This window comes from Leptodactylus fuscus, chromosome 3 (assembly GCF_031893055.1).
Source record: "Leptodactylus fuscus isolate aLepFus1 chromosome 3, aLepFus1.hap2, whole genome shotgun sequence".
NCBI classification, from domain to species: Eukaryota; Metazoa; Chordata; class Amphibia; order Anura; family Leptodactylidae; genus Leptodactylus; species Leptodactylus fuscus.
This window is the reverse complement of record NC_134267.1, coordinates 54,638,156-54,782,334: the sequence shown is the minus strand read 5'-3', so window position 1 is coordinate 54,782,334 and position 144,179 is coordinate 54,638,156. Positions and strand designations below refer to the sequence as shown.

Here is a 144,179-nt window from a genome sequence, read left to right as displayed (position 1 = left end):
TAGAGAGGTATTTTGTTCTACGACTCTGTTACTATTCGTTGATGCTAAGTACTGTTCTCTTCATTGAGGAAGATGCCTTCTGCTGCCTACTAGAAGAATGTAAAATCATCAATGGCTCATTAGTTAATGAAGTTGTTGGACCCCTGTGTGTTAACATATATTGTTGATGTTTATAAACCCCTAGAGATCCAGGGTGTAGCCCAAACACATTAGACATGTACAGTAATATTCAGAAGTCATTCATCGGTGCAAATAAATGAGGCATAAAGAAGGTTGAATTGTCGATCCTGCACCTGTTGAGATATTTTGGCAAGGACTGGAAGACAAAACTGTGTGTGCCATGAAAACAACATAGCCAAGCATGGTTTGCCAAAAGGACTATAAATATGCTAATGACTCTTAATCAGGAGCACAATTGGAATATGCTAATTATTTCTAATCAGGAAAGAATTTGAATAATTGCTTTCTATGTATAACATACACAGATGTATTACGACTATGAAAAGATATTCCCAACCGGCTCAATAGAACTTCATGCAAGAACACGCAGTCAGGCTCAGGCACAGATGAATTCAGATTGTCGACTGGTTCTAGGCTAATTTGATGGACAGACGCTAATTTAATATCGGTATGGCTTCTGTTCTCCTGCATTGGTACTTGGCATGAAACAGCAGGAAGACCGGCTTAATTGTCATGTCCATAGTCAATAGAGAATAAATAATAATAGAAATGATACAAATCAATTATTTGGAACAAGTCCATACATGGCATTTCGTAGTAATCTAGATTTACAAAAATTGGTTTTCCCATGAACATAACCATATTTACATTTGTAGACAATTAAAATTTCAACATTTTTGCAAATCTTAATAAACATTTTGCATAGTTTGTGCAGAATTTCTTCTAACCATCTTAGTGGTGACAGTCTTTTGTCTTGTTAGGTTGCCAATGAATATGACCATGAAACCAGGAACTTTTTAGGGCCCCTTCACACGGAGTATACGCTTGCTGACTCTGAACGTGTAACACGTTCCGAATCAGCAGCGTTAAAACAGATCCCATTGCTTTCTATGGGAGCCGACATACGTGTGCTCCCCATAGAAGTGAATGGGCTGCATTTTTCCCTATTGCTTTCAATGTCATATGCGCGTCTATACGCGTGCTTCCCATTGAAGTCAATGGGCTCTGTTTTGAAGCGCCATGCTCGGACACGTGTATACGTGTGTAAATGAGCGGCGCGCTTACGCCGTGTGAGGGGGCCGTAAGACCGGGGCCCCGCCATGGCCAAAACCCTACTTTTTACATGACCTGCAAAGTGGATGGGACTCCTCTATGTCATAACACATGACATTGACATGCAGTTCTATTTTCCAGCAATATGTGGATAACTAACCAGAAAGCTGACCTTGGTTCCAATCAGAGGGTATCGAGACAAACATTTTTGGATACACCCAGGAGAGGCACCTTCCCCTGCCTGGGATGTCTCCAATGCTCCAATATATTGAGGGGAGACAAGATTTACCACCCCCTCTCTGGACGTGTTTTCAATTCTCCAGGTTATTTCACTTGCGAGTCTACGTATGTGGTGTACTTGATTAAGTGCCCGTGCGGTCTCGCATACGTTGGGGAAACCACCCAGCGTGTGCGGGACCGCATACGCCAACATAAGTCCAACATTCGCTGCCAATTATTACACTTACCAGTACCAGCCCACTTCCATAACCAGAACCATAATATTGCTCAGTTGAGGTTTCAGGTACTGGAACAGGTAGACACACCTAGAAGAGGGGGCGACAGGATACGCCTCCTCAAACGGAGAGAGGCATATTGGATCTACACCCTACAGACAATGGAACCCTTGGGAATGAACAGGGAATATGACATAGCGGCTTTCTTATAAACTTGGATCTGTTATTTTAACATCATCTCTCATGTTTTTCAGAATCGCCAATAGAAGATGCGTGTGACGTCGTTTAAAGGTATCCTTGGTCCATGGTAACCTGACACCACTATTATCATTCTCTCCTCTGTCCCTCTAGATTTTCCTTTATATTTCATCCTATATCTTCATATCCCCCTTTTTTTATATTCATGTTCAGCCTGTTCTATTTTCATATATTATACACCCTATCTATTCACACCTCTTCTTATATTTTCTTACTTTCTTATTCTTATCTCTTATATTCAAGTCTAGCTTGCTCCGTTCTCGGATACATTACGCCTTGTCATAAGTACATCCATTTTATTCACACCTCTATAGTTCTGTAGACATAGTCATCTACATCAAGATATAGACAGCCCTATCACATACACATCACGTTCATATCATATCCCGTTGTGGTCCACTACCCTCTTTTCACACGCTGATAAAGATCACCGCTGACATTTTCAAGCGGAGGCGGCTCCCCGCCAGGTTGCCTGGGCAACGCGGTCACGTGTGAAGCGCTTACACACGTGACTGCTCCTATCCTTCGGCCGGCAGCACGATCATCCACTATGATGATACGTGCGCCGGCTGTGACGTCGTGACGCACGGCGCGCATGCGCCGTGACGTCACATCGAGTCGGCTCAGCGCGGGATAAAACGCTGACCGGCCACAGTCTCTACCACACCACCAATGATAGAGGACACACCCCAGACCTCAAACTAAGGTAAGCCAGTTTCTACATGTCCAGCAGCCCTCTCCTTGCCAACTACTATACTATACCCTAAACTCATTACCTCAACTCCCCCAACAGGGAACCCTGCACCACCAATGCTATTAACCCTTTGAAGAAGGCCACTTCTATATAGAACATTTGATCCGCCAGCTTACTGGTCATAGGGCTTGCTGAATATCCCTATATGCGTCATGATGGGTGAGCTACCTATATAGTCATGTTTTACTTATGCCACCAATTACTTGTATACGCCAGCCCCACCTATCATTGATTTATTCTCAGTTCCTTTGCTATGAAACTACTTGGGGGACCACACGGAACCACTGACAGCCTATCACCACTAACATCATTTTGAGGGTAAGCATCCTGCTCATTACACATTGAGACAGTACTATATTACTTTACATCTTGTATGACATAATTTACATTCACCAACAGGTCTTTACATCCTTTGGAGACTATTCCATCTATGCGAATACGTTCTAAACTATATTGGTACGTTATATGCGCCCTTTAACTACTTCCTGGTGTTTTCTAATTACAGGGGTGTTTAAATAATTTGCAATAGTCTGAAGACTTCTTCTTCTTCATCTTCTCTGGTATCTAAGGGACACTATCTCTCAATCCGTTCCACTACATTCACCTTATCTAAGTGTGACCAAGGACCTTTGCGACTACAATAGCGAATTGATTATTATGTGATAAAAGTTTGCATATTCCAGGATATCTCTATGGGATGTCCACCTTAATTTCTGTAAAGCTTCAATAAGACCTGTGATGCCCGGAGATATATATATATATGTATATGTTGTACAGCCAGTTGTTAGTAACTTGTATAGGGTACACGATGTGTTATGGTGTATTACTCACTGTTGATTTATGGCATTATATGTTTATTTTGTAGAGTCTGACGAAGGCCAGATAGGCCGAAAACGTTTATTTATTTATCACCATACATTGTCAAAAAATTTTGAAAAATAAAAGGAATTACGCACAGCAGCTTGTTTCCCGGTGGGATCCTTTATATTAACCAGAATCTCATTCACTTTGCTGGTACTGTAAAATGCAGCGTTTTATTTTTTCTGCTGTGTTTCTGCCTTAGGCTGGGTATACATGATGCTGTTTTGTTGAAGTACTGCGTGAAAGTTTTTAATTGCAGTAATGAATAGCACATGTTACTATGCATGACCTGTATGCTAACAGCCAGCCCACCAGAGGTTTGCAGTTTAATGGTCCTTAGCATACAGGTGACAAGCATAGTAACATGTGCTATTCATTACTTCAATTAAAAACCATTCCAAGGAACAATAGGGCCATCCCAATAGGACCATGTATAGGGGTCTTAAGACAGTTGTTTTCAGAAGGAGCCCCCTCTGTCATTATTAGTGTCTGCAGTAAAGGACCAAACATGTTCAATAGCCGTTGACCCAATCCATACTCTGTCACCAGCTATGTGTCCCAATCCTCTATACAAATGCACACTTGGCTCAAAAGGTTTGGTCTTCAGCTGTAAATGAAAATAGATGGGGGGGGGGGGGGTAACCACCTGTATTCTTTGCAGAAATTGTGTATGTCTCATGCAGATCATCCTGAACAAGATAATAAATAGAGATGGGTTTTGAAGATTTGTTTCATTTCAGGTTTGGTTGCTTCAGCCCAAAGATTCATTTCAGGTTGAATAAGTATGTCACAAACCAGAAATGAAATTATTATACTTTGGGGTCTCTTCAGACCCCAGAGTATAATAGGCGGGGTCCCAAGGGAGGTAAGAAAACATTACAAACAGTTGTATTCCCCTTCCCTCTCCTCTCCTGGGCCTCCTTGCTGCATCCATCTGAAGTCCTCTTCTGGGCTCTTTCACCTGCATTGGGCTTACATGGTGGCACGCCAATGTTATGACTTTTTTTAGCATCAGGACAACCAGATGCCACAAGAATGCCCAGGATAAATGAGGGAAGGTGAGTATAACTGTTTGTTATGTCTTCACACCTCCACTAGGCCTCACAGTATAACAATTTCACTTCTGGTACATGGACAACAATCCCCCAAAGTTTTGGGTTCGGTTCAAACCCCAAACTTTTAGAACAATTTGGCTGAATTTGGGCCAAAACCGGTTTCATCCGAACTGGTTCACTCATCTCTAGTACTAAAAAATTCTGCTTTGTTTATCAGAGGAGATCTTTATTTACTCAGCTCCTATTTCTCAAATTTTTTTATCATCTATAAAGTTGTCTACAGAAGGATCTCCCGCCCATTACTAGTATCTGTATTTAAAGACAAGGAACACAAAGCTCCACCCCCTTGTCTAATCTCCAGTTATCAACTGCAAGTGAATGAATACTTAGGATGTTACTATATTTATTCTCTGAAAGACCAACAAACTGTGCGGAATCCTCTAACAAATCTAACAAATCTGTGGCAGATTCCTGCATGTGAACGTACCCTTTGCTACATAGATACCTAATCTATATTTTATGGCCGTCTTTTAGCTCTTAGAGAGGCTTACAGTAATAAACACTATACACTTAGCTGTCCATTCAGCTGGGGGTCCAATAGGCTGTGTTCACACGGGGTTTTTGGGGCCGGATTTTGAAGCAGAATTCGCGTCAAAATTTGGTTAAAAAAACCGCCTCCCATTGAAATTAAAGGAAGCCGGACATTTCTTTTTTCCTGCGAGCGGTTTGTTCCCGCTCGCAGAATAAAGAAGTGACATGCCCTTTCTTCAGGTGGATTCCGCAGCTGATTCAGCCAAGGACGTCCACCTCGCGACACTCCCTCATGACTAGGCCCATTCATTTGGGCCTAATCCGGAGCAGAATGCCGCGACTGGATGCTGGCGCACTTTATGCACTGGACCGGCATCCAGTCACGGCTAGCCATTTTTTTGACCTGATTCTGAAATTCCGCTTCAAAATTTGGTCCAAAAAAACTCCCGTGTGAACCCAGCTTTAGGGAGCCTCTGTACTGGTCCCTGGTCTTCGTGAGCTTTAACCTGCACATGAGTGTGTCAGCCAATCATTGACTGTGTTAAAACAAGAATTATCGATCAACCACTGATTGGCTGATGCATCCCCGTGCAGGCAGAAGGCAAACTGAATCTTAGGGTGCATTCACACGGAGCAAAATGGTGCAGATGAGGTGGATTTTGGCACGAATCTGCCATTTTGCTCCTTGTGAATGCACAAGTGGAGACTTACTGGTGGATCCCTGGTCGAAAGGAAAGGTGAATATGTGGTATTATTATTTTACTATACTCACTGGTGGGTAAAAATAAACTTGGAACTCTCCTTTATTATTAAATAGAGTCAATAATCATAATGTGAACAGGGTCCAATATTTCAGAGTACTTAATTTTTGAAGTTATTTTTTACATAGTAGATGAGATTGGATGAAGACATCAGTCCATCAAGTCCAACCTATAACCCTACAGTCCCTTACAATGTTGATCCATGGGAAGGCAAAAAAAACCCATGATGCTCATGCCATTTGCCCCATTACAGGGAAATAATGTCTTTCCCAACTCAGAACCACCATAAACGGTCAAAATGACTCCATATCCAAATACCTATGTTAAGGGACTATTCACTGTATTTACTCTGTACATGAACTATGGCGCCCACCCTCATTTCTTCAACAGAGACAATATATTGTAGAATAATGAAAGCCTAATAAGACTTCGCTCTGGACGACTGCAGATGCACATTCATATAAATAAAGCTTTTCTCATTTAACATCTTAGGCTAAAATATATTGAAAAAACAGTTTTTCTATCAAGCAATAACATTGTCTTTGTAGTCTTACAGGGAGTGACTCCAGATTATTTTTGAAGATCTAAGGAGACATTTCTTCAGTAGAACTGCGCAGAAAGCCTTGACAATTGGTTAAATCAATCGTGTGCTTGGCAGATCATTCAGAAACTATTTGTATTAGTTGTTTATCAAATTATTAACTGCACAGATGTTGCTCGCTGAAGAGCAGCTGATGGTTCTCCCTGCCAGAGACACAGACAAAGGTCTGCAGGAATAATTGGAGATGTGAACAGAATATGAAATTAATTTGCTGCTCTTAATTCCTATGCAAATCCTGACCTCTGATAGAGACTATCAATTACCCCGCATAGAATGAAAAGAAAGGAGACAGTTTCCTTTTTTAAAGAACTTAGAAAGGGGGAAATATTTGCAATGAGCAGTGGGTTTGTAAAGAACCGAACATCATGGACTTGTTTAATTCAATCCCTGAACTTGGAATGATGCCTCGGGGGAATAGAAACTACATTCAGCGAACAAATAAAGAGACAAGTAAAATATTCGGCTTAATTGGTGTCACATCTGTGGCTTGACGGGGATATCGGCAAATACACACTGGATTTTGATTCTTTCTGTTCATAAAAGCCAGGACAAAACGACTGGGGAGAACAATTATGTGTAACATGGTTATATCAGAGGGAAAGGCTGAACCCAGAGATGGGAGACATGCTCTACAGGTGTATTGTATGTGCTAGACATGACAGCTATAATATGTTCTCTAGAATGTAGAAATACATTTATGTTACATTGTAACTTAGTATTAGAATAATTGTACTTTACCATGTTTTATATGGTTTATATATCGCTTTAAACCACATTTCTCATGTGACTGAAAGGAAACACATAGGCACATGGGAGGGGAAAAATTGACATATGAGCTCTCTCGAGTTACTGAGTGGCTGAGAGGGCTCAATAAAGGGGGGCGAGTGAGCAGATATTCTCATTAGGGTACTGTATGTGTTGTGCTGTTTTCCAGGGGCTTGGTCTGGTGATTGGTTCCCTTTGAGCACTATAAAGCTATAAGAGCTTTAGAATATTGCTCCTTGTCTAGAAGAGCCAATTTAACATCTTGAAACAAAGTCATTATAGCCATTATTCTTATCAAAGAGGTTGTATGAGATTAGTAAAACATACCAGGAGATGGAATGAGCTAAATGCTAAATGCAGAATTCTGGCAAAAAAAAAAACTGGCATACATGCTTTTCACCACATTTATTATATACAGTGCTTAAATTGGGAAAAAAAATTAGGGGGAACTCTTTTCAGACCTCAGAGTGTAATAATCGGAGAGCAAGGGAGGATACAAACATAAAAAACAATGTTACTTACCTCTCCTGGGCTCCGGTGCACTCCCAGCTGATGTCGGCCATCTTCAATGATGGAAGAGATGTCACTTGAGCCGGGCTTGCGTTGCAACACATAAGGATGCAATCCGTGCCCACGTAACGTCTGTGATGTCACCAAGTAAGCCTGAAGCCTTCCAGAGCCCAGGAGAGGTAAGTAACATTGCTTTTTTTATGTTCCCTCACCTCTCCTAGCCCTCTGAAAAGACCCTCAGGTTTAATGATAGCAGTGTATTGAGGTTTTTTATACTGGAATGCTGAAAGATAGTTTGTCTTTATGCCAGAACTGAGTTCCAGTGTGTTACATACCAATTTAAGCACTGACTATAATAATATAGACACTTTTTTGCCTTGTCTAACAAGGAGCATGGCTTAGCAGGTAAGGGATGTGGCTTGCTGAAAAGGGGTGTAGCCTAGGATACGGTAAAGTCCTCCACACATCGGCACAAAGTTCTGGTGCGAAGTAAGCCGACTAATAGTTGGAATAAAGTAAACAGTATAAAATGAGGGCCTAAGTGGCATAAAAGTTGTGGTATATACACTGTGGCAAAAACTGCTAGGAAATCCCATCCACATATGGCAAAAAGATATGTGCAGTGGAAATGCTGTAATTTCCAAAATCGTGAAAAGTATAGCTATGGAAAAATTGACGGTTTCCCTACAGGTATAATGGAAGCAGAAAGTCCACAGAGGACATTCTGTGAAAAGTGCTGCAGGAAAAACTGTGATGCATTGCTGCCGCATTTTTTTCCCGCAACAATTTTTTAAAGTGGCGTGCTACGGCCCTAACACTATGGGCTCCACCTTGCCAAAAACCTACTTTTTTTGTTGCAGTTTTCGAGCCAAAGAAAAGAGTGAATTGAGCTGAAGGAAGAACTATAAAACCTTCATAGACAATTCCCATTCCATTTGTAGCCACTACTTTGGCTAAAAAAAAATGCAGCAGAAACCCCAGAGTATAATAATCTGCCACAAAGCATGTCACAGTGGCCACTGATATTTGCGTCAAACCCAGCTTGTGCCAAAGCAGTTTGCCCATGTCTAGCCAGTTCCTACCTGGTATAGATTTTCATTCCAGCTTGGAACCTCCAATAGATTTATGAAGAGGTTGCAGCCTCTTCACAAATCTCTCGGTCCCTGAACCAGTCAGGCCATTATCAAGACTTGTATATGATATGCAAGCCTTAAAGGGATCCAATCATTGGAATCCCATTTTTCCACCCTAACACACAGGAATAGCCTTAAGAAAGGCTATTCTTCTCCTACCTTTAGATATCTTCTCCGTGTTGCTGTTTGGTAGAAATCCCAGTTTTCTTCTGTATGCAAATGAGTTCTCTCGCAGCACTGGGGGTGGTCCCCAGTGCCCAAACAGCACTGGTGGCGTCCTCAATGCTGCGAGAGAAATCTCCAGCGATTCCTCTATCTTAGTTTGGAACGCCTCTCTGGGATTTCTACCGAACGGTGGAGCAGTTGAAGACATCTAAAGTTAGGCAAAGCCTACTTTCTTAAGGCTATTTCTACATGTTAGTGAGAAAAAATGGGTTTGCGATGATTGGATATCTTTAATGAATTTCCCCACTGATAAGGATTTAGAGTGAGTGCCTTACTTGAGACAGTGAGCGCTAACAGTAACTGGAAAATGATAGTACAATGGCTCAGTGGTTAGTACTACAGCCTTGCAGTGCTGGAGTCCTGGGTTTGAATCCAACCAAGGACAACATCTGCAAGGATTTTGTATGTTCTCCCTGTGTTTGCGTGGGTTTCTGGCCTCACTCCAAAGTCATACTGATAATGTGGGAAAAAATAACTGTAAAGTGCAGTAGAATATGTTAGCAATATGTCAGTAAATAAAAAAATTATAGAGGAGGAGAAGCTCAGCAGATTGAAATATATCTGTGTTAGAAAAACTAGATGTTTCCCACACACGTTCCGTCATCCAATAGTTCCTTCAGGGGGGGTGATGAAGCCATTGTATGGTGAAACACTTGGGGTGCATCGTGGTATGTAGCTTTACATTATCTGGTTGGTTACATTTGTTTAAGGGTACTTATGTGACTGCAATTTTTGATACTCCATGTATTTGGTATATAACGTATATACTACATTGATTATGCCCCTTTCACACTTGCGATACTATTTATATGCACAGGATTTCTTTGATATAGAACCTATAGTTGCTATATGTCTGGTATCATGGTAGATATGCATTTCTTCAGCCTAAATATGTAACCTTTGGTTTTCTTATTCATAAATGCAATTTCAAATCACGTTTTGCCATTGTTGATGTGGGCACCTCCTTTTCCTTGTCTATTTGTAATATATGTGATACATTTTTTTATTTATGTATGAACTTTTGATAAATTATATTTCATAATTTTATATGTGTGGAATTTTGCCTAATTAGAGTTTGAATGTTCCACCATTTTTTCAAGTAATTGTCGGTGATATTAGCCCGATTTTGTTATATGTAGGATTTCCAAAGTGTGTAATGCTGTCATACTTTTTACACAGCTTATAAGTTCACGTAGTTTATGACAGAATTTTGGCACAAAAATGTGGTGCAATGGATGAAATTTTGGAGTAACTTCTAAAATTGTTACACAATTTCTTGCTTACAGTTTAGCATGTTAAGCCACACCCATATGTACATATGGTGTACGAGGATTGTGTGTACATACATAGACAACCGAGTAGGACCACCCACTGGACACAAAAGCATATAAGGTTTAAATGAATAAAATTCCGGTTCTGCTAAATATTTTCTTACAAAATTATATATTAATCTGCTCAGTTTCTCCTGCCCTATAATATGCTTCCAGGATTTTCCATGTGACAGGTTCACTTTAAGATCACATTTCATTTGCCCCACCTATCAGTATTATCACTGCATTAGTATGGCATGGTTTGAAGTGGCCTGAGGATTCACAGCATGCAGATGGGCACATAGTTGCATCTCAAGTGCCTCAAGGATGCTGCTATACAAAATTCATTTCCAACATCATCTACCTCATTTAGCACACGTCAGTCTCTTCACATTTGCCAATATTGTTTCTCCTTCTAATACATAAGTAATTAGATACTCATCATTCAGATGAGAGCTTTCACTCTCTATGAAGACATTGAGATGCTCCTAAGGAAATTCTGTGTCACTGAGAGGGTGGTGTTTGGCCACTGAGATCAATAAATTTTTTCTCAATAACCATATATTTTTTCCAATATTAATTGAACCCAAATGTTAATAATACATAATAAATCAATATACCATGCAAAGTAGAATGAGGTGAATTTACTATGACATGTATGCTAGAAATCTGGCTTAGAAGAAGAACATCAAAATGTGTGCCAAAGTTGTGTCATTTTCTTGTTTTTACACCCTGCTCACTACTCCTTAAGATAGTAGGCCATTAAGACCTTGGCCGTTCACATTTAATATCACTCATGCCAGAAAACTGGCATGATTTATAGCTGAAATATGCACCATCAACTGGTTGGTATAAATTTCTCTTGAGTTGCGCCAGTGGCAGAATGGATTAAGACTTCTGTAGGAAACCCTGGTGTTCCCTGGTGAATTCCCCCAATGTGTACTAACACAATTACATTGTCAGGAATGTTAGATCGACTGCTATTCCTTTATGGTTACCATGTTGACTTGAGAAGCTTCTGTAGTGTCAGAGGTTCTCTGGGGTTATCCAATTAGTAGCTGAGGAGGTATATATAAACCCTGTTCCTCCTAAACCAGGTGCCTGCTAATTTAGTTGTACTCTAGTTAGGCTCTAAACCCTGATTGTGTGTACTAGACAGCTTTATTCACACACTTGGCTTTTTTCTGGTTATCTGTTTGTCTCCTGATTCTGGCTCTGACATGACCTCTTGAAACTCAACCATGGCTATAGTGAAGGAAATAATTATTTGATCCCTTGCTGATTTTGAAAATTTGACAACTGACAAAGACATGAACAGTTTATAATTTTAAGGGTGAGTTAATTTTAATGGTGAGAGATATAATATCACAAATACAACCGAGAAAATCACATTGTATAAATTATATAAATTTATTTGCATTTTTCATAGAGAAATAAGTATTTGATCCCCTACCAACCATTAAAAGTTCTGGCTCCTACAGACCAGTTAGATATTCCTTATCAACTCATTACCTGCATTACAGACAACTGTCTTATATTGTCACCTGTATAAAAGACTCCTGTCCACAGACTCAATGAATCAGTCAGATTCTAACCTCTACAACATGGGTAAATCCAAAGAGCTTTCTAAGGATGTCAGAGACAAGATCATAGACCTGCACAAGGCTGGAATAGGCTACAAAATCATAAGTAAGACGTTGGGTGAGAAGGAGACAACTGTAGGTGCAATAGTAAGAAAATGGAAGAAATATAAAATGACTGTCAATCGACATTGATCTGGGGCTCTATGCAAAATCTCACCTCATGGGGTATCCTTGATCATGAGGAAGGTGAGAGATCAGCCTAAAACTACATGGTGGGGAACTTGTTAATGATCTCAATGCAGCTGGGACCACAGTCACCAAGAAAACCATTGGTAACACATTACGCGATAATGGATTCAAATCCTGCAGTGCCCGCAAGGTCCCCCAGCTCAAGAAGCAATGGATTTCCTTCACTGTATATATTGGGATATTCATTTGTCTCCTGATTCTGCCTCTGACATGACCTACTGGTACTATCCATTAGCCTGGACATTTATTTATTGGACACCAAATGCAGCAAAGTCCATCTGGCCTTGCTGTGAACGTGTTTTGGTGTTGGGCCTATCTCTAAGTACTGTATAAGATTTGAACAGCTAGTTCTACTACTCTCTGTTATCAGATGGATCCTGCTATTTTTTGATGTTTGCTCCAGGAACTCTACCATAACACACATCTATAAGTCCATCTGGCCTTGTATCTGGCGCTGGTGAAGGTGTTTGGGTGCTGTGCCTATCTCCACCATAACACACAACTATATGTAGACCCAATCTACATACATATGCATGTATTGCATGATGTCAGTGTTATAATAGTAATAATAGCATTTTATCTTCCTTTTAGGTTCAGGATTGAGGATATTGAAATCTCCAAGGGTGTCCATATTGTTATTATTAAATATATTTAACACATGTTTAGTCAGATAATAGAAGTAAGGATAGGACGTGATAACAAAGACAACATGTCTTTCCACAGATGCGTTGATGTGGTCTTGTGGCGTAGTTATATGAGGCTGTCCGTCCATCCAGGCTATTCAGAGGCTGCCTTTATTCTCTCGTCATATTTTCTAATGAGTAAAACTAAATAGAATGAATACTGTGATCAGTCTGTTTGTCGACCTCTGAAAGACCTCCGCAGTAAAATGATGTTGTCAGCTCCTGTCCTCACATCCAATACGTTCTGCCTTTCACTTCCCTGCAGCCCAAACAAAAGGCGCACAACAATATCAATTAATCATGCAGCAGGCAAACAAGGAGATTTATTCCACTACAAATAGCCTCACAGAGAGACACTGAATGGCGGAGATTAGCATGTGAAAAGAGAAGCAAAACTCCACAGTTCAACAGCTAAAGAGCAATTTGATGGGGCTGGGATGGGGAAATTACTTGATTAGTGTCTGTGCTAGAGATCACAATTAGAGCACCTCAGTCATGAATCCTGACTACGAAGCAGAGCGCCGCTAAAATACAGCCATAGTATTGAAGAGCACGAAATCTGTTATGGCCAAATAATACCAGATAGGGACTGTTCACCTGCATAACCAACAACGCACAAAGTGCTCTGTGTTTATATGGCGCTAACTGCGCTATATTCCCATCCCTTTATGACTTTTATATACAATATACAATCACAATACAGATGGAGCAGAACTGATTTTCTCATTGACCAGATTACACATGCTTGTGAAATGGCAAACTCATGCCTTTTGGGGTGTCTATGAGCTATGGCTGCTTTCACACAAGCATATTTTTTTTCCCCCCTATAACTATGTTTTTAGAGTGTGGGAAGAAAACCACGCAAACACAAGGAGAACATACAAACTACTTGCAGATGCTGTCATTGGCAGGATTTGAACCCAGGACTCCAGCGCTGCAAGGCTAGCCACTGAGCCACTATGCTGCACCCCCTGAGCCTCCGTGCTGCACCCCCTGAGCCACCGTACCGCACCCCCTGAGCCACCGTGCCGCACCGCCTGAGCCACCGTGCTGCACTTCCTGAGCCACTGTGCTGCACCCCCTGAGCCACCGTGCTGCACCCCCTGAGCTACTGTGCTGCACTCCCTGAGTCACCGTGCTGCACCCCTTGAGCCACCATGCTGCACCCCCTGAGCCACCGTGCTGCACATTTTTCTCCAGTATTGCTAACATGAATTGTGGGACTATTCACACTGGCATATAAAATCCTGACATTTTTTTTTAAACGCAGCATCTGACACTTTAATTTATTACAGTCTAGATAGTGGTCAAAATATGAATGTCTGAAGTTATGCAGGTGCATTCATGACATCCCAAGAACATGCTCCAGCCCCTACAGTCCAAAGACATGCCCACAATACACAAATTCTCCAACTATGTATACCCCTTATACAAATTACTGGAGATAGCTGAAAATATCCAACAGAAATGATTTTGGTGGCTTTCAACTTTTGTAGACGGTTGGCTGTATGGAGCAATCGGTCACTGGTTTATGTAAAAATGGTTATTGGACGAACAGTTGGATTCGGCCACTTCATCTCTCTAAAGTCTGATGTCTATGGAGAGCTTTATACAGATGTCTCCCAGCTTGCTTCCAACATGACTGTCAGCAGGTTCTCTGGCACAGGATTTTTAGGACTGTTTCCCCACCCTAACTACTATGAGCTCCAGTGTCTTTGCTCAACAACTACGATGGGCAGGAAGCTTCTGCTAATAAAGTCTACCTTGGCTCCACCTCTGTCACACATTGTACTCATGTGTCCCTATTAGAGATGAGCCAATAGTATTCGATCAAATACTACTATTCGATCGAATACTCGCATCAGTTGAATACCACGCAAGAAAATTCCATTGAATTCAATTCAAAAACCTCCTCGTGCTCCTCGTCCTGCTACTTCCTGAACTTGGAGTATGAGTGGTCCATGGAAACGGGTGCCCCCCCTCCTGCAAGATGGTCATTTTATGGTCCATTTTGCAGTTCGATCGTCCAAATGTAGCCTAAGGCTATTGCCCCACGGACGGTAAACGCCATGCTAAAGTGCTGTGGGATCAACCACATCGGGAACTCATCGCGGTTCTTCCCGCAGCGCTTTGAACAGAAAGTTCACAGAGTTTTCCTCCATGGACTTTCTCTTACCATTATATCTATAGGAATGCCGCCGGCATTTCCGTAGATATAATTGACATGCTGCAATGTCCAAAACCGCGCCGGTTTTGGAAATTGCAGTGTGTCTGCGTTGCAGTTTTAAACGCAAAGTGGGCATGGAATTCGCATGAATCCCGTCTACTTTGCCTGTACTGTATAACGCCGCGATTTTTCGCAGCGTTTATGGCCCGTGGGGCCCTGGCCTAAGGGTGTGTACTTGCTGGTCCATATTTCATAGAAATATTTCTTGTTCGAATGGAGGGGACATTTAAGTAAAAAACAGCAAAATCTTTCTTGCTAGCAAGAATCTTTATTTTTTAATAGCACTCTCCTTGCCCACAGGTCGTCTCTGGTAGTGCAGCAAAGCCAATTTCAATTTGGCTATGAAGATGGAATTTCAGAAACACTTGATAATTAACCAGAAGAAGACAAGACAACCAAATGACAGACCCCACTAACAATCATTAGAGGCAATGAGACATTGCTATACTCATGTCATGTGACCAAAGTCTCCATATAGCTCCAGTCTTAATGTTCAGAAACATAAAATATACATCTTATTCAACTCTTTATTATAAATATATATTTCAAATGCATAAGTTGAAGGCCTCGTGCAGTCTTCTGTAGCTTCTTGTACTAGTAGCCTTAGCCTTGAAATGCAGATTTCTTCTATTTTCTGCTGGGAAGGCTTCATTTCTTTTGTAGCTATAAATATAACAGAAATATATATGAAAGAAAAAGGCAAAATATACATTTTACAGTCTTAAAGGAGTCACAATATAAATCGAGTAATGTTAATGAAGGAAATGAAAGGAAATGTTATCATATCTGTGGCCACCCTACAAAAAAATTGATGTGTATTTATGAATGACTAGGGGTCAATTCATATGTGTTTTACGAATATGTACGGGATCCATTTTTTACACACTACATAGTTGAATCAGGTCAGTGAAAACTGATCCGATAGATCTGCGAAGAAATAGAGCGTATTCACAGATCACAGACCGCACACGGTTGAGGAAGTTGATGTGATAAGGATTTAAGGCAGGGTTACAATGCATTGTAGACCCTATGGAGCCCATTTATCATTGCTTTTATACTAGAATTCCGGCATGTTTTTAGCAATTTTTTGTGACTGTTTAAGGGTTGTGCCCAATGTATTAAGTAATTACTCCATTTTTGGCGACATATTGATACATTTGTGCAAAATCATACTAACACATAAGAAAAAAACGTAAGCAAAACACCATCATGATAAATCTGTACCAATGTTTAGTGTAAACCCTGGAAAATTCTCCTGTTGTGGATTTATTGTACCCATAGAAATCTACAAGTCAATTTTACACCATAAGGGTGCATGCACACTACGTAACGCCGGGCGTGTATGAGAGCCGTACACGCCGGCGTTACAGCAGGGCTGCCGAACACTTCCCATTCACTTCAATGGGAGCGCTCGTAACAGCGGCGTTTACGAGCGCTCCCATTGAAGTGAATGGGAAGTGTTCGGCAGCCCTGCTGTAACGCCGGCGTGTACGGCTCTCATACACGCCCGGCGTTACGTAGTGTGCATGCACCCTAAGTGTCCTTTAGGTATCTTTATGGCCAGTATGTATTGATATAGCTATATTACATGTCCTATGGTTTTTGTATTAACAGCGGAATTGCGGAACTTGTAAATTGGTGATATCTTTGTTTTTGTCAATATACAAATGAGCAAATATTAACACAAATCCTCTATATTAACATGCATGTTCATTAGCATGAAATGTGGGTGCAAGGGTGTTGGACAGTGCCCATAGACATTATTATGGAAATAGTAGGGATGGAAACTGTACGCCGTCACTTCAAAGCGGGGATGGTGAACAGAACAGACCATCCAAACAGGTTAGCTCCAATCCCATCAAATATAGCCTTAAGGGCCCGTGCACACGGAGTTAATGCGAGCGCATTTTAGCATAATACACATGTATAGAATACACATGTAAAAATAAGACTCACGTGTAAAAAATGTGTCAAAATACACATCACGTTTTTTGCCAAGTATTTTGACGCGTTTTTTACATGTTTACAAAATTTGATTGAAGTCAATGGGAGTGTTATTTTTACACGTGTATTCTATACACGTGTATTATGGTGAAATACGCTTGCGTTAACTCAGTGTGCACGGGCCCTTAGATTCAAGCCATGACATCATTATTCTAATATAAACAAATCTTTATTATCCCAAATACATTACAGCAAGCAAGGTGTGAAGCAGTGGTGTAATAAGTCTTGTGGGCCCCGTTGCAATCTTTTCTCCGGGGCCCCCTACCTCATCCCTATAGTGAATTCTTGATCGTGATGGGTACGGGTGCTAAGTAATTTAATCCACCTTAGTGTGGTTAGGGTAATCTGTGGGTCTCCTTGGTTTATGGTCCAGATGGAAGCGGAAATCTTAAAACAATGCCAGTGCTTATGGGCTCTCTAAGGCTCCTGGGCCCCGGTGCGACTGCACCCTCTGCAGCCCCTCAAGTTACGCCCCTGGTGTCAAGTCAATAGGAATTAGAAAAAGACTTCAAAGGGCTTGAAACGTTACACACAGACATTGTGTCCGCCATGAAGGATGCGTTTATGGATGTCCATCGATCTGGAGAGAGTGTTGAATTCATCCCAGATGAGCATGCGGGATGACAGACTCTGGATGTGTTTTTCCCAGTTCTCTTTGGCACTACATAGGCTCCAATGAGTCAGACCTGTCAATAAGCTTCATTGAAAAAAACATAGTAGTCAATGTTTTTGTAATCCAGCATAGCCACCCCGGAGTGAATGAATGCACCCCTCTGACACCTAATATATAGACACTTCCTCTACATAGCAGATAAAGAAATACTATCTTGAGTACAGTAGGAAAATATAATAAAAAGTCCACAAAAATGTTATATTTCCAAGCCAAATACTATTCTATAAATTTAGTCTAGTCAGGGTAATTCTTAATGTGAAGGATTCAATGACCCTGTGATTGATTAAGGCCCCGTTCACATGGGGCAAGAGGGGGGCGGATTTTGGGGCGGAATCCACGTCATAATCCACCCCCTCACAATGATGGGCTATGTAAACCGCTAGCGTTCTTTTTTCCACTAGCGGCATGTTGCCGCTAGTGGAAAGAAGAAACAAGCTGCCCTTTCTTCATGCACGGCATCTGCCTCGCAGCAGCACACTCCGGCCTAGGCGCAAGGCTTCACGTACAAGTTGCTTTATATACATTCAATGGGAAATTTATCAAGTTATTTGTGTCCTTTTTTAGCGCAATCTGTAACATTTTTAACCACTTCCAAGCATTCACCATATTAATTTTCTGTTGCGAAAAATACAAAGCACCTAATGCTGATTATTTTGCTATAAAAATGGATGTGACTTAAATGGAATCAAGTTTTTCAATGTGTTTATAACATTGAGTAGTAAAAATATAGGAGCCCTGTGGAAAGAGGATTGAGAATTAATTTGTCCAAAAATTACGCAACAAAAATCGTTAGAAAGGTGCATGACATCACAATGAGGCAAAATTTCACACAGTTAGGTCGGTGACAGTGAAAAACGGACATGTGACATGTGATTGTATGGAGGGATCAGGGAAAATGGGCAAATAATAGGACATGACCTATATTTTGACATCTTGTGACAACTGACTGCTAAAACAACATGTGAATAGCCTCCATTCACTGACATTGAACGCAATGATGTTGTTTCCTTTAAAAAAACAGACATCATGTCTGACTGTCATGTGAATGTAGCTTTAGGCGTGATGTGGCACGTCTACGCCGCGGGACTCTTTGCGTGCCGTACACGCTCCCATTGATTTCAATGGGAGCGGGGATCGTATGCGCCGCGGTAGTTTGCGGCCGTGATGATGCGGCCGCAAAATCACGGACGCAAACTAGCGTGGCGCATACGATCCCCGCTCCCATTTAAATCAATGGGAGCGTGTATGGCACGCAAAGGGTCCCACGGCGTAGACGTGCCACATCACGCGGCACGTTACACCGTGTGAACTCCCCCCTTAGACCTTGAGGAAACACAACGTTTTTCTGCTGTAGAAACACTGCATTTGTCAGTACCAGCAAAGTGACTGAGATTCTGGCTAATCGCATTTTTGCGGAAATGCATCGTGGCTTTTCCTGCAGCTCTTTTCACAGGAAGTCAGCGGACTTTTGGTTTCCATTATACCTATAGGCCAGCGTTTCCGTAGGTACAATTGACATGCTGTGATGTGGTTTTGTAAATCGCAGCGTTTCCCTCAGTATATTTTTCTGCAATGTGTGGATGGGATTCACTTTAAAGTATCTGTATGCCACATGGGACTCTGGCCTAAGGGTCTATTCACATGGAGGAAAATGGTGAGGAATTTGGTGTGGAATTTTTCAGCGCTGAAATTCCACACCAAATTCCTCACCATTTTCCTCCGTGTGAATAGATCCTTAGAGTAAGTTCAGATGGAGTATTTTGGTCTGGAACCTGAGGCAAAGCCGCCGCAGGTTCCAGACCAAAATACAGGTAGCTGCGACTGAAAGCTGGTGCACTGCATCGGCATTCAGCCGCGCACTCTGCTCCGGATTAGGCCCAATCAATGGGCCTAGTCTGGAGGAGGGAGTGTCTTTAGGCCAAATCGCGAGGCGAAATGGCCTGAAGAATGAGCATCTCACTGATCGGCGCCCATTGATTTCAATGGGATCCGTCTTTTTGGTCAGGATTTTGAGGTGGATACGGCCACAAAATCCTGACCAAAATACTCCGTGTGAACTTACCCTTAAGCTTAGCTACATGTTACAGAAACACTGTTTTTGCCCTTTGTGTTAACATAGCCGAAAATAAAACTGCATTTTACTGTCCCAGTTATGGAGATTGTATTTTAATCTCATGGCCACATTACAGAAAAAAAACTCTGCAGAAAGTGCAGAATTTTCTGAAATACATGCATGTAATTTTACCTGCAAAAATTCTGCATTTTCCTCATAGACTTATATGGAGGAGGCAAAAACACAGCAGAAAAGCAGTGAGAAATCTACGTGTTTTTGCTGTATATATTCTTCTGCGTTTTTTTGACAGCATTTTGTAGCTGGATTTTGCTACGTTTTTTTCTAAAAGTAACCCAATCTGGCAGATTATAAATGACTGCTCAACTCAAGGAACATTTGACATGCAAATTGTGGAAATTCAGTTTTTATGTTACAGACACACAGCGAAAAAAAACTGTTTTACAGAACCAGCAAAGTGATTGAGATTTCATTAATCTCATCCACACATTGCGGAAAAAAAGAGCTGTGGAAAAGCTGCGTTTTAAAATCAAATCAAGAGTGTTTTCCCTTTAAATTTAATAGGGTAAGAAAAAAACGCAGGGTCCTTAGACTTTTTCCACTTTCATATGGTCAGTATTTGATCAGTATCTTACATCAGTATTTGTAAGCCAAATCCAGAAATGGATCCTAAATACATAAGAAATATTTTTAGGCTGAGGCCACATGTTGTCAAAAAACTATGGTTTTTGTCCCAGATTTTACTGTGTTTTTTTGAACCAAAACCAGCAGAGGATTCATATAAGTGCTTCCTTTTTATTTCCCATTCCTTTTGAGAAATGCAGCGAATTCGGCAACATAAAACTAAGCTCAACATGTGGCCTCAACCTAAGGGTCCGTTCACACGGCCGAAAGTGGCACTGTTTAAATCGCCGAATTTTCCACGCTGAAAAAAAGCCTCCCATTGACTTCAATGGGTGCTGCTCGCTTTTTTTTATACATGTGGGATTTACCGCTAGCGGTAAATTCCGTGCATAGAAAAAAATCGAGCCACACCCATTGAAGTCAAGGGGACGCTTTTTTTCATTGTGGAAAATTCAGCGCCAATAATAGCGCCACTTTCGGCCGTGTAAACGAACCCTTAGGCTACATGCACTTAAACAGGTGCATGTGCCAGGTTTGTGGTAAAATGGCACGGATGAAACATGAATGACATGTGTGTTCCAATTATGCCTCCCGAACCCATTGATTTGCTTCAGTGAACCCGGGCCGCAACATGGATATGTATAGGACCTGACCTGAGTTCTGCCCCTGACTGATGGCACTCATGTCTATAATAAAATAAAGGGTCACTGTGCTAGCCATAAAAAACACGGCTATCACACTGACCAAGCACACATTATATGGAGCATTATACTTCTGTAGTCTTCATTCTTAGTTTTGACAACTAGTGATACAAAATACTGTCCAAAATGTTGCTGTGTGAATGGGGCCTTACGCTGGGTTCACACCTGCGTTCAGGGTCTCCGTACTATGGTTTCCGTCTTCTGCATGGCAGAAGACAGAAACCATAGACCGGGTCCGGCCGTGCGCGGAGGTGAGCGTTTTAGGCTCTCCGCCGCGAAACCGGATTTTTTTATCCGGACACAGAGTACTGCATGTCCGACTCTGTGTCCGGATTATAAAACCCGGTTTCGCGGCGGAGAGTGCAAAACGCTCACTGCCGCGCACGGCCGGACAGCTTTCTCACCCATTCAAATGAATGGGTGAGAAAGTCTCCTGCAGGCTTCCGTCTCCTGCATCTGTTTTATGCAGGAAACGGAAACCTGCAATAAGGACCGAACAACGCAGATGTGAACGAGCCCTTTGCGGAACCCAAAAATAAATAATGCTGTATTATTAGGTCCTTTAAAGAAAACAAAATGTAAAGATCAATTGATGAATCTGTTTTTCTGTAATGGACAATTAGTTATATAAGGAATGGCCCAGATTTAAAGGGTTGAGCTACATTCACACAACAGTGATTAATGGACTTGTGACGTCTGTTTTTGTTTAACAGACGTCACGGTCAGCATTATATTCAATTTCAGTGTTTATTTACATGGCTCTTATTTTGACATTCATGCCCTATTTTTGTCCATTTTCATGGATCCTTCCATACACTGTATTTATTGGGGATTGTGAAAACGGGTGCCCCTTGTGTACAAAAATGGCCATGAAATATGTACGTTTTTCATGGCCGGTTTGAACCACAATGGTCTACATATTTACCAGTGCAATCTTAGGTAGTTTGGAGATACACCAGATTTATCACAGTGACTGATAATGTATGATAAAACTGGCGTATCTTTAGAGTATCTAGCCTAAGTTTATGCCACTATTTTACTTGTCTTACTTTGAGCCCAAATTTTACACAATTTTGATGCATTGTGGTGCCTTTAAGGCATTCCTCCTTTTTTTTAAGAATTCACACCCCTCAATTTTAGCCTAAACCGGATGCGCCATGTGTACACCTGTGTCTAGTCATCACCACAACGGTAAATCTGGGCCAATGCGTCAATATTTTCAAATCTATTATTATTGCAAAAAAATCTATTTATTTTACAATGGGTTGAAAAAGAGGTAAGAGGGTGACGCACTTGGAGTCCATTGTGAGAGAAGAGCATTACAAATGTTTGTTGTTGTCACATTGTGCGTATTAGTGGTCTGATCTGTTTGGACACATAAAAGTATCAAGTAAATTTTGGTATCTTCTTAAATGAATCTTCCTCCTTTGTCTACAAGTGTGTTATAAATATACAGCAGTTGTACATACTTCAGACATGTCCATCAAGTTCAATATCACCCAGATCTAGCTATTTGGTCCAGTAGAGAAAAACACAACCCCCGCGTCCCATCCTGGGCAATTGTGGGTAATTTTGCCAGCAGAGTCAGATCAATTTCCTGAATCAAATGATCCTATACATTCTTTCTATTAACACTGTTGATACTATTAGTTAGAAGTGTCTGGCCCTTTTCTGAATTTCCTTATTGATTTTGCCATTACTAGGACTTTCCATTTCTTAACCAATGCGTTCTGATTGACAAGACATCTTTGTCATTAGAAATATGAGGGATTGAGGTTCTGTAGGGTTAATGCCAGTAGGTAAAGTTTATCTATCAGAGCTGGATGATTCGTTTCCCTATGAGCAGACACAATTGACTTTTCCTATTCTCACATTACACTAACACAAGGTGAGGAGCAAGTAGGTTTATTAATACAAAGGAAATAACGTTACCATGAAGGCAGTAGTTCTGCTAAATCAGACCCTGCAAACTGTTCTCCCCATTTTCTTAGGATATACACATAATGCTCCTGTGAAACGGGGAAGAGAAACGCGGCAATTTATTCCAATGGGTGGTTTTTAAGAAACTGGCAATTTAAAGCGGTTGGGTGTTATTTAGTGCTATATGAAATGAAATGATCCCATTTCTCAAATGACAGTGTCTGCCAGGAGAAGTGAATAGCCTCTAAGGGTAATTGTCTCCTCATGATATTTCCATTAGACTCAATCTTGGCCTTTAATGACATTCACTTGGCTGGCCTGAAAATACAGACAAATCAAACACAAAACTCAGCATTTAACAAGTTAATTTCCTGGGATCCTGGGCCCTGCGTCCTATAGTCCTGTATTCACTGTGCTGTGTGGAGAGGCTGGAGGGACAACAAAATCTGGAACAAAGGCTACAACTTGTCTTATTTGTCTCAAAATCCAGGGCTCATTAACCCCTGTGCTGCCAGCCGCAGCAGATCAAAGGGGTTAAAAGAAAAAACACATAAAAATCTTATTACAGAAAAAATAACTTTCTTTGAATTAATATATTAACTAGGTAACACAGTAATACATATATATATATATATATATATATATATATATATATATGATATAAAATATTTATATTAATAAACTGTATGTAATATATATTATATATGCATGTTTTTTACAAGTAGTAGATATATTTATGTACATGAATATGTATAAATAAATGTTTCTAATATGTGTAAAACATAGTGTAGAAACATATATATCTTCATATATATATATAAATATTTTATTAAAAATTTAAACTATGCATTTTATTATTAATTTATCAATCTATCTAGTATACAATTGAAGTATGAAATATTATTTAATAGATTCATAGCCTATACCATTATGATCTGAATATTATTACTACTGTGCACTAGCTACCAAAATGCATAAATATAAAAAGATTATTATTACCAGGATCATTAACATATTATCATCATTATTATTATTTATATTATTGTTTGTAATATCATTGTTGTTCTGATTTTTGCTACTATAAACATTTTAATATAATTGTATATTGTATTATTTTTTAACAATGCTTTACTTTATATTTAATATTTGCATATTTATCCTCAGAATATAAGTAAAAAATATTACATTTATTACTAGAATTTATAATGTTGAGAACGGGTTTGGCACTGAATATTTTGTTATTATTTTTCACGTTTTTATTATCTATCTAATTGTATAGATGCATGCACATTTTATCAGAATACTATATAATCCTTGTGATATTGTTGTTATAACCATTGATTTATACAACTCTAATATTACTGTCCATATATTACATACAAAAGAGAGAAAATTGTATTCACTGTCTTGTCAATGCTCATACAACTATTGTGCGATCACATAGACTGACTATACATGAGCAGCTGCTTTGACCTTCACATTTGTGGATGTTTGTAGGCGACAGAGGTGCAGGGAGATCGAAAGCGATCTGCTCGGAGGTCGTTATCGGCAGTAGGTTATTATCAATCGACCGCTGGAAGTGAACAGGACACACATGTAACGATGTTTGTTTATTTCCTTGTTGTTATTATTACTATGACCTACATACTATAATGTCTGTGCTGTTATTATTTTATATTTATTATATGTTGTTGTTATTATATGTTAATATTAATACTACATACTATACTGTTTATTCTGTTGTTATTTTTTATTATTATATGATGTTATTATTACATATCATACTTTGTTCTATTATTATTTATTATATGTTATTATTATTACATACTATACTGTTTGTTCTATTATTATATGTTATTATTATTATTATTATTATTATTATTATTACTGCATGCTATATTATTTTGTGCTGTTATTATTATGATTTTTATGAACTCCACAATACCATACTATTTTTGCTGTTATTATTATGAATACTACATACTATACTATTAGTGCTGTAGTTATTAATCTGAATATTTCATACTATATTATTTATGCAGTGTCTAGAATTATTCTGAATACTACATGCTGTACTATTTGTACTGTTGTTGTTATTATTATTATTATTATTAATAATAATTATCATCACTATAAATACAACATACTATACTATTTGTGCTGTTGTTGATATTATTATCACTATAAATACAACATACTATACTATTTGTGCTGTTATTTTTATGAATACTATATACTATATTATTTGTGCTGTTTTTATGACTGTGTACATGGACAGGAGTGTAATGTGCAGATCTGATCTCCTTTCTCTCCCTCTATTCCTTTCCGACCCTGAGAATAATTGACAATAAAGCATAATAATACATAGAAATAATAGGGGCTGATAGAAGGAGCAGTCCTACCTCACACACTGGGCTCCTGTGCTCTCCCATGCTGAGCTGCTGTGATGTGACTGCAATAAAGAGGATTTTCCTGGAAGGAGAGAAGGTACTTACACTCCATGAGGAGACAAGAGGTTGGTGTCATGGCAGATCCTCCATCCTTGTAATTGTTGCCGGGATCAGTCTCACTCTATGCTGCTTCCTCCACTTCATGAGGTTCTTATCCTTGTGCTTGCTGGATGCTATGCTAATGCATGCTTTACATATAGACACAAATGTATATCATTCATATCTGTGTATATATATATATATATATATATATATATATATATATATCAATGTACATGTGTAGTGTCTGGATGTATTGTAGATGTATTGTATATGTATGTGTGTGTATATATATATATATATATATATATATATATATATATATACACACACACATATATATGTATATATATATATAGATATATATATAGATATATATATGTAGAAGACTATGTATAACTTATAAATGTGTGTATGTCGATATGTGTGTTAGCATGTATTTATATCATAAGTGTGTGTTTATATACAATATATACTGTATATATAAATATATAGAGAGAGACTAGGTTTATATGTCTTTATGTGTATTTATTTGTATATACTTCATATATATGGCTGTGTGAATGTGTTATAGTATTATGTTTATATGTGTAGTACGGTTTATGTGTCTGTGTGTACATTTATGTACATGTGTCTTTGTATGTATAAATGACTGTGTGTATATCAATCTTTAAGTTTGTTATAGGTTAATAGTTACATTGAGACTATATATATATATATTAAAATATATATGTGTGTGTGTGTGTGTGTGTGTGTCAATATAATTCCCAATTTAATACACATTGTATAATCATTATTTGATAAGGTGTTAATGTAATTACTAGGGCTAGTAATAGTCATTACAAATATATTCCCATACACTTATGAATTCATATACACATCCTCTTCACAGCAGCCATATATTTGTCGGGATTGAAAATCAATGCAGTATGGCTATGCTGATTCCTGGGACTATGCAATATTAATACACAGTGCTGCAATATCTTGTTGTCCTATTATTTTACCACTGCTATATGTTATCTTTTAGCTGGAGGTCCAAGCAACATTGGTAAGAGATACCTTAGATGATGCTCCATCCAGCTGAAGATGGCAGATGATGGGTACAGAGCAAACACAGAGCCTGTAGCCATAATTCTACTCCAGGTGTTTCCATATACTGCAGACAGCAGACCACAGTGTATGCACATTATGCAGGACGTATTCCATATTTCTTGATTCTTTAAATTTCTTTTATTCTGAAATTGTATTCTAAAATATGATCATTTTATGTAGGTAGATGTGTGTGTGTATATGGGGGAACAAAGACATAACATATATACACACAACTATAATAAAACCTATAAAATGGTGTGACTGTAAGACTCATACACTGCAAATTGTACAATTTTTTATAGATTTATACAATGTGATCCACATACAGAACACTCACCTTCAGTGAATTAATGAGTATGTAAAGTGCTATATGGAAATGTATGCACGTACATTCCTATGTATATGTACTATACATACATATTATCTATGTAAATGCGCATCATTTTATGATATCGCATGTCTTACAACTATGAACATGGATCCAGTATGCCATTGTTACTCTCAGTCACATATTCGATAAGTAACACGTTAATTTCATAACAGTTAGAACACCATTACCTATAAAAAATAAATGTGCGATGAAGCGTTTTTCTCCAGCTTTATTATAATCCAGTCAATAGTCTGATTTGTAATATGATTTATTATTTTTTTTTAATCTCAACATGCAGGTCAAGTAGTCTTTCTTGCCTTGAGATGGGAGATCGGATAGTTAACCACTTTCCAGGCTGATTAATGTCAAGCTGTATGAAGCATGTTCTAAATATGCCTATACTGAAGTGCTTCCCTTTCCAACCTAATCACCTGTCTCTGTCATCGCAATAAAAAACCTTTTGGGTTGTACGTGCCTATAAACAACTATAGTGTGGTTATTTCCATAATAATATTATGATACTGAAACTATTAGTTTACATTGAACTGATTGTTAAGTACAATATTATCATCGTGTCATATTCAGGGTCAGAGTCCAAGGAAAGCTGACGACAGAGCGGTTACATTTGTGCCGCCATCATTGCTGGAGTTACTTTTCTGAAAGGGCAGTTATGAAAAAATCTTTGGATGCAGCGAATCTACTTACCTGAGAAAACCTTATCACACAGGGAAAACTGCGAGCTGATTGTTGCGTCTACCTAATGACTAAGAAAATATGGAAACTATGTTTTATATTCCTCCCAAATAGGCTCCATGCACTCTGCGGGTCAGTAAATTAGCAAGGATTACACCCGAATTAGTATCCGGGTATCATCTATGGTTTTCACTGACCTATCTAGTCTATTGAATGGGCCAAACCAGGTATAAGGCCTGCTCTAGTATTTGTGGCTCTTAAATGCAGCTGCAAAAACTACTGCTGTATGTATGGGCCCTACATAAAAATCAATGTTACTTACCTATCCCTGGCTCTGCTGCAGTCCTCGGTGGTGTTGGCCATCTTCAATGACGACCGGGACATCACATGACTCGGGACACAGGCCCCGGTCATGTGAAGTCAGGAAGAGTCACAGAAGTAGGCACCAAGCCTGCCCGGAGAGGTAAGTAACACGTTTTTTTATGTTATCTTGCCTCCTCTGAACATCCGATCATTATACTTGGGGCCCTTTGAAATACATGGGCCTGTACTTTTATCCCCTACTTTCATGAGGCCTAAGGGCCCCTTCACACTACTGACATGCTGCCTGATTCTGAACGTTAAAACACGTTCAGAATCAGCGCGTATAAAGCAGATCCCATTCATTTCAATGGGGAGCCGGCATACGAGCGAAATGAATGGGAAGCGCTCATGTGTACAGCTCGCCGTTTGAAGGGGCCCGGTGCTCGGCTCAGTCTGAGCAGTACATGTGAGCGCTTCCCATTCACTTCAATGGGAGCGCTCGTAGAGTAAAAAACAGCCCATTCATTTTAATGGGGAGCGCTCGTATGCCGGCTCCCAATTGAAATGAATGGGATCTGCTTTATACGTGCTGATTCTGACCGTGTTTTAACGTTCAGAATCAGGCAGCATATCAGTAGTGTGAAGGGGCCCTTAGGAAAACTATGAAATCTGTAGGTAAAACCTGCAGCAATAATTGACATGCTGCAGGTTTAAAATCTGATCGCTAAGTCACTTTGCGCTGTGGATTTTTTACACAGCATATGAATGGACAGTGACCCGTGGGGGTTACGCTATATGTGTCCCCAGCCATAGTCCCCTTGCAGACGACTGTCCGCGGCCGACACACGGATGTCATTCAATGAATAGGAGCCGGAAAACAGGACAGAAATAGGACCTGTTCTGAGCTTTACGGCCTGGACTGTCGTGTGCATGGGTCGACAGAAATGAATGGGTCAGTGTGCTATGCGGAAAAATCCCAGATAGCAACTGAACCACGCCACGTTCAGGCAAAGGACCTTTGGGCTCATTCACATGATAGGATTCCATTGCCATTTTCTAGCCATTGTATTAACAGCTAGCACACGGCCCCATAGACTGTAATGAACCTATTCACACGGCCATTGTTGTAATGATCCATGTGAACAATCCACGAAAAAATAGAACATGCTATTTCTCAGATCCCTAAATAGACTCATGTCTATGAGGGATCCGTGAAAACGGATTAACCTCTGGTGTACACTCATCTGCCAAAAAAGTGTTTAATCACTTTCAAGTGCACTTTAATATTTCTTTACCAATATCAAAAATATATAAGAACATAATGATGACATAATAGAATAAAAAATAAAGTTCTAATAATCTATTAAACAAACATTTACTGATATCTCATTACCTTAGGAAAAGGCCTCTCAATGTGAACATACACACACAATGTACCAATGTGGGCAAGAACAACCAACCATCCAATGTGCCTCCTAACTCATGCAAACAGTAGGTGTTGCCAATGAGGTCCATGTTGTGGATACTTTTGTCCTTAGAGGTTTCTTCTCACTTTTACAATTTTTTTCAGTGTTTGTTTTAGGTGTTTCCTTGATGTACAGACAGTATCTAGAATGCTCAGACAGTATCTAGAATGAACATAAGGTTTAGCTCAAGCTTTGACTTGGGTATTTATTTCTGTAAGCCATGGAGGATTCCATATTAATGTGGTGTCCAGTCCCTGATACAGCAATACAGCTCCAAACCATTACATTTCCACCACCCTACCTTACAACTGTTGTCAGGTTCTTTTGATGAAACTCAGAGGACAATGTTCCAGGAGTCATTGTCTTGATGATCCTTAGCATCTTCTCCTAATATTTTTTCTCCATGACATAACTGATTTGTGTAGCCACGCTATACTTTTACTGTATATGATCGGACAATGAACAGATTCAGTGGCGAAACTAGGAACGGCGGGGCCCCGTGGCGAACTTTTGATATAGGGCCCCCCGCCCCAACCGACGCCCGCCAAAGACCCTGACTGACCATTTCTGCGCTCTCTATTATGCCCCATAGAAGCCCCTGTACACAGTATTATGCCCGATGGTAGCCCCTGCACACAGTATTATGCCACATAGTGACCCCTACACACAATATTATGTCCCATAGTGGCCCCTACAAACAGTATTATGTCCCATAGTGGCTCCTGAACACAGTATTATGTCCCATAATGAACACCCATGAACAATTATTATACTCTGGGGTCCTCGGTGGTGTCGGCCATCTTCAATGACGTCCAGGACGTCACATGACCCGGGTCACAGGCCCCGGTCATGTGAAGTCAGGAAGAGTCACAGAAGTAGGCCCCAAGTCTGCCCGGAGAGGTAAGTAACACGTTTTTTTATGTTATCTTACCTCCCCTGGACCTCCGATCATTATACTCGGGGGTCTGAAAAGACCCCTGAGAACAATAATGATGTTTGTGGAGCCCATGGCATCACTTACCGATCCCAGTAAGTAAATAGGGCCCGTTACTGGCCGGAGTTACTCCAACCTGTAACGGCCTATTAAGAAAATAAAAAAACGCAGCATGAGCGGCTGTCACTGGGCCCCTAATGTCCCAGGCTCTGTGTCAGCCACTACCCCTGCTACCCTGGTAGTTACGCCACTGAACAGATGTCCAAATGTATAGCAGCCTTTTAAATATTAATAATGATAATAATACATTATATTTATATGGTGACAACATATTCTGCCCCACTTTATAAAATGTAGGGCTCAAGTACAAAATGAGGCATTACAGAGTAATAGTCAATTCACACAATGGGACTGAGGGCAAGAACTTAGAACCTATGAGGTAGAGGGGGTGACACAAGAGGTAGCAGGGAAAGCATAGGAAGTAGGATTGCTTAAACAGTGCTCCAGAGGTTTTTTTGTGATAAAGGTTATTTTCATCATGCATATAAATTACGCTGCCATCACCAGTCAGTGTCCTTTAATGTGCAGATGGTGCCTAGACCAATACAACATCATACCCTGTCCAATAATGTGGGTAGCGTGAACAGTGGAGGGTTATTTTTAGGGATTTTAACTGCGGAAGGGTATAGATTAGTAAGTGTGATAGGCCTGTCTGAAAAGATGTGTCTTCAGGATTCATTTGAAGCTGTAAAAATTGGGAGTTAATCTGATTGTGCAGGATAGAGCATTCCAGAGAAGTAGTGCAACTCAGGAGAAGTTTTGGATATGGGAGTGGAAAGTTCTGATAATAGAGGTCATTGACTGAATGGAGAGCATGGGTTGGTTGATAGACAGAGATGAGGGAGGAAATGTAGGGAGCGCACTGCTTACAGGTATCTACAATATACTCTCCTCAGAAAGCTCTTTGGATGTAGGACGAGAACATGCATTTCAGTGACAAAGAGATAACCAAACTACATGTCTGATGGACTTCTCCAAGGTTATGATATAATCCTTTAGGGGGTGTTCACATGTAGGAATTTGATGCTGAATTTGAGGTGGAATCTAGCTCAAATTCTCCTGAACTCTGTCTCCCATTCATTTCAATGGGAAGCAGTGGCTGATTTTTTTCTGCTAGTGTCCTGCACATTCTTCAGGCAGATTCTACCTAAGAACTGCACTTTTTCGGTAGCGCCAAATTTCACACAGAATTGGACACAGAATTTGTCAAAATCCACTCGCAGAATTTGGAATTTCACCCTGCCCAATAAAGACAAAATAGGCAAAATACAGTGGCACTCTTCTCCAAATTCTGCATCAAAATCTGCTTCAAATTCAGTGACAAAATCTGCGTTGGTTTTGGCAAGCAGAAAACAAATCTCTTGACAAAGTCAGGGTCAAATTCCTGCATGTGAACATCCCCTTACACCTTATTCTAACCTCATAAAGAGGACCTGTTAGCTCTTATGACATCTAATTTAGTGATTTCACGTTCTCTGTGCTATATTTTGTTAGAATTGTATGCTATTTTGCTACTTTAATTATATTGTTACTTAAATATTTCTATTGACACGTGGAGGTATTACAATGTTCAGAGGGATTCACATGGGGCGAAATGGCTCGGATTCTGGCACGACTCTGCATGTGGGATTGTCGACAGAATCCGCGCTGTTAAAAAACCTCCCCATAGAACTCTATTTAGAGGCTTTTTAACCGCGTGTATTCTGGCGGCAATCCTGCAAGGAATTTGCACAGACACTGAGAATCCGAGCCATTTTGCTCCGTGTGAATGCCCCCTTTAGAGGCTATTATAGCTTGTGGGAAGCTTAAGGGGGCATTATGCTATGGGGGGAACAAAGGGGCATTATACTATTTAAGGGAAACTAAGGGAACATTATGCTATTGGGGAAAAACTAAGGAAGCAGTGTACAGTGTGGGGGCCCTAAGGGAACATTGTGTGGGCCACTAAGTGAGAGGGTGTGTGCAGAAGTCTTATTTAAAATGTGGAGGGGTGGCTTCCATTTTACCAATAGCATAGCATGCTGAACTACTTTGTCTGGGTTTTTGTTCCTTACTGTGGGGAACTGCTCAGGTAGATGCTTGGTAGCAGTGCAGGAAACAGGGACACAGAGTCTGAGTTGCACTCAAGTTCAATGTTTATTCACTTGCGGTGCATAAACTGCCTTTACAAAGGCACAAACAAACAAAACAAAAGCCTTCTCGGCTGAGAACTAACTATAACATAAGAAATCATTCCCTGACTATACAGGAGCCTGGTTGCCAGACTCTCACTCTGGTAACATCAAACGGTGGCACAGTACCTGGTTTGTAGGTTTAGTTCACACAGGAATTTGCAGCTTTGTCAATGTGGTGCCACACTTCCTAGTCCTGAAACACAGACTATATCAGGCCTTAATTACACAGCTGACCTCCCTGGTGCGGGTCTTTACCGTACACCCTTTATCTGCCTGGCTGGAACATACCTGTTCTCCCAGACCACACCCCTCACTTTCTCACAGTAGATAGAGCGCATTACCCGTTAATAGGGAGTGTGACGTGTAGGTAGGGAGAACAGCCAGAATACAAAATAGCACACCACACATACAACTGGCTCATTTCTCCCTGTAAAACATTTTTCAAAACTCCAGACCTTAGGCTATCATTAGGCCTTAGGCCGCTATGATGGCCCAGTGGCTCCATAAAATTGTCCTCTTCCATTCTAATGGTGTGAGTGATACGTGAGTTCCTGAAAATGATCATGTCTCTTCGTTCTAAATAAGAACCTTATATGAATGGCCTCTATAAAACTATTCAGCTGTGGACAAAATGAGAGACTAGAAATTTTGTGAATATCCAAAAATATTTTCCTGAGGTTTCCTGTATTAAAATATGGACTGACTGACAAAGTCAGATAAGTGCTTTTCCATTACATGAGAAAGTGATTCTTTTGTGTTTAATGGATGCCAATAGGAGTTCATTCCTTCATCTCCTGCTGTTCTAAGCCTCATAAATGGATTCTGAGCACTTCTTATTACAATATACTCCTAGTATCCCTGTATTTTAAGATTACTTGGAAAAAATACTTTACATTTTTGCTACCAGGACTCTGAGGCATTATCTGAAGGGCACTGAACTGATTTCACAGCCTTACAGTGTTGGCCAAAAGTATTGGCACCCCTGCAGTTCTGTCAGATAATACTCAGTTTCTTCCAGAAAATGATTGCACGCACAAACTCTTTGGTATTAATATCTTCATTTATTTTGCTTGCAATGAAAAAACACAAAAGAGAATGAAAAAAAAAAAAGTCAAATCATTGATCATTTTACACAAAACTCCAAAAATGGGCCCGACATAAGTTTTGGTTCACTCAGCCTAATACTTGGTAGCACAACCTTTAGACACAATAACTGCGAACAACCACTTCCGGTAACCATCAATGAGTTTCTTACAATGCTCTGCTGGAATTTTAGACCATTCTTCTTTGGCAAACTGCTCCAGGTCCCTGAGATGTGAAGGGGGCCTTCTCCAAACTGCCATCAAGAGATCTCTCCACAGGTGTTCTATGGGATTCAGGTATGGACTCATTGCTGGCCACTTTAGAAGTCTCCAGTGCTTTCTCTCAAACCATTTTCTAGTGCTTTTTGAAGTGTGTTTTGGGTCATTGTCCTGCTGGAAGACCCATGACCTCTGAGGGAGACCCAGCTTTCTCACACTGGACCCTACATTATGCTGCAAAATGTGTTGGTAGTCTTCAGACTTCATAATGCCATGCACACGGTCAAGCAGTCCAGTGCCAGAGGCAGCAAAGCAACCCCAAAACATCAGGGAACCTCCGCCATGTTTGACTGTAGGGACCGTGTTCTTTTCTTTGAAGGCCTCTTTTTTTTCCTGTAAACTCTATGTTGATGCCTTTTCCCAAAAATCTCTACTTTTGTCTCATCTGACCAGAGAACATTCTTCTAAAACGTTTTTGGCTTTCTCAGGTAAGTTTTGGCAATCTCCAGCCTGGTTTTTTTTATGTCTCTGGGTAAGAAGTGGGGTCTTCCTGGGTATCCTACCATACAGTCCCTTTTCATTCAGACGCTGACGGATAGTACGGGGTGACACTGTTGTACCCTCGGACTACAGGGCAGCTTGAACTTGTTTGGATGTTAGTCGAGGTTCTTTATCCACCATCCGCACAATCTTGCGTTGAAATCTCTAGTCAATTTTTCTTTTCCGTCCACATCTAGGGCAGTTAGCCACAGTGCCATGGGCTTTAAACTTCTTGATGACGCTGCGCACGGTAGACAAAAGAACATTCAGGTCTTTGAAGATGGACTTGTAGCCTTGAGATTGCTCATGCTTCCTCACAATTTTGCTTCTTAAGTCCTCAGACAGTTCTTTGGTCTTCTTTCTTTTCTCCATGCTCAATGTGGTACACACAAGGACACAGGACAGAGGTTGAGTCAACTTCATCTATTTCAACTGGCTGCAAGTGTGATTTAGTTATTGCCACCACCTGTTAGGTGCCTCATGTAAGTAACAGGTGCTGTTAATTACACAAATTAGAGAAGCATCACATTTATTTTCAAACAGTGCCAATACTTTTGTCCACCCCCTTTTTTATGTTTGGTGTGGAATTATATCCAATTTGGCTTTTTGACAATTCTTTTTGTGGTTTTCCATTGAAGACAAATTAAATGAAGACAATAATACCAAAGAATTTGTGATTGCAATCATTTTCTGGAAGAAAATGAGTATTATCTGACAGACTTGCAGGGGTGCAAATACTTTTGGCCAACACTGTATATATTGCAACTAATAACAGAGAATGTGGTTGGGTTTGAAATTCAGTAAGTTTGGATCCATAGCAAGATCATATTCACTATCAGCCCGTATTCACTGTCCTTGTTGTCTTTCTGTTGAATCATTAGTGTTCTTATGTTAGCAAGTACCGTTCTGCTTATTCTCATTTCTATTACTTACAATGATCTATGCCCTCAAAGAATAAATCAATTAAGTAGGAGTGTTTTGGAATTGCAATGTATGCAATTCCTAGGTAGAGCTATTCCCTAAAATTCCTTAGTAACCCATTAGGTCTGAGTATTGCAAGTAAATTGCTACCGTCTCTACTGGCCAGTTCGTGACTCCCATAGTCTTCAGTCCACATGCATTCATGGTTGTCTTTCCAACTGTATATATGAGTGCATTAGCGGATCTGACAGAGCCCAGGACCCAGATATATGATATGATTTTTTCTTTTAGTATGTAACTTTTCTCTATATACAATTCATAGAATAATTTAGCTAGTACATTCCCAAAACTATGACTAACACCTGCATTCGACTGAATCAACTGCATTGTAGACACCGTATTGTGTGACTGTGCCCTTGATGATAGACAAGTGCTGACCAGCTTGTGCTATATTGTCAATAGATGCTCATTGTCTATAGAAAATTTGCCAACGTAAATGGACAGGTATACACAGTGGGGAGAATTTATCAAACATTCATGACAAAAGTGATAACCTTAACCACAATGATTTTTTTGGCTTTGTTTTTTTTTGTTTATCTTCCCACCTTAAAAAAAGTCATAATTTTTCCATTTACAAAGTCATATGATGGCTTATTGTTAGCGATCAGGAAACCAATTCAAATACTCCAAATTGTTTGGATTTTAACAAAGCCTAATTAATGGGGATTAGTTTCGGACTAGCTAAAATGGCTACTGCCACATGTAAAGATGCACTGAATTTATCAAAAACCTTTTTTCAACGTAAATTACTGCAACACAGTGTTAAAGTGTAATCTAGTTTCTGACATTAATGGTCTATAATAGCCTTTAGAAAGACTATTCCACACCTACCTTTTGTATGTAAGTCGCCTCAGTAGTTTTTGAATGAGCCAGTTTTTATTCATAGTTTAATTAGGTTTCAGCGTGCACCCCGGAAGTGTCAGGGAGCACCCTCTGCTACAGTATGTGTGTGAGAGTAGAGAAACTGCTGCTGCTAATGACTCGTTTCTCTGCTCTCACACACAGTACACAGCAGAAAATAGCAGATGGTGCTCACAGACACCTCCGGAGTGCACACTGGAGGCTAATTAGCATATGTATAAAAGCGGGCTCATTCAAAAACTACTGAGGTGATTTACATACAAAAGGTATGTGTGGAATAGCCTTTCTAAAGACTATGCAAGTATGTGCTTAGTTAAAAATAACTTTTTCCAATGATAGAGCTCATTTAAGCAAAATTGACTTTAAAATTTTCCCCCAATATATCTCCCCCAGTATCTCATGAAAAGGGCACTTTTCCCTTATAGAGATAGAAAAATATAATTTTCAGCTCACCATATAAGTTCAATAAAATCTTCAATCCTGGGAGACGAGAAAAGACTGTGTGGACTCAAGCCAGTGGTGAATACAAAAACTTTTGGTAAAAATTCCGCTCCAACCAGGAAGGATCGAAATCGACTTCAATATATAAAAGTAAAATGTAACTTTTATTGTTGTCCATATATATACTCTCTATATGGTCTGCACATTGAGTTTACATTCTTCACTGTGGTTAATTTAGGGTTAATTTTTGGGTGGAGTTGGTTGCTTAAGTTGGTTTTAAAAGTAAAGAAGTTCAGTCTGTTTCTATGCCATGAGGAAGGTACATGTGTGCCGAAACACGTGGTATTATGCAACTAATCTTCTGAGTTATGATATAACTTTTTACTTGTTATGGACCTCAATAAAAGTTACATTTTATTTTTATATATTGGAGTCGATTTGGATACTTCCTGGTTGGAGCAGAATTTTTACCAATGGCTTTTCTTTTCCCTTATAACCTGTCTTTAGATTATCATGAATTAATGCCATCTATAAAACTTACTTGCCCCTTTGGTTAAAGAAGTCAGGTATCTGCTTTTATCAACACATGGGAAAGTGGATGCCAGTGATGGTGAATGATGATTTCATTCATACCTTTATCTCTTGCGGGTCTAAGCCTCCTGAATGGATTCTGAGCACTTCTTATTACAATACACTAAGTTCCTAGTATCCTTGTATAACTTGGACAAAATGCCTATGAGTCGTTTACAAACGAGCCTGAGACATCAATTGTAGGGCACAGAACTTATTTCACTGCCTACAACCTTGTAACTTCCCTGCTGAGCAACAGAATGATTTGAAAAAATATTCAAGACAAAAAAAAAAGTGAGCTTTGTCAAACCCAGATAAACTATCATGGTGACTGACCTTAGTGCTTACTGACAGGTAATAGGATTAATGGTGGAACAGCCACTGACGAACATCTATTCGACAATTGTTACACCAATAGAGCAATGCACATCATAGTCCATATTGGCTGTACACTTTCGGGGATCTTTTTGATGAACTAACAATCTTTCTGTGAATTTTTGTGCTTTATAGAATACATTCTGTTATCGGTTGCCTTAAAGGGGTATTCCCACGTCGCATACTCACCAGTCTTCACTGCTGTAAAATCTTCTTTCTTCCTGGTTTCTTGCACCATTTGGTGGGCGGGGTTTCACATGCAACCTGCCATTTAGCTCCGCCCCAATTAGCATGTAGCTCCGCCCACCCATATTGGACTATGAAGTACAGGCAGCAGCAACTCCATTCTGTGTTACATACAGAGACTGCCTGTCTCTGCTATAATGAAAACAATTGAATTAGTTAACCTGATAACTGGGAGAACAGAAGAAATGAAAGCAGCTCCTCTCCCCTATCTGAGAGCAGGAAGCTAGGTCACGTGGTGTAGACACAGGAATAGCTAGAAACACAGGCTCGCTCCTGTGCACTTAGCCCCTCCTCCCTCCCCCCTGAGAGCAGGCAGATACATCACTTGTCTTTTGAGCAGATAAGTCAAGGGCTGTGTCAACAATGAATTGAACAAAGTAAGATAGTGGACAAACAAAGCAGTTTTGCTGAAGCAGTGTATTTAGGAAAAGTCTTACATCCACATTAACAAGCAGTATAGATAGGATCCTTGTGATGGGACAACCCCTTTAAAGGGGCTGTCCAAGATAAAATACAAATCTTCCCCTAAACTAAAGCTCTCCCTCCGCTGAACTTCTAATTTACTTGTATTAAAAAAATGTATAACTACCCATATCCCTAGGGACACTTTCTGATAATCCAGTGACATTCCGTTTCACCACTTCCAAAACGGAATGTTACAAGAACTCTCCATCCCCCCCTTCCTCTTGGCCATGAGGAAGGGGCAGGTCACCCTGAGATGCGTAGCTCTAGTCATGGACTAACATGTCTTCCACTTAGTTACTATTGTAACTTTTTTATCTATATGTCAATAAAAGTTATATTTTATACGTACCTTCATATACGTGGATTCTTCCTGGTTGATGCTGAAAACTTTTATCGTTTGGACCCCATTATAGTCTATGGGGCCTGTGTGCTTTCACTGCTCACCGCTTGTCAAGGCGTTTGGTGTTCCGTTCTGGGGGTTCCCATGGGGACTCACCGAACGGCTTACCAACGCAGATGTGAACCAGTCCTTACTGCATTTTCAATTATGGCGCATGGGACCTCCCAAGATGCGCCAGTCTTCTTAATTCACAAAGAATGATAATTAGCATATGAATAAAAACGGACTTATTCAAAGACTACTGAGGCAATTTACATACAAAAGGAACGTGTGGAATAGCCTTACTAAAGGCTATGCAAGAATGTGCTTAGCTAAAAATGACTTTTCCCAATGATAGAGCCCCTTTAAAGGTATTGTCCAACCCCCCCCCCAAAAAAAAAAAAAAAAAACCAAACAAACAAAAAAACAAACAAACATTTTTTCTCTAGAGGGCAGGGAAGGTGAAAAAAAACAAAAACATGCTCACTTGTCCCTGATAGAGATGAGCGAACACTATTCAAAACAGCCGTTTCGAATAGCATGCTCCCATAGAAATGAATGGACGTAGCCGGCACGTGAGGGGTTAAGTGGCCGGGCGCTGGCAAAGTCTACGTGCCGGCCGCTTCCATTCATTCCTATGGGAGCGTGCTATTAGAAACGGCTGTTTTGAATAGCGTTCGCTCATCTCTAGTCCCTGATTCTCCGGTCTCCAGGCTGCTGTCTGGTCCCGTGGCACTCCGGGGCAAGTGCCCACCGCACATAACCACTGAGGCCAATCTGCAGCCTGAGGAAAGAACCCGGGACGTCCAAGGCAACGTATATGAGTGATATCAGGGGTCTTCTCTTTAAGCAACTGACTGGCCTCAGTGGTCATGTGTGGTGTGGACTTCTGCCAGAACACGCCCCGGGGTGCCGTGGGGCCGGACAGCAGCTTGGGGCACCAGAGTACTGGGGACAGGTGAGAATTTTTTTTTATTTATTACCTTCCCCAGTCTCCAGTCTTTTTGTTCCTGGACAGCCCCTTTAATAAGTATTTCCTGCGTCAGCCTATGAGGAGGGGGCAGTGCTACATTTTATACTACTGTATTACGCCCTAGGTGTGACTTCTCACAGACAGAAGCCTCCTCCTCCTCCCCCTCCTCCTCCCCCTCCCTGACGCTACACAGGAGAGCGCCTGTCACACCGCCTGGAACGCATCACATGACCAGCGAGAAGGCATCACGTGACGAGTCTTGGCTTCATTGGTTACTATGGTTTCAAGCGGCCATGACACGCCGCGATGCATTCTGGGTTTGGAAGTAACACTGAGATCAGTAACACGGGTCGCTCGTTGTAAGGGCTGTCGGTGTGACTGGTGAGGGGGGAATCATGGCGGACGGAGCGGGGATTCCTACTGGAGCGGACTTTGATACCCGGGTGACGAAACTGCGGAACAGCCTGAGAGACTGGTGAGTGTGGGAGGGGCCAGCGGCCCGGGAGACTTGATTTACACGGTGTGTCCGGCGGCCACGTCCTGCAGAGCTGACCATAGCAAGCAGACAGATCACTGCACAACGGAGGGCAGCATGGTGGGCAGTGCCAGGCTCTGAGGGCTCCTGCTCATGGACACCATGCTCTGCACATTCAGCTGTGTAGTGTCTGTCCCAGGGTTATATGATGGTGGGATCTCTGGAAGCCTCAGATGTCTTGTATTAGCTCATATTCACACCTGCATCAGACATATCATATAAGCTCAGGTTCACACTTGTGTCAGAGGTGTTTTTATTCATCACTTAATATAATGGATCAGTCTATAGTGGAATAAGTGGAGGAGGTGCAGCCACCCTTTCCTTACCAGAGATACATTAAAGACACTTATTGTCGCTCTGATTACTGTAACTCCTTACTAATCGGCAGGGTCGGACTGGGATGTGTACTTTCCCTATATATCGGGAGGACACTATGTATAGCTTCACCATCAAGCTAATGGGGGCCCCTGTGTGTTGAGACAAATGCAAATACATTAGTCAGGAGCCCGATTGGGGGCCCCTTACCATCCCAATCAGGCCCTGACCAATGCATCTGCATTGGTAAAATGAGGACTTTCAGTTAGGTCTCGGGGCCCATCGGAGCATTCACCTGTGGGCCAGTCTGACCATGCTAATCGGTCTTCTCCTTAATAAACTCTCCCCCCTAATCTATTCTGAAAGCAGTGGCCAGGCTCCTCTATCAGTCTGTGCCAGTCGCTACATTGGCTGCCTATTCAATACAGAATGCAATATAAACTTATCCCCCTCATCCACAAGGCTCTCCACAATGCTGCACCTCCCTACATTTCCTCCCTCATCTCTGTCTATCGCCAAACCCGTATTCTCCATTCACTCAGTGACCTAAGACTTACATCCTCTATTATCAGAACTTCCCACACAAAACTTCTCCAGAGTTGCACCACTTCTCTGAAATGCTCTACCCCAAACAATCAGATTAAGGCTATGTTCACATTGAGGAATCTGCCATGGTATTGGGAGTGGATTTCACCTCCATATCCAGGCAGATTCTGTCCCCAATCTGCTTCCTGTTGCTTTTAATGGGAGGCAGAGCCCGCAGCAGGATGCCCAAAAAGAAAATCTGTATTCTGCTTGATCTTGCTGCAGATTCTGTGGCTTGGGAGTCCCTGATGATTAGGCCCATTTATCTGGGCCTAATCAGCAGAGGAAAGCCGCAACGGCATGCTGATGTCCTACATCCATCACTACAATCCCTTGACCGAATACGGCGGTGAAAAACGAAGAGGAATTTCTCTTCATTTTCTGCTGTGTGAACTTAGCTTAACTCACAATTTCTGCAGCTTTAAGCGCATCCTAAAGACGCATCTCTACAGGCAAGTTAAAAAAGTTTGAAAATGAATAGTGCCTAAAATAGGAAATGATGGACACCAACCCACTGTGCAAAACTCGCCCATAGGTCTGTCATTGCGTGGCTGTATGGGATGAAGCATCATACAGTAGGTTTATGTACAACCAACCAATAACAGACAGCCCCAAATCTGTCACTTGAGCAGTCTAAAATCTAATGGGTATGGTCAGCTTTAATCTGTATATTGAACAGTTCAGGCCAAAAACGTACTCTGAGACTAAGGCCTTATTCACACGATCGTCTTTTGGCCATTATGAGAACACATTGTTTTCAATGTGTCTTTTCACATTTATATTTCTTTGAGGAACTATTTTTCACTGCTGTCACAAAATCTGACATACTCTCTCAGTCCGCACCCAATAGAAGTCAATAGATCAGTTTTTAACGAATGTTAATGAAAAGACCCCAGAGTATAATAATTGTTCATGGGTGTCCACTATGGGGCATAATATTGTGTGCAGGGGCCACTATGGGACATAATACTGTGTGCAGGGGCCACTATGGGACATAATACTGTGTGCAGGGGCCACTATGGGACATAATACTGTGTGCAGGGGCCACTATGGGGGATAATACTGCATGCAGGGGCCACTATGGGGCATAATACTGTGTGCAGGGGCCACTATGGGGCATAATACTGTGTGCAGGGGCCACTATGGGACATAATACTGTGTGCAGGGGCCACTATGGGGCATAATACTGTGTGCAGGGGCCACTATGGGGGATAATACTGCATGCAGGGGCCACTATGGGGCATAATACTGTGTGCAGGGGCCACTATGGGGCATAATACTGTGTGCAGGGGCCACTATGGGGGATAATACTGCGTGCAGGGGCCACTATGGGGCATAATACTGTGTGCAGGGGCCACTATGGGGCATAATACTGTGTGCAGGGGCCACTATGGGGCATAATACTGTGTGCAGGGGCCACTGTGGGACTAATACTGTGTGCAGGGGCCACTGTGGGACATAATACTGTGTGCAGGGGCCACTATGGGGAATAATACTGTGTGCAGGGGCCACTATAGGACATAATACTGTGTGCAGGGGCCACTATGGGGAATACTGTGTGCAGGGGCCACTATGGTGTATACTAGAGCACGCTGGAATGTGTGCGGGGGGTGGGTCGGTCGTTGGGGTCTTTGGGGGGGGGGGGGGGGCATTTCAAAAGTTCACCATGTGGCCATGCCATTCCTAGTTACGCCACTGGTCAGGAACGCCCTGGGAAGCTCTGGGAAAGAAACCCAACATAAACAGTGTTACTCACCTCTGGTCTCCGCCGCGGCTTGCTGCTGTCTTTGGATCACTGAGGCCTGAGATTGGGCCTCAGTTCTCACATGGGTCTTGCAGCACCATGATGCTTGGGTCTATGCATCACAACACCATGTGACCCGCTAAGGGCCAATCACAGGCTTCAGTGATCCCTGATCAGTCAGAAGACGTGAAGACAGCAGTTAGTCGTGCCAAGATAGGTGAGTAACCCTGGGCCTCCGCTTATTATACCCTGGGAGTGTAATAGCAGTTCCAATTTGTTTGTGTTTGGTCTGAACAAAACTTCAGGTAGAACCCCGCAAATATTGTAATAACCGAACCAAAATGAATAACATTTTGCATATGTTACTAAGACTTTATTCACATGTCAGTGTGAGCCAAAACCAGGATTCTAAAGACTACACAGAGAAGAGGTATAATGGAAATATTGCACTTGGTCTGTTTTCAATCCGCCCCTGGTTTTGACTTACAAACCTAATTAAAACACTGGTGTGTGAACAAGGCCTTAGTAAAATATGCAGATGTATACTGGCGTCAAATGTATTGTATCAGGTTTTTCTATATAGTACAGCATGAATTAGCTGATGGCTGACTTGTAAGGATGCTGTGTCAGCTGCCATTGTCTAGCACTTGAGTCAGACACTAAGTAATGGGCTAGATACATTCAGGTACATATCATCTATCAAGGTTGTTAGCTGATACGTCCGGCCCCTTTGTCTCCTGTATTAGACATAAATAAAGCATAGAGACAGGAAATTCTACTAGCCAATTATTAATTCATTGAAACCAATTATATAGCTTGTTCTATATTTTAAGTTAGAAATTAGTTACAGAGATTGGTTATTGTGGATGAAGCTATGATACTGGTGTTGTGTCCTTTTATGGGCAGATAGGCCTTTGCCTCCCCCCCCCCCCAGACACCACGGGCCCAGTGTTTTTATGTAGAATGTTTTTATAACCAACAAACACATGGGATGGTGCAGGCCCCCAAATGGAAGTAAATTTTCCTGGCGTATGTTTTGCACTGTGTGGGTAAGTTCACAGCGCAGAAAATCTGTGGCAAATTCCTCCGTGTGAACATACCCTGACTAGAAGAAGATGTGCATTAGAGGAAAAGTATTAATTTTATTTTGGAATTTGTTTTATATTTTGCAGTGAAATAAAAAGACTAGAATTGGAGAAAAAGATGTCTCAGTACAGCTCATCCAGTACATACTTGTAAGTATGCTTAACATGTGTGTCCTTAATACCTTAAAGGGATCCTATCATTTAAACACATTTTTTTCTGATTGACACGTAGGAATAGCCTTAAGAAAGGCTATTCGTCTCCTACCTTAAGCTGTCTTCTCTGCGCCGCTGTTCGGTATATAATCCGGTTTGCGCTTGTATGCAAATGAGTTCTCTCGCAGCACTGGGGGTGGGCCCGATCGCTCAAACAGCACTGGAGGCGTCCCCAATGTTGCGAGAGAACTCTCCAGTGCCGCCTCCATCTTCTTCAGGAATGGGGTCTTGATTCGTCTTCTTCCGGGGGTTGGCTTCAAACTTCTAGGCCTCGGGACGCTTACACAGTATCGTAATTGGGGACGCCCCCAGTGCTGTTTGAGTGCTGGGGCCCGCCCCCAGTGCTGTGAGAGAACTTATTTGCATACCGGCGAAAACCGGGATTTCAAGTGAACGGCGGCCCGGAGAAGATATCTAAAGGTAGGAGATGAATAGGCTTTCTTAAGGCTATTCCTACGTGTCAACCAGAAAAAAAAGTGTGTTTAACTGATAGAATCCCTTTAATGCACTGGAATGCATTGTCTACTGCTACCATGCTGTACAAATATGCCAAGGGATCGCACAGGTTCAGACCTGTGTATGTGTGAGCCATTTGAGGGCTTAATGTTTGCAGGATAATTTGTACTTCAGAATGATACCATTTAATATTCTGTGCAAGGTACTGGGAAGCTGGAAAAACATTCAGAACGGAGGGGAATTGGAGTAAAACATGATATGTCACCTGTATTCTATGGGTTGGTGGGATTCTGGGGATAACAATGTTAACTTTTTAAGACTCCTTAAAAATATCCAAAACTTTGCAGAAAAAAAAAATTTCTTGGAGATGCTTTGCTTTGACACCCATAACTTTTTTTTATATTTCCATCTATGGGTATGCTTAAGGCGTTTTTTTTTTTTGGTAGGGCCAAATGCACTTTTTTGTTATACTCTTTTGGGGCATGTCTGTTGTTTTGACTGCTTTTTATTAAGGCGAAACCGCCGTATGGGAAAAATATTTTTATAAGTTTCTAGACGGGGCGTTTTCAGTCATGCCGATACACACGTGGACAAAATTGTTGGTGCCCCTCGTTTAATGAACTCACAATGGTCACAGAAATAACTTGAATCTGACAAAAGTAATAATAAATAAAAATTCTATGAAAATGACCTGAACGTGTCCTGCTCAGGGTGAACTGTAATGCACTTTCCTCAAGCCCCGAGCAGGGCTCATTCAGAACTATAGGGGATTAAAGGGAGTTTGTCACCAGGACCAAGCATGTCAACTCAGTCTGCAGATAGATAGGTTAGGGTTATCTGTAACAAGTAATGTTTCCCCTTGTGAATCGGTGTCTCTGTTGCTAAGATACTGTATCATTGTATTTGTCCATATGCAAATGAGATCCTTGGGGCAATGAGGGTGTTGCTGCTACCTCTTTGGAGCAATGGCAACACCCGCCTTACTTCAAAGAGTTCATTTGCCTATTGACAGAAAAGACAGTTTTTCGGCAATCCTAACCTCTCTATCTGCAGAGCTGGGTTCTAGTGACAGACTACCTTTAAAGTTGCTCAGTAAGGTAAAGTGCTAATGATCATGTAATCCTTATTTCAAGGTGTCATCGACAGTATGAAAAGATAAAAAAGTCTTTACAAGAACTCTGTGAGAAAGAGAAGAGTGCTCGCCTCCGAAATCAAACATTCCTGCAGGAGTTCCAAAGCATTGAAGCTCGCTTGCGTTTCTTGTTGTCAGATTCAAGGATATCTCAACATACAAAGGTAATACATATGGCCCAACATGACTTAACAACAGTAAATTGCTCAATCCAGTATATTTTTACTACAATAGTATCCTGTGGCAACCACATTAAATACATTCAGAGCCTAAATACAGGTCCTAGACTACAGTGAAGCGCTCATGGCTTAATAAGACTCCACACACCTAAATGGTGGTTCGCTCCCTATGGCGCGATCATAGTCCCCCAAACCTAGGCTTCCTGTGTAATACAGATACTCACCAGGCTGTTCACACTCTCCTCCTCTGCCTCCTTGCTGCTCTCCCCTCTGTGGTCATGTGACCTTGTGTGTGCAGGTCCTGCGGATCGATGCACAAAGCAGTTTTGTTTTTATTTTTGTTGCGTTTATTGGCAAAAAACACACTAAAAAATGACCATCAAATCTTTAGGCCAGAGATTATTGCACAAAACAAATTTGTTGCAATTTTCCCATGAATTGCAACAAAAAGCATGATTAAACAGTAATGTACCTGACATCTTTGGTCTGTTAGGATAGCAGATGCAGATCTGAGCAAATAATGAGAACCAGTACTAGATACACTGATTAAAATGCTTAATATGGCGCTGTGGCAAACACCCCCCGGGCCGCACCAACGTCAACCCCACAATGGTGTTCACCAGAGCCCCAGATGGTGGGGAAGGACTTGGCTGCATTGCTGGGCAAAGCAGTACGGGTCGGGAAACGCCAAACACACAGCGCATCACAAATCATAGTAGAATCTGACAATGAGATCTCTTACCAGCAGGTGTCTTGGATAGCGGTGCAGGTCCAAGGATTCAGAAGGCTGAGGCAGGTGGTCATCAGGTGGCAGCAGAGAGTAAAAGCGTAGTCGTATGGTTCGGGTCGTCAACAAGAGGGGAAAGTGGGAAATCCAAGGGGAATGTCAGGCAGATTGAGTCGGTAACAGGAGCGGTAGAGCAGTGCAAAACGGTTTTCAGGAAGCAGAGGTCTAGAGGCAAGCTGAAGGTCATAAACAGGAGCAAGCCCAGTACAAAATCAGGAGGCAAGGTCAGTGGTCAAAGCAAGAGAGTCAGAGCACAGGAAATCAGAACAGGAGGAACACTTACTACCAGGACACGAGGTACAACTGAATAGCCAGCGGCGGTCCAGAGCCCCCACTAAACAGGCTCCGGCTTGCCGCTAGGCCGAAAACCGGAAGTTCCCCCTCCGGTTTAGGATGAGACCAGCAACTCCCGCACAATGGTGCAGAGGTTCCTGCCTGCCTCTCGAGACCTGGAAGCAGGGGACTCGGGAGCGCCAGAGAGAGAGGGCACAGCGGAGCACAGCACTGTAGAGGCTCCGGCCCTACCTCTAACATGGGCACTCTTTGCTTCAGGTGCCAGTGACTGCCCAAACCCACCCATATTATCATCCTCTAGGGTCGGTATCCTAGTACAGAAGTCTTATCCTGACTGGTGCCATGTAGAGAGAGGAAGGGAAAGAACAGACAGGCCCAGTATTATGTTTTAGTAGACAACAAGCACTCGTGAAAATGATAAAAAGCATTAAAATGCTGCCGCTGCAAAGTGTGACAACTTGTTAACGAAGCTGCCAAAGTAGAGAGACAGAAAAGGAGACGAGTCTTCAGCATGCTGCATTCCTACAAAGGATTGTATTACTTTATTGTTACTTTTTTACTTACACACCTAAATGTAATTTCTTTTAAGGACCATTTATATACATGACATTGTTCTGTAGTAACTTTTTAATAATTCTTCTCAATTTGTAAAGAAGTTGCTTCTTTACGATAAAATCTGGGCTCTGAACCAAGATTGCACAATGTACACTTATACCAGAAGTGAGGTCAGGCCAATCTGACAACACATTTCGTTCTGCGCTCCTTTATCATCCACTCTTTGAGTTGTCACTCACTAGATCCCTTTGTTTCTACTAATATTGTTGCTATGTCAACTTCTAGTACGGTAGAATAAAGACAATTTATCTAACAACTCTCTGAACAGACAGCATGGCAAAGGTAAAATATTAGCTTGGAGAACTGAATGCTTGTACTTGACACATGATCATTGAGAAGTGCTTGCTTTTAATCACTATCATATTGATACTATGTAATGATTATGCCTGTTTATCAGGTTTCGCTCATATCTGTGCCGTAGTCTCTGTCAGAGACGCTGTCGCAGAGTCTCCCAAAAATCGGCAGAGGAAGAAGTCCTGCGTCGAGCACTTTTTCCTCTGTCAGTTTTAACGTAAAAACAATGGGCACCCTACAGACCCTATTATAATTCTGGTTCATTGGGGTTGAAATGTCAATTTATTTCCTTGGACACCACTGACTTTTGGCTGGTGGTATTAAAAGTTGTTTTATGTATAGGAGCCTTAAAGGAGTAGTCCACATAGACATTTCCCACCTATTCACATAATAGGTAATCAATACATGATCACTGGTGAGGTCCCTAATCATTAGAACAAGGGTCCTGAGCCCCTCCCTCTTTTTCAGAGAAGAGTAGTTTGAATGGATTGGTGGTCAACCATGTGTGCTACCATTCCAAGTCTATGGAATCAATGGAGACAGTCTATACGGCTTTTGTTTCTAATAGCCCCATAGTCATTGAATGGAGGGGCAGGGCACATGCTTGATATCCGCTCCATTTAAACTCCTCCTACCTGTGCTTGTGCAGTGAGGAGGATCGGGGGGATTCTGGACCCAAGTGATAGGTGGAATAAGTGGATAGGTGCTGAATGTCCATTGTGGGACAAGGCCTTTAGAGCAGATTTACAGCCCGCAATCCATTTTCCATACTGATGACCAATCCTGTGTATGTCTATAGTTATCTGTGGAGGTCCGACCCCTCACAGAGCAGCAGTATACATAAGGACTATAAAGTATACTCAATTTAAATTATTATATTCACTTAAAGTTGTAATAAAAACTTTAGTAAAAAACAATCAATGGCAGAAAACCATTGAGAACGGTTGTGGCAAAAACAATATTGTAAAAAATGTGTGCAGTTTTACCGCACTTGCTGCGTGGTAATTGTCTATCCGGTTTTTAGGTGAATACACATTTATATGACATGTTTTACTGCATCGAAAAGGTGGGAAATTGCCTTAAAATGTATTGCATTTCTTAAATCAAAATGACTACCGTGTATATATCATGCATGATATGTCTGCCTTAGAGAATGTTTTCATCCATTGACAGAAAGCAGTGGTCTAGAGAGTTAAGAGGAATCAAAACACGTAGGTTCTTCTGCATACAATATATTGTAATAAAAAGTGTCCATAGCAACCTATCAGATCTTTTATTCCAATTTTTCCAGATAAAAACATAAAGTTCACTGTGGTTGCTATTGTTTGTGTCCTGGTGGGCACAGGGAGCAGATAGTAATGTCCCATCATGTACTGCAGTAAATGTTGGTTGGAAGGAGACTACAGTAACTGACCATGAAAAGTGAGTCTTGTGGGTCTTCCCGTGACTACTGGCGGTGAAACTGATCATGCTGCCACAACATACCTACTCAATCTAAGGGTAAGTTCACACGGGGTTTTTTGGTCCGGAACCTGAGGCGGAGGAGAGAGGAGGACAGGACAGTGTTATGACTAGTAGCCCAAATTGTTACCCAATTTCTCCCGAACACAGAAATGCCCCATTTGTGGTCAAAAACCGCTGTTTGGGCACAGAGGAGGGCTCAGAAGCGAAGGAGTGTTATTTCTCTTTTGGAGCTCTGATTTTACACAAATGATTTATAGGTGCCATGTTGCATTTTCAGAGCCCTAGAGGTACCACATGACTAATGGCGGCGACCACTGATGTGGCACCGCTGCCATTTGTCACCTGGCAGTTAGCTGGGATGGTCCTCTGTCTCAGACAACAGACCATCCCAGCTTGTACGCACAATGATAGTATTCTATCAGTCAGTGACTAATGGCGGCGCTCGCTAATGTGGGACCGCCACCATTTGTCTTTTTTACTTGCCTGTGATGGTCTGCTGTAGGGAACAGCAGCCATCACAACTTTTTTCGGTGAAAGGGAGGCAGGAGGGTGAGGGGAAGCCAGTCAGTAATATTGCTGACCTGAGCGTTAACGTAGTACATGCATGGACGTAATATTACTGAGCTGAGCGTTAAGGGTTGTCTTACAAAGAACCCATATAACTCATCCACACTGTGAATGGTGGTCCTGAGTCCCCTGTTCCTCTTATGTACATTACCAGAGTACAGAGGTGTTGGCATGGAGCGGTGTCCACCCATTCAGGCCATATTTAGTATCAATGACAGCTGAGTATGACACTTGTGTAAAAATCCCTGGTTATCCCTTAGGCTATATTCACATGACAGTATTGTAAATTGGTCTTGGAAAATGGATGAAACGGTCAGTTTTTCATGACCGATTTGGATCTGTGTGACAAACGTATTCACAGAGGCTTGAGTCTATTCAGTAAACTGTGCACACAGCCAAAACAGGACATGTGAATAGGCGCTTGACAGCTGATGAAAAAAACAGCCATCACACGGCTGGTTTTGACATTAAGGCCGGGTTCACACGGAGTATTGTGGCTCGTCATTTGGTACGTACACGCCGCGGGATCTTTTGCGGGCCGTATACGCTCCAATTGTTTTCAATGGGAGCTGGTACCGTACACGCGGCGCTATTTTGCGGCAGCCGCAAAATCACGGCTGCAAAATAGCACCGCGTGTACGGTACCGGCTCCCATTGAAAACAATGGGAGCGTATACGGGCCGCAAAAGATCCCGCGGCGTGTACGTACCAAATGACGAGCCACAATACTCCGTGTGAACCCGCCCTAAAGTGAATAAGTCCTTACTCTTTATTCACATGATTGTTTGCGTATATCGATCTGTTTTTAACGTCCAACAAAATGGAGTGATGGCTATTAAAATGGACCCATTGACTTGTTCTGTTGAGTCTGTGGGGCCATCAAAATGTCAGTTTTTTGACAGTATGTTTTTACTGTATGGTAAAAGTTTTGCATGTACCCATAGGCTTTCATTGTTTTTAAAATGGCTGTGTGAATAAGGTCTAAGGCTACATTCACACGACAATGCGACCTCCACAGATACATGGCAACGACTGTTAGTCTATTCCTATGACCGTTGCTTTGACGGTCCGTTGGATTATCAGAAGATAGCTTATGCCCTATTTTTGTCTGTTTCCACCGATCTCTCTGTACACTCTTATGTATGGGGGATACGTGAATACGGGTGCAAGACGGACGTGAAAAATATATGTTTTCAGAATGTAGCCGTAGTCTTCCGTTATTACATCGTTTCAGATTATTTAGCAGAATTTAAAATTGAAAGGGAATTTACTGTTTATTTTCCCAGAAACCCTTTTAACAAAACTGTGGATAAGTTAAAAGGAGAACGCCAAACATTGCAATATGTATCTGGGTGGAGATTTTCCATTTCGTATGATCATGTGATTCACTATTTCACCTTGCAAAAACCTATTAAGACTAAAAGATTTTTGCTTTGCGAGGTGTATTATTAGTAAGTAGGATGAATGTGTCTGGTAATCCACACAGCACATTTCTCGTCTTTAATGGGCTTTGAATAGCGGTCTCGGCTTGGTTACCATATTTGCCATGATCTCGCGTCTTTGTGTTATGAACACACATTACAAAATATCATTATGCCACGCCACGAAGCAAAACAGAATGCAGCAATTCCATTTGTTTGTTGTGTACTTTATCCCCTCCCCCTCTTTTACAAAGGAGAGGAAGCCGATTACATATCTCCGGGACTGACAGTAAAAAAAAAAAAAAAGAAAGTCTGCTGGAAAACGCTGAAATGTATTCGGTTATGTATCTGTAGTAATGCAGGCTTCTAATCCCTCCTACTATCTCCATATAAATGATGCCGTTCAAGGCCATTGCTTCTTTCTTCACTTAAAAAAAAAAATCAGCAAAGCCCTTTCAGATGAAATGTCTAAAAACATGGCGTAATAACTTGGAGCATGCTGGCAAGTGTAGTCACTTGTGACTGCGTGAATCCCCCTCAGCAAGTCAATATTGTAATAAGCAGAACTGGTAACATCTCTCCATTATTCAGAGGAGCCAACAGCGTGCTTGTCCCTTAGGCTGCGGCATTCATTAAGAAAAGCTTACTGGGCTGAAAGCTGGAAACAGATGATAACAGGATATGATTTTCATATTTAATGCATCCCCTTGGAAGAGTATGTGTGCTGCAGATTGATAGAAGAATCTACTGCTACTTTACTGAAAGACTTTCTAGTTTGCCCTATAGCTACCGATGGAATCATTCAGCCAAGAAATTACCTTTTCCTCTTTTTACCTGCTTTATATATCTGCCAAGCAGGCAGCCGAGCTGCCAGTGAATGTTATTGTGCAGTTAACTGTTTGGTATTTAAGACGCTTATCAGAAAAGAAACAGAGGCCATACGCTTTTTTTTTCTTTTTTTTTTTTAAAGTAGGAATAAGGTTTGAGTTCTGCTTTTTTTTCTTTTTCTTTTTTTTTTTTTTGCCTCTTTGGTATTTTAGTTGGCGTAAATGGGAGTTTGCTGGAAGTTGTTTCTTCAGTTGTCTAGGCTTATTTCCCGCTTTGTGGCTGTTAAAAGTTTGGGGGGACTTTGGGGAGGGACGATGTGTATGTGAAATATGGCCAAGGAGATGGGCTTTGATCTGGACATAATGAAGGGAAATGTAGGGAGGGGAAATAGAAATACGTCCATGAGCTCTACTACTTGCATCTTGTGTTAGTTCTTCTCTACCAGTGAAGATGAAAGAGGACTTTCGTCAAATATGAGGCACGTAATGAGAAGATATAATGTGAGCTTCCAGTCATGCACTCAGAAAGTACATATAAGTCAGTATCTATAGGGGAGGCTTACTTATTATTTATTTCCCTGGACCTTGCTTATTGAGTTTCAACTCCTTTCTATTCAAGGGGTTTTCCCATCTCAGGATTTCAGCTGCCTTTCTGTCTCCTCTCCTCACCACTTCCTGCTCTTCAACTCATTCTTGCAAAACTCCTGTTTAATCTAAACAGAACAGTTATCTCTGGATTTACATCCAGAGATAACAGAGACATTGCTAGAGAAGATTATCTAGCCCTTAAAAGTGCTTAAAAAAGCCATATGCAGTGACTGTAAGAGAGAGGAGAATATAGAAAGCCAGGAGTCTACATCCTGACCTGTGAGCAGGACTGTAACCTAGACAACTAGCTGTAAACAATGAATTGAGAAATTTAGCTGTATCTGTCAAACAGAGCAAGCTAGATAAAGCAATGTATTGGGTGAAACAGTTCAGTTAGTTTCAGCTACAAGCCTGTATGTCAGGGGTCCTCAAACGTTTTAAAAGGTGGGCCAGGTCACTGTCCCTTGGACCATTGGAGGGCCGGAATATAGTTTAAAGGGATTCTACCAATAAAATCACATTTTTTTCTTGATAATACTAGGAATAGCCTTAAGAAAGCCTCTTCTTCTCCTACCTTTCGATTTCTTCTTTGCCCCGCCGTTTGGTAAAAATTCAGTTTTCTGTCGGTATGCAAATGAGTTATCTTGCAGCACTGGGGGCATCCCCAATGCTGCGAGAGAACTCTCCAGCGCCGCCTCCAACTTCTTCTGGAACGTCGTCTTTATGCGTCTTCTTCTGGTGCAGGCAGAGCCGACTGAGCATGCCCACAGGCCACAAGAAAATGGCCGCTTACTTACTGTGCAAGCGGCCATTTTTCTTGTGGCCACGGGCATGTGCAGTCGGCTCTGAGCAAGGCCCAAGGCGTACAAGTTTCACCGCCTGCGCCGGAAGAAGACGCATGAAGATGACGTTCCAGAAGAAGATAGAGGTGGCGCTGGAGAGTTCTCTCGCAGCATTGGGGACGCTCCCAGTGCTGCAAAAGAACTCATTTGCATACCGACAGAAAACGGAATTTTAACTGAACGGTGGCGCGGAGAAGAATAGCCTTTCTTAAGGCTATTCTGACGTGTCAACAACAAAAACAGTTTTTAATGGTAGAATCCCTTTAAAGCTGACCCAGTGGAATGCACACACCAAACACAAGTGTGAATGCCCCCTGAGGTGTTATTTACCCTACAGTAAGATATTATAGTGCTTACTTCAGGGGGCACAGATAGGGTCTGGGATCCAGGAAGTCAGCAGGCACTAAACTAAACCAGTGAGGTGGCTTTGCCCACTGTAATTTGGGCTGCCTCAGGTCAGGTCACGTTGCTATGGTGACCTGACTGACGAAGTGACGCGGAGGGGTACAATTGACTATATCGGGCCAGGCCATGAAGACAGCGCGCTTCACTTTACTGATTGGAGGGCACCGCTCCTGATGTCTACACGATCTGCTCTGTCTCCGGTGTCCGCCTGTGTCCTTCTGTCACATCGTAAGTATGCGATGTAAGGAGGATACCGGAGGCAGATCACCATCATACATCATACATGCGATGTGACAGGAGGACACAGGCGAACACCGGAGGCAGAGCAGATCGCACAGATATCAGGAGCGGTGCCCTCCAATAGGTGAAGTGAAGCACGCTACATGGCCTGGACCGAGCTCCCCAGGAGCTTCATTATAAATGCGCGCCTGCCAGTGGGCCGGACAGATGTGCTCGGCGGGCCACATGTGGCCCGTGGGCCATAGTTTGAGGACCTCTGCTGTATGTGATCCCTGAGATGGGAATACCCTTTTATGGCAGTACAGTCATCTCTGACTACAGTTTAGCTTCACCTACTGTCTCAGTATTGGCTCAGGCTGTTACTCTGTCTTCTTATCTGTAGCTCTGGTTTCATTGTGTAGTGCCCACAGCGTTTGGAATCTGCCACAACATCTCACCTGTCCCTAGCTTTCTGCAGACACTGCATAGTTCAAGAGTATGCAGGTTATCTTCTTCCTAAGGACCTAGTGCACACCCTGGTCTGTGTGTGCTAACTACCACACATGCCTAGTTATTTAAGGAACCTTCCTTCCATAGGAAGGTGTCTAAGCAAATGGGTAACCGGTATCTGGCATCCTGCTAAGGTATTTGCCATAGTTTGTCCATATAATCTATGTTTGTCCCCTGCTTGGGTTAGCCTGCCCTGACCTCTGCCTGGACTTGTACACCACTATCTATGTCTCTACCTGTCGGGCCACATTTTGGTGTCTTGCAACCCACCTGGGTCATTTGTCATTTATTGGAGACAACTCAAAGAGGTAGCAACCTGGTGAGCTCCTGCAGTGAAGTTTAGATTCCCGTGCAGAGCTTAAAGGGTAAATGCCAGGAAACCAACAGAGAAAGCCCTTTGTAGTAGCCCTTAGTCATAGTCATTCGGTGATGCAAGTGGAGCAGATAAATGAATAAATATAAAACTAAATTCTGGAATAATCTGCTTTACACCTTATTTTCTATGGGTTTTAGACACTATCTGACTTGTTTTCTTTTCTGAATGGGGGTGTACAGGGGATTTATTGTCATTTACACCAGAAATCTGGCATAAATGTCATGGGAAAGCTACACCTGGCACAAGGCTCAGAGGAGGATGTTTCGCAAACCCAATGGAGGGAATCGGAGGATGGGAATAGTGATAATGGTGATGCCACAGGGAAGGCCAATTATACTCAACCATACTCCCCCAGTCCACCTCCAAGGCCATACACTGATGAGGGGAGCCAATGTGGTACCCGATAGTGGTGGTAGTTGTTCCCCCGGGACTCTTGCAGTTCTAGGCTGACATCCAGTCTCTTGTGAGGGCTGTCTCAGGGCTGTCTTCTGTTGGTCATGGTCCAAGATACTCCTCTCCCTCAGGGGATGTTGAGAGCATGACAGAGTTCCAGTTCTAACGGCAGCACATACTAGACTGAGACTCTAACGTCTTCCAGAGACCTAGGGTCTCCAAACCCTGCACAATGGCCTGTGAATGGCCAGGGCTATACCAAGCCTTCTAAGATAGAGAAGTAGCCAACAGTTGGGATTAAACCAAAGAAGGGAAACACAAAAGCAAAGATGCAAACACATAAAAAATACACAAAATAACATATTTACATCTAGTGGCACAGAAAACAAGAAAGTAAAGCAAAAGACAACTTAAGCAGTGGCAACTGAGATGCTGCAGATCACATCATCATATATGAGACACACACTCCCCCAGCACAGGGGCTGCTGTTAATAGACAGGTTTTCTCCTTTTTTACTCCTTTTATTACTAAAGGTATGCAAGTAAAGTTGCAACTTGGCAACTCCATTCCTAACAGTGGCTCCAGTGGTTGTCTTCTTAGCCCTTCTATTAGTACGTCTATTAGCATGAGGCATGTCCTAATGTTACAGTTCTATAACAGGAGCAAAACATATGTATTGTACTAGTGATGCCCCCCCCCAAAAAATAAATAAATAAATAAATAAATAAATATATATATATATCAGTTAGTGTCTGTTTTTATGCTTTTTTTTTTGTTTCTGCTTCCTGAGCATGCACAGAAGAAAACAAAAGGACAATATAACAGACACCCATCCATTGCTGTCCATTACCCATAGACTTTAACATTAAAAAAATAAAGGATGCTTGACATCCGTCATGGAATCGTTATTTTTCATGTATACGAAAGTACTGCATGCAGGATTTTTTTGTAAGTGAAAAAAACAGACCTGTGATGGATTTGGTGTAACCGGATACTAACGGTCACAAGATAAAATCCCATTAAAGCATATGGAAATTTTAATGTATTTGTGACGGATCTGCTAGGGTCCTTTGCTAAAATGTTGTAATGGACACTAGCAACAGACACTACTAATGGTCACCATCGGTAGTGTGAACGACCCCTTATTCTGACCTGATAAAATATACAGGAGTTAAAAGGGTTATCCAGCTTCCAAAAGTGATCTGCAAATATACATCCAGAGCAGTTCTAAGTGCTCACTGTTCCCTTTTGCAGCCTTTGCTCGTATCACTTTTTTACATGCAGTGCATCAGGACAAACAAGTGATTATGAAGTTAATCTTGTTTCCCTTAGTCCTAACAGTGGCACAATATGGGGGTATTTTTTGCCCCTGTGTGTTGGTAGGACAGGCGGAATGTTTTAATTAGCCAATAAAGTACATGGCTTGCCCTATAAGAGGGCACAAGAACCTCCCCCTTGCGTGTTCATACAAAAGTAATACATGTAATAACAACAAATAAAAAGCTGCATACAATCAAATTGACTCCCTGGGTGGGAAGTCTTGTGCCGCTGTTAGGACTAAGGGAAACAAGATTATCTTCATAATCACTTGTTCCCTGTCATCCGTATCAGTGGCACAATATGGGGAGATAGCAAGTAATCCCCTTTTAGGGCAGGATCACACTACAACAGAGCTCAACACAATACGAGCAAAGGCCGTAGTGGGATATGAAGGTAGACTCAGAGGACCATGAAGCAGCAGCGCAGATGTGGTCCAAAGATAGCGCCTTACTTTCTGCACAGGAGGTGGAAACTACCCTTGTTGAATTGGCTTGAAGAAGGGCTGGAGGAGATAGCCCTTGGGAGGCATAGGAGACCTTAATCGTCTCCCTGACCCATCACGATATTGAAGCCTTAGAGGCTTTGAGCCCCCTGTGCTTTCCCAAATAATTAATGAGGAGGTTCTCACTTCCTGAAAGAGCGGGTGTGACGCAGGTAAATCTGTAAGCACCTCACCAAGTCCAGCGTGTGGAATTTCTCCTCCTCAGGTGAGGAGGGAGAGGTAAAAAAAAGCTGGAAGGAAAATCAGCTGATTGATGTTCGCTGTAGATGGGACTTTGGGTCTAAACCCTGGGAGAAATCGGAGCTGCACGCGGTCAGGGAAGAAGGAGATATAAGGCTCCTCTGACGACAAAGCCTGCAGCTCACTGACCCTCTTGGCAGAAGTTATTGCCAACAAAAAAAACGCTTTATAAGTTAAAAACTTAAGCGGGACTTCTTCCAAACGCTCAAATGGGTCTGCAAATAACGCAGTAAGGACCGTACTAAGGTCTCATTGGTGGACAGGGGTAGTAACTACCGGTCTCAGTCTAGTTGCTCCTTTGATAAAGGTGATCACTAAAGGATCCTGAGACAAATGCCTCCCCAGATAGGCAGACAGAGCGGCTACATGTACCTTCATTGTGGCTGCAGGATGCAAGATGTATGTTACGATACTGGTGATACAGCTGGAATCCGATAGCCAGGAAGGAGGGCAGACACAGCGGAGTAGGAGACTTGGTCGATGGATAGCCAGAGGTCGGTGCACAGAGCGGGTAGTCGGGTGAAGCCAGGAGTCGGTACACAGAGCGGGTAGTCGGATGAAGCCAGGAGTCGGTACACAGAGCGGGTAGTCGGGTGAAGCCAGGAGTCGGTACACAGAGCGGGTAGTCAGATGAAGCCAGGAGTCGGTACACGGAGCGGGTAAGCAGGAGAAGCCAGGAGTCGGTACACGGAGCGGGTAAGCAGGAGAAGCCAAGGTATACTGAGCAAGAATACCTCAGAGCTAGAGGACTGGGAACAAACACAATACTCAAGCATTGGTTATAATATGCTCTGGGTATATATAGGGCTAGACAGGAAACAAGATGGCCGCAAACAGGAAACAAGATGGCCAGGGTCATGAAGCAATACTCGCCACATTAACTGTGGGCAAGAGTCAGGGAACAGCAGCCTCCAGTGGTAGGAGTAATAATGACACTTGAATAGCGGCCACTAGTGGAGATCCTTGGAACAGTATCTTCACATGATGAAACAGAGGTTCTAACACACAGATTCTGACAATGTAATTTATCAACGCTCCCAACCGAGGGAGTGAATATTGTTGGTATGATGATCTGCCTGCTCCTGCATTTTGGCAGCTGCCAAGCTGGGCTGCTGCTGAACTCATTCTTCGCACTTTGCCTGTGATTGTTCTGGCATCTCAGCAGCTTGCTGGGACACCATCTAATGAGCATGTTGTTGGCGTTGATAATCTGCCTGCTCGGGTGTTTTTGCAGCTGTCAATCTGGCCTGCTGCTAAACTCATTCCTCACGGTGTGCACGTGATTGTCCCACCATCTCACTGGGAAGCCATATAATGAGCGTGCTGTTGGCGCCGATGATCCCCCTCAGCTCCGCTTGAGGAGAACTCTGTTGACTTCTGGCTACCTTCATAGCTTGTTGTTTTTGAATTTTACGACAAATTAGATTTTCTTTTTCCCGGCATGTTTAAAAGTAGCAAACTGCCAATTTGGATTAAAGGTGTTTTCCCATCCAGTGTGTCAGCATGTTGCCTGGAGCAGATCAGGTAATATGCAAATGCATGTACTCAATGGACTGAGGGTTAGCTGAGTGTTTACATACATAGATATCAGGCCTGGCTTTATCAGAAGCTGAGATAAGCTGCTGGCAAGAGCTGTGTAATATGGTATGTGAACATAAATTCATAACAGTCATGAAGCTATGTCATTTACTGGGATAGCCTATGTGTTAATTGAGGTTACAAACTATCTATGTGCCAAACTATCTATGTGCTAAATTTCATTCAAATCCGTTCAACCGTTTTTCCGTGATTGAGTAACAAACACATAAATGTCCAAACACACAAACTTTCACATTTATAATATTAGTAGGAAAGGATAGGATATATCCCCTGGTCTCCTGGAGCCCTATTTATTACACTTAGGCAGAGGACCTAGAGTTCCCAGCTGCCTTCCACAAATACAGTAAATGGATCTCCAGGATTGTTGGACACTGTTACCGATAGGGACTGTAGCACTTGCCATCTTATGTCCATTTACGCCTTTTACAGTATTTATGATCTGACCTAACAAACTCTTCTTTAAAGGTATGAGTAGTATGAGTAGTAATTGTAAATATGTGAAACTTTATAACATATATTACTAACATATATTTGTAACATATAAGCTCTGTTCACATCTTGTGTGATATGCTTTGCATGAGAAAACCAGCGCTGTAGCCCAGGGGAGGTAAGTAACATGGATTTTATGTTTGCTCTCCTCTCTGGGGCCTCTGTTCATTATATTCTGGGGTTTGAAGAGACCAAACAAAGAGCAAACCAGCTCGAGATGTATTCAGCAGTCCATCTGGTCATTAAAGGGGTATTCCCATGAACATAATCATATCTATATTTGTAAATAATTAGCTAAGTTAAACATTTTAGCAAATATAAGAAGTTAAAAATTCAGCAGCTTTAAAGATTTTCTCTAACTATCTTAATGGTGACAGTCTGATGTCTTAATCAGTTGCCAATGGATATGACCAGGAATGAAGAAACTTTCTATTGTCTGAGACTTGTCAGGAACCCAGCTATGATCTTCTCATTGTAGCTGGGTTATCAGGCAGGGACACTACATGTATCAGAAGATATCCCGGCCACAATAAGGAAATCATAGAAGATTTTTTCTAACCTGCATTCGGGGTCGTATCCACTGGAAACCGATTAAGACAACTTATGACCACAAGATATGTATAGAAAATCTTTAAAACTCTGCAAATGTATAACTGCTTACCATATTTTTCGGACTGTAAGACGCATCGGACTATAAGACACACCTAGGGTTTAGAGGAGGAAAATAGGGAAAAAAATTATGAAGCAAAAAAATGTGGTAAAATATTTTAAAACATATAGGAGTTGCAGTTTTGCAACAGCTGCTAGGCCACACTGACAGGTGGCCCTGGAGTTGTACGGAGATACTTGGGGCATCTTTTTTTTACAGGAACAGGTGTACTTTTTAGTTATACCGTTTTGGGGAATGTCTGTTGCTTTGATCACTTTCTATTCAAATCAGAGGTGAAACAGAAAAAAATGTCAGGTAGGCACTTACCATTTTTTCCCCCCTCGCTACGATGTTCAGCCTATGGAAAAATATTTAATTTTAGAACTTTTTTTTTTTTTTTAACTATGTTATTAACATCAAAACCATCTGGTGAACCTCACAAGACGCATCTTACAAGGTTTGCCCAACACATACTCATATTTTAAAATGGGTAGTGGGTGTGGTTTTTAAAAGGGCTTAGCCTAAACTATTACTATTAATCGTAATCAAGGAAAAATGCCTGATTAATTGCTATTTTGATTTGGGTCATAATCGCCCAGCGCTAGATGGCAGTGAGTTACAAAGGTTTGGGTGGTCACAAAACAACTGGCATAAAATAATCATAAATGTAAACAGCTTGGTAAGGGGACTGACATAACCAGGTCTTCAGATTTTGGGGTGCTGTTATAGAGTTTAGAGTGGGTATGATATCTTTGCACTCTGCATACAGTGGAGTATACTTATGAAGTCTTTTCATATTCCCTACAGAGGGTGTGGTACACACGTCCTCATAAATCTGGTGCACCGTCCACCTGGCTGTATATCTTCAATGAAGCCTTGTAGCTTGTGTAGATTTCAGGAGCATGACAAAGCTGGTGGCCCTGCCCATTCCGCACCTCTTCCCAGTAAAAGAGCGAGGGTGGTAGAAGAGTGAAAAAAAATCACACATTTGTAACCTTTACATTCTCTTTACCCCAGAAAACTGGCGCACAAAACATGATAAATCTGCCCTATTCAGCTTTTATTTGTTGAAGGTATTTAGTGATAAAGAGTCATCTTTTTAGTCATACACTTGAACTTTTATTACTTTTTACAAAGAGCAGTTTCGCAAAGTTGTTCCTATAAACTGGTGGGTAAGGGTATGTTCACATCTGTATCATAGGCTGCATTAGCAGATTCAATCTAAAATTGTGGAAAAGAAAGTCCTGCATTTAGGACTTTTTATTTAGCAAAATGACTGGAAACATGGCATAAACCTGACGATCCCCTTTATAGTCAGTGGGATCTGTTGGACTATGTTGATGTCCGTCACTAGATAGATTTACCGTTCTTCTGTTCCTATGACAGGAAAAGCAATGCTGATGTCAACTTACCCTTAGGCTGTTGCACTTATTAGGTTTTCTGCTTTTAGGAAATAAATAGCATTTTAGGTTACGGTCATTTTCAGAGTGTTTAAAGGGATTCTACCATTAAAACACACTTTTTTCTCGTTGACACGTAGGAATAGCCTTAAGAAAGGTTATTCTTCTCCTATCTTTCTTTGTCTTCTCCGTGCCGCCGTTCAAGAAATCCCAGTTTTTGTCGGTATGCAAATGAGGGCTCTCGCAGCACTGGGGGCAGGCTCCAGCTCTCAAACAGCACTGGGGATGTCCCCAATGCTGCGAGAGAACTCTCAAGCGCCACCTCCATCTTCTTCAGGAACGTCCTCTTCACGCGTCTTCTTCCGGCACAGGCAGTCAAACTTGTAGGCCTCGGGCAGAGCTGACTGCACATGCCCGCAGCCACAAGAAAAATGGCCGCTTACACAATAAGTAAGCATCCATTTTTCTTTTTTTTTCTTTTTTTTATTTATTTATTTATTTTTATGTAGATTGTGAGCCCCACATAGAGCTCACAATGTACATTTTTCCCTATCAGTATGTCTTTGGAATATGGGATGGAAATCCATGCAAACACGGGGAGAACATACAAACTCCTTGCAGATGGTTTTATGCCCCTTAGTGGGATTTGAACACCAGGACTCCAGCGCTGCAAGGCTGCAGTGCTAACCACTGAGCCACCGTGTGGCCCCAGCATCCATTTTTCTTGTGGCCTGTGGGCATGCGCACAAGCGAACCCCCCAAACGGAAACCTAATCCACTTAAAAAGCGGTTACCCATGGACCCCATAAACTATTATGGGGTCCATGTAGTTTCCACATGAGAAGGGTGAAAAATGCATTTTTCAAGCAGAGAGGGGAACGGAATACCCATACAGAGAGCCAACGCTAGTGTGAACCTAGTCTCACTGATGTATTGTTCAACCTCTTGGACTAGTAGTTCAACCATAGCCAGCTATATAGGGAAGCCGGTTGTTTCCCTAAATGGCCTCCAGGAGTACCATCTGAGAGCAAATGTGTGTCAGGCATTGGAATAAGACATCCTCCAGTGGGGGTGGGGTAAGGGGGACATCCAGGAACGGAGAATGATCTGCCATGTAGCCAGCACAAAAAACATAGAAGGCCCTTTTTAACCTTGGATATGTGGAACATAGGTATGCACATCTTTTAATAAAAAGGTAAAATAAACAGAATCACAATGGTGATATATGTAAGTGCATGGACAGATGATATGATTGGTTACATTGCTGGAAAACAGTGCAACCTAGAAACTAGCCTTATATTAATAATATACTCCACTCCCAAATTTTGGGGACGGGGACGTGCATTTTATAGTCCAAAAAATATGGTATATTTGCATATTATATGGGAATATCCCTTTAAGGTGAATACATTGAGAAATCCAGGGCAGGGCTTTTATATATATATATATATATATATATATATATATATATATATATATATATACATACACACACACACACACATTATTGGATATTTTAAACCTTTTTAACAAATAAAAAACTGAAAAATTGAGCGTGCAAAATCATTCGGCCCCCTTGCATTAATACTTTGTAGCGCCACCTTTTGCTGCAATTACAGCTGCAAGTCGCTTGGGGTATGTCTCTATCAGTTTTGCACATTGAGAGACTGAAATTCATGCCCATTCTTCCTTGCAAAACAGCTGGAGCTCAGTGAGGTTGGACGGAGAGTGTTTGTGAACAGCAGTTTTCAGCTCTTTCCACAGATTCTCGATTGGATTCAGGTCTGGACTTTGACTTGGCCATTCTAACACCTGGATACGTTTATTTGTGAACCATTACATTGTAGTTTTGGATCATTGTCTGGTTGGAAGATAAATCTGCGTCCCAGTCTCAGGTCTTTTGCAGACTCCAACAGCAGAGCACCTTCTTCCACATTTTTGGTGTCTCTCAGGTGGCTTTTGGGAAACTATAAACAAGACTTTTTATGGATATCTTTGAGAAATGGCTTTCTTCTTGCCACTGTTCCATAAAGGCCAGATTTGTGCAGTGTATGACTGATTGTTGTCCTATGGACAGACTCTCCCACCTCAGCTGTAGATCTCTGCAGTTCATCCAGAGTGATCATGGCCCTCTTGGCTGCATCTCTGATCAGTCTTCTCCTTGTTTGAGATTAAAGTTTAGAGGAACGGTCGGGTCCTGGTAGATTTGCAGTGGTCTGCTACTCCTTCCATTTCAATATGATTGCTTGCACAGTGCTCCTTGGGATGTTTAAAGCTTGGGAAATCTTTTTGTATCCAAATCCGGCTTTAAACTTCTCCACAACAGTTTCTCAGACCTGCCTGATGTGTTCCTTGGTCTTCATGATGCTCTCTGTGCTTTAAACAGAACCCTGAGCCTATCACAGAGCAGGTGCATTTATACGGAGACTTGGTTACACACAGGTGGATTCTATTTATCATCATCAGTCATTTAGGACAACATTGGATCATTCACAGATCCTCACTGAACTGAACGGAGTGAGTCTGCTGCACTGAAAGTAAAGGGGCCGAATAACATTGCATGCCCCACTTTTCAGGGTTTTTTTGTTAAAAAGTTTAAAATATCCAATAAATTTCATTCCATTCACAATTGTGTCCCCCTTGTTGTTGATTCTCCCCCCCCCCCTCCAAATTTAAATTTTATATCTTTTATGTTTGAAGCCTGAAATGTGGCAAAAGTTTGAAAAGGTCAAGGGGGCCGAATACTTTCAAAGGCGCTGTATTTTACAGTAGCAACTTTATAGCGTTCAGAGAGACTGACGTCAGGTCCACACTGGAATCCAGGAGTCCAATGGGTGGTCTTACACAACGATTGACAAACATTCCATTTATGAGGGTATATATAGAGATAAGTGTCAATCACTGAATGGCACCGCCCATTGGACTCCTACATCCAAAATGAACAGAGGTTGTAGATCAATGAATGACAAGTTCTGCTAGATTTTTCTGCTCACACCTGTATAACCATCTGTTATGGAACACCCTTTCATGTGACAGGCTCCCTTTAAATGCGAAAATAAAACTTGAAATTTGGTGTACTTTACACGATAGTATAGAATCTTTATCCAGCATCTTAAAAGCATTTTAATACTTGCTTTTGGGGGGGGAAAAATGACATTTTGAAGAAGGAACGAAAACAATTTCTCGGCATTCAATTCTCTCTTAAAGCCCCACAACCTCTATTTTCCAGATGCCGCAAGTTTCACGACAGGCAGAAATTAACACAAGCGCAGACATGTCAAGAAGAATCTATCATCCAGCAACAATCTTCATGGGCCGCCAAATGTCAGCCAACTCAAGCATTGAACATTGCCTTACACAGAGGAAATCTCCCCAGCCCACAAAGAGCTTTTCTATTTCTGACCCACATTCAGGCAGACAGGCAGCAATAAACAGCAATGTGACAGACAGCTGTGTAGTACCAGCTAATAGTGATACTCAGTGCTTAAATAAGCCTGACAAAATAGATGGGGAGACATCATCCTTCCAGATTAGTCAAAAAATGCCGGTCACATCCATCGCTTCTTCTGAGGATGCGAGAACACACCGCGCAGAGATCGACAAGACTCAAAGTGGTAGGAAACATTTAGTTGAAAGCAGGCAATCTGCACAACTTAGCTCACAGACTCTGAAAAGATTAAGTCCAGAGAACAGAACAGGGGATTTACAGAATGACAGCCCAGGCAACAAGGTGGAAGATTCATTGATGTATGAAAGGCTGGTTCCTAATGAAGAGAGATTTACACACGCGAGCCCCTCTGGATCTCCACCTGATGCCTGTGATTACATAAATAACCAAACATCAGATAACCGCCGCGCCGACGGTGAAAAGCTGTCAGGTATGATGCCTTTACTTATATATTTATTTTGCCTTTATCCTACACTATTTTTTTCCCTTTTCTTTGATTTGTTCTTTATTGTCCTTGGTCTGTAGCAGGTAATCTTCTGAGTCAAAGGGATGCAGACGAAATATTCATTTTCATGCTTAAATTCCGTTCCTTGGATAAGTTTGTTAAAGTCTTATTAGTTTTAGTATCTTGTGTCTTCTTGGGATATTTGAGCTGTTTATACACTGAAATAGTTTTTATTTTTTTTATTTATCCCATTTCACAAAACTTTCATCAATCTGGCACACAACTCAGACCGAAATGATGTCTCCTGCTTGAAGAGAGTGGTGTGATGTGCTATGTAGTGTTATTTTCTGACTTGGTATAATATAACGCTTGCCTCTAGGGGGAGTAAGTGAGATGTGGTGATAAATAAGCCAGGAGGAGATGATATTTCTTTAAGGAGGTTGTAGCATCTTATAGACTGAAATCTCCAGTAGTTTGTCTATGGAGGGTGGCCTGTATGCTTTAGGTTCAGGTCATGTCTGCGTGTAGAAGGAGTGATTTGTATGGAGTATCCTATTAATATTATAAATGTGAAAGTTTGTGAGTTTGGATGTTTGTGGGTTTGTGTGTTTGGATGTTCGGATGTTTGTTCCTCAATCACGCAAAACCCGCTCGACCGATTTGGCTGAAAGTTTCCACAAACATAGTTAATACACCCGATTGCGCAATAGGCTACTTTTCGTCACAATAGCGCACATACTTTTGTGCCAGGACCCCCACAAAACCCAAACTCACACCACCATCTCTGCAATCTCACACACTTTGGACCATAGCAAGCCACAAAATTCATATTGCCCTCTACGGCCTCGCCCCTAACCCCACACAATCACATATACATATACTTTACTACTTTGCCCCTCACTTTAACGATACTCCAGGAGGCTCTCTTTAACGCTCCGGAGCAGCCATGTTTGCCGACCTCCACCGCTCTGACAATCCGCGACACCGCCCACCCATGTCAATACCCCTAGGAGGTCTAATAAATGCAAAAAAAAAAAAAAGTAAAAAAATATAAAAACAAATAAAAAGGATTAAAAATTCAAATCACCCCCCTTTCAAAAGTAACAAATATAAAAGTAGTTAAAAACTGTGAAACACATACATGTTAGGTATCCCCGCGTCCGAAATTGCCCGCTCTACAAAGCTATACAAATATTTTTTCTGTTTGGTAAACGCCATAGCGGGAAAAATGGTCAAAAGTGCCAAACCGCCGTTTTTTCACTGTTTTGATTCTGATAAAAATTTGAATAAAAAGTGATCAAAGCAATAACATTTCCCGAAAATGGTAGAACTACAAATTACACCCGGCCCCGCAAAAAAAGACGCCCTATACATCCCCGTACACGCACGTATAAAAAAGTTACGGCTGTTGGAATATGGCGACTTTTCAAAAAAAAATAATTTTCACACAGTTTTTTTTTTAAGGGGTCAAAATGTAAATAAAACCATATAAATTTGGTATCCCCGGAATCGTAATGAAACACAGAATACAGGGGACATGTCATTTTGGCTGCACAGTGAACGCCGTAAAACCAAAGCCCGTAAGAAAGTCGCAGAAATGCATTTTTTCTTCAAATCCACCCCATTCTGAATTTTTTCCCTGCTTCCCAGTACATTATATAGAATAAATAATGGTGGCATCATGAAGAAAAATTTGTCCCAGGAAAAATTAAGACCTCATATAGCTCTGGGAGCGGAGAAATAAAAAAGTTATGGGGTTTAGAAGGAGGGGAGTCAAAAACGAAAAACGAACATCAAAAAATGCCATCGGCGGGAAAGGGTTACCTTCAAATACTTCTGTCCCAAAGTCACTATGTACAGTTTCTCACAACACCGTATAGCAGCTCAAATACAAATTAACTTCAACACAAAAGTCTCACGTATTCTCAGAATTACAGCAAAAACAAGATACAAACTTACATTTCATATCCCATACCTTATACACAGTACAAAAACCTTACCCGCGCCTGTATATACCCACTTCTACAATCACCGCAGACGAAGTCGCGGGCACCAGCTAGTGATATATAAAAGTCAGATTATACTATTTTATATTTCCTGTGGGTATATGTTTTGATAGTACTTGCATATATGTAATAGAAAGTGCCTTAACATTGCTCATGGACACTCTCCGCCTAGCTCAAGAGACATTTGGTAGGATTTTTTTGCTATAGGTCAAAATTTGGTTTATGTCTTCTATATGCACAGTAAGAATTAAAGGGGTTGTCCAGTTCCAGCAAATAAGTGTTAAGGCTTGTATAGTGGAAAGTTAAACAATTTTCCTATAACTTTCTGTATCAATTCCTCACGGTTCTCTAGATCTCTGTTTGCTGTCATTCTTTGTTTACTCCTAGAAGATACAAATTAGTCCATGGTCATGTGATATACAGTCCATGGTCATGTGATATACAGTCCATGGTCATGTGATGGACACACAGGTGCACAGCTCGTTATAGTCGCAGCACAGTAAACAGATATTTGCCTGGTAACGAGCTGTGCACCTGTGTGTCTATCACATGACCATGGACTGTATATCACATGACCATGACTGATTCTTATCTAAACAGAATGATAGCAAGCAGAGATAGAAAAAAAATATGTGAAAAATTGATTCAGAAAGTATATTGAAATATTGTATAACTGTATATTATTGATACAATAACAGGGAATAACCCCTTTAATACATCCCTGTGGTAAAGCGGACCTGTTATCTCTTCTGATATGCCTGTTTTAAGCTCCATTCACACTTCTGTTGTTTTTTTCTCCATGTTTCTGCTCTGTAAAGGAAGCAAAAAAGGGGAAAAAATGGAGCAGGACATTGAAAAAATAGGCTTCCTGCTCGATCTTGCCCCAGATTCCACGAGACTCGCTACGGATTAGGTCCATTCATCTGGGCCTAATCAGCAGTTGAAAGCCATGATGGGATGTCTATGCAGGTGTCACGTTCGTGTCAGAGTCCAGACACACATTCCAGGCTGCAGATTGCACCGCTAAGGAGACAGGGGAAGGAGACTATCCCTGGCACTACGGTGGCTAGCTAGGCCCTGCCTACGGGTGGTGGTCAGCTGTCTCCAAGCTAACCTTGGCCCCGACGACTCCTGGCTCTCTAGCACGAAGACCTGACAGACAGACAGGGCAAGAGCTGCAAGAAGCTAGGGACTGGGGATTCTAGGGTGGTGACCCCTGCAGAAATAAAGGTGCAGCTGCGGACAAACAAACAGGACGGGAGGTGCTGGACAACTGACACGCAGCACAACAAAGTACAAAACAAGAGGAATGAGGAGAGGCACAGTGGAGAGGTGAGGAAAGGGTAAACACGAGACTGGGGTAAAATAAACTGGAACCCACCTCAAACAACCAGACAGTGCCAAACAAACAGACGTGAAGGGCAGGGCAGAGTAGAAGTGTGGAGGGAAACCAACTCACATACAAACAACACTCAAACTCCTTTCTAGTCTGTAAGCACAAGCAGAACACTCCTCCTCTTCCTAAGGCCAAGAATTCTAAGTTGGGACCATGAAAACCGGCAACTGGTGGAGACAGCCCTCTGCCTAATAAAGGCCCCAGCCTCCTTCCATAGGATAATGGCAATACATAACACCTGAGGTTACACTTATAACCCCAAGTATGTTCAGAAGACCAGAACACCATGTACACACTGATGGCTCAATGGTAGGGAACCCACCAGCAGATTACAGAAGCCTGGATCGAATCCCCGACAGAAACATACACCAACACACGCACGCAATCAGGTCATGACAGCAGGGCATCGGCATCGGGTCGTGGGTAGCCTGTGGGCGAAAATGAAGAGGAATACCTTTTTCTTTTTCTGCCGTGTGAAAGTACCCTTGAAGTTTTTTTTTTTTCTTATGGTAGAGTTGGAAGGGACCTCAAGGGCCATCGGGTCCAACCCCCTGCGAGTGCAGGTTTTCCTAAATCATCCCAGCTATATGTTTATCCAGATTCCGCTTTAAGATTTCCATTGATGGAGCGCCCACCACTTCCCGTGGCAGCCTATTCCACTCTCTCACTACCCTCACTGTCAGAAAGTTTTTCCTAATGTCTAATCTGTATCTCTTTCCCTTTAGTTTCATCCCATTGCTTCTTGTACTTCCTTGTGCTAATGAGAATAGGGTAGATCCCTCTGCACTGTGACTACCTTTCAGATATTTGTAGACTGCTATTAAATCTCCCCTCAGCCTTCTCTTCTGCAAACTAAACAATCCCAGTTCTTTTAGCCGCTCCTCATAGGACATGGTTTGCAGACCTTCCACCATTTTGGTTGCTCTTCTCTGGACTTGCTCCAATATATCGATGTCTTTCTTGAATTGAGGCGCCCAGAACTGTACACAGTATTCCAGGTGTGGTCGGACCAGGGAAGAGTACAGCGGAATAATGACCTCTCTTGATCTAGATTCAATGCTTGTCTTAATACATCCCAGAATTTTATTAGCCTTTTTTGCAGCAGCACCGCACTGTTGGCTCATGTTGAATTTGTGATCTACTATTATGCCCAAGTCCTTTTCCCCTATGCTATCACTTAGTTCTATTCCTCCCATACTATATATGTTTTTTACATTTCTGTTACCCAGATGTAGAACTTTGCATTTGTCCCTGTTAAATACCATTTTGTTGGCCTCAGCCCATTGTTCCAGTGTGTCTAAGTCCTTTTGAATATACTCTCTCTCCTCTCTAGTGTTGGCTATTCCTCCTATCTTCGTATCATCTGCAAATTTTATGAGTTCCCCAATAATTCCATCGTCCAGATCATTTATAAAGATATTAAAAAGTACTGGGCCCAGAACAGAGCCCTGCGGCACCCCGCTTTTGACATTCTTCCAGTTGGATGTGTAGCCATTTAGTATTACTCGTTGTGCCCGATCATTAAGCCAGTTGTGAATCCACCTAACTGATTTTTTGTCAAAGCCATACTTAATCATTTTTTCAATAAGAAGGTTATGTGATACTTTATCAAATGCCTTACTGAAGTCAAGATATACTATGTCCACGGCATTCCCTTGGTCCAACCATTCAGTGATTTTGTTGTAGAAGGAAATCAGGTTAGTCTGACAAGATTTATTGGTCCTAAAGCCGTGCTGGCTCTGGTTAATTAATGCCTTCCCATCCAAGTACCGAAGTAAATGTTCCTTGACAATTTGCTCAAAGATTTTTCCTGCTATCGAGGTCAGACTTACCGGCCTGTAATTTCCTGGATCGTCCCTTTTCCCCTTTTTGTAGATTGGGACAACATTTGCCCTTTTCCAATCTAAAGGGACCACTCCTGTTTCCCATGACTTACCGAAGATTATAGCAAGGGGTTCTGTTATTTCCTCTGCTATCTCTTTCAGGACTCTAGGGTGTAAATCATCTGGTCCTGGGGACTTGGTTTCCTGTAACTTGGCTAAGTGCTCTCTTACCAGACCTTTGCTTATAGTCAGCTTGGAGTCCTCCTTCCCCTCATCTCCATCACCATTAATGGCGATATTTCCATTAGTTTCTTGGGAGAAGACGGATACAAAATATGAATTTAGTAGCTCCACCTGCTGTTCCACCATGTTAACTGTTTCTCCTTTGTCATTCTTCAGGACTCCAATGGTCTCCTTCACTTTTCTTTTGCTTTTAACATATCCCCAAAATCCTTTTACCTTACTCTTTGCCTCTTTTGCAAGCTTCAATTCGTGTTCAGCCTTAGCTCCTTTGATGCTTGTCTTGCAGAGTCTGCAGACTGCTGTGTACTCTTCCTTAGGTATAGTTCCCATCTTCCACTTTTTGTATGTTTCCTTTTTCCTTTTTAGCAAGTTATGTAATTTTTTGGTCATCCATCCTGATATTTTTAGGTGCTTCCCATTTTTCTTCCTTCTAGGTATTGTTAGTTCCTGTGCTTTAATGATTTCCCAACGGAAGATTTCCCACCCTTCATGTGCATTTTTGTGCTTAAGAATTTTGCACCATGGAATTCTGCTAACCCTTGCCTTCAGGCTCTTGAAGTCTGCCCTGCTAAAGTCGAGCCTTGAAGTCTGTGCCTTCTCAGGTCTTCTTCTTCTTCTTGCAACCCCAAACTCAAGTATAGCATGATCGCTGAATCCCAGTGTCCCTGCTACCCGTAGTCCCTTAACCATGTGCTCTTTGTTGGTTAGGACTAGGTCCAAAATGGATGTTCCTCTCGTGTTTTCTTCTACTAGCTGGGCAATGAAGTTGTCTGCTAGAGAGGATAAAAATTTGATGGAGCCTTTACTCTTGGCTGTGTGGGTTTCCCAATGAATGTCAGGGTAATTGAAGTCTCCCATGATCACTATTTCATGTTTCTTTGAGAGCGTGGTCATTTGCTGTGAAAAAATCTCATTTTCTTTGGTTATAAAGTACCCAGGATACTGTAGATCATAAAGAGCTGAATTCTCTGCAAATTCCTAATACTAATACTAGTTTTACTAACTTTATCCCTCTGGAATAGGGAAGACCTGGCAAAATAACATTCCTTGTGACTTGCCTGCAGTCTGTAGCCTGTATTACATAGGCAAACTGTAGACCATCACAAATGGTGTGCTAGAGTTTGTTTACTGACTCTTAGGGTTACCATGGGTTAATCCAGGGGTTGGCAATTAATTTTCCCATGGGGCCGCATAAGAAATTGAAACTATGCTAGAGGGCCGTGCCAAGGCAAATTTAGCTCCACCCACTTCAACATTGACTCCACCCTTTCTCAATCATCTTTCCATGTGCCCCCACAAAGTATAATCCTCCTACAGTCACCCGTACACTATATGCCCCCCACACTATAATGTTCCCTTCCAACTGCCCCACAGTATTAAGTCCCTTTCCTGGTGCCCCAGTATAAACTGGTGGAAACTAGAGGGTACATGAAACTGGAGAAGCTGGAAGGGGACATTAAACAGTGGGGGTAGTTGGAGGGGGGCAATAAATTGACAGCTGGAGCGGGACATGAAACTGGGGGCAACTAGAGGGGGACATTAAAATCGGGAAGCAGACATTAAACCGTAGGGGTAGCTGGAGGGTGACATTAAACTGGGGGCAACTAGAGGCAGACAGTTCCCCCTACAGCTTCCTCCACGGTTTAATGTCCCCCCCAGTCTAAGTGCCCTCTTCATCTACCCCCAGTTTCATGTCCCACCCTCCATTTCTCCCTCAGTTTCATATCCCCCTTTATTTTCCCCATTTCATGTCCCCCCCTCCATCTCTCCCCCAGTTTCATGTCCCCCCCTCCATCTGCCATCTCTGCCCTAGTATAACATTCCCTTTCCATCTCTGCCCCTAGGTTACTGAGACACACACACACACACACACAGACACATGCACACATACAGACACACACATATAGACAAACAGACACACACACTCTCCAGCCTGCATCTCACCTTACATCTCTTAGTACCTTATGACACACTCACATGTCTCCATCTTCTGCCGACACTAAGACACGCCCCCTAGACACGCCTCCCTAGGCAAAGCTGTGCGGGCCGGACTGAATCAGTCACAGGGCCAGATATGGCCCGGGGGCCGGACTTTGCCCAGGTCTGGGTTAATCAGATTTGTGTGCAGCTCTTCTGTCTCATTATTACGCTGCCCAAACAGATTAATCAACATAGCCATTTTGACCAATGATCGTTTCTAAAAAGACCACTGTAATGGCCAACAGCAGACCTTCAAAAAAATGTGATCTGCCAAGTTGAGACATTTGTCTACTGTCGGCTGAAACTACACGTTTGGTCTAATTCAGCCAATCATTTGCTACTTTGGGTAAGTTCAATCTGTTTTTCTTTTGAAACTGTCTTCCTGATTGGTCTGTCATGTTGCTGATGGATCCTGCATAGGAACAATCCCATGGATGATTGTTCAGCTGATTGATCCTATGAATGATCCCATAGATGATTGATTGCGGCCAATCGTATGACTCCTAGTCACATGTAAGCATTGTCTAGCCATTGATGGTTTTCTATACCTTTTCACTCAGCCTTAAAAAAAGAAGACAGTGATGTTTTTGACAGCAGCAGTGACCTCACCGTATCCATCACTGAATCAGAAGACATGTCCGCTGTAGATCTGCTCGATGACATTGATGGGAATAAAGATCAGGTGAAAACACGAACCAAGTGTGAACCTACGCAGAAAACACCTACATCTAACAGGAAGGCCTTAAGTAACATATTAACAAGCTCTCCAGAACATCAGTCATATGAGGATTCTTCATCAGGCTCCACAATTAGTCAGTAAGTCCAAAAAAATTGTTATTTAAAGCAACACTTCAGCATGTTTTTATTGAAGTACACTCAGAATCTTCTAAGTCTGTCACCCATATCTAGTACCTGTACCCATGTCTAGTGCTAGCTAGCCCTTTCAGGACCTTAAACTCTGAGGATGATCTCACGAAGTTCCTTAAAGGCCTGCATCAGCCTGTAACACCGGGGAAGGTAGAGGGGCACAATTACCTGACTGGGAGAGAGGTGGCCAGCTGAAATTGGTGGGTTTGGCCAATATGCTTCTTATGTATAAGGCCAGTCTTAGTCACCTTATCTAGCCAACCAATTTCCAGCGCTATACATAAGAAGCTTCTGGTTTGGCTGGTATTTGCTAGTTTGCATAAGGTATTGTAACAAGTACCAAGGATGTTTAGATGCTGTTTCTATTTCTTTGAAAACATTGATCATTTAGGACATTCAGATTAATTGCCAGAGATCCCATATCCCTGAAAATGAAGGCCCAGGAGTGAATCATTAACTATACAAATAGCTCTATGTCACAAATCGGGAATAGGGAAAACATCTTTGCACCGTGTTAGCCAGTGGATATGAAATAAAAAAAAATTGAGAGTCTGCAGTAGTTGATACCTTTTTTTAATGGCTAATGATGACAGATTGCAAGCTTTCGGGACTTCTCAGGTCCCTTCGTCAGGCATAGTTTAAACACAATTTCTGAAGGATGCATATTTATGCAAAAAGAGACACATAGGAATAGAGTGTTTGGTGGGGGAGTAGATGGTAATTGGTACACACATGTAAACAGATCATAGTTGTACTGATAAGGGCCTTGTGAACTGATGATCTGTTTACTTGTTTGTACTAATTACCATCTACTCCCCCACCAAATATTCTATTCCTATGTGTCCCATTTTGCATAAATATGCATCCTTCAGAAATTGTGTTTAAACTATGCCTGACAAAGGGACCTGAGACGTCCCGAAAGCTTTCAATCTGTCATCATTTTAGTTAGCCATTAAGAAAGGTATCAACTACTGAAGACTCTCAATTTTTTATATTTCAGATTGGCAATAGTCATTAGAACAGAGCTTTTAATATCCATCATTAAAACATAGAAAAGGCTGACATTTTACAAGTGATATTAAGGTAAAGGTTCGGTTCTGTTCACACCAGATCTGGGCGTTTTGCCAGACGTATATGTTGTGACTATTCCCTGAAGTATGCCTAGGGTAAAGGCTGTATGTATGCCACTCTTTAGGCACACAATGTCATACATCGCCATAGACATCCATGTAAAAAGGAAAAAAAAAGTGCATACCATGTGGTATAATGTATTTGTGATTTGTCTTTTCATACATTAAAGGAAAAGGTATACCATTGTATACAAGTCCAACAGAAGGCAAAAATATACCCTTCAATGTCAATACCTGGAATTAAAAATGGTGTACTATGTGTGGTTTATTAGTTTCATATTCTTGCAGGTTGCATTTTCCATTGATGTCTGTATGGAGGGTTAGACTTGAATTAGTGCAGTCCTTTATTCCTCGCTGCTGATGTGAGCTGTCAGAGCAAAGAGAGAATGAAAGAAAAGAGAAAAAAATAACATCTTATCCAAACATGAAGTGACAAACGGTTTGTGAGTCTGTGGAGGGAACCTGTTAGCTAATAGTGCTGTGATCACAGCAGCCTCTGCGCTGGTTCAGACACACAGTCTCTCTGCTGTGAGAGGGTTGTGAGTATCAGCCAAAAGCTATCAGCACAACCGAAGGGTTAACCTTCAGACTTCTATAAACTGTGATGGAGCTGCAGCTAGACTATTTCTATAATATGACAATTTCTGTGTTTCCTTCCAGACTTCCTGCACTGTTATTTTATTTTTTTATTTTTTTTTACTAAAGGTATGATTGTATTAAAGGGCACTTGTCTACAAAACCAGCATATCCACCCAGCCCTGCAGATAGGTTAGCGTCACTTGAATCAAATGGGCTTATTCCCTTATGATGATAATATCCTATATATAATAATATATACTGTATATACTCGAGTATAAGCCAAATTTTTAAGCACAGTTTTTGTGCTGAAAAAGCCCCCTTCGGTTTATACTTGAGTCAAGCAAAAAAAAAAAAAAAAAAAAAAAAAGAATCTCCCATAAAATAGTGGGGAAAAAAAGAAGAAGCTTTAAAAATATAATAAAAAAATTAAATAAATAAAAGTTCTAAATCCCTCCTTTCCCTAGAATACATATAAAAGAAGGTATCCTGTGTGTCAAAGTGCCCGGTCTACTGAATATAGGATCTGCAGTGCTCCTCTTCCGTCAGGAAAGGGTTAATAGGAGCACCGCAGATACCCTATATTCAGCCAGGCTGAATTCCACATGGGAGAAAAAAAAAACATTCCTCAAGCTCGAGGAAGGGGCAGACAGACAACCAAAACACCCCCTCCCCTTCCCCAGCACCTACTGCACCCAAAAACTATTTTAATTTTTTAAATTTTCCAGTAGCTGCTACATTTCCCCCCTAGGCTTTTATTTGAGTCAATAAGTTTTCCCAGTTTTTAGTGGTAAAATTCGGGGGGTCGGCTTATACTCGGGTCGGCTTATACTCGAGTATATACGGTATGTTATAATATTATAATATTGGTAATATATTATTATTATTATCGTCATCGTAGTTCCACAAAGGAGAATGACCTACATTTGATGAATTTCGGACTGTGTAGTGAAAGTCGGATTATATAGGGATGTGAGACAGTGTCAAGTGAATGGTAACACCAAGTAGTAATTTTTTTTATACATTTCCAAGAAGAATAACAAAGTAATGAAACAGCATAAGGTTCTAAGAACAGATGCCCCAGACATACTATTTTATTGGAAATCTAAGTATTTACTAGACTAGACATTTGTGGAAGTCCTCTTATGACCTGAAGGAGCACTCTGAGCAGAACTTACTTACAGTAGTGTGTCTTTTGCTTAGTACTGCTCCTCACGGGCGGAGCTTGACATAGACATGAATTATTTCTATGATGCCATTCCTTTTGTCATGCCCTGCCTCATCGGATCCTCTATCCATTTTGCTGGGAGTGTTTCTTTAACTGGCCTACAACTTTGCCATATTGAGCACTCACGTGTACTATATGTCAGTGGGTTCAGCTAGACTTTCACCTTTAAGTGTAAAGGTTATGCACTATACAGGAGATGTAATAAAATAGGTTACAATACTAATTCAGAGCTTGTGCTGCCAGAAGCCATGGCTTTCAGTCGTGCACTGCAGTAGCCGGGATGAAGAGGAGCAGGCACAGATTTATTGTCCGCTATACAACGTACCAAATATAATTCACGCTGTCAGCTCTATCAGACCGTTTCCAGGAAGCAACCTGTAAAAGAGAGGAACCTCTGGTTTGGTGACCTCTGATCCCCAGCCTGCTGCAGATTGTCATAAATTCTGTTCTTCTTTCTGTTGGTGTCCCTTCCTTCTCCTCCTCCTTATTATCTCCTTCCCTTCAAGTGGCACCCAGAAAGACCACCCAGACGTAATCACAATGGAGAAAAATGAGCTATCTTCCAAAATAAAGGTTTGGTGAGACTAGTTGAGAAAGCAAAGAAAAGCCCTGCTTATCTGAATCGAGGTTATATTCTTGCTAAAACAAACACTCTAGTGATGGATGCCCAGCTGCTTGCAAACTCTGCCCCGGTTTTATTGTCATATTCTGTCCTGAAAGATATAGCAATCTATTCTGCTGGGCTAATGGTATCTATTGTTTGAGTGTAGTTGTAAAGCAAAGTCAAATGATGCTCTCAATAATTCCCATCCAAAAATGGCTTGAAAGCGGGCCAGGATTCTGTGTGGCTCAACAGATATCTGATTTTTGTAGTGCCTATTTACGTTAAACCCTACACAAAGCAGGCGGTCTGGAAGTGAAGCCTGAATGGCTATTTACAACGCTGTAAAAAGGATTAGCAGATTTCTATTGTTACAATGTTTCAATCTTAATTTGCATTATTAAACGACTGAAGCCTTCACCAAATCCTCATTTGTCCACCACAACAAGTAGATGTGTGTGCCTGCAGGTGGTCTGTAGATCTGATCTCAAACCAAGAGATAGCTGGCGGGCTGCTCCTCTATACTGATCAATTGTTTCTGCCTCTCAAGGCCCTGGCGGATGCGATGGCAATTACCCCGACACCTCCACAAGTTATTAATTATCAGCTGGCCTCTTTATGCCTGAAGGATTTATGCTTTATGATCCTTTATCATATTTTTAGTAAACTTGGTTCACAACAGGCAAAACACATTAGGATGTTCAAGTCCACTTGAGAACAAGAGGACTGCACTAGTGGTTCTCATAGCTATTGTTACCCGATATTTCTACTTGAAGAACTACTAAATTCACAATATATTAGCCTTACAAAATCAGATTCTACAGCCTGGATAGTAGCCAGATTTTGTGCTATAACCAAATAAGATTCTTGAAGATGTTGGAAAATCTTTGGGGCAGTGTTGGTGGTAGGCCAAACCACAGACCCTGACTTCTCTATTTTTTCACAGCTCGTGTTAAGGCTCTTTCATAAATGGCTACCATGGACAGTCAGAGGCAGTAAAACTCCTCTAATTCAGGGTAAAAGTTAGTGTCTGAAATCCTATAAAAGTAAATATGTAGCAAACTTAATATTTATCTAATATATATAGTAATTAAAGGGGCTCTATCATTGGATTTTCGCTATTTTAGATAAACATATGCCTGAATAGCCTTTAAAAAGGCTATTCATGTCCTGATAATCGTTTGTTAAAAGACCCCCATTTTAATCAATTACGTTTTAAACGTATATGTAAATGCACCGTGGGCGTCCCCATACACCCCTCTGTTCACGCCCTCCTCTCTTGGTTCTTGTATGTAAGTCCCTCCTCCTGCTTTCGATTCACAGCCTCTAACTATCTCTTCCCTGCTAGTGGCACAGGACCTGTGATGACGTCACTACTGCTCTGTGGTTGGCTTGCCCCTGTGATGACGTCACTACAAGGTCCCTCGTCGTCTTCTAAGCAGTGATTATGCAGAGCAGGGGCTGCAGCGCCCTGTGTCTATCATAGATCTCCATTTGTACAGTAGATCTATGCTATGATAGAAAAAGGGAGCTGCAGCCCTTCTCTGCATAATCACTGCTTAGAAGACGACGAAGTATCTTGTAGTGACATCATCACAGGGGCAAGCCAATCACAGAACAGTAGTGACATCATCACAGGTCCTGTGCCACTAGCAGGGAAGAGACAGAGGCTGTGTCCATTTACATATACGTTTAAAAGGTAATTCATTAAAACGGGGGGGTCTTCTAACAAACTCTTAGCAGGACTTGAATAACCTTTTTAAAGGCTACTTAGGCATATGTTTATCTAAAATAGCGAAAATCCAATGATAGAGCCCCTTTAATGATATTTTGGAGTCGGAGTCAGTAACTATCTTCTGAATCCACCCAAAACTGGCCATGGGCGTCTGTACCATCAGTTGTTGGACTAATGAACTTTTTTTAACCAGATAATTTTTATTGACACCAAATCTCATTTTCCATTTTTGCACAAGAAGAACAGGGAAAAAAATATTTAAACCACGCTTTAGACCGCAACGAGACAATAAGACATTAATATAATACAATTATAAAATAACAAAATGAAAACATGGGTGAAGACAACCTGCTTCAGTCCGCATTATGCTAGGTTCATACTAGCGTTCAGGTTTCCATCCTTTGGGGCTGCATAGGGACCAGAAAGATGGAGACCCTGTCCACTGAAAAAGTAGTTACACGTTTAAACCCATGGACCCTATAGACTATAGTGGGGTTTGTTGGGTTTCCGCCAGTTTCAATAAATCTGGTTTCTACCAGTCTGCTGATTTTAAGCAGATTCTGCTGCAGAGTCTCCTACAGAGACTACTATTCAGGTGTGAATCCAGCCTTATACCGCCAAGGTATCCAGTGTCCAGAGAAAGCTTTATACAGTGCAAAAGGAGAAGACATAAATATACAGTGTTCATAAGAAAAAGCAAGAGGGGAGGAAGGGATGAAGCCAAAAACAAATATAGAATGACCAGTGGTATAAATTATAAATTCCACATAGGGGATAAAATGGGGGACAAAAGTATTTACAGACAATGTAACCTCTTATATACAGAGCAATGATAACATAAGCCCAGCATCTGATACTGTGTACATTGTGCTTACATAGTTTACTGACCACTGTAGATCTCTAGCTGGCATGCTAGGAGCCCAAACTATCTCAAATGCAACTGCAATGTTGTGCTTGGTGTATACCGCTTTTTCTAATCTTATAATAATTGAGTTTAGTCTGTTATGCAGTTCCTTAATCGCGGGACATACTGGTTGTAAAGAATTCGCCACAATCAACTTGAGTGAGTGACATAAAATGCAGGATATTACTATGAATTCAGGTGTATGGTCAACAGTGTCATCTAACAGACCCAAAATACACACTTTACGCTGGACTAATGGACTTTTCATAACATTTATACATTTTTTTCTTCCTTACAGAGAGAACCTTTCTAGCAAAGCATTTATTCATTTGCTTCAGTGCATAGAAGGTATGCTGCAACAGGTGGAGCCTATTGGTGTCCAACTCTACCAGGATACTGGTCTTGATCACAAGAGAAGGAATTACCTCATAAGGTAAACATACTGCTGCACATTATACATTGTGTAGGGAACTTCACATGCTTTTTACCTTGACAGCTCTTTGCACTCCTTCTTTCTCTCTGTCTGTAGATGTATTATGTTACACGTGCTGGGCAGCGGATAATGCAGTCAGTGGTCAACATACTACCAAGCAGAGAATAATTACAACACTACCACACACCTTGTAATCAAAGGTGTCATTTGAATCTCCTAGACCCCAGTGCAAAATCTGTTATGGGATCCCTGCTTTCCTTATGTCATTCAGAATAGCGTGGGGGCATTAGCATGGGGCATTATCCTTAAGCAGCTTTTCTGCTTTTAGTGTAATTACAATGAAAACTTTATATAATTTTTTTTTCTTCAGACAGTTTGCAGTGTTTGTCTATTTTATTGACATGCATTGTAGTGTTGTGTATCTCTGATATTGTAACCTATCTTGATTTTGTAGTCTATGTAATCAGATGAAGCCTCTACCACCAGAAGACCTTGAGGCCTGTACTGCACTTGTTATCCACCAGCTTCAATTACACAACGGAAGAATCTTACAGAAGGAAGTCTATCACAACCACAATGCTGACCAAGATGAAAAGAGGTAAAGTGATTATCAGGGAAAGTTAAAACATGTATTTCCTTCTACTTCTAGAGTTTGTTGGCTGGTCAAAGAAAGACATGCTGTGGAATCTGTGAAAAAGCCACATTTTCTGTAGTCATTACCATAATAAAATTGTCTGAATGCAGTTGAATATGCAGACATATTTTCATCAACTAGCAACAGAACATAAAAAAAAAAAAAAAATCTTTGACAGTATAATGTACATTTAGTTACAAAAGTGATATTATCTGGAAAAGGTCCAATGATCCGCAGAAAAAACTGTAACATTTCAGAGATGAATAAAGGTCAGAAGAAAGAGCTATTTTCTATAGATGCCCATTCGTCTTCAAAAGCTGCAACAGCGAACGTGAATAGCTAAAGATATCAAAAAATGCAACTTGACGCTAAATGTGTTAAATAGAATGGCAAGAAGCTTTAAAAAATACCTGAGGTTTCATGAAAAAATGAAATATGTGCAGGATCCTGTTGGACAGTCTGTTCTATGCTGATATAAGCCTTCATACTGCTAATAATAATATTGTGGCTGCAACACATTTTTCATTTGTCTCTGAGGCTGTGGGAATGTACAATAAGCAGCATGTTTACATGTAATTCTGCTAGGAGAAACTGTAGGGAACAAATACCTGAGAAAAGTCCTTGTGACCATAATGTAGCATAAAATACAGGGTAAATACATGCAGGCAATTAGATGCAAGTACATAGAATACTTTCTTACAGTATAAGCTGTGAGATTTGCAGAATGTTCAGTCCTTTGCACAGAGCAGTCTGCAGATTTGTGTATTTTTGTTTAGGCTGCGAGGAGACACAACCCTTCCCCTCTTCATTCACTGTATGAAGATGGAACAGAACCTCCCCCTCCAGTCACTGTGAAGAAGTCTTGCTTATCTAATGTACCTATGGACGAATCTCGGCTAGCACCAGGGACAGAGCTGCAAATTAGCTAGAAGGGAGACACCTAGTGAAAGAAAATTTTAGAGAGGGTTTTTGTTTTTAGATAGAAAGCAGCAACATTTTTAATTAAAGGGGATTACATTTTGGTCCAGAATCACATTCTCTATGAAATGAGACTTAGTTGTCTAAAAAGTTAGTGGCCATTTAACCTAACCTTTTTAATAGCTTGTCAATGGTATTTGTTGTAATAAATGAGAAATTAAAACACAGTCAGGACTAGGTGTATATTCCTTTCCCAGAATTCCTAGTAGAGAGGGGCCACACAGTGGCTCAGTGGTTAGCACTGCAGCCTTGCAGCGCTGGAGTCCCAGTGTTCAAATCCCGCCAAAGGGCATAAAGCCATCTGCAAGGCGTTTGTATGTTCTCACCGTGTTTGCATGTATTATCCATCCTATATTCCAAAGACATACTGATAGAGAAAAATGTACATTGTGAGCTCTATGTGGGGCTCATAATCTACATACAAAAAAAAAAAAAGAATTCCTAGTAGAGCATGTATGGTCTGTGATACTCTATATACCCCAAGGTGGTCTGCAAAGGTGACCTTTCCCTTTGATGGCATAGTACCCCCTTCTGACCCATGTCTATGATCTCTGCAGATGTGGCTCACTTTGTTTCACAAGAGATTTACAGTTATACTGTAACAGGCGTTCATTGGTGACCGCACGTGGATGGGGTTTTGGCCGCCTGCATTTACTGCCCCATGATAAGGTCACCTTCACAAATTCACAATTGTCTCTAACCCTAAAAAAGAATACGTTGTTAGTGATATGACGATTGCTATGTATTTTTCTATTTTACCAGATTACTTTTACATGCCGTGCTTGGAGGTGACCAGATTTTATAATACATGACTACTTGCATTAAAACAATCACGTCTATACTCGCGATCATTTACTTTTGTAGATGCGATTAGGCCTTTATTATAACAATGTCATCTCATTACTTTTACAGCCATTTCTTAAGCCGTGAGGATTTGGCCCAAAACCAAATACAAACATTCCTGCACATGTCAATTATTATTTAACGGCATATATAAAATACAGTCATTTAGATGACGGACTGTTGGATTCCATGGGATTACTATAAAAACTATGGAGTAGTAACCATGGAAACACCTCCTATAAGTCTGCAGGGAGATAAGGATCAATGTATGAATATTAACAGATATATATGTGAATGACAAGTACGGTATATCCTATTGGGGTGCAGCAATGGTGGAAATTATGTAGATTTATATATATATATATATATATATATATATATATATATATATGTGTGTGTATATATATATATATATATATATATATACATACATACACTCACCGGCCACTTTATTAGGTACACCTGTCCAACTGCTCGTTAACACTTAATTTCTAATCAGCCAATCACATGGCGGCAACTCAGTGCATTTAGGCATGTAGACATGGTCAAGACAATCTCCTGCAGTTCAAACCGAGCATCAGTATGGGGAAGAAAGGTGATTTGAGTGCCTTTGAACGTGGCATGGTTGTTGGTGCCAGAAGGGCTGGTCTGAGTATTTCACAAACTGCTGATCTACTGGGATTTTCACGCACAACCATCTCTAGGGTTTACAGAGAATGGTCCGAAAAAGAAAAAACATCCAGTGAGCGGCAGTTCTGTGGGCGGAAATGCGTTGTTGATGCCAGAGGTCAGAGAATGGCCAGACTGGTTCGAGCTGATAGAAAGGCAACAGTGACTCAAATAGCCACCCGTTACAACCAAGGTAGCCAGAAGAGCATCTCTGAATGCACAGTACGTCGAACTTTGAGGCAGATGGGCTACAGCAGCAGAAGACCACACCGGGTGCCACTCCTTTCAGCTAAGAACAGGAAACTGAGGCTACAATTTACACAAGCTCATCGAAATTGGACAATTGAAGATTGGAAAAACGTTGCCTGGTCTGATGAGTCTCGATTTCTGCTGCGACATTCGGATGGTAGGGTCAGAATTTGGCGTCAACAACATGAAAGCATGGATCCATCCTGCCTTGTATCAACGGTTCAGGCTGGTGGTGGTGGTGTCATGGTGTGGGGAATATTTTCTTGGCACTCTTTGGGCCCCTTGGTACCAATTGAGCATCGTTGCAACGCCAAAGCCTACCTGAGTATTGTTGCTGACCATGTCCATCCCTTTATGACCACAATGTACCCAACATCTGATGGCTACTTTCAGCAGGATAATGCGCCATGTCATAAAGCTGGAATCATCTCAGACTGGTTTCTTGAACATGACAATGAGTTCACTGTACTCCAATGGCCTCCACAGTCACCAGATCTCAATCCAATAGAGCATCTTTGGGATGTGGTGGAACGGGAGATTCGCATCATGGATGTGCAGCCGACAAATCTGCGGCAACTGTGTGATGCCATCATGTCAGTATGGACCAAAATCTCTGAGGAATGCTTCCAGCACCTTGTTGAATCTATGCCACGAAGAATTGAGGCAGTTCTGAAGGCAAAAGGGGGTCCAACCCGTTACTAGCATGGTGTACTTAATAAAGTGGCCGGTGAGTGTATATGGTTAAATTCATAAAACTGTCACGACATGGAAACAGAATATATATATATGGGTGTATTAGTGGGGTTGGCCGTTTTCTGAAAATCTTTCTAAATGTGCTGTAAATCGCAGCACAGGCTATATACCAATATAGTGTCTCCAGCAGCTGTCCTCTTTGCTATATGATGCCCCCTGTTATGTGTACAGCCTCCTGCTTTGACTTTACTGCTCTCCAATTCTGTCATGGCTGCTGATAAAGGGTCATGTGACCAGCCCATCCATCAGCGGTGTCCATTGATTTACATTGTACACAGCACTGCGCATGAGCTTTATTCATCTGCTGCGCACTGTGGAAATCTATGGAGGCCGCTGTGGGACGGGTTGTTTTTTTCTACTAGAATATGGTGATGCTTGGGCCTCACCATAGTTGGTATAGCAGAGATTGGTGCAAAAATAGAAATGCCTGTGTTGCACATGATAATTTCTGTCAAAACTGCCTTTGCAATACAGCCTCCGGGGGGCGCCCCACTGGTAAGTCCTACCTTATAGTTTGAGAAGCACTGAATTTCCGCTCCTTCCAAGGCCCAGCACTATTCCTGCAGCTTCTTAAAGGCAACTAAATACATCACATTACATTAATTTTCCCCTTCCTACCCTGTATTTACCATAGAGATCAATGTAAGCAGGGACAGAGGTGACCAACCATACCTCCAAGCCTACTGATGGCCCATTGGGTAATCCTTTAGACCAGGGGTCCTCAAACTTTTTAAACAGTGGGCCGGAGGCAGAGCAGGTCGCACAGACATCGGGAGCGGTGCCCTCCAATAGGTAAAGTGAAGTGCGCTCCATGGCCTAGCCCGAGCTCCCCAGGAGCTTCATTATAAATGCATGCCTGCCGGCGTTGTCGGCGGGGCCAGACAGAAGTGCTTGGTGGGCCGCATGTGGCCCTCGGGCCGCAGTTTGAGGACCCCTGCTTTAGACAATGCGATACACTATTTAGATGTTTTCTGCCAAAAAATTTCAATTCTTAACTGCATGGAGTGACAAAGTAAAAACCACATCAAAATGAAGGTAAATTACATAACTAGAGTTCATATTTACTCACTTTATATGTTAGGGTCCGCTCACATGTTTGTTTGTTGTTTTTTTTTTAACATCCGTTTGGCAGATCTTGTTTAACAGATATTAAAAGTTTTTTCTATGGTGGCGGACATATTTAGATACATACTACTTCTTGCATTGTCTAAGACAGTACAGCAGGGGTTGTGTAGCTTATGACATCTTTAAAAGAATATTAAACAATTGACAGAATTAATCAATTAATTAATTAAAATTAAATAGAATTAAATAGATTATTACAATCTCAGGAAGTGATGTATTATAGCTTCCTCCGCAACAGACCATGGGGTGACAATGCATTCAGTAACAGAATAGATCATTAACCCCCTCCCCTTCTATTGGTAATGAGATTACTCTTCTCATCATGGCTCAGGCTGTCCAGCAAAGCCAATTTAGATTCAGAACATAGAAAGCAAAACCTTACTTCAAGATGATTTTTTTTTTTTTTTTTTTTTTTTTTTTATAAAGTAATACCCATAAAGGTACAGCGCCAACATTTTCACAAAATTCTACAATATAAACTCAATCTAAGAATTTAATTGTGCTCTCATTTTCAGTTACGCGGTACATACCCTTATGTTATTATGGTCTTCATCCACTACCTCTATATCCTGGGAACCATCAGAAGCATTTACAGTATTGAATCTTAGGCTTTCAGATATTAAAGGGGTACTGGGTTATTAAACCAGCCCCTGTAATATCTTCAAGAAGTATGAGGAGTCAGGGATGAAATCCAACAGCAACTTAGTTTATTCATATCTCCATACATAGATCTGCAGCTTCACCTCAGCCATGTGCAGGCAACCCCCATCTCCTTCCTCTAAGCTTGGTATATGGTGTCGGAACAAATTATTGTGTTCATTAGCCATGGAGACAAAGTCCATTATTTTTCTATGTATTGGAATAAGCCTTTTCAGACAAATAGATGGTTCCAAGGATTGTACATAGTTCAGTAGTATCAGGTTCATAGGTAATACAATAATGGAGTAATACAACTGAATACAATGCAGAATCTGTGCAATATAATTATATACAATCCCATAGTACATGGGATTGTACATAGTTCATTAGTGTCAGGTTCATAGGTAACAATACAGTAATGGAGTAACACAATTGAACAATAGTATGTGAAGTTGTTGAAGATATTAAACATTGTCGCTCAAGGCTCCTCAGTTTTATCTTCTAACCTTTAGAAATGTTATTCATACGTATTATTATTGTCTTGCATGGTTTGTAATTAAGCCTGTATTACATAGCTAATGTAGCCTCTTATCTGTGTCTGTATTAACCATTATATACTGCATTCCTACCTGGGTTTAAAGTGAAAGACCACAATTTAAAAGGAATCTGTCGCTCGCCACTTACCTTCAGGATGCTAGCTCTGTTCAGGACAGGACGTGCAACTGTAATAAGGGACATATTATGGCCTCGTCAATCCATCCTTTTATTTAGAAACGTGAATAAAGTGTAGCATATATAGGATGGTCATGTTGCAGTGTAGGTTATTTTAGATTGGACATGTTTAGTAGAACAATTTTTAACTACGATATGTAAAATGTGGCCCCCAAAATAAAAAAAGTCAAGATGGGAATGTGTTCTTTATGTATTGACTGGTGGTTTCCTTCCATGTCTGCAGCATCGCAATTGTACTTTCCAGATTTTCTGCCTTGGCAATGCAATGAAGTCTAAAGAGGGGACCTTGTCGCTGGCAGATGGGCTTATACAATTTGAATAAAATATTAGCCAAGAACCACATTTTCATGTATCTCTATAGACAGTAGTCTAGCAGTAATGATCTTTTTACTAGCAGAGTTTTGTTGCATTTCTGTTGCGGTCATGGTGACATTCATTTGCATATATAGGTGATATTGCTTGGTAGTATTAACTATTTGTGTGTGTTTGTTGCATTGTACATATGGGGGTGTAGCTGACTCCATTTTGGTCCTGCATGACAACCACTTGCTCAAGGCTGAGTCTAATAAGCACATAAAATGTTTCCATACATTCCCTCTTAATTAATTTGGAAGTCTAGATCTATAGACTATCAGTAGGGTATGTCAAGGATAATTTGGCTAAAATTTGAATTCATTGGAGGCCAAGGCCCAAAGAAAGGCGAGTCATTATAGTGTAGGGTCTCACCTGAAGAGGTTGCCTTGTCGCTGGCACATGGGCTAAAAGGGAGTCTATCATTGGACTAATGCATTTTTTTTACTAAGCATATTTTGGAATAGCCTTTAGGAGTAACCCCAGCAGGTAATGGGCCCTATTTACTTACTGATCCCCGCTCCTGCTCACAGCTGACTGCGCTTCTCCTTCTGCGTAGGTGGCTGTGAACAGGAACGGGGATCAGTAACTGAGGCCCTGGGCCCACGAAACCCACAAACACTGCTGTCATTATACTCTCGGGTCTTTTCAGACCCCCCAAGTATAATGACCAGAGGGCCAGGTGGAGTGAGGGAACATAAAAAAACACAACACTGTTACTTACCTCTCTTTCGCTCCTCAGACTTCGGGCCTACAGAACTGTCCCAGACATCACGTTGGGCGGCCCTGCATCATCATGCGTCGTGATGCAGGCCTGGCTTATGTGACATCTGTACTAACATTGAAGATGGCCAAAATCAGCAGAGAGTGCTCTGGAGCCAGGGAGAGGTAAGTAACATTGTTTTTTTATGTTTGTATCCTCCCCAGGGTCTCCAATCTGGGGGTCAAACTTTTAGGCCTCGGACAGAGCCGACTGTGCATGCCCATAGGCCATAAAAAATGGTCGCTTACACAGTAAGTAAGCAGCCATTTTCTTGTGGCTGGCGGGCATGTGCAGTCGGCTCTGCCCGAGGCCTAGAAGTTTGACCCCCAGCGCCAGAATAAGACGCATGAAAAGGCCGTTCCTGAAGAAGATGGAGGCAGCGCTGGAGAGTTCTCTCGCAGCATTGGGGACGCCCCCAGTGCTGCAAGAGAACTCATTTGCATACCGACGCAAACCATGATTTCTACCTAACGGTGGCACGGAGAAGACATCTAAAGGTAGGAGAAGAATACCCTTTCTGAAGTCTATTCCTACGTGTTAGTCATAAAAAATTGCGTTTTAATGATAGGATCCCTTTAATTATTTTCCTGTCCTAGCCTTCTTTCCTTTCCCGGTATGATGAAATGAAGTCTCAGGTATGGGGGAACCAATGATTTTTACTTTAGCCAGCTGTACAATCGCATTATAACTTGGAAAAAATAAAAATCATGGAGAACTAAGCACCTCCGGTTATATACAGCCCCCTATGTACTTAGACAACCTTGAGTAGGCCTAGGCAGAAATATTACGTGTGCGCCTAGTAAACGCGTGCTACTACTTGGGGTTATTTGTACTACATTGCTGCCTTTGTTTAATACATTTTATTGAGACTGTCAAAGGAATGCGGTGGAAAACACTTCACTGCATTATTCTGCTAAATACGCAAAGGTGACACTTTGTAAGCAAATTTGTTAATGTGTGAATGGGTTTGTTACTTGCTTCAGATTACAAAGTGCGCAGAAGCGCTACCGTGCCTGAAATCCTAGATCATAGAAAGCCACTTACTGCCTTCCATAGAGCACAAAACCCTGAAAACCTTGAGTGACAGAAGCTACATGAGACAATGACAAGATAGGTTGGGGGGGTTTTTTCAACTCCAAAATAAAGAGAAATAAATCAGATTTTTAATTTAGATGGCTAATACATTGTTATACAAATACACAAGATAGAGATCTTATTTTTAAAGTGTATTTTTCTTACAGGACAATCTCAGCATCGTTGCGAGAGCATCTGCTTGGCCATATATCTTTCTTGAAAGAACGTGAGATTTTGAAAGGCGGTGTTCCAGCAGGTTTTGCTAGCGTATTGATGCCGCATGATGAAATGAAATCTCAGCAGGTAGGAGATGCCTATTTGATAATCAATGTGCCTTGTTATTTTAACAAGTTGGATGTTTGCAACACTTTTATTGTGAGGAGACAAATCTTTCAGATTTAACCATTTTTTTTCATATAGAAAACCATTGGAACACATTGCCTTAGTGTCAGGGGGATTGAAATGTAGTGGGGCAGGGCACAATAATCTTCTGATATCTGTCTTTGTATAGTTCATTTCCTTCTAACCCTACCGTTTTACTCATGAATGTGTATTGAACACTGTATAGGGTATGCAAAAAAGTCCTGTCTTTAATATATCCTGATGCATGACAGTGTCAGACAGTGCAAGGACACACCCTGCTAGTCACACCCAGTTGTCAGTTTATTGTTAAAGTTATAGCAGGAATAGGACAACGTAGAGATTTAAAGGGATCCTATCATTTAAACACATTTTTTTTCTGGTTGACATGTAGGAATAGCCTTAAGAAAGGTTATTCATCTCCTACCTTTAGATGTCTTCTCCGCGCCACCATTATGTAGTAATCCCGTTTTTCTCCAGTATGCAAATGAGCTCTCTCGCAGCACTGGGGCGGGCCCCAGCGCTCAAACAGCACTGGGGGCGTCCCTAGTGCTGCGAGAGAACTCTCCAGCGCCACCTCCATCTTCTTCAGGAACGGGGTCTTGACGCATCTTCTTCCCGGGGTTGACTTCAAACTTATTTGGAAAGATCTCTATCAGTCCCGTAAAAAGGACCTTTCACCTCCTGGGGCACAAGCGGTTTTATATACCGCTAGAAAGCCAACAGCCTGCTGAATTCAGTGCACTATTGGCTTTCCTGTTCTGTGCCCCCGGTGAAGAGCTATCGGTGTCGGTACTGTAGCTCTTCACTGTCAGAAGGGCCTTTCTCACAGTCAGTAAGGAACGCCCTTCCTCACAGTAGAGTCTATAGTGCTGTACTGTGAGAGCGATGAGGAACGCCCCCTCCCCTCCTGATAGTACTTGTCCTTAGGCGAGTACTGGGGGGGGCCGTTCCTCACCTCACAGTGTCATCACTGGTCAGTAAGGAACGCCCCCTCTCAGAGTACAGCGCAATCGACGCTACTGTGAGGAAGGGCATTCCTGACTGACCGTTACCGGTACCGGCACCGATAGCTCTTAACAGGAGGCACAAAATGTGAAAGCCGTTAATGCACTGAATTCAGCTCACTGTCGGATTTCTAGCGGTGTATTACACCACATGTGCCCCAGGAGGTGAAAGGTCCTCTTTAAAGAAAGGCTTCAGCAGTTTTGCCTAGTTTTTGCCCAGTTAGTACTACATAGGGTAGTATTGAAGAGTAATACAGAGGTTCTTGTGTAACCTTGTTTATATCTGTTATTATGTGACCTTCATTGGGTTGCCTGCCAACTTGGTTCTTTCTTCCTCTATTATATGGTTCTCTTAAAGCAGCTCATATTCAGTGAGGAGCCTAACTGGCATGAAATAGAGATGGGCATATTCTGATCACACTGCACTCGCTGCGATCTGAGTCTGGTCTCAGGCATTTAGTGATAGATCAGTGACACAGAAGTGTTGCCTTCTAAGCCTAGTTCCTGTACAAAGGACTTTTCTCTTTGCCGGTTTCAGTATAAAAATGGCGATCACCCGGCGGACCCCTTTATAGGCTATTGAGTACGTAAGTAACCACTGTTTTAGCAGTTCGGCTCTCCATTGTTCGGGATCCCTGGAGGACCCAAATGATGGAGAGCCCAGTTCAGTTGTGAATCTAGCCTTAACCACACTGCAGAGACTCTGTTTATCCTATGTGTTTCTGCCTCACCCCTCTCTTTCCTACCTACTGCTTCTGATATGATTCTCTTATGCAGCTCTTACAAGCAGGAGGCAGGGGGAGCAATATGTTTTCTTATTCAAATAGATTTTACATACTGTCACAGATAATGTTGACAGGTATTGTATTGTCAGGCATTTCATAGTTAAATATAGTAGTGACTCACCTACTATATCACTGCCTTCCTGCTCCCTGAGATAGAGCAGAAAAATCTTTAGCCGCACTCTGGAGGACAATCAAAGGAACAAAGTAGGCAGGGCTTGGTGGAAAGTGGAGGTGTCTCCAAGCTGCCAGAAGAGATATGACAGATGATGATGTCATCCTATCTACACAGAAGACACAGCAATGAAAGGGTTCAATATGTATAGTTGCAACTAAGCTAAGATGAAACAGATTATACAGCTAGAATATTGCTGGTGAGTTTGCATTATAAAAAAAAAATAATTATATATTAGAGTGTGATTTTTGAGGTTGATTTTGAGACAGATTCCTGCCTGCAAAAATCTGGGTGTGAACTTACCCTTACAGTGCTGGTCCTTGTTGACTGCAGTGCAGCATCGATATGGTGATGTACATGCACATGCTACAACCAATCACTGGCCTCCTATATAACACAAGACCATTGCATATGTGAACGTTCAGAACGTGACCACTGCAGTCAGGGCCGGCTCCAGATTTGTGTGGGCACTTGGGTGACAGAGCCTCAGTGGGCCCCTTTTGGAGCAACGCATGTGTACTGCAGCAAAAAAAGCAAACAAACCTAAATTGGGTGTTTTTTTTTTTTTTTGCTGAGACAGCCCTATTGGAGTGGCCTGTAATACAGTCCATTCCATACAAGTAGATACAGCCTGTTCAGGCATCAGAAAGTAAAGAGGAATTTTAGGCAGACATCTGCCTCAGATTCCTCTTTATTTTCTGCCCTCCCCCCCCCCCCCCAACTCACGGTGGTGGATACAGGACATCAGTATGCCCTTGCGGATTTCCAAATAAATGGGTCTAATCAGTGGGGAGTCTCAAGCCGCGGCCTCCAAATCGGCTGCAGAATCCACAGAGATCCAGCAGAGTGCTTTTTTTCAGCGTCCTACACTAATTGTTTTCAATGAGAGTCAGAATGAGGGAAAAATCTGCTGTTTGAATGGACGGTGGTACCTGTATAAGCGCTGTGACCCCTTCTCTGTTTACATATTGTCATGCATCTCATAGCGGCCATGTCATGTAACTACAGCCTGGTCCTATACATGTCTATGTGACAAGACTGTAATTATACTGTAAAGACACCAGCGGTTTCCCTATAGGTATAATGGAAACATAAAGTGAAAAGCGCTGCAAATACCGATCTAGTTAAAAGTAAGATATATTAATGGCGGCGCTTGGGTGGGCCAAGGGCAGCCGCCATTGGCATAACTTAAGTCTTAAGGGCCCGGGTGCAAACTTTTGTCTGGGGTCCCCTATCCTCTTCCTAGAGTGAATTGTTGATAGTGGTGGTTATGGGCACTGAAGCAATCTCTCAGATATTTGAAAGGCATAAAGCTTTAGTACCCACAACTGCAGTTATCAAGAATACGGCGAGTGCCCGGCATGTAAACAATACTGGGACAGTATTATGTGCTCTACAGTGGCCCCCAAACAGTATAACGTGCTCCACAGTAGCCCCCAAACAGTGTAAAGTGCTCCACAGTAGCCCCCAAACAGTGTAAAGTGCTCCACTGTGGCCCTCAAACAGTATTATGTGCTTACTAGTGGCCCCCACACAGTATTATATGCTCACAGTGCTCACCCCCCCCCAGAGCCTGAACCCCCTATTACCCTTCTTGCACACACACAGTCTACACCCCCATAAACCTCTCTTGCCCACACACAGCCACTCGCCCATGCCCCCCCTCTTGCTCACACATGTTCTCTGCTCGGCAAGCTTGAAACCACGCTTCCTTCACCTGTCTGGCTCGCCCCTACTTCCCTGCCTCTCATATCTCGCTCCTGCAAACACGCGACACAGACAGGGAAGGAGGGGCAGAGCAGGCAGGCACCGTGCTGCTCTCCGTGCTGCTCCTCATAGATGGGACACAGACGCTGCACACGCTGCATTCGGACTATAAGACGCACACACATTTTCCTCCCATATTGGGAGGAAAAAAAGTGCGTCTTATAGTCCGAAAAATGATTGCACTAAGCAGCCATTAGCCTAACCCTTCATGAACATCATATTGTCATTTTTTTACCGCGCTCGTGTCATGATGTGCACCGTTTCAATGTAGTGTAGAGAGAGCCAAAAACCAAACCTGACTCTGACAAAAAAGCATCAGAGTATTGAATATGCCGTGTAATTGCTATTTTAGTAATTTCGGAACAGGCACAAATAGAGATATTTAGGTACGTGTCAGTCAGACTTCACAAAGTGCTGTTGAGAAGCGTCCATCTATTTGTACATAAATCCGCCTGTTGTCATGTTCCATGGTTTCACTTTCATTTGTATTTCTTGGTTTGACATTGTCCTCTAATAGCTTATTAAAGTGTTCTTCACCTTTTAATGGACTGGCCTTGGAGTCTTCCTAACTAGGAGAGTAGCCTTGGAATATGCCCTTTGGAGCGAAGCAAATTAACCTTGTATTGGCGTCTTTTGTGAGCAACGTGACAACAGTGGAATGTGTCTAGAAGTAAGCAAGTATGATTCATTCCATTATAGCAGATGCTTGTGGCACTAGCTTTGTGTAATGGAAGGCGGTTAGCTTCATTATCATGAGGATGGAATTCCCATCTGAACTGGAATGAAGCTCATGTGCATTTGTAAAGTGCCTATTTGTTCCTGAATTATAATTCAAGTTGTTCTTGGTCTTATTTTTGATCAGCTATGGCCTTCTTTTGAGTGCTAAAAAAGAACTAATACACTCGCTTACATGATGGCTTAAAAAGAAGGGTTTAAAATGAAAAGTCTGCATTTGTTTTGAGAAATAGCGCCACTCTTTTTCATAGGCTAAATTTGGTATTGCAGCTCATTCCAAATCAAATGTAACTTTTACATATTGAATAAAATATATAACTCTATAAGTGCCACAATAAGTCGTTCATTGTGAGGGGTACACATATCAATGAACCTGCGTCAGCATCCGGCTCAAAAAAACCACCTCCCATTGACTTCAATGGCGACCATTCACTTCTTTTTTTCCGCTAGCGGTTTTGTGCAAAAGAAGCAACCTGCCCTTTCTTGCCATGGATTCCGCGGCGTGAACACTCCCTCTCAACTAGGTCCATTCATTTGCAGTGGCATTCAGTTGCGGCTAGCCGTTTTTTGGACTGGATTCTGAGGAGATGAGAGGTGCCAGTAGAAGTCCCTACAAGATCACCTGACTAGGTCGCTATGATGTGTGGTGCACTAACACCCCCCTGCATCTATGGTTGTCCACCTTGAAAATAAACTGCAAATTCTGCCGTGTGAATGTAACCTAAGGATGAACAGAATGAATTAGTGAATTAGATGAATTAGTGAATTCCACCAGAGTATAACTAATACAGGTGATTGGATATAATGACTAAACTGTCTTATCTGATCTCTTCTTCTTAAAAAGATTCTTATTTCTATGTAGCTGAAAATATGGAATTCAAGGTAGAGCTTTCTTTACACAGTAGACACTATTGGGAAGACTTATACAGGTACTTATGTAGGGCTGCCTGTATGTTACTTGCATTAAAGAGCTACTTGAATTTTAATATATTGTGTTCATTGTAGGGAAATCTGATTAATTTGTGGAGTAAGGCCTTATTCACCCATGCAACAGACAGCCCATTAGTGACACATGCTACAATTCACACAACTGTGGGCCCCTGTACAAAAAATTGCAATATGCACTATTTCAGTCCGGATTGTGTAGGGCACAAAGTTAGAAATGGTAAAAGACCATTGATTTTTACTAGTACTCTGTGGTCATAAGGACTTGGCTTAATTGTTCAGAGAGTTCCTGGGTAAATGTCAAACGTCAAAACGTGGCACTGTGTATTATGTCTTGCGGTTTGTTCAAATGCAACTTTGCAGACTTAGGGTAAGTTCAGAGGCTGTCTCAGGTTCCAGTCCAAAAAACAGTTAGCCACGACTGAAAGCCTGTGCACTGCACCGGCATCCAGCCGTGCACTCCGCTCCGGATAAGGCCCAATGAATGGGCCTAGTCGGGAGGAGGGAGTGTCTTCAGGCTGAATCGCGATACGAAATGGCCTGAAGAATGAGCATCTCGCTTCTTTTTTCCGGGAGCCTGATGGACAGCAACAATTGCTTCTACAAGACCTTGACATTGTACTAACACACACCTGTATGCTCCAGACCAGCAAACTTCCAAAACTCCTGCTTTATCAGAGATGGTCAATTAATCAAGGGCATTTGACACTTCTGTTTTTGAAAACATTCTTACTTTGCAGCATTTTTCCCATGGTGCAAATTGTTGCAAAAAAAATGCTGTGGAAAAGACTGCGGTGGAAACGTAGTTTTTTCCACTACGTTTTTCACAGAAAGTCTGCAGATTTTTCCTCTGTGGACTTTCTGCTGCTTTTATACAAATACAGAAATCGCCAAAAAGTTTGTGTTTTTGAAATTGCAGCATTTCTGCTGTGGATTTTTGTCTGCAATGTGTTTGATAATAAATGGAAAGGATTTCTATCTATATAACAATTGATGATTTTTACCAGTATTACATAAAGTAATTTAGACATTTTAATAATTGAGGCTAAGGCCCAGATCCTATGGGCTGCAGCCTAAAAGTGCTGTGGAAAAAATCATGGGAGAAATGCACTGCGGTTTTTCGTGAAACACTTTTCATAGAAAGTCTGCAGAGTTTTCCTCTGTGGACTTTCTGCTTCAGTTACACTTATAGGGAAACCGCTGGGGTTTGCATAGCTATAATTGATATGTTGCGATTTGTAAAAAAACACAAGCGTTTTTCAGATCCCAGCCCTGTAATTTTCATCTGTTCACGGTATTTTTCACTATCCCAGCACTGACAGGTACGGTTATGCTTGTCGTACTCAATATAATGAGATATGCATATAGTTAATATGGCCATCTTATATTGTGTGTTATGTCACGGCTTGGCTATCAACCATCCTTATTAGCTCCCCCATATTAATGACAAAAAGGCGGTATTGGGCTGCAGGGCCAGGAATACAAAGCCTGAGAAAGCTGAGCACTTCGGGTATAAAAGCGGACGAGAAAGCAGGAATTTCAGAACTTATCGGTGTAATTGCTTTCTTGAGAGATACCAGTGATTGTCTTCTTACATCTCTCCACAATCACGCCGGCCCCTGAATGAGAGGTTACATCTCTTTTACTTACAATTCATGTATATCAGCTATTTAGGTTTATCTGCTTGACTTGGTAAGTTATTGTATTGTAGTGAAAAAATTGCAAAGTCCCCACCAAGGTACAGAAAGTAGGCGATAGCGGAAGAGGTTTTTTAGTAATCACCTATTACATCCAACGTGATAAATATGTGATCTTCAGGGCGCGGGATAAATAGCGCAGGTCCACTATTGTATTGTATTATATTTATTACTTATGTTCTCAAGTCTTACTATGTAGAAGAGAAGATGCTTATAGAAAAAGGTAGCAAAGAGGTAAGGCCGAACTCTTCACGACTACGCTTTTGTGGTATATGCAGCATAAAGGCAAACAGTATGTTAAATGGCATGTCTTCTATATCTGTAAAGTTAAATAAAAAATAAAATATTATTGCAAGGCCACATTGTCAAAAGCCATGACCACTGAGGTTGCTGTTTGGTTAGACATCTCACTGGAGAGGGATGGGTGACATCACACATATATGTCACCTGTTCCTTACCCAGCAACTGCTGAGGCCAGTGATTGGTCTCAGTGGTTTTGTGAGCCTCAGGTCCTCTGACAATCCGGCCCCGACACAAGACCCAAAGGACACTGGCAGTGAACAATGGAGCACCAGGGACTGGTGATTTTTTTAATACCGTTTAAACTCCAATGGCCTTTCCACCAGTTGTTCCAAGTCAGTTCATGAAATTTCCCTCATATATATTCTATCATCAACTGTGAGAGGTATTTACACCTTCCCGCATTTTCACTTACATATACCTCAGGGAACGTGGGTATATACAGTGTTGGCCAAAAGTATTGGCACCCCTGCAATTCTGTCAGATAATACTCAGTTTCTTCCAGAAAATGATTGCAAGCACAAACTCTTTGGTTTTAATATCTTCATTTATTTTGCTTGCAATGAAAAAACACAAAAGAGAATGAAAAAAAAAAAAGTCAAATCATTGATCATTTTACACAAAACTCCAAAAATGGGCCGGACAAAAGTATTGGCACCCTCAGCCTAATACTTGGTAGCACAACCTTTAGACAAAATAACTGCGAACAACCGCTTCCGGTAACCATCAATGAGTTTCTTACAATGCTCTGCTGGAATTTTAGACCATTCTTCTTTGGCAAACTGCTCCAGGTCCCTGAGATTTGAAGGGGGCCTTCTCCGAACTGCCATTTTGAGATCTCTCCACAGGTGTTCTATGGGATTCAGGTCTGGACTCATTGCTGGCCACTTTAGAAGTCTCCAGTGCTTTCTCTCAAACCATTTTCTAGAGCTTTTTGAAGTGTGTTTTGGGTCATTGTCCTGCTGGAAGACCCATGACCTCTGAGGGAGACCCAGCTTTCTCACACTGGGCCCTACATTATGCTGTTGATAGTCTTCAGACTTCATAATGCCATGCACACGGTCAAGCAGTCCAGTGCCAGAGGCAGCAAAGCAACCCCAAAACATCAGGGAACCTCCACCATGTTTGACTGTAGGGACCGTGTTCTTTTCTTTGAAGGCCTCTTTTTTTCCTGTAAACTCTATGTTGATGCCTTTTCCCAAAAAGCTTTACTTTTGTCTCATCGGACCAGAGAACATTCTACCAAAACGTTTTTGGCTTTCTTAGGTAAGTTTTGGCAAACTCCAGCCTGGCTTTTTTATGTCTCTGGGTAAGAAGTGGGGTCTTCCTGGGTATCCTACCATACAGTCCCTTTTCATTCAGACGCTGACGGATAGTACGGGTTGACACTGTTGTACCCTCGGACTGCAGGGCAGTTTGAACTTGTTTGGATGTTAGTCGAGGTTCTTTATCCACCATCCGCACAATCTTGTGTTGAAATCTCTCGTCAATTTTTCTTTTCCGTCCACATCTAGGGAGGTTAGCCACAGTGCCATGGGCTTTAAACTTCTTGATGACACTGCGCACGGTAGACACAGGAACATTCAGGTCTTTGGAGATGGACTTGTAGCCTTGAGATTGCTCATGCTTCCTCACAATTTTGTTTCTCATGTCCTCAGACAGTTCTTTGGTCTTCTTTCTTTTCTCCATGCTCAATGTGGTACACACAAGGACACAGGACAGAGGTTGAGTCAACTTTAATCCATTTCAACTGACTGCAAGTGTGATTTAGTTATTGCCATCACCTGTTAAGTGCCTCAGGTAAGTAACAGGTGCTGTTGATTACACAAATTAGAGAAGCATCAAATGATTTTTCAAACAGTGCCAATACTTTTATCCACCCCTTCTTTTATGTTTGGTGTTGAATTATATTCAATTCGGCTTTTTGACAATTTTTTTTGTGGTTTTCCATTGAAGACAAATTAAATGAAGATAATAATACCAAAAAATTTGTGATTGCAATCATTTTCTGGAAGAAAATGAGTATTATCTGACAAAATTGTAGGGGAGCCAATACTTTTGGCCAACACTGTATGTAATGGTAATTGCACACGCTCAGAAGCAGAGTCCATGAAAGGATACTGCGCATGCTTGCGTAAGTGGCCACAAAAAAATTGGCCACCGGCATGTGCAGTCGGCTCTGCGACCTCTACATGATTTATATTGTTTCAATTGTGTGTGGAATGAAACTCTTGCTGTGTTAATGAGCATATTGTAGTCATTCCTGTGTCATTCTTGTAGGGTAATGTGAATACTGCAAGAGATGTGAACAATACTACCTCAGTTTCAAGCACAGACGAACAAAGCTCCATCCTTCTGAAGAGGAATCAAAGTGTAGATGAACATTACAATCGCATACCAAAACACCAAGACTATAAAATAAAAAATCAAGGCAAGTTTTTATTATGGCATTAAATTCACCACTAGGTGGATTCTCTAGTGGTTTCCAGTTACTTTAAATGTACCATAATAGGTACCATACCTCCCCTAACCTATAGGACGTCCCTGCCACAGTTCAAGGAAATCCCTTGTAAGTCAAGTTCAGCAGGGTATATGCAGGCTTTAGCTCATCGCTGTGTATGCACCAGGGGCTTTGTACTGTAACAGCCTCAGCAGAGCCCCCAGCACATGCGCCGTGATGAGCTGAGCTTGATTTGCATGGCGCATGCGTGAAGTTTTCTCTCATTTACTTTCATTAGCTGTGATGAATGCTGCGATACTCTGCGATCTTTGGCTGTGCAATGGGTGTTTTGGCCAAAGCAATCATGTAGCTATAGCTTTTTTGTTTTGCAGGTGGGTGGAGAAGCCTTTAGATAAAAACATTGCTCCAGGTTACATCTATGGCTGACCATAGACCCAATTACCCCATTAGATCCCATAACACATTTTCTTCCACCCGTTTTTATTGTCTTTAGACATTAAAATTGTGTGCCTCATGCTAGTTTCATGTGTTGCAGACAAAGTCACGGCATCTGGCTGATCATAGTTTATATCACTGTCCAGTCACGTATTAACCTCTGGCTAATAGTGGAGATTATGAGCAAAGAACCAACCTCTATTTGGAAAAAATGTCTACCTGCCATAACCCCCGTAATGCCAAATATCATTGATGGAGATAAGGTTATCTTACAGGTTTGTCCTCCCATAATTTGACATATCTGGACATGAGTTGCACAAGATAAAAAAAAATAATACCTCCAAAGGTCATCTGTTATCCTAGGTGCCTATGTTTAAAGAACATACATGTACTGGCTAGCTGTTTCATATGCCTCTAGCATATCCTTTACTCATCAGCTTCTCTGTTAATAGGTCACCAATATCAGATCGGTGGAGGTCCGTCATATTTAAGTGAACCCTCAGCCTTTTCATGATTACAAAGCACAGTGCTGTACATTGTATAGTGGCTGTGCTCGGTACTGCAACTCATCCCCATTCACCTAATTCGTGGACCAGAACAACAGACAGATGGGCTGCTAAAATAGGGCCCTATGGACCATGTTGACTATAATGGGGTCTGTCTGATGTCCATCGTTTTAAAACTGAGGACCAGCAGAGGAAAAATCTGTGCGTGCAAATATAAACATAGCCTTGCGACCATTTCAAATAGCTAACAGGCAGAGGTTCCCGGTGTCAGACCCCCCACCGATCTATGGATAGGTTCAATATCAGAGTCCCAGAAAACCCCTTTAAAAAAATATAACACCAAAAAAAAAAATACCTTCAGATGCCAACCTGAAACATGTGGGCATGCACATTTCTATCTCCGACAGGCACCGCGATTTTCCCTAGGTGAGCTGGAAATTGCATAGTAATTAACCCCTTTTATTCTTTTGAAGTCCAAAAACGGCAAAACGCTCCCCATAATATCATATCATCCAAATTAAAATGTTACATGGAGTGTTGTCCTTCTTTTCCAAATGCTGCAAAATAACAGCAGTGATGAACACCACATGATTTGTTTTAATTATGTCAAGGCAGACCATAGACAAAGCAATTATGTCAGCCATGTACACCAAGAATCCATTTTAATAATCAAAGTTTAGTCTGGGATAATGACTGGGTAATACACACTCGCTGGGTTATCTTCCTCAGTATCCATCTCATCAAAATCTAAAGAGCTCGGCAATTAGGATGAAAAACCCTTTATATGATTAAGCCGGGCACATTGATTTAGGTCTTTGGAGTGCATGCTTGTTTTATTCTCCGTGGAAAAAGCAACTTTGATTCCATTAAATTAAGTTTGTTGGGTTTTTTGCACATGTCCTGCTATTCAGAGAGACACTGTTGGTATTTATATACAATTTTTTCCCCTGGTTTTTATTTCATCTAGTTAAAGCATAAATAATTTAAGAAGCCTGGTCGGCTCAATCATTTTTTTTATTTATGGCAGCTGAAGAAGGCCGAGAAGAAACCTATTTGATAAAAAGTTCACAGTAGGCTTTTCTTTTGAGAACCAGAAAGTAGAAGACAAGATCAATAAACGCTAGATAACAACAGTATAAGGAAAAAAAATATACTCAAAGAGCAGGGTTTAACTGGAACTAAGCCAGCCCGGTCAATCACGCCTTTGAAATGTTTCATTATTTTCCGTCTCAACATACAGATGACACAAGCTCGTGTGAAGATGACAGCAGAGACGGAAAGTTTGGAGAGAAAAAACGTGTTCCAGGTAAAAAAGTCATTTCGGGATGAAAGAAAGAGGCACAAACACCCACGAGGGTATTAAAACAAATGAGCTGATATTTACTAAGCACAATGTATGCCGGGTAAACAAAGGTGATGGCGCTCTAACGAGTAGGAAGAGATGCCGGAAGGCGCTGCCGAGTGAACATCACCTGACCTTTGGGTTTTTACTTTATTTGTGGATATTTTACAATGATTAATGCTCGTAAGCTTGTTTCACTCATTACCCCGCAAGCTGCAGATGTTGCTAATTTGCTACTTGTCTTTTGTAACTGGATAACTATCGGTTATGTGCGCTGGAAGAAAAAGGCGCGCTGACATAAAGGAACGCATCTCAATGGGTGTGCATCAAATGAGTCAGATTTAGATTTCTTTCCCTGTTGATTTCTGCATTTCTTTTCTTTTATCAGAGAATGGTGCACAGAATTGCGGGGCCATGATACCATTTGGTTACACTATAAATTATTACAAGGTGCGATGATTAACATAAGATACAGGCGTCTTACAAACAGTTCTTTGTGACGGGGATTGTGTTAAGAAGTAAAATCTCAAATTATGGCAGTTTTGTTGGGTAAGAAGGGAGGAAAATAGTAAAATATTTCAGTTAAAGGAGTTATGTGAGGAATAACATTTTTCAGCAGTGTACTCCCTACATCAAATCGGCAAACCTATACTAGGTTCACCCCTGCGTTCATCTTTCTGTCCCTTGGGTCCAATTGAGGACCCGAGAAAAGGAAACCTAATCCATTTAAAGGGGCTCTATGATTGGCAAAAGTTATTTTTAGCTAAGCACATACTTGCATAGGCTTTAGAAAGGCTATTTCACACCTACCTTCTGTATGTAAATGTCCTCAGTAGTGTTTGAATAAGTCCGTTTTTATTCACATGCTAATTAGCCTTCTCCGTGCACCGTGTCTGCTATGAGAGCAGAGAGATGAGCCATACACATAGAGAATAGAGGGTGCACAGAGACACTTCCGGTGCACAGAGAAGCTAATTAGCATATGAATAGTAACGGACTTATTCAAAATCTACTGAGGCAATTTACATACTAAAGGTAGGTGTGGAATAGCCTTTCTAAAGGCTATGCAAGCATCTGCTTAGCCCCTTTAAAAAGCAATTACCCGCTAAAACCCACGGATCCCATAGACTGTAATTCAGTGCGCCGCATTTCTGCCTAAAAAATGCAGAGAAATGCTTGCAGGACGTTCTTTCCACATTTTTAAAGCAGTATGGAGAGTGGAACGCATATGTGAACATAGCCTAAGTTACACATACCCCAACCATCCCAGTGCCAATTCTGAGCTTGAACTGTTGGCTCTCTGCCGTCTCTGCAGTTACTCCAATTTTTGGTCATGTGACCAACTCGGTGTACAAGCAGGAAGAGCACAGCTGGGTCAGTCACATGACACATAGGAGGCGGAGAGGCAAGGCTTCTGAAAAGAGGCACAATTTAAGGTTCACAGGCAAAGATGTAAAAGCTCAGCTTGGGCCCCCCCTGTATTCTGCTGGCGAACTAATATCTTTTGCCATGAAATGGTTAATTTTCTCCACTCTGACACTGGACACTGTGTACCATGAACCTCCTCACTCCAGCTCACCAGAGGGCAGGGGTCCTAAATTTACAGCAGAGACTGACAGCCATAAAGAAAATTAGAAAGAAGATTACAGATGTTTATCCAATTGAAGGTGACCTATGGTGTCCCCTTGTCTTCCAGGCTTGATAAGAGCTTCAACCTCTATAGTTACAGCCTGTACTTTTGGCTCCTCACAGTGTTGTGAAATGTTGCGAAGTTTGCCGACATGTTGTACGCTGCCTAAAAATCTATATTCCTCATATAACACCTTTAAAGGGATTCTATAATTAGAATCCCTTTTTCTCCAAAGGCCACGTTGGAATAGCCTAATAGGCTATTCTTCTCCTACCTTTATTATTCTGATCTGTGCCGCCATTTCTGTGATTTTTTTTTTTTCTATATGCAACTGTGTCTTCAGAAAACACAAAGGGCATACCCTGTGCTCTCCAAAGACTCTCCAGCGACACCTCTGTCTTCTTCTCCCGACACCTCTTCATTGTGTCATAGTCACATGTCCGTTCGGCCATTTTCCTGTAGTCTCTTACACGAGTGTCCATTCGGCCACATTAAAATAGCCAAACAGACACGTGCAGTCAGCCCTGCCAGCTGATGACACGGCGAAGAGGCATCGAGAGAAGAAGACAGAGGCGTCACTGGAGAGTCTTTGGAGAGCACAGAGGACGCCCCCTGTACTTTCTGAAGACTCATTTGCATACGGAAGAAGAAAGAAAATTCACAGAAAATGCGGCGCGGATCAGGATAATAAAGGTAGGAGATACTAATGATAGAATCCCTTTAACTTAATTTTGTTCACTTTCCAAATTAGAAGTTTTCACATTTTTAGCAAACCAGGTTGGACTTGGTAAGGACAATGGGGATCTGGGTAGACTGGTAGAATTGTATAGTCAATGTGGAACCCATTTCTTGTTACCATGTAAGGACGGGTTCACACCTGCGCCCCGTCTCCGCTTTCAGGTTTCCGTCTTCTGCCCGAGAAACTGGACAGGAAACGGAAACTGGCAGTCACTTTTCAAACCCATTCATTTGAATGGGTTTGCAAAGTGTCCATCCGTCTTCTGGTCTCCGTGGCGAAACCGTTTATTTTTAACCGGACACAAAGGTGGACATGCAGGACTTTGTGTCCGGTTAAAAGAAAAACGGTTTCACCGCTGAGACCAGAAGACGCTCACAGCCAGACACTGATTGCCGTGTTTCCTTCTCCTGTCGGCAACCCACAAAGAGACCGGGGCGCAGATGTGAACCCGCCTAACTAGCTTCATGCCGCGGCCTCACATGGTCCAAACCTCAGCTGACTTTCTATGAAAAGCGCTGCAGAAAAAAAACCATGTTGCGGTTCTGCCATGTTGTTTCCTGCAGCGCTTCTTTGCTACAGCCTGCTAAGTGGGTCCTTAGCTTCAAAGTCTTTTGTTGCTCAGAAAACAAAAACAGGAGAGACGCCGAGCGGCCTCAGAAAACAAAAACAGGAGAGACGCCGAGCGGCTATGATGGTATACAAGTGTAGCAAGCAGCAGCTTGACCGGTGCAATGTACTACAGAGGAGATTAACCTATTGCCAAGGTTGTAACAAATAGGGCTTGAATCCTTTTAAGTTGTTTTTGTATGACTGTATAGGCCGTCCAGGACATTAAATACTATGGCATACAGTACTAGGGAAGAAATCTTTTAAAGGCGTTTGTATAAAATTCCAAGAATAGTGCTGGCTGTATCGCAGCTAGCAGAAAGAGGAACCCATTGAAGTCAATGGCCGGGGCCCCACGGGAAGTAAACGCAGCGACTTGCTCGACAGTGCAAGCAAAGGGGATGGGATTCATGCGAATCCCATGCCCACTTTGTGGAAGAAATCGCAGCACGGACACGCTGCGATTTGCAAAGCCTGCGACTTTCCCGTAGATATAATGGGAAGAGAAAGTCTGCAGAGGATAATTCCGTGAACTTTCTCTTAAAAGCGCTGCGGAAAGAACCGCAGTGCGTTCACGCCGCGGCTCTTTCCGCAGCGCTATAACGCTGCGATTACAGCCCATGGGGCCTTAGCCAATGGGAGGCTTTTTGGCGCTGAAATTCCACACCAAATTCCTCACCATTTTCCTCCGTGTGAATGGACCCACAAAGGGATATAATGACCATTCCTCTATGCTCAGACAACCCCTTTAAGATTGTTATACACATAAAATATTTATCTGAATGGCAATTCCACTCATGAATATAATAGTTTGTTAAAGCCAGGTGAGTACGTCTCACTTGAGTAACCTGGAGATGAGTATGTAGATAGATTTCTTAAACAAACTATGCCAGAAAACCAGGGATCAAGGCAGGGTGGGAGTGCCTCAACCTGTACGATTTACTGTAATTCATGTGAGCTGATCCTCAGGAGTCCTGGGTGACATATGCCAAGCAATCTTTAAATGATGATGTCCTAAAGATTGGACTCCATTTATATGCCCACAAAAATACTTTAGAGAGGACCACCTCGATCAAATTCAGCTCTTTGTATCATTTAATAGGCGTTGCTCTTCTAATTCCAGCATAGCTTGATTTTTTTTCTCTAGCCCCCACCATTCCTGTATAATAGGTTCTGTTTGTTTTGATGCTTCAGAAACTTTTTATTCTCTGTACTGTCAGGTGGGCTGTATCAGGCAGGAGCAGACAAAGGAGTGTAATCCTGACACTGTCCACCTCTGATTGGAGCTCTGAATCACACCCCCTTGCTTGATCCTTCCTGACACCGCCCATCTGACAGTATAGAGCCTAAATATAATATTAGGCACTAAATCTAACTGCACTGATTGCTCAGGAATGGTGGGGGCTAGAGAAAAAATTTCATCTGTGTCGGAATCCGCAGAGTGATGCTAAAAACTAGAGTTGCCGGAAGTGGTGAAAGGTCCTCTTTACAATCAAGGAAAAGACTTCACATTTCATACTCTCATATATGTCTTGCAATTCCAGTGTTTTATTTACACATGTAACAAGGCGTAGCGTAACCTTTCGGCAGGAATTATATGGCCTCCATCTACTCCTGAGACCACCACTTTCCTGTATACACCCTTACTCTTCAACAAGGAGCTTATGGCAGCTCGACATACCCCCTATCTGGGCTATTAACCCTTGACTGACTATTCTTATCTGCCTGCTAAGGTTTGCAATCTCTTTCAACTACCTGATAGTATGAATATTTCTATGGACTTTTCTCTACTTAAAGGGGTTGGTCAATTCCTCACGGTTTTCTAGATCTCTGCTTGCTGTCATTCATTCTGTTACTTCTAGTGGATGAAACTCTGACCATGGTCATGTGATTTCCGGTCCATGGTCATGTGATGAGCAGACAGGTGCCGCTCGTTACAGTCACAGCACAGTAATCAGACATCTGCCTGGTAATCAGCTGTGCACCTGTGTGCTCATCACATGACCATGGACCGTAAATCACATGACCATGGTCAGAGTTTTATCCTCTAGAAGTAACAGAATGAATGACAGCAAGCAGAGATCTAGAAAACTGTGAGGAATTGATACAGAAAGTATATTGGAAAATTGTATATCTTTTTATTGTACATTTGTTTGTCAATATTGGTCTGAAAGTGGCCAACCCCTTTAAGTCTGATGAAGGCCATATAATACGTCCGAAACGTTACTCTAAACCTTGTTACGTGTGTAAATTTAACACTGGTATTGCAAGACAGTTACAGTCTGAAGTGTGAAGTCTTTTCCTTGATTATACTACTGGAGTGAGACCCTAACTTCACTACTTGACAGTGTGCTATTTACATTTCACTTTATTAGGTCCTCTTTATAGGGACCTGGGTGAACCATCAAGCTAGCAACTCAGTTAGGCCTGGTTCACATCTGCGTTTGGTAATCTGTTAGGGGAGTCCGCATGGGGACTCGACCCCGAACGGGCTACCAAACGCACTGGCAAGTGGTTTGCAGTGAAAGCACACGGATCCCCCATAGACTATAATGGGGTCCGTGTGCTTTCTGCGCGACCTCCGTACGGAACATGCGGACAGAAAAGTACTTCACAATCTACTTTTCTGTCTGCATGACTCATGCGAAGATCTCGCAACAAGCACACAAACCCCATTATAGTCTATGGGGTCCACGTTCTTTCACTGTACACCGCTTGCCATCTGTGTTCGGTATTCTGTTGGGGGGGGGGGTCCCCATGTGGACTCCCCTGAACGGATCACCAACGCAGATGTGAACGAGGCCTTGGATAGGCCAGACTCACCTAAAAATAACGTCTTTTAGGGGCCACACGGTGGCTCAGTGGTTAGCACTTCAGCCTTGTAGCGATGGGTCCTTGTGTTCAAATCCCACTAAGGGCAAAAACAAACATCTGTAAGGAGTTTGTATGTTCTCCCTGTGTTTGCATGGATTTCCATCCCATATTCCAAAAAGACATACTGATAGGGGAAAAAAATGTACATTGCGAGCTCTATGTGGGGCTCACAATCTACAAAAAAAAAAAATTGCATCTTTTTCACAATGAAATTCATGCCTCTGTTACCAAGATATTCATTTATTTATCAGTCTGGGGCACCGAGGGCGGCCGTTTTGCTCTAAACTGCTTTCCCCCACACTGCTCGAATATGCAAGTGCAAGAACACAGCGGCTGGCGCAATTTCAGCATAGCTCCCTGGCCTTGGGAGGGGAGCATTAGGGAGCCTTCACACGATGTAACGCTGCGCTCATTCTGATTGTTAAAACACGTTAAGAATGAGCGCGTAAAAAGGAGCTCCCATTGACTTGAATGGGAGCCGGCATACGTGCGCTCCCCATTGAAATCAATGGGAGGCTTTTTTCCTTATGCTTTCAATGTATTCCGCGCGTAGTGAAATCAATATTTCTGGCAACGGAGGCCTGAACTTTCATGGGTAAAAAGATGATACATTAAGGTGAGCCTGACCTATCGAACGGCGCGGCTGCTTTAATATGCTGATGACAGACTCCCCTTAATAATTCTACCATATCTTCTGCCAATGAGGAAATGACAATCTTAATAATCTTCTCCATCATGTTAGTTCAACAGGCAGCTTTAGGGTCCTAACAGTATATGGAAATACATTGAGAGACTTAATATGAACATCATAAAGCTACCAAATGCATGAGCTATAAATTGGAAAGCCGATATTTAGTTGACCCATACCGCAATTGTTAATGGAATGTTTTTTCATTGCATTTATCTTCACATTTCAGACTGTACACAGTTACATCTCCCGTCGTGCTGATTAGAATTAGTAATGGCCCATGACCTTAAACTCGTACAAACATTACCTACTCGTCTTTGGAAAAATCGGAATTGAGCATCCAACCACTGCTTCTAATGAACCTGTAAAAAAACCTCGATTTTGCAATTAATAGGGTTGTATTTTGTGTGCAAGTAGGAAAGTGTTAATTAGATCCAGTTCTGAGAACCTAAACCGTACACATCATTAGCAAGTAACCCTAGATCCACCCACGTCTCCTCCACATAAAGGATATGTCCTTGTAGCACCTCTCCATTAATGACCATCATGCATGTATTATGTATGTAGACAGTGCCTCAGATGGAAGACTTACATATATGTGGCGTATTAGAAGCTGTTATTATGGCCGACTCCTTTTGACTTGGAATTAAAATAATGATTTGCGGAAATATACCCTCATTCCCTATTCCTGCTATAGTCTCTCACTTTTTCCCTTGCTGTGTGTTTGAAGATGGAGCAAAGCGCAGTAGGGTGCCCCAGGGAGCCTCAGCAAGAGCACCGTATTGTCAATTAGCTTTTTTTTTTAGTTTTAATAAAACTGATTTTTACGTATAAAATCTCTCACTTATTAAAATTTTAATTACTGGCGACACAGCAGATTTTCTCGCTATAGATTTCTTTAAAGATTGTGCTGGTAAAACCTACAGCGGTAGCAGAAATACAGAAATATAGGCTGTATAGCTATAGTACCCACCTGGCCGCAACAATTTTATGTTTGGGGTTGCACCAAGCATTTTAATGTTTATTTGCTAATATTAGGTATCGTTAACTTATATAACCCTTTGTACGAGGTTAAGAGAAGAGTTGGGGCCGTTTTATGTCCCTTTAAGTACTCGGAGTATTGATTGCCGTTTTAGTCTCGAGATTGATTGTAGTTGGTGATAACCTTTAATGGACCAGGATAGGAGTTCTCAAAGATGAAATACTTCGATTTTAAAACCTCGAAGATTCTTGAGCGGACCTTGAAGGTTTTGAAAATCCTGCTCTCCATATATGAGGCTAGCTGGGAAATGTCCTGAGACTATAATGATAAGGCTATCATCAGAAGTGCCTTTTAAACCTATGGGAGCTAACTTTGTTCCATCACTCGGATTACTAAAAATGACTGCCTGTGACTCGGCCAGATTGGGTGAAGGACGGAAATCGGGATGATATTTTTCTTGTAGCACAGGAAAAATAAAAAGACATTCTGCCGGGCTTGATGTTTGGATATCATTCCACACAGCACACACTAATAATTGGTTTTTAGATTTTATTAATTGTCTATATTTATCTTTTATTTGATTTATTTTATCAGCTCCAAAATCACCAAATATAGCTTTGCGGTGTCTAAATGATTTTGCACTTTGTACAAAACTGCCTTTATGCAAATTAGAATTTTGGCGCAACCGAGGTATTGCTACACTTGCTGGTGCATCCGATTTCTTCACTCAGCGCAACTTACCGCCACCTAGCACTGCATCCGTACGCCATGATTGACGTCCCCGAGCCCACGCAAATGTCACGGCTCTCTTTCTTATACCCCTGGTCCTGCTTTATTGGTGCATCACAAGGTTTGAGAAAGGGATGCCTGCTGTGGACAGAGACCTGGTGGTTTAAGGGTGTAGTCCTGGAGCACCCAATATCTCCACTGCACCCAAGTATCGCCATGTCTAAGGTACACAAAGTACCTTATTTACATATGGATTGAGAGTGCTTTTGTTGCAGCAGAGGTATATATGCAAAGCTGTACAGTGCCCTACATGGCGCTGTAATAACTTCAGTGGGTTTTTCATCTCAGGATTTCAGCAGCCCTCTTGTCTCCTCTCCCTCCACTTCCTGGTTTACAGTTTATTCCAGCACTTCTTGCTACTTGTAAATGGCTCAGTTATGTCAGGATTTACGCACACAGATAACTGAAGCACCGCTTAAGAAACTTATCTAGGTCTTATCAGGGCTCAAATACGGAGCATACAGAAGGAATGAGAAAAAAGGATGATCAGAGAGACCTTATAGTAGGGGCTGGGCAATTATCACCTAAATCAATATCATGATTAACTGAACATTTTACCTCGTTTATGATTAACTAGCTGGTACCCGCGACTTCGTCTGCGGTGATTGTAGAAGTGGGTATATACAGGCGTGGGTAAGGTTTTCGTACTGTGTATAAGGTATGGGATATGAAATGTAACTTTGTATCTTGTTTTTGCTGTAATTCAGAGAATACGTGAGACTTTTGTGTTGAAGTTATTTTGTATTTGAGCTGCTATATATACGGTTTTGTGAGAAACTTTACATAGTGACTTTGGGACAGAAGTATTTGAAGTTAACCCTTTCCCGCCTATGGCATTTTTTGATTTTCGTTTTTGACTCCCCTCCTTCTAAACCCCATAACTTTTTTATTTCTCCGCTCCCAGAGCCATATGAGGTCTTAATTTTTGCGGGACAATTTTTTCTTCATGATGCCACCATTAATTATTCTATATAATGTACTGGGAAGCAGGAAAAAAATTCAAAATGGGGTGGATTTCAAGAAAAAATGCATTTCTGCGACTTTCTTACGGGCTTTGGTTTTACGGCGTTCACTGTGCAACCAAAATGACATGTCCCCTGTATTCTTTGTTTCGTTACGATTCCGGGGATACCAAATTTATATGGTTTTAGTTACATTTTGACCCCTTAAAAACAAATCCAAAACTGTTAAAAATTTTTTTTTTGAAAAGTCACCATATTCCGACAGCCGTAACTTTTTTATACGTGCGTGTACGGGGATGTATAGTGCGTCTTTTTTTGCGGGACTGGGTGTACTTTGTAGTTCTACCATCTTCAGGAAATGTTATTGCTTTGATCACTTTTTATTCAAATTTTTATCAGAATCAAAACAGTGAAAAAACGGCGGTTTGGCACTTTTGACCATTTTTCCCGCTACGGCGTTTACCGAACAGGAAAAATATTTGTATAGCTTTGTAGAGCGGGCGATTTTGGACGCGGGGATACCTAACATGTATGTGTTTCACAGTTTTTAACTACTTTTATATGTGTTCTAGGGAAAGGGGGGTGATTAGAATTTTTAATCCTTTTATTTTTGTTTTTAATATTTTTATTTACTTTTTTTAAACTTTTTTTTTTTGCATTTATTAGACCGCCTAGGGGTATTGACATGGGTGGGCGGTGTCGCGGATTGTCAGAGCGGTGGGGGTCGGCAAACATGGCTGCTCCGGGGCGTTATAGAGCGCCTCCTGGAGTATCGTTAAGGTGAGGGGCAAAGTGGTAAAGTATATGTATATGAGATTGTGTGGGATTAGGGGCGAGGCTGCAGAGGGCAATATGAATTTTGTGGCTTGCTATGGTCCAAAGTGTGTGAGATTGCAGAGATGGTGATGTGAGTTTGGGGTTTGTGGGGGTCCGTATGTACGCTATTGTGACGAAAAGTAGCCTATTGCGCAATGGGGTGTATTAACTATGTTTGTGGAAAATTTCAGCCAAATCGGTCGAGCGGGTTTTGCGTGATTGACTAACAAACATCTGAACACACAAACCCACAAACATCCAAACTCACAAACTTTCACATTTATAATATTAATAGGATGAACCATTATTTTAGGACACTCCCCTTTTTACATGTCACACCCCCTATTTATATACCATGCCGTGCCACTGAATTTTGCTTTTGGTTATTCGCATATCAGCAGTTCTGACTGGATAGTGTACAGTGAGTAACATAGTCTTCAGCCAGTGGGAGTAGGAGACAGGATGGCATGGATGCAAAATAATTTAAATAATTCATGTGAGCAAGTTCACAATTAATTTACCTGACTTTCACTTTTGGTTAGTTGCCCAGCCTTACCTTTATAGTATCAGAGTGTAGATAGTAATAAATGCAGAAATAATTCTTCAGGGGAAGGAAGGTGGAAATTACATAATGCCCAGCATCAGTGTCTGTCATTGCAAGGAAGAAGAATTCCTTATGGAAGCTTTTATACTACATTTTTAATATACTTGCTTTATACATGTTCTCTCCCTTTTATTGGTGTTTACAGATAATTCCAATATCAGAGTGTAGATAGTAATAAATGCACAAATAATTCTGCAGGGGAAGGAAGGTGGAAATTACATAATGCCCAGCATCAGTGTCTGTCATTGCAAGGAAGAAGAATTCCTTATGGAAGCTATATTGATGCATAAGAGCTATTCAACTCTTATTCAGTTTTCATTAGGAGTGACACACCATCACGAGAAAAGTCAGATACTAAGAGCAGGTTTTACATGGGATATCACAGTTCTGAAAATAAATGTTAGGGCTAGTTCACACGGAGTTTTTTGGCAGCGCCTGCCAAAACGACTCCCATTGACTTCAATGGGAGCCGCTCGCTGCTTTTTTCTGCTAGCTAGTAGCAGAAGAAAAAAAGGAAGATGACCTACATTGCCGCGGATTCCGCACCTAACTCAGCCGCATTGTCTGCGGCGCGAGACTCCCTCCCGATTAGGCCCAATCATTCAGGCCTAATCCGGAGTGGAATGCCGCGAGGGGATGCTAGTGCACTGCAGTGACATTCGGTCGCGGCTAGCCACGCGGTATGTTCACATGCAGAATCCATTTTCCTTAGAATGGCAACTGCAGCCTGAAACTTAGTGGTTAGCTTGAGTTGAACAAGATACACTAACAAATGTAAAAATAATTTTTGCACAACAAAGTTGAAACTAGTCCGGTTAAACCCATTTTTGTAAAATGTTAATACTCTTATAAATCAATATCTGAGCTGTACTTTTTTCATGTATGCTGCTTTTTTGAACTTTTTATACCAAATTTTTACAATTTCATCAAAAATGTCTTATTTACTTATTTATATTACTTTTTGTTAATACCATTTTTTAATCTACTTGCTTTATACATGTTCTCTTCCTTTTATTTTTGTTTACAGGCAATTCCACTCTTTTATTACAAGGGGTAAAGGACAATATTCACACAGAAGAAGATAAAATCGAGGAATTTAGTGACATATCAGATATTGAAATTCCTGGTAAGTAATAGCAATCCACACACACAACATAGTTTCCATGTACATTAAGAGAACCAAGAAGTAAGCTCTGTTGTCTTTGGGGGGACGTTGTAGAGTTTGCTGCTCATAGTAATAGCCATCTATACACACAGCATAGTTCATATACTTTAGGCAGAACCCTAGATGTACAGTACATGTTTTGAGCCACATGTTTGTGGTGCTTGGTGTCAAACAACCCACTGATCCTGGAAAACACCTTTTAGGCCCGGTTCACATCTGCGTTCGGGCCATTCCGTTCCCCTATCCGTAAGAGATATGCAGAGGGAAAAGTCAGGAACGCAGCACTTTTTTCTCCATATTTTTCATGCGGTTGCGTGGAAACCACACGGACCTCATTATAGTCTATAGGGTCCATGTAGTTTCTTAGCTAACCACTTTTCTATGCGGATAGGTTTCCGTTTGGGGGGTCCCCAAGCAGACTTCCCGAATGGAAACCCAAATGCAGATGTGAACTAACAAAGGAAAAGTAGGACATTTCCCTATAGCATGCAGATTCCAGGCCTCAATTTTCATAGGCTTTTGAAAATAAAAGATGCAGTCTAATGTTAGGGCAGGTTCACACGTGTTAGGGTGGTCGAAGAATTTGGTCAGGAAAAAATCCACTTCAGGAATTAGGAAGCTTTTTTTGGAGCGTTTTTTGAGGCGTTTTTGGTTTCAGGTTTTTTCCTCCAGTGCAGTGAATGGACCGCCTGTAAAACATGCCAAAAAACGCTAGCGGTTTTTCCGCCTCCCATTGACTTGTATTGATTTCCTGAGGTGGAATCTGCCTGAAGAAAGGTCATGTCGCTTCTTTTTTCCGCTAGTGGAAAAAAAAGAACGCTAGCAGTCTACATAGACCCCTATTGCGAGAGGGCGGATTTTGAGGCGGATTCCGCGTCAAAATCTGCCCCCTCTTGCCCCATTTGAACGAGCCCTTAGACTTGGACAAATGAGACACTTTTCCTATGATCTGAATTTTATAAATATCTCTTACTCTGCCCAAGAGAGCAGTGGATTGGTGTCTTGGTACTGCTTCTCCCTGTGGAGGCCACTAGCTGGCGTATGGAGTCTTATAGGTCAAGCATTGCAACTTAGGAAAAAGTGTACAATATTAGCTCTTTTTCAGAAGGTACTATAGAAGTTTTTCTTTCTAGTCCCACCTAAGGCTGAGGCCCCACGGGCCATATCCGCAGCACTAAAGCGCTGTGGGAAGAATCGCTGCGTGAACGCATTGCGGTTCTTTCCACAGCGCTTTTAAGAGAAAATTCACAGAGTTTTCCTCTGCGGACTTTCTCTTAACATTATATCTATGGGAAAGTTGCCGGCGTTTCCGTAGATATAATTGACATAACATTTTCTACTTCAAAATTTGTTCCAATAAAAGCAATAATCTGCGCTGAAAGAAGATGCCTCCTATCTTATCTTGCGGATTCCTCACTTCCACACAATCCCTTATGGATGGGCAAACACCGAATCCCATTGAATAGGCTGACCAGCATCAAAAACTTGGCGGATGCTATGGCCTTGGGTTTCTGCTATGGTTTACGCAGGCTATCCTAATTCGACTTTGCAAAAAACACAGTGGCCACACATTGTAGAAAAATCTGTGTTATTTTTTTTTATTTAATTTTTTGCAGATTTTGCTGCTATTTTTTGGGGGGTCAAATCAAGAGTAGCTTCAAAAGGAATGGAAAATATTAAGGAAGAATTTATGATTCTCCCTTCTGCTAAATCCACTTGTGGCTTTGGTTTAAATAACTGCAGCAAAATCTGGAACAAAAAATGCAGCTTTTCCCCAAAACGTGCGGCCTCAGTAAGGGCTGGTTCACACGGGGCAAGAGGGGGCAGATTTTGGCGCTGAATCCTCCTCAAAATCCGCTCCCTCACAATAGAGGTCTATGTAGACCGCTAGCGTTCTTTTTTGCGCTAGCAGTTTGATCCCGCTAGTGGAAAAAAGAAGCAAGCTGCCCTTTCTTCAGGCAGATTCTGCGGCTGATTCAGCCTCGGCGTCCGCCTCGCGACAGCATCCTCCGGACTAGGCCCATTCATTTGGTCCTAATCCGGAGCGGAAAGCCGCGAGAGGATGCCGTGCACTGGTGGAACCCACGTGTAAACTAGCCCTAAGTCTTTAGTAAAGCAATACAGAATAAAGTTGACACGGGCCCCCTGACCATGATGCGTTCTCATAGGTACAACAAAGTTTTACCTATTTATGAAATATGGCCCTGTTGTTAAAATCGAATCTTCCGAACAATATAAATACAGATAACATTTTACGGGTCCTGCTCAGTGCCACTGCAGAAAGTGAAATGTCCCAAGGTCACTTCTTTATCCCCGTCGATGGCATTTAGTACATGTAAATAAAGTCGATTTTCTCTCCGGGTGATGTATCTGTAAATACACCTGGTAAAATGGCGAGGTCTGAGCGAGAACTGAACAGCTCCAGTCAGTGTGACACTAATGACTTAATTTAGTGGCTTTGAAGTGAGAGGTCATCAATGCAAGCTCAGATTTCTAGGCAGGGCAACCAAAACAGCAGGGGGAAACCTTTCATGTATTTTTGAAGACTTCAATGCAATCCTTCTTCTGGCAAAAAATAATAATGTCACAGCCGAGAAATTGAATAAAAGTTCGCTTTTTTTTTTATTTCATTTCAGTCTCATTTGCGGAAACTTGTTTTGTCCAAAGTTGTATAAAAACAAACAATATCTGTCTAATGGCGATGGCTTTGGGAAGGATTACTGGACAGATTTACTCTAATAATCCACTTATAGTGCCTTTGCTATTGCCGGCAGACTTGCACAGATATAAAGCTTCCTCTCTACCATTTGTCTGATCTGCGTGTCCTTGATTTCATGGTTATTACGCGTAACCATTTTCCTTTATGCCGTTCATGTGATCATAGAATTATATTGTCTTCCCAAAGTTTAAGTGATTTAGGGATAAAGTTAAGCACAGATGTCTGGTTGTATCTTATAATCATAGAATTATAATGATCGGGGGGTTCGCCTGGAAGCCACGTGCCAGCTTCTTCCCTTTGTACTCGCTGGGTTAGTTGGCGCTAACCTGTCTACAAATCATGAATATGGACTAACAAAATCTGAAACAAAAAGCATAAAAGAACTGTTCCCATACTAAACATTTATGGCAATCCACAGGGGACAACATCTGCATGGAGTTTGTTTGTTCTCCCTGTGTATTTGTGGGTTTCCTCTGGGTTCTCTGATATCCCTCCATACCTCAAAGACATATAGGGAATTTAGATTGTGAACCCCATATGGGACAGTGTTAACAATAGCTGTAAAGCGTTGCAAAATATGGCAGCGCTATATAAGTAAGCAAAATAAATAAGGGAAGGGTCACGCATGTGCATAACTCTTATTATATCGGGTGAGTCAACTCCTAGCAGAAAGGACGTATTAAAACGTATAATTCTAAAGAACATAAAATCAATCCCCACTAAAACCCAAGGACACTTTCTGATAATCCAGTTACGTTCCGTTGCACTGCTTCTGAAATGGAACATCACCAGTACTCCCCCCCTCCCAATTCCCATCAATACTTACCAGCCTTCCTGTGTCTGGGAACGGAACCTGCTCTTTTCCGCTCTGCTAGTAGGGAGACGGGGAGGGTGGGAGGGGCTAGTACTGGGTGGGATAGCTTAGCAAATAAGAAAAAGGCGGGGCTAGTAGTGGGCAGGATAGCCTAGCTAGGGAGACAGGGATGGAGGGTGTAATAGAGTGAGAGAAGGGGGGAATGAGTGAGAGGGAATTAGTGGAAGGTACACAGGAAGATGCACAGCAGGAACAGATAAACAAATGCAGAGTATGCCATCAGATCCCAAAGACACCCAGAAATCATTCCAAACACTGCTAAAGGTATATGGGTTCACTTATTAACCCAGTACTAGCCCTAACAGACCTTTCTGGAAAAAAAAAAAGATTTTTTTCTGCCTGGAAAACCCCTTTATGAAAGACAAAACAAATTGATAACTTTGTTAAATATTTATTATTCTTATTACCTTATTGTTTTACATTTTTTAAACATTTCCCCATAATTAGTTTTATTTGCAGCAGTAAAAAAAAAATCAATTCTCTCTAAATTTTATAAACTTTCGATTTGTAAAATAAATTTTCCTGGTTTGTGTCTTTCTTGGGATTTGCAAACTTTTGGTTGAATTATCCATTTGCTATTTTCCATTTCTGCATTTTGATTCCAGGGTTAACTCCAGACAATGATAAATTAAGAGAGATTTCAAGAAGTAAACAGAGTTCAGACGCAACTTTATCTTCAAGCGAGCCGAGCCCTATACACAGGTAAAACAGAAACTAAGAAAAAATCCAAGTGGAATGTTTTTGTTTTTATTTTTATTTCTTTTGCCTTTCCTTTGACCTAGGTCTACAATCAGTGTTTAAGTTTTGAATGGCTTAGCTACATTTTTCCACAAAGCCCAGGTATTGTTGTGCAGCTGTTGTCTTCTCGTTTTAAGACTCAATTGACATTGCACTGAACCTCAAATTAACGTGTACAGCTGCTCTCCGTAGGGCTACTTAGAGACCAGACAAAGGCAGTTGTCAGGCAGACAGCGGACATAATGCAGCAAGAGTCTTGAAGAAATAAAGTGTTGCATTTATTCGGGTTGATATTGATAGAATGTAAACCAAGCTTCACTCAATGCATATTTGAGGTTGTATTCAGAACCGGACTTATATCACGTTCTCTTTAATGTCCAATTTAGCAGTCCTTCCAATTGTAGCCATTGCTAACTTATTCAATTAAATCAACCGCCTACCGTATGGAGAAAAGAATGGCAGAGGAGTGGATTTTCCAAAAATAAGGATCCTTGTGTTTATTTTCTTTAAATTGAAGTTTTAATGAATGTGAATGGGTGGAACTACGGTATATTATTTTGGTATCTTGGAACCTATACTGAGCACACATGCAAGCATTACACAATAATATGTGCAACAGTATCTATTTTATATAGATAAATGTGGATTCTTCATGAATAGAATCACAAAGACAGTGCTACTCAAACACAGCGCTACTCGTACCTTTTGACTGTGTCTCGTATTGCAGCTTAGCCCCATTCACTTAAAGATTTTAAGATGACCCGGTTACTTGCCAATTGGGCAATTAAATGACAGCCCCATTGCAGGGTATTCACATCTTATAACTACCAGTAGGATACGCCATCACCTTGTGATGGATCCTCTTGTAAGTTCCCAGCCACCTAGCACTAACAATAGATTTCACTCACATGAATGGGGCAGTTTTGCCATTCTCTGCCAAGCCAGTAATGAAAAACACTTTCCTTGAAAAAGTTCAGTTCTACGGCCCCTTCATCTCAGGATCTGTGGGGTTTCTAGATGTTGAATCAGCTCATATAGCAATAATATATCCTAGTGATATGCTATTACTTTATGTTGGGAACGTCCCTTTAACTCCACTTGTATTTGAGCACTGGCTAAGACGTACTCCTTGAAAGAGAACCAGTCCCCTTTTTGGTTTTCTATTCCCCATTAAGATAACATTTCTTGAAGATCTAGATTCTAGATGTTTTTAGAACATTGTTTTGCACTATTATAAAAATATAGTAACATATTAATGAGAGGTCCGACATAGTCTCAAGAATTTTTCTATTTTGGGGGTTACAATTATTTACTATAACAGTAGATATGGCAGATCCTTCCTCTTTAAAGGTCTGATAGTGGTAATATTGGCGACCTATGGGGGTCTGACATTGGGCACCCCAACAATAAGCTTGTCTGAATGTCATGGCCTCTTTGCTGCTTACCAAGAATACCTCGGTACATTGTATAGCAGCTGTGCTTAGTATTACAGCACAAACCCAATTATATTTCACCAATGAACATGTGTCAGTGACCTGGGAAGAGAAGTTGGTGTTGGACCTCAGTTGTTTTGATATTGATAAACTATCTTACCAATATCATTGTCCCCTAAAACCCCTCCAAGCCCCACTCATAGGCTGACCATATTGATTTACCATACATGAGATTTGAATCAATGATATATTTTTACGTATTTATCTAGATTTCTATTGTTTTCTTGACTTACATTGACTTAAACTCCCATAAAGAATTCGAAAAAAATTAATCCAATGTGGACTTATAATACTAGTGAAGAATACCAAAGATTTAACTTTTATGTAATATTTTAATATTTAATATACATATTATTAAAAGAAGTGAATACGACAATATAAGTCACAAATACTGTACCATGGAAAGGTCTGATCAGTCTCAGGAGATATCAGCTGTGGCAATCTGAACTATATGGCTTAACATGGTCCATATGCTGTATAGTCGTGGTAAGCAGGAATATATGAGCACATCATCTATCACCAAGTATGATATGATAAAGGTTTTGTATCGGAAAACTGTATCATTTAAAAGCGTGCACAGGAAGTGGTTAAGAATACCAATGTTAAGATAAGATAATCCTTTAATAGACCCACAGTGGGGGAATTTCAGTATGTTACAGCAGCAGAGTAATACAGATACAGGATAATGCACAGTAATATATTACAGACGTAGTAACACTCCCACTAACAATGTGAATTATAGTGGACTCTTACTAGTGGCTGTATTTGTGGGTTATCCACTCCCTTCTGGTCCTTAGCTGGGTTCTCATGTGACCAATAAGTGTGGTCATGAGGGCAGTTCTCTACTTAATTGTATGAGACCCTTAATAAGACTCTCATAGGAATGAACAGCGAACTGACTTCCTGTCCACACATAAGACATTGGAACACATTTCTTATGTCTCCTTCGACAGTTTTCTGGCACATAAAGCTTGAAAAATTCTCAATTGTTTACACCAGATGGTTTTTCACTTTTTTTTTAAATGTAGATCGAGAGCCCCATATAGGGATCACAATGTACATTTTTTTTCCTATCAGTATGTCTTTGTAGTATGGGAGGAAATCCATGCAAACACAGAAGAACGTACAAACTCCTTGCAGATGTGGTTCCTGGCGGGATTCGAACCCAGGACTCCAGCGCTGCAAGGCTGCAGTGCTAACCACTGAGCCACCGTGTTGCCCTGGATTTTTCACTTTTATACCACCCTTATTACTTTCCTGTCAAGCAGCCACCGGCCCATCGGATTTATTATCATCTACGCTAAATCTAGAATCTAAAATATATATTTTTGCTTTCTTACCAGTTCATTAATATTATTTTTTTCTAACGTGCACTTTCCTTTTTTACTTATTTTTATTGTATATATTAATAAAATAAACGATCAGCAATTCCTTATCTTATCAAATATTATATTATTTTATATTAGAATTGCTAACAAACTAATTGTGGACTGAAAAATCTAAATCTGAACTTTTATTCTAGCGGTTAGCGTATCATTTGTATTTGTAAACGATCCGGATTCTAAGAATAAATGTCATATTTCTATCACTTTCCGTCCTATTACATTTCTGTCCACAGTGATGAGTACAGCTACTTGACTATAGAAATGTCTCTGTAAAGTGAACATTACAATGCCTACACATCCAGAACACTATGTTAATTATTACTGATTGCTGCCACTTAATTAATGGACTTTCCAGATGAGCTAAGAAAGCTGCAGTACAATGCACAAGTCATAGACACTCAGCAAAACACATGAAAATGTGATGTACAGCCACAACACTTCTCTATGGAGTACAGTGATATATTTATCTGCAGCAATTATTCCTCTGTGCTGGCCTGCAGACTGACTATAGAGCTTCCTTTATTTTATGTATTTTTCTCCCTTTTCCTTTAACTGATCCACATAAATCATGCGTGGTCATAAAAGACTATACCATTACGGAAAATCCACTTACCACATTCAATGGGTCTCATGTATGAGCAGGATCAAAAGCAAATCCAGCATTAGTCAATAAAAAGTATGATTTGGAGACAAGTAATTGCAGGAAATATCAGTAACCATTTATTGTACATAATACATTGATCAACGGTTCATTCTGTGCGGCCTGGAATTTTTTATGGATGAAATATTGTGTTCTGAGAATTTTGCCAACGTTACTTTTTTTTTTTTTTCATCTTTCCTTGGGGCTAAAAATATAACCCTGTAATAATGTCTATATCCACAGGCAAACTCTTAGAAAACGGCAGCATTTAAATGTGTTTTTATAGTATAGTATAAAAAATATCGGTTTTATATCGATAATAAAAATATAGAAAACATTTTTTAAAAAAGTTCTTACCGGCGACTGGATCATAAGATTATATTCTTGATTTCTACAGATCACTTTTCAGCTTTGCTGTGTAGGCTGTTTAGCAGAGTCATTTCATGTTTTTATAGTATAACAAAATATAGTTTGTATATCATTAATAAAAATAGGGAATAATATTTTTTTTCTTACTGGCCACTGGATCACTTACAGTAAGATTATATTTCTTGATTTCTACAGCTCACTTTTCAGCTTTGCTGTGTAGGCTGTCTAGCAGAGTCATCTCATTAACATTATAGGGTGGTGGAATAAAAGCAGTATTCTGGTAACAACAAATTATCCTGTTCAGTAAAATAGCATTTTGAAAGATTTCTAAACGTACTTAAATAAATACTCCCGAGCTAATTGTTTTCTTGAAGCTCACCACTATTTCAGGTGAATTTTTAGAGTAAGCTGTTTTGTGAAGAATAACACTCATTCTGGCTGATATACTTCTGCTTTGTTGAATAATTTTTTTCTCAATCTATAATTGTCATCTTTTCCTGGAGTCAGCTCAGTAGAGGGTGGAAAAGAATGGGTGAACATCATAAGATTCGTGGGGTTCAGGCCTCTGCGTCCTTTTGGTTCAAACTTGTTCAGCTCAAACCAGAAGCACTATCATTATACTCTGGGGTCTTCTCAAATTCCAAAGTATAATAAGTAAAGGACCAGAGGAGGTGAGTAAAAATAACAAACTGTTATACTTACCTTGCCTCACCTCTATATCCTTAACATGCCTCTTCTGGCCTCTGGCTGATGTCTAGCGTCACATTGGGTCAAAGCATCATGAAGGCGACTTGTCCCATGGGACTGCTGAGGCCCAATCATAGATAGGCCTCAGTGGTGACCCCAGGGCACATGATGTGTGCCAGGGGAGGCCTCAATAGGACACCACATGATGCCCAGGGCAGTATAACAATTTAGTATTTTCACTCACCTACTCTAGAGCTCCACTTATTATAGTCTGGGATTTGTGGAGCTGTTTCATGGGTGGCAAACACGAACCTTTTGAAAAATTCAAGTTGAATCTGGTTCTATCCCAATTGGTTTAGTCAACCCCAGTAGAGACATTCTATGATGTCTCCCATATACAGCAAACAGAAAAAAAAAATCTTACTTCTTTAATCGTAATCTCTGTAGCCTACTTCAGCATTAGGATATAAAGCAGTATTGACAAACATTCAGCCCTGAGATGAGGTGAAACACTTTTAGGGGATGATCCCATGGCAGAGAATAAAGAAGAATCTGAGCGGACATCTGCCTCGGAGTCGTCTTCATGCCAATGCAGAGCTTTCTTCTGAGGAGGCCTAGATGATGGGCCTACTCAGCGGGGAGTCTCAAGCCGAATCTACAGCAAGATCAAGCAGGACACTTATTTTTTTCAGAATCCTGTTGCGATCTCTGTCTGCAATTGAAATCAATGGAAGACAGAATCAGGCCGAATTCTGATGATTATTTTGTGGCAGATTCCAGATATATTTTAGCTGCATATTTTTATTTCGACATCATAAGACATTATTTCATCATAATAAAATATCACAAATATGATGTCATAATCATGCCTTTATGTTATGTCATGTTATAACTAAAAAACATGATCATGACATCATTACAACATCATTGTGAAACCATTTGGGGCCTGTCCTGTGATATTATAATAATGTCTAATTATTTTAACTGGTTCAAGACTGGGCCATTTTCAATGGTCAGACATTTTTTATTTATTTTGTTAATACATGTGGGTGTGAAAACTATAAAGTTTTTCTGTCTTTTTTGTAATTACATATAGCTTTATTTTTATGTCATATGTTATATTAATATTTATTATTCTTCGGATATCCGAAAAATTTAAAAAGCGCTTTCCTTTAATAGCAAATTACAGTATATATTTTTTAAGAGCACACATTTTTGCACTTAAACACTTGTCTTGTAAATTGTGTCTCCTTTTTATATACTCATTTTTATATAGGGGATATATAGTTTTGTAATGTTTTATTTTATTTTTTTTCTGATTTTTTTTTTGACTAATTAATTTTTTATTTTATAAATCCCCCCATTATGCCATGAAGGAGAACATCTTAACAATACAGATCTTTTATTATTGCTGATTTTATACAGCCTCATAACTACTGCAGATCTGACCTGACACCAGACAATGACTTGGTTGCCGGTACAGGAGCAGGAAGTGTCATGGATGCTTCCTAAACTATATACACGGCTGTATACAGTACTGTGTTCAAGAAGGTGGGAATTGTAATAAACTGTCTCTGTCCCTCTTTGGGGTGTCTAACAGCTAACTTTGCTCCTTTGTATGATTTTTTGGCAGCTTCAGAATCAGCAGGGACATCCAGAAACTGCCTTGCAGAGTCATATGTAGACCAGACATATCAAACCTTTATGCTGTCTGCAAGTAGTTAATGTCCCCTGATGTCATAACCATGCACACTGATGTCTTTTGATGGAAAGGTTATAGTTTATGATGGGAGGAAAGTGACTCTAACCAGTTAAATGACTGACAAATTGCTACATTTCCTTTACAGTGGGAAATGAATAACCAGGCATCTCATCCTCAAAACTAAGGCAAAAACAGCTGTCTTGGAGGTGCTAAGATAAGACAATGCTTTAACTGTTTAGCTGGTGTCTATAGGATTGTTAGACTATGTTCACATCTGGGCCAGAGATTCTTTCAGGCGCCTCCATTTCTGATTTTTTCATCTTTTATGGTAAGAATAGCACCGAATGCTGCATTCAGGATTAGGAGCGGTTGTTTCAAAAAATGCTGATTGTATTTTGAACTTGATCAAATCTATGAAAATACTACAGGTGTATTATGTGTGATCTTGGTGTCATATGAAAGCTGAGAATCCTATCATTCATACGACACCAGAACCACTGTTTCGCCAGAGATCTAACACTTTGAAGTTACCCCCAGCCTCAGGGTTGGTTCACATCTGCGTTGGTATTCCGTTTGGGGGAGTCCGCATGGGGACCCCCCCCCCCGAACGGAATACCAAACGCAATTGCAAGCGCTGTGCAGTAAAAGCACACGGATCCCCCTAGACCAGGGGTAGGGAACGTACGGCTCTCCAGCTGTTGCAAAACTAAAACTCCCACCATGCATACTTGCTCTGTTGTTCTTGGAACTCCCATGGAAGTGAATGGAGCATGATGGGAGTTGTAGTTTCACAGCAGCTGGAGAGCCAAAGTTTCCCTGCCCTAGACTATAATGAGGTCCATGTGCTTGCCACCAGATCTCTGCACAGAACATGCAGACAGGAAAGTAGTTCACAATCTACTTTCCTGTCCACATGATTTGTGCGGGCAGTGCGCAGCCAGCACATGGACCCCATTATAGTCTATGGGGTCCATGTGCTTTTACTTCACAGCGCTTGCAATTGTGTTTGGTATTCTGTTTGGGGGGTCATCATGCGGACTCCCTGAACACATTACCAAACACAGTTGTGAACGAAGGGTCAGCCTCCCTGCATTATACAAGAGCCCGTACATTCATACACTAGTAAAAACCATGTACAGATTTCAGGTGTCAATAGAGAAAACAAGGGAATGAATAAAGAAGAGAAGGATTTATAGAAAGGAGCCAAAATTATACACAAATACTAAAGGAAAATTAGAAGTTTGAAACATATATGATTTAATGAATAAATAAATAAATATATATATATATATGTCATATATTTTTAATAATAATATTACATTAAATAATATTATTCAGTATAATAATACATTATATATCCACATTTTACCACTGTTTAGAACTAATTGTAGCTAATAAGAGTCTGTATAGTGAAAGACTGGCCTACTATCCTAAAGGATTTACTAAAAAAAAGTTTCAAGCCACTCCTATTGGAAATCTTGTGTCATTTTATGTTACTTGCAAGAATGTTAGCTTACAATACAAATACTTTTTTTTTTAAGTATAGTATGCGCTCTTCTATATCAAATGAGTAATTCTTCACCATATCCTTAAGAAAGAATAATTCTAAGTTACAAATCTATGAAATACTTACCCATGTTTCCATCCCATATCTGCCCTCCATGCCATCAGTCTCTTTTCTCTTGGGAATACTTTTTTTTTTAATGTCCCCAAATGGTGACGATCAACAGATGACAATACCGCGCTCCTCTTCCCACGGGTGCGCGCTAGATACTTGGTTAAGCGAGTTTATTTTGATTTTGTGTCTCAATCCTTTGTAATATGGTTCATCCTCATTTAAAGTGCCTGATAATGGCGTTCTTGTTAGCGTTGAAGTTTATTTCCCTAACAGCTGAGGGATAATAGTCTGTTTTTATTTTAAGTTTAGCAGCAACACATGGTTAGGCGTACTTGACATGAGTCTTGGAAGGGAGAGATTAAGTTGGTGAAAGAGACGCTCAGTGTAGACAGAAAGCATGGAGCTCAGGTGCTCACTTATTTGTGATTGACATGCAGCGAAATTTCTTCCAGGCTTACTTTTAAAGACTCCACTTATGGCAGTCACTTCTTGTGCTTTATTGCTTTTACAAGTGGTCTCAAAACCCTGTACTTGAAAATAAACATAACAGTGCTGTTACTGCTGGGGTACTTTCTAAAAAGTCTTCTTTGCTCTGTTTTGTCAGTGAGCTGATGAGTGACATCAAAGCGGACCCCGCTGGACCTAAATTAAAAAAAAAATGGCTTCCTCTGATGTCCTAGAGACAATAATTATGATGTGCCAGTTAAGTCCAAACTACAGCTGAGGGATTTTACTTTAAAGCAGAGGATTGGGCGCAAAAAAAAATGCATTTATAGCTCTTTGTCTGCCACCTCATTATGTGTGGGTCTGATTCATTAAGTAATTGGTTTGCAGTTGTTTACATGAGTATTAAGGCCTTCTATTCATAAGCCTTTGAGAGATACATTGTGCAAATGTTGCATGTTATGAATGCCGAATGAGGGGCAGGGGGCCAGTCCTATTGGCTAAACACTGTACTCTGTTGAAAAGCAAAAGAAAGGGATTGGGTGCTGCTTTGCATAGCAATGACTTTGCTTTAATAAGCTTTACAGATTAATACACACAAGCTATAAAAGATGCAAAGAGATACTCTTAGCACATTTAAACATGCTCATTTCACCATTGTGGTACTGGAGACCGAAAGAATCGGGTTCTTTCATATTCATTTTTTTCCTCCATCCTATGTCTTTAGAGGAAGAAACTTAATAGAATCCGATGTTTATTGTATTATAAATCAGGGGACAGAGCAAGATCTGCAACAGTTTATTATTAAAGATTCATTCAATGTAAATCTTTTTCTACCATTGTATTTCCTATAGCAAAATCATTTTGTGGTTGAATGGGGATAAAAGGCGTAATGTGCAAAGAAGTGAGTCTTAATAGGACGCTGCTCTCTGAGTAAAGACCACTTGTTCGCCTTTGTGCGGGAGAACATGCCAGCTTCCTCCTCTTCAGGACGCGCTGTTCGGCCTTCCACCATTAAAATGCATTCTGTTTCTTTCCCATAAAACCTTTGCAAGGAACAACATAAATCCAGCAGGGGAACACTTGCCCTTGGTTAGCAAAAAGAACACAGTGCGTGCAGCAAAAACTGCAAAAACAGAACTGGTGCGGGAACTGGGAAATTCTTTACTGACCGCTTTGGATTAAGGCTGATTTTCCAGATGCGTTTGCTGGCAGACAATATACTTGTGTGGGATTTTGTCTGTGTGATAAAGAACAAGCCAGAGGAGGTCGCTAGATACTGAGCCATGCTGAGCTATGAGATCACAGCTTGTGTGTGTGGAGAGATAATATATGGACAGTAAATACAGGACAATTTATTGCATGTAATATTTAATAGGGCCACAAAATCCTATGTTAACGGGTTCTCTTTATTATTTTTTAATATTTTATTTTTTTGAGCATTTTAAAAAAAAATTCCTTCATGATATATCCTAGCCCTCCGGTTAAACTATATATTTTACTATGTAGAATTCTAATTGTAATTAAATTTTTTTTAAAATTTATCCGCATTTTTTTTTACCATGAAAGCTTTAGTTATGCCTCTATAGTGTGGTAATCTACAAGGTAATATATTGCAGGTTATCAAGTTATTTTAGTGCATTTCCACCCTTTAGCCCTTTTTTTTTTTTGCTAGTGTTGGAATACTCCTTTAATAAATATATATGACTTAATTTTTTTTATTATATATAATATTTCTTTGGTAGATGGTTAAAACAGTATTTTTATACATGTTAGATGTACATGTGCTTGATATTACCACAAGTTTCTAATGGGCACGACATTAATAAGATAATAGTTAAAATTCTCAGATCAGATTTTTTTTCTGTAACATTCTGTTAATCCCAATCCTTTTTGCAGTTCCTAAAAATGGCCATTAGATGGCAGTAATATACGTATTTTTCTGTTGGGATTGCTCGCCTGCTAACAGATATGCTCAATTAGAACTAATATATGTCCAGACAGCAAAGTTTACACAACTGTATAAGCAGCTTCTGTCTCTTTCTGTACCAATCTGTCACTGATGTTTAGTGTGCTAGCTTGTTTTTATTTATTCATGTTCAGGGGCAGATATGGGCCCCATGTTTTCTGTTATCTCAGAATAGAGCGGCCTGTTTATGTATATAACTATATATCTATCAATAATCAATAGCCATAAACACAAGCATTTACCTGCAATGTAATAGACTTTAAGGTAATAGAGCCCCCTCACCTACTGAGCCCCTGTGCATAGGTTGCACCACTTGTATGTCTGCCCCTATTTATGTTGTGTATCTGTTGAGCATAAAATCCAAAGAACAACCTTTATAGAAGTACATTAAATATACAGATTAGCAGAGTTATAGGGGTTTCTGGGGAAAAAAACTTTTTTTTTAAAGGTCTGTAAGAGCTATTAATGGGTTAAGTGCACCCATATACTTTTAGCAGTGTTTTGAGTGATTTCTGAGTGTCTATGGGAGCCCCTGGTATCTTCTGCATTTGTTTACAGTCGTTAGCTTCCTACTATGTAGCTTCCGGTATACCTCCACACTAACTCCCTGTCATTGCTCCCCCAGCCCCCGTCTCCCTAACTAAACTACGCTAAGCTATCCTGCCCACTACTAGTCACCCCCTTCCCTGTCTCCCTAGCTGCAGCAGTTTAATCTGCTACATATGTAACTGGTTATTCAAAGTGAAATATTACTGCACAGAAACAGGTGTTGTGGACCACGCAGGATGAGTCTCAGCACCATTTGTGAGTTGAGATCGCTGCTCTGCCCCTCTCTGCCTCAATGATTTGTTCTGCTGGAACCTTCCGCACAGCTCGCTGACGCAAACCTCAGGCATGAGCTGGAAGAAGAGTCTGAGCATGTGCAGAACTGTCGTGGACACCGGGAAAGAGAGAAGGGGCAGGGAGCCTTGAGGAATGGTGGGCAGACATAGAGTCAAGCTTCAGTTTCTCTGCAGAAATATATTTCACTTTGAGACACCAAAGATATGTTTAATATTTAACTAACAACCCTTATGGAATATACATGACTTAGTAGGCGTTATGGTGGTGCAAGACTGCCTGTATAGATCTATGGTACAGTTTCCAGCTCTGACTGCCATCACAATATAATGGGAAAACATGACATTTATAATATATCCATAGGGTATGCCACAAATATCTGATAGGTGACATGGGGGGGGGGGGGACAATAAGTGTCCCGTAGACTCCAGTGGGTAAGACATGCTTATAGGAAGCTAGCTATCCTCTTTATCCCCTATTGTTTACAGACAGCTTCACAGAAGACAGGACCTGTTTCCACCTTTGGAACATTAGCCTATTAGACCCTGTCTTCAGTTATGATGTCTCATCTATACTTTTTTTATAGTATACTGGGGTCACATGTTTAGTAGAAAATGGCAGAGATTTAACGAGAACCTGTCACTAACAGTAGACATGTTATTTTATGGTAATGTACTTGCACATTGATAGATGTGCCAATTCTTTCCCTCTGTCTGGATGAGCTTTGGAAATCCAACATGAGTGAATAGCCATAGTTGGGATTCTGGGCAACTTCTGAATATGCCGAACCCTTCCTAGTCCCAGGAGACACTTCTCATTTACATACTACACAGAAGTGGAGTCCGAGGAGCAATGGTTATTAAAGGATGGAAAGAACTGGAGTTGGTGCAGGGGGTAAAAGGTGGCATACAATGCATGCGATCTTCTCTAAGTATCATCATATTGAAGTCCAAATTCATAAAGTTGGTGTATAAGCTAGCTTAGAGAAACACACACAGCTGTTGTGTATATAGGGGGTTCTTCTCTAATGGAGGGAAAAACGTAGATTAAGTACAGTGTGTAGACAAAGAACAGGTTGGACTAGTATAACTGACATAACATGATTGGTGGCAAAGTTGTAAAACAGTTCTGGCACATGGCTGTTGGATAAGAAACGGGAGAGGAGCCCATCCCATTAAAGGGATCCTATTATTAGAATCCCTTTTTTTTCTAACTAACATGTAGGAATAGCCTTAATAAAGACTATTCTTCTCCTACCTTTAGATGTCTTCTCCGCACTGCCGTTCAATAGATATTCCGTTTTCCGTCTTCATGCAAATGAGTTCTCTCGCAGCACTGTGGATGGGCCCCAGCGCTCAAACAGCACTCGGGGCGTCCCCAAGGCTACAAGAGAACTTTCCAGCGCCGCCTCCAGCCTCTACGCGTCGTCTTCCAGCCTGGCTCTCAATCTTCTGCGCATGCGCAGTCGGCTCTGCCAGCAGGCCTCGGGCAGAACCAACTGCACCTGCGTGCGGCCATTTTTTTGTGGCCGCTTACAACAGGAGATCGCGTAAGCGGTCACAAAAAAAATGGCCGCGCGCAGGTGCAGTCGGCTCTGCCCGAGGCCCGCTGGCCGACTGCGCATGTATAGAAGATTGAAAGCCAGGCCAGAAGACGACGTGTAGAGGCCGGTTCCTGAAAAATATGGAGGCTTTTTGATTTTTTTTTTTTTTTAAAAAAAAAAGCCATGTGGTATATTTTTCTTTACTGGATTATATGACGTCCCTGTATGAAACATGACAGTCTGCTGCACAAACTCATACTGTAATACAATGGAGACCTAGTGTATACTACCTAACCGAGGCCAGGAGGCCACTCTCATTGCCTGTGTTGGTGTAAATGGAGCCTATGAGTCTATTTAATGTAGTTCTTGAAGCATTCAGTAATTTTACAGTACATGAATAGCACGAAAAGGACACAACTGTACCTTCTTAATGGTCTCCCATAGTGTCTATAAGAAGCTGCAAAGTAGTTGGCAACCTATCTTTTTCCTCTGTCAGGCTTCTTGCTATTCACCATTGATCTATAAAATTGTTAGTCCATTTTACAATTAAAAAAATTGTCACGACTACATAAATTATTCCCCAGGGTTATAATCCGATTGACTGGCATATTGTGATTATAACTCCGGGCTTGGCCTGCACCAGCTACTAGGCCTGAGCACTGACTACTCGGCTAATTCACCCCCATCCAGAATCGCTCGCTCCTTATGCCTCATTGATTGGGTTTAATAGACACATTACAGTATGCTCTTGGAAAAGCAATAACAACACATATTTGACACAAAAGATCAAAATGATTCTGATGTGACCTTGAGAAAGCCTTCCAGTGCACACAAAAGCAGACAATCTTTGTTCCTGCTCCATATGCATGAAGACAGATCAAAGGCAGTAAACAGCCCGGGCCTTTCTGCATGAGCTTACAATGCACAGGAACTTTGCAGAGTAATTATATCCATAAGCGTACATGGCATATGTATATCTACTGGCTGGGATGCAGAATGCTGTAATGCAAATAAATTGAGGTGGAAACTGGAAACAGGAATAGAAACAACCAACTGCATTTCAATAATAGTTTATATATTCTATGCTTATTTTAAGGAAGTCCAATAAAACACTCTGATTTTTGGTGGTTTTATTTTTCCATCAATCCAGTAGACAGTGAATTGCACAATACTGGGCATGCTCGACCATTGTTCCATTCAAACACCCCCTTAAGTTAAGGCCCCACATTGCGGAAACACAGCTTTCTTTCTTGCAGATTTTGCTGCTATTTTTTTTGAGACAAGCCCAGGAGGCTACAGAATGTGTTGGGAATATATAGGAGGTTCTTATACTCCCCCCTCCTGCTCAATATATGTCTGACTTTGGCTCAAAAAACGATAAATCTGCAACAACAAAAAAAGCTGATTTTCTGCAATGTGGAGCCTTAGGCCAGGGCAGCTTTTTTTGTTACAAAATTTGCTGCAGTTTTTTGAGCCAAAGTGAGGAGTGGATTGAGCAGAAGGTAGAAGTATAAGAACTTCTTATATATTTCCCATTCCTTTTGTAGCCACTATTGATTTTGGCTCAAAAACCGCAACAAAATCTGCAACAGAAAAAGCCTCATTTCCGCAACATGGGACCTTAGGCTGAGGCCCCACATTGAGGAAACGCACCTTTTTTGTTGTAAATGTGGTTGTTTTTTTAAGCCAAAGCCAAGAATGTCTACAAAAGGAATGGGGAATATATAGGAAGCTTTTATACTTCTCCCTTCTGCTCAATCCACTCCTGGCTTTGGCTCAAAAAACTGCAACAAAATCTGCAACAAAAAAAAGCTGCGTTTCTGCAACGTGGGGCCTCACTGAGGAAAAATGGAGAACGTTAAACTACCATTCTATTGGCCATGGTCCCAGCAGTTTTACATTTATCTTTAACAAGAGCAGGAAATGGAGTTTTTGCTGAAAATCAGTGAGAATGACGCATTGTATTAACTCTATACACTCTGCTTTTTTCCGTGGTCTTTCTTTACAGAAAAGAAAATGCAAGTAAAGTGGCGACAAATCTCATGTTTAACAAAGGGCCAAACAACCTCAAGTCTAAAGGTTAGTATTTTACAACACATTCAACAGAGCTGTACACTGTAATGAGCAGGTAATACTGCCTAAGGTCTCATGCATACGACCGTAACACTGTGTTTCAGGTGACCCTGGCCTATCTATCTGTGGGGCCAGCTTGATATGTTGGGGCCTGCTGACAGACCCCATGTGGCATAAAGGGAAACGCTACAGAAAAAAAAGCAACATTTTACAGTTCCTTCAAAGTGGATGGGAGTCTAATGAATCCCATCTACATATTGCTGGGGGGGGAATAGGCGCAGCAGACACGTTGCAGTTTTGGAAATCTTAGCATGTCAATTATACCTACAGAAACCTAGCAGTTTAGATATAATAGACAGAATTGAAAAAGAAAGTCTGTGCCATTCTTTGAAAAGCACTACAGGAAAAACCGCAGTGCATTTCTGCCACCGTTTTTCACGCAGTGCTTCTTGGCTGCGACTTTCTACAAGGGGCCTTATCCTCAAGCAGTTCTCTTTTTGTCTAGGAGTTAGACGAGACCAGCAAACCTGAGCAAAATTAATCCAAGATCCTTTAGTTCAGAGCGCTCGATTTCTTCCGGCAGGCAACTTGAAACACAGAGACAACCAGGGTGTAAAACCATTGCAGACTAATCAATAAGCAACTTGTATAGTGTCTAACTTCTCCTATGTCCTCTGTAGGTTCACGTAACATAAATGCAGAGGGTTTTGTGGTAGATTCCCCTCCAAATTTCACTCCTGTGGATCCTGCAGTGGAAAGCCATGGCTTTGCTCACTCATTAGCCCCAGACGTATTGGAGCTAATCCGCCCAAGCCTTGTGCTGCGAATTTTGTGGCTGAATCACCTGCAGAATCTGCGGAAAGAATGAGCAGGGCGCGGCTGTATTCAGCATTCATTGTAGCCTGCCATTGAAAGCAGATTCTGGATGGAATGTGGAGTTTATTTTAAGGCACAATCTGGTACTTCACGAGTAAGGCTCCGTTCCCACGGAGTAACGAACCGCGCATTCAGACATGTATACACGTGTCAGAGTGTGAGCTCCTCAAAACAAATCCCATTCACTTCAATGTGTGCCGGCTTACGGGCGCTACACATTGAAATCAATGGGAGGCTTTTTAACCCATTGATTTCAATGTGTACTGCCCAAAACGGCACACATTGAAGTGAATGGGATCTGTTTTGAGCGCTCACACTCTGACACGTCTATACGAGTCTGAATGCGCGGCGCGTTACTCCGTGGGAAAGGAGCCTAACATTGTGAACATGTTCTACAACAAGGGTTTTATTGGTAAAATTGCATTGTTACAGCATGTATTGTGTCTGGTTTTACAGCTCAGCCCCATTTACTGAATCAACAAAGCATACCATACAGCATCAATATAATAACAGAAACCAGTGCCTATATAATAATACCATATTTGACCAAATTACGACTTTAAGGTCCCCACAGTTACATTATATACTACAGTACAATGCTCATTTAATACTGCTACAGAGTGCTCATATAATGAAACAATAAAATATCTATATAGTATGGCTGTATAGTGACCATATACTGTTCCATAATAGAGCTCAGTCAATGGCAGTACAGTATTGTGCCCACCTAATAGAGCCATATTTTATGCACAATACATGCAGTAGTTTTTCTTCCCACCAAACATACTTAGGAAACATTTCTGACCATTAACTTTCACTGCGCAGAGATACTTGTATGATTTGAAGGCATTTTTCCATTGTATACAGTTATCACCTATTCACAGACTACAGCAGCTTGTCTATAGCTATACATTTATTGGTATATGAATATATATGTCCCAGCAGTTTGAATACATTATCCATAAATAGCACCATCATTTGCATCAATTTTTCAGGCATAAAGGAGGAAAAATAGACTTATACAATAGATTTCCTACACGCAGTATTCGGCTGATATAGTGCAGATAACAGGACCACATTGTCTGTCACAGCGCACCCTCACAAAGCCACTTACAGTTCTCCATCATATTGCACATCGCACATTCTCCATCCTGTCAGCTCAAAAGACAGCAGAGGTTTGGAGACATGGAGATTAATGGGGATCATTCTGCCCCATGTTAGTATTGCTGCTATTGAGTTATTTCCACTTCTGCTGTTAACAGGAGGTGTTAGACCAGGGGTCTCAAACTCAACTCAGCATGTGGGCCGCAGAGCAAGATCCCAGCCAGTCGGCGGGCCGCACCGCGGCAAATTTAGCTTCACCCACTTTTATGTTGACTCCGCCCATTCATTTTTCATGTGCCCCCACACTGTATAATCCTCCTACAGTCACCCGTAAACTATATGTCCCCCCTCCATCTTTCCCCCAGTTACATATACACCCTTCATCTGCCCCCAGATTCATGTCCCCCCATCTCTGCCCTCAGATTCATGTCCCCCCATCTCTGCCCCCAGATTCATGTCCCTCCATTTCTGCCCCAGTGTCATGCCGTTCTCCCCCCTCCCTTCGTCTGCCCCCAGTGTCATGAGCCCCTTCATTCCACCTCAATGTTTAAAGAGGACCTTCCACCATTTTGCCCACAGGCAGTTTTATATACTGCCGGAAAGCTGACAGTGCGCTGAGTTCAGCACACTGTCGGCTTTCCCGATGTGGGCCCAGTGTGAAGAGCTTACGGTCCGGTACCGTAGCTCTTCTATGGTCAGAAGAGCGTCTCTGACACTCAGTCAGAGACGTCCTTCTTCACAGCACAGCCAATTGCGCTGTGCTGTGAGAGCCGGGAGGAACGCCCCCTCCCTCTGCTCGCAGTACTCGTCCATAGACGAGCATTATCAGGGAGGGAGGGGGCGTTCCTCCCAGCTCTCACAGCACAGCGCGATTGGCTGTGCTGTGAAGAAGGACGTCTCTGACTGAGTGTCAGAGACGCTCTTCTGACCATAGAAGAGCTACGGTACCGGACCGTAAGCTCTTCACACTGGGCCCACATCGGGAAAGCCGACAGCGGACAGCGCACATAAGTTTTCGAGGTGTTTATATAGGCAAGTATTTGCTGTCTAGTGTTTGATTGTTATTCTGGTTTATGTCTTTTTCACAGCTTTTTGGGGAGAATCAGATGACAGCAGCTCAGACATTGAAGCCATTCTCAGACCACAGACAAGTCAAGTTGGAGGCGATGACTTTGATGACTTTTTCGATTAGAATATAGGAAGAAATAAAGATGCCTTACCTTACATACATACGTGTACTCACACGCGTGAACACTATCACCAGAAGTCTTTATCATCAACTAAAATAACAGGCACCCTATAGATACCTGACGGACTCCATTGTAGTCAGTGGGTTCTGTTGATGTCCATCATTGGCCAGATCTGTCTTTACCGTCCATTCCATTTTTCTGTTCCTATAACGGAACAGAAGAACAAATAATGCAGCAGATGGGAAATTAGCCGGTATCCTTGTGTTGAAAACAAACTGGTGTTATCTTCATCATTCACCTCAATGGGAGTAGATTTACACAGCATAAGTGATGGTGCTCGGCACCAGGAATACACGACCCGGTGCACCTCACTTATATCACTGGGACAAACTACACAGCACCTGTATGATAGAGACTCTGCTCTACAACTATGTCTCACTCATAGATAGCCCCGGGGGGAGGGGGGAGTGTCCCCAGGTCGATGTCCCAATCGGTGTCCCCAGGGATCAACCATATTCCCCCTGAACACGTCATCCGTCGGCGCAGCCATGTCCCCTCTCCAAGACAAGTCTCCGGGGCCGGCGTCTGGTTGCTATGACAGCCGGAAGCCTTCAGTCTTGCGCTTCTATTGCAGCATTGGCTGCGTAGCCTGCAATAGAGGCGCCGGTATTATGCAGTGCATTTCATAAAACCGGTGCTTCCATTGCAGTCTACCTGCCATAGTCTGCAATTGAAGTGACACAATGACAGGCCGGGGAGCCAGCGCAAGGCTTCCGGCTGTCATAGCAACCAGACGCCGGCCCCGGAAACTCCTCCGGGTGCCGGCGTCAGTGGAGTGAGCGAGCGGAGAGAGCGGCGAGGGAGCGTGGGAAGGTGAGTACAACTATTTATTTGTGTTAGGGCTGGTTCACACGGAGTATTGTGGCTTGTCATTTGGTACGTACACACCGCGGGATCTTTTGCTGGCCGTTTACGCTCCCATTGTTTTCAATGGGAGCCGGTACTGTACACGCGGCATTATTTTGCGGCGGCCGCAAAATAGCGCCGTGTTTACGCGTGTAAGATCCCGCGGCGTGTACGTACCAAATGACGAGCCACAATACTCCATGTGAACCCGCCCTTACACATCCAAGCGGGACATAATCTAAGGGGCCTATGAAACTGGGGACAGATAAACTGCAGGAAAGAGAACAGCATGACACTGGGGCACAAAACTGGATGCAGAGATGGGGGGACAGGGGGGGAGGGGGTGTTTGGACCAGATTTTGAGACGGAGGCTAGCCGTGACTGGATGCCAGTGCATTGCGTACAGCACACTGGCATCCGGTCGCAGGATTCCGCTCCGGATTAGGCCCAAATGAATGGGCTTAGTCAGGAGGGAAGAGTCGCGCCGTGGACCTTGTGGCGGATTCCGCCGTGTAATCCTCCTCAAGAAAGGGCATGGCATGTAGCGTCTTTTTTCCGCGAGCGGGAACAAACCACTCGTGGAAAAAGCAACCCATTAAATTCAATGGGAGGCGGTTTTTTAAACCAGATTCTGCTTCAAAATCCGGCCCAAAAAAACCCAGTGTGAACCCGGCTTTAGATGTTCCTGGCTAAATCGGTGGGTTCAGCCCATGCTCCTCTAATGTGTATGGCCTCTTTAAGCATTTCTGCTTCCGTATTATCTCCATCATGAGAAGGTATTGTCCTGTTCCGAACAGAGCCGGCATTTAATGAATCTTTTTATAGGTTGTAATGTGACACTAACTCTTTGTTATCCGGGTTTTTTTACCGAAATAAAACATAATACTTATAAAATGTAGTAATGCAAAAGAAAACAATGAGAAAATGCTGACCTGCGCCTCGCGGCTTTGTGTTTGCTGGAGAGCCTCATGTATATAATGTTCTATTTTACTAGCTCTGAATACTATCTGTCCCTGAATTCCACTCTGCATGTCATCCTCTCATTTCTGCTCATACCTTTACTTTCTAAGGATTTAAAATAGTTCCTGCAACACAATAACTATCAAATGCCTGTCATCAGTCTCCAAGGGTAGGAACGTTTCATGTTATCCTGCCCTAATTGTAAGGGACACATTTCCTTTGTTACCGACTCAGTCGTATTCTATGTAATCTCGGTGGGATAATAGTACAGCTATTTGAGTGACACGCTCCCTTCTATTGTGTTCAGCAGTTTCCTGGTTATTTTCCAATTCTTACAAGTGTGACCTTACAACAACACTATCATTTTGCTTTTGGGAAGCAAGGTAATTCATAGCCTGTCTAGGTGATAAGATGCCGCAGAGAACCCAGGTAGTCGCTGTGTTTTTTCCGTATTTTATGGTGCATTATTATACTTGACTGCCACAGAATACATAAGTTTTCGAGGTGTTTATATAGGCAAGTATTTGCTGTCTAGTGTTTGATTGTTATTCTGGTTTATGTCTTTTTCACAGCTTTTTGGGGAGAATCAGACGACAGCAGCTCAGACATTGAAGCCATTCTCAGACCACAGACAAGTCAAGTTGGAGGCGATGACTTTGATGACTTTTTCGATTAGAATATAGGAAGAAATAAAGATGCCTTACCTTACATACATACGTGTACTCACACGCGTGAACACTATCAATGCTTGAATTAATGAATATTTGCTTTTGGTTCATATTTTTTTGGGGGGGTTTTGGTCAGTAAACTGTTAATATTTTTATATTGTTGTTGTAACTAATATTCCATAAAAAAGGACCTTTTTAGAAAACTAGAAAAGTGTCTGCTTGTTTCCTGAAACAGCGCTGTGTCTGTTTATAAGCTGGGTTTAATATTAAAGTCCTCAGCCATTTACTTGAATGGGGATGAGCTGCAATACCAGAACGAGCCCATACAAAGGAGTGGCACTGTTTCTGGGGAGAAAGCAGACCTTGTTTAATACTGCTATGTGTCCATTTGCTCTATACATCTGCAGAGGTCCTTGCACGCCCAGTAAATGGATCCTGAACAAAGGCCAATTTATCTTGCGTTCCGCAGTACACCGCATGGTTTCCATCTTGTCTTGCTATATAGAATAGTGGCAACGCTATTCTGTACTGTGATTTCTCCCCAAAAAATATATAAGATAAGATAATCCTTTAATAGTCCCACAGTGGGGAAATTTCAGCATGTTACAGCAGCAGAGTAATACAGGTACAGGATAATACACAGTAATATATTACGGTAGAAGACACACATAAGATGAGAAGAGAAGATATACTAGGAGTCCATAGCATCTAGGGAACAGAAGAAGAAAGAAGGAAGACGTCATAATCATTAGTTTTCTGTGCAGAGTTATCTTCGCTTGGAAAACTAATGATTATGATATGCGGTAATCTATGGGGGTTTTTAAATTAATTTTTTAATGGAAGGGCTTATCCACTTTCATACCAATATTGAGAGACAAATGTTATGGTTTATATCAGTGATTTTCAACCTTTTTTGAGCCGCAGCACACTTTTTACACTTAAAAAATCCCGGGGCACACCACCAACCAAAATGGCACAAAATGACACTAAAACAGTACATATTATACATATAGTTAATAATATAGATTCTAAATGATTGAAATAAACTGCAGCAAAATCTGCAACAAAAACGCTGCATTTCTGCAACGTGGGGCCTCAGCCTTACGCCTCCTGCATACAAGTGGCACGCATGTGGTTTTCACTGATATAAACATTAAAAATTAATTGACAGAGCCACAAATGCAGACAGATATAGGGTAGGTATAGGACAGATATAGGGTACGTATAGGACAGATATAGGGTACGTATAGGACAGATATAGGGTACGTATAGGACAGATATAGACCTGCTCTATAATTTTCAGCTCTTCAATTACCCAGATACACAGCCACAAAAAGAATGGCTGTATATATGGGTCCTTAGAAATGTATAGGTCTGTACTTTTACCCACAGTTGTAGATAAAAAGTCTGGTCATGTATATTACAGGTTACAACTCAATGTGCCTCATATTAATAGCAGTGAACCCTATCATGTCCCTCACATTAACCCCCTGTGTGCTTTACATAAGGGACACTGATATGTGAGACATATGGAGGTAATAATTAAGTAAATATCTTCATTATATAGTACCCCCATATGTCACACATGTTATTAACTCTTATGTGAGCCACACAGGGGTTAATATGAGGGACATGATGGGGTTAATTGCTATTAATGTGAGGCACATGGAGTTACTAAAACTAAAGTAATAACCCCAAATGCCTGACATTCATAAGAATAGTTACTAACCTGGTGGTTTCTTTTACTTTCACTTTGTTCAGCTTCCTCTCCTCCTCTCCTATTCAGGGCTCCTCACGTGTAGCAGCAGGTCCAAGGATCCCTTATCCTGTGCAGTGAGAGGCTCATCTCTGATTGGTGGGCAGGGAGAGAAGGGGGCGTGTCCTACACCTGAGCTCTAACAGAGCAGTGAAGGGACGCTCCGTCTACATTTACACGGGGACTGGCTGCTGTGCCAGCAAAATAGGTCTCCCGTGCCAATCTTGGCACGCGTTTGGGGAACTTTCCCCGCGGCACACCCGACCATGTGTCGCGGCACACTATTATCTCCTATGTGTGTGAAGCAAACAGGAAGATGAGTCATCAGCAGCAGCCTGTGCATAGGAAACAACAGGGAGAGGTGTGCACCATCTATCGTGCACCAGTTTAATTAGCATATGAATAAAAACGGACTTATTCAGAAACCACTGAGGCAATCTACATACTATAGGTAGGTGTGGAATAGACTTTCTAAAAGCTATGCAAAGGTGTGATTAGTTAAAAATGACTTTTCCTAGTGATAGAGCCCCTTTAACAATGTACTTTCTGTATCAATTCCTCACGGTATTCTAGATCTTTACTTGCTGTTATTTATTCTGCTTACTTGCTTAGTGGATAAAATTCTGACTATGGTCATGTGATATACAGTCCATGGTCATGTGATATACAGTCCATGGTCATGTGATATACAGTCCATGATCATGTAATATACAGTCTGTAGTCATGTGATTTACAGTCCATGGTCATGTGATATACAGTCCATGATCATGTAATATACAGTCTGTAGTCATGTGATATACTGTCCATAGTTATGTGATATACAGTCCATGGTCATGTGATGGGCACACAGGTGCACAGCCCGTTAGTCACAGCTCAGTAATTAGAAGTCTGCCTGGTAATGCGCTGTGCACCTGTGTGTCCATCACATGACCATGGACTGTATATCACATGACTATAGACAGTATATAAAATGATTATAGACTGTATATCACATGACCATGGACTGATTTGTATCCACTAGAAGTAACAAAATGAATGACAGCAAGTAGAGATCTAGAAAAATAATTGGTCTGAAAGTGGACAGTCCCTTTGAGTTCTGTAGGGATAGTTGGCACTATATGATCCTATCACTTTAGAATACAAATGGGGTAAAAAACGAAAATAGAGGGAGCGCTACTGAGTGAAGAGTGAGTCCAAGGGTTAATTGGTAACGTCACTTAATTGTTTCCAATGACAGAAGATAAAATGATAGGCTACGCATTTCAACGCTGGTCAAGCGTCTTCTACAGGCCAATGTGTATATTTTGTCAATGCAAGTAAACCATGATAGAGATATAGAGGAGGGATTATACCTCAAAATAACATGAAAATTCCAATTTGTACATAAACCAAGCGATATGGAAGAACAATTCCTTAGCTCCTTCCAATATATTGCAGAAACATACCAGTTTCATCAGACTGTACAGGACTATCTAATGTATCATGTCAAGGTCATATATGTAGAATCTAAATGGAAAGTACTGGGTATCTCAACTGCCTTACTGTTAATGTGATTATACAATTAGAGGCGCTGATAATATAGTATCTGCCCAGCAGCATGTAGGAGGGTAGGCTTCATACTATACTAGAGATTTGGGAAAGCCCATAATAATGGTCCCATACAAGAATAGTAAAATTTTCAATATGCATACATAATGCATGCAATTCAGGAACATTATCCAACCACTGCTCCTCAGTTGTGATAAGTCTCAATTATAGTGGCTGATGTTTCCCACAATACTTGTCAGAAATCCAATAAAACAATCTTAAGAATGTTGTGATCATGCTATCCACTACCGTACTGCACAAAAGGGTTAAATATTGGTGATCTATCCTGAGGAGAGGTGATCGATATCAGATTGATAAATGGCCAACACCCAGCACCCCCACTGATAAGCTATTTTCAGCAGCTGATACACAGAGAAGAGAGCAGGAAGCAGACAGCACTGTTCAACAGGTCAGACCAGGTACTTGAAGGTTCACTTGAATGGGAGCTAAGCTAATGTGACTCTGTTCAGCACAGTAACACAGTATCAGCTGCTGATAACAACTGATCAGTTGAGGTGCTGGTGTCGGAAGCCAACCAGTCTGATATTGATGACATCACCTTACACAAGATCATTAATATTTCTAGACCGGAAAAACTTTTTAAGCAGTTGGTCTGTGGGGGTCCCAGGTATCGGACTCCAACTGATCAGATATTGATGACCTATCCTAAGGATAGACCATCAGTATTTCGCTCCTGGAAAACCCCTTTAGGCTAAGGCCCCATGGGCCATATCCGCAGCACTAAAGCGCTACGGGGAGAACCGCTGCGTGAACGCATTGCAGTTCTTTCCGCAGCGCTTTTAAGAGAAAGTTCACAGAGTTTTCCTCCGCGGACTTTCTCTTAACATTATATCTACGGGAAAGCCGCCGGCGTTTCTGTAGATATAATTGACATGCTGTGATTTGCAAAGCCGCATGAATCCCATCCACTTTGCCTGCACTGTACAACGCCACGATTTTTCCTGCGGGCAAATTGCAGCATTTACGTCCCATGGGGCCACGGCCTTAAGTTACTTGTAAAGGTAGCTTCAATAGCTTCAATTATGACATTGAGGGAGAAAGTAAACTGAATTGTGCAGATTTAGCGCAGGCTAGCCTTTAGCACTTAAAAAAAAAAATTCTGGCCATAGACAGGGGTGCCCTTGTCCCAGCTAATTATTGGATTAATGTTATAACCTCTTGCAGAAGCCAATGATATCACATCCATCCATCAGATGAATTAACATAGGGAAAAAGGCCCACTCAATAGGAATGTTTGCAGATGACATCATGGTCACCTTAGGAGATCCTTCCAAATCCTTACAGACAATCTATTATATCCTGAAAAACTTCAATACAATATCTTATTACAAAGTATGAAAATGTATCAAATCTAGAATTGAATATTCCAGATACACAGCAACACTGAGACAACATTCTCATTGTCTTGGTAATAAAAAGTCATCCCATACCTTGGAATAAATTTAGTTTCCCCTTTAAAATGTGCAGCAGACCTCAACTTTTAGCCATTCAGTTCTCAAGAGCAAAAAGAACTGGATTACTTCACAACCTTTGCAAAGTCCTGGGGTGGTAGAATATCACTATATAAAATGGCAGTGCTTCCTAAGATACTGTACAGTCTGAGGACTTCACCTATCACCACAACTGGTCCGAGTAGTGCAAATAAGCAAATATAGATGGGCAAACAGATACCAGAGGGTGACATTTGGCACTATGACCTGACACAATTTGAAGGTCTTGCGATGATACTAGGCTGCAAGGCCCACCCTTCTGACAGTGGGGAGATATCGGTGCGCACTATTGATTTTCTAGTGGTATATAATACTGTACATCAATGAGGCCATATAAGGTCCTCTTTAAGACTGGGCTCACACTTACATTGTAGTCTCCACATGGAATCAGTTTCTGTGATCCCTCTAAGGCCTCATTCACATCTGCTTCGGTAATCTGTTCGGGGAGTCAGCATGGGGACTCCCCCGAACGGACTACCGAACGCATTGGAAAGCGGTGTGCAGTGAAAGCACACGGACCCCATAGACTATAATGGAGTCTGTGTGCTTGCCGTGAGATCTCCATACGAGTCATGCGGACAGGAAAGTAG

At 41.5% G+C, this 144,179-nt stretch overlaps 1 protein-coding gene across 2 annotated transcripts; it reads left to right on the top strand.

Moving 5' to 3' along the window:
- Positions 1-40,152: 40,152 nt before the first annotated feature.
- On the top strand, positions 40,153-138,785 carry KIZ (kizuna centrosomal protein). Of its 2 annotated transcripts, none has more exons than XM_075267614.1 (14): positions 40,153-40,375; positions 44,252-44,314; positions 45,967-46,129; positions 65,175-65,823; positions 73,847-74,102; positions 80,626-80,760; positions 81,215-81,358; positions 89,738-89,873; positions 99,619-99,769; positions 101,981-102,046; positions 113,800-113,898; positions 118,136-118,232; positions 132,967-133,037; positions 138,640-138,785. In XM_075267614.1, the coding sequence occupies exons 1-14, from the start codon at positions 40,296-40,298 to the stop codon at positions 138,741-138,743; spliced, it is 2,214 nt and encodes a 737-aa protein (XP_075123715.1). In that variant the 5' UTR covers positions 40,153-40,295; the 3' UTR covers positions 138,744-138,785. The 2 variants fall into 2 exon arrangements, with proteins under 2 accessions (XP_075123715.1, XP_075123716.1); XM_075267615.1 differs by lacking the exon at positions 138,640-138,785 and adding an exon at positions 136,100-136,245.
- The last annotated feature ends 5,394 nt before the right edge of the window (positions 138,786-144,179 follow it).

What these genes read in the sequence shown, in the direction of transcription:
- KIZ (XM_075267614.1), top strand. Translation starts at nt 40,296, where the DNA reads ATGGCGGACGGAGCGGGGATTCCTACTGGAGCGGACTTTGATACCCGG. An exon ending in GGATATCTCAACATACAAAG is followed by an intron (nt 46,130 to 65,174) that starts GTAATACATATG and finishes TCTATTTTCCAG; the next exon opens with ATGCCGCAAGTTTCACGACA. An exon ending in ATCAGATATTGAAATTCCTG is followed by an intron (nt 113,899 to 118,135) that starts GTAAGTAATAGC and finishes TTTTGATTCCAG; the next exon opens with GGTTAACTCCAGACAATGAT.